The sequence below is a fragment of the Eleutherodactylus coqui genome, chromosome 3 (genome assembly GCF_035609145.1).
Source record: "Eleutherodactylus coqui strain aEleCoq1 chromosome 3, aEleCoq1.hap1, whole genome shotgun sequence".
In the NCBI taxonomy this organism is placed as follows: Eukaryota; Metazoa; Chordata; class Amphibia; order Anura; family Eleutherodactylidae; genus Eleutherodactylus; species Eleutherodactylus coqui.
In genome coordinates, this window is record NC_089839.1 from 288,922,172 (window position 1) to 289,066,350 (window position 144,179).

Sequence of the window (144,179 nt, forward strand, 5' to 3'; positions counted from 1 at the left end):
GATCATTGGGGGTCTGCCACACTGGATCCCTGCTGATTCAACAGGCTGATGTACTGAGCTGATTTTTGAAGGAAACAAACAGTTCCGCTCCCACTGTAGTGGCCAGGCTTAGTATTACAGGCAAAATTCCCATTGAGGTGAATGGTAGAGGGTTGCAATACCAAGCCTGACCACTGAAGAGAGATTGGAGCTGTTTGCTTCCTGCAGACGTCAGCTCAGCGTATGAACGAGTGCATGGGCCTGGCAAACAGCTGTGGTTCACTGTGGCAGAACTCCACTGAAATACTGCTGATGGACTGGACAACCTCTTTAAAGCATTATCAGTGGTTTTACGCTGCATCCAAATGGCTGTACAAATAAATCTTACAAGGATATTTAAAGGTACGGTGTCACCTCTTTATTTTTTCTTTGAGGCTGAGCTCCCATATGTCCATCAGCTTTTTATTTCCCTCCAGCATGGTAGTGAAATGCTGCATGGCAAATGATGCCAGAACGGATCCTATAGTTTTCTAGATTTTTGATGGCAGCCGGGACACATCAGTTTAGTCACCAGATGTCCCCTGTGCCGGACAGAAAAACAAAACATGCAGCATTTTTGTGTCTGCCTATGAATGACAGACCAGTGCGCAAAAATATCATTGGTTGTCGCTACCTCAGGCATAAAAACATGTCCAGACACAAGCGCTATATTTGCATGCGGCCTAACCCATAAATCGCACTCTCATACTCATTGCTGCCTACTATGTCTACCTTTCGCCCCGGCCATGCAGATAAAGGTCAATGGGATAATCCCCTCTACAACAATTATCCCCTATTCACTAGATTGGTTGGGGTCCGAGGACCAGAACAGGGGACCCGGTTTCCCCAACTGAAAGACTGTAGTTAGGAGCATTGAATGGAGCAATGGTTGACCAGGCATCCTACCACACCATTGAAAGTTTGTGTCATTGACAATCATAGTTGAGTACAACATGGCGTTGCAACCAGGGGGAATCAAGGATTAGTTCGGGCGCTTGCCAGGGGTCTCAGTGGTCAAACCACCACTGATAGGCAATAATTGCTGCACACTGGAATACACCTTTAACCCCTTGAGTGGCGGGTTTCCTACCACCCTGTCAGACCCACCAGGGCAGGTTTTTTAAAATGGTCTAATCATTGAATTTCAACTAATTTTGCAGTTGCGTCTCAAGAGCCATAACTTTTTCATTTTTCCATTGACATGGCCATATAAGGGCTTGTTTTTTTGCGGGACAAGTTGTGATTTTTTAAACAGGAGGGAGGAAAAAAAGAAATGGGGGAAAAAAGAAAAAAAGGGGCCATGTCATTAAGGGATTAAATAATGTATTAACTTCCTTCTCTGGGTCATTACGACGCATGGATACCACATGTGTGATTTTATTTTTGATTTTTTTTACCAAGTAAAGGGAGAGAAGTGTTTTTATAATTTTTTTTTATAATTTTTTTACTTTTGTTTTTTTTAAAAATTTTTTTTTTTGTCCCTTTAGGGACTTCCACGGGGACCCATAAGGACCCCCTCATCACATTCCAGGGGTCCGATGGTGACAGCCCTTTACATGCTGCAGTGACAGCCCTTTACATGCTGCAGTCGCATAGACTGCAGCATGTAAAGGGTTAACACAGCAGAGATCGGAGGTTTTCTCTGATCTCTGCTGTAAGACCTGGTACCTAGCTGTCCTCTGACAGCCAAGCACCAAGCTCTCCCTGCTCCAGAGACCATCGGCTTGCTTCTGACAAGCCGATGGTCTCTATGGCAACCTATAAACAAAGCAGGAGACTTAGAAGCAGGAGATTGCCGGCAGATCGGCAATATCTTCTGCTGGTTTTTCAAAGCCCTTGCTTTGTTCTCTCTGGGTCTGTGCAGGCAGAGCACACTGTCACAGCTTGCGGCATTGTGCTCTGCAGCTCCCATAGTGATACACAGCCCGGAAATCTTCCGGGCTATATCGCTATGGGCAGTGGAGCTCGTCCCGGAAAATTTCTGGGCGTGCCACTCAAGGGGTTAAAGAAGATCTTCTAGAATTGAATGTACAAGTCACACAGTCGGATTGTTCAGTCGGTGCCTGCATTCACACTAAACAATAATAGCTCAGATTCTCACTGCGTTGCGAGAATCGAAACGTTTATCAGCCCATGTTAAAGGTCCCTAAGGGTCCTTTTCAGGGGCGTAACTAAAGGCTCAGGGGCCCTGATGCAAAAGGTGAGCTGGGCCCCTCCTCTATCTGTATCTGTACCCGTACCCATACCTAAACCATGCTGCACAGAGACATAATTTGAAGCTTCTGGGCCCCAATGCAAAACCTGTAACAGGGCCCCCAACTATAATGCTTTATTCATAGTACTGGGCTGCCTATATGAAGAAGAGAGGCCTTATGGGCCCCTAAGGCTCCTGGGCCCGGGTGCAACCGCATCCCCAGCTTTTACATCACTGCTAGCAGGTTCCATTCCTTTTGGGGGGCAGGAAACGGCAACCCCTGGCTGAACTGAACCGTCATATGACTGAACGGTAACCCCTGGCCAAATGGTGTTGAACTGCAATCCCTGGCCAAATGGTGTAGACCTCATTGACTATATTGGGGTCTATTTGGTTTCTGGCCGGCTGTCCAGCATTTTACTGGATTTGACAGAATGAAATAGCATTTTTATCTAAATACCCAGCTTATGGCATCCAATGCCCATGGCACATATTCTAGTAGCCTTGCCAATTTTCATGGATTTTTCCAGCACTACACTATTGATGAGCTATCCTCAGAAAAATATTGATCAGTGGGGATCCGCTGATCATCTGATTGAAGAAGCCACAGCACTTGGGTGATTGCTGTCGCCTCTTCTCAGGCATATGACTTCACATTTATCGGTCACATGAGCTAAGAGCATCTGAGTCCCATTTAAGTGAATGGGACATAGCTGCAATACCAGGCGCAGCCACTACACATTGTACAGCGCTGTGCCTCATATGGACGGCAGTCCTCACCTAATCAGTAGAGATTCTGAGTGGCGGATCCCTGCTGCTTAACTTATGATGTGCCAACCTGAGGATAAGTCATCGATAGTGCCGAACCAGAAAACCCCTTTAATGCCCTAGAAGAAGAATATGTTCACACTAACAGTATCATTAGTACCATTCTCTGCTCGGTAAGTAAAACCATTTAGAAAAATAAATAAATGAACCCCCAAGCATCAACACAAGACAATGACCAAGACTAAGCCGTCTTCACGTCAGATCTTAACAGACTTGGACATGCGTGGGATCGATGCCTCCTATCTATAGGGGAAATCTAGTTTTGGATGCCCCGGCTATGAACAGGTCATTCTTAACGCGCTGAACATCCCAGGCAGAAAGAAAAAAAAAAAGAGAGGGAGAGAAAGGAGCCTGAGGGTAAATGTTCTGGGCCTAATCCTTTCTGCCATTCTGAATATTCATGGAACATTGTCATAACACATCAGGCTGTTTGGTAGGACAAAAGATCTGTCGGCACCCCTCCTCATTCCTCTGATGGGGCAGGAGACAAATGCTGAGTAAACACTTGGAAAGAATTCACTGGGCCCATTCTCCCAGCGATGAGAAAGACCCGAGTCTTTCTTACAGGCCCAGAACTGCTCAGCCCATTAAAGTACGCCCCATGTCCCGTGAAAGAGGGGCCTACCCATGATGAAAACATGGATTATCTCATTTCATTTTCCTTGTATCAAACAAGCGCGGACATTCTGAGTGCACTTGGTCTGACACGCAATTACAAAAACAGGGACGTTCAGGGAACATGGCAATTGTTCCTGAAATTTTACAGATGACCTTGTTCTACTGGGAAAAAAACATTTCATTTTGGCATTTGGCCTCTTTATCTCTCTCTTTCAAAGGGCTCTATTAGCGAGGTTATTGTAGAGTGTTCGGATGACTCTCATGCCCCCTGATCTCCGTCTGACACTTTTAATAAGGGATAGAAACTGGTAGGACGCTATTAGGCCATAGGCAGCTAGTGGAAATTTTAAAAAAAATTACCAAAATGCAAATTTTCCAAAAAATTTAGAAATTTAAAGTTAATTCTTCAAGTTTTTAAATAGTGAATTAATAAAGATATTTCTGTAGTGGTTTCTTTACACGTTGCTCTTAAAGGGGCTTTGACAAGTTATAAAGTTATCCCTTATCCACAGGATCAGGAATAATAATGGTGGTGGAGGTCCGACCATTGGGAGTCTCACCAATCCCGAGAACGAGAGTCCGGTCAGTCCCCAAGTGAATGGAGTGAAGGTCATGACGGTCACTTTAATGACAGTGCCGGAGATTAGAGTTCAAGCAATCTCCGGTGCTGTCATTGAATGAAATGGAGCAATGGCGCATCTGCTTGGCCTTCACTCCATTTACTTGGGGACCCCCACTGATCATAAAGTTATCCTCTATTCTGTGGATAGGGAGTAATGTTATAACTTGGCACAACACTTTAAAACTTCCCTCTGGTCCCGGAAAACCAAGATGACTGAATGTCTTCTCCATAATGTCATACATGTCATGTCTTATGGTGGTGCGCTGTGAAAAATTGTCATTCTGTTCTGTGTATTGCACAGCTGCAGCAAGTGAGGAGTTATGTGTTTGCATGGGCCTGGTGGATGCTTGCAATGTATCAATTTGTGTTGTTAGGTGGTATGAGTGAGAATATAAATTGGAGTGTCTGAGAGCAGGAAAAGAGATTCTTCTGGGTTCCTGAGAGAGTGCTGGCTACATGAGGGTACCTTCAACCCTCATGTGGTGAGGAATGGAGGAAGAGGAGCGGTTCCTGACTACTTGTGTGACAGCAACTGTGGCTGAGTAAGTTCCCAACAGAAAGAGAGAGAGCGTGAGCAGGGGAGAGGGTGCCTACTGGGCCTAGTGCAGAGGTACGCTGTGATTGTCTTTACTACGCGGCTGTTCCTGAAGTCTGGGATCACCGTGTAGAGGTACATCCATTTGTTTTTTACATCTGTCCGTCCTGAAGTCTGGAATCACCAGGTGGAGGTACTCTCAAGTCTGTTTCTTTTTCCTGCACTGCCCATGTTATGTAAATTCTGCCTGTATCCAGAACTTTTGCCTTAGTAAAGTTTTTGCCACGCCCTGACCGTTCCCAGGGACCTGAGGTACGTTACTTCTATCTGCTATTCAATTTATTTACCGCCGACGGTCATACAGTTAGGTAATGGAATGGTGGCGTCACCCGTGACATCTGCTATCCCTGTTCTCCAGTTTATTGGGCATCCTAGGGGTGTCCGGAAGAGGCCCAGCATTGCCCTGGCCGAGGCTACGTGCGTCCCTCCGGTAGGGAGTATGGTAAGTGCCGCTGTGACAAGCTAGCATCTTGCCCTCACAGCTCCTTAGCGTATGCCCTGTGTCCAGGGTCACGCTATGGTGCACATGCAGACCATCATTTTCATTGGGCTTCCACTGATAGGATGCATTGATGCCACACATGTCCAAGTCTGTTAAGATCTGATGTGAAGATGTCTTAGTCTTAAGCTTCATTTAGACTGGACGAATGTCGGGCAAACGATCCCCAACACTCGTCCCCGCACATACTCATTCTTGTGCTGCTGCACGGGAGCTAGTATCGTTGGCTCACAGCAGGGCAGCTGGAGATTTCTCTCCTCGCTCTCCCTCGCCCCTCTCCACTGACTTAACATAGTGGCAGCTCAGTACTGAACGGCTGCTATTTACACTGAACGATCATCGTTCAGCTTATCGTCCATCGTTTATGCAGCATAAACGATGGATGATGAGCTGATTGCTCAGTGTAAATAGCAACCGTTCAGTACTGAACGCCCAGTATGTTAAGTCAGTGGAGAGGGGCGAGGGAGAGCGAGGAGAGAAATCTCCTGCAGCCTCCCCACCCCCCTGCTGGCCGCTCTGCGAGCGAGCCAGCAATACTAGCTCCCTGCATCAGCACCGGAGCGAGGACACACAGGGATGAGTGTTGGGCATCGTTTGCCTGACATTCGTCCCGTCCAAATGGAGCTTTAGTTATTGTCTTGTGTTGTTGCTTGTGGGTTCATTTATTTTTGTTAAAAGTGGGGAGGCAGAAAAAGTTTTACTTACCAAGTAGAGAAAGTATGGGGCTGGAACAAGGGGTCCGTAGGGGCCTGTAGGCACCATTTATTAGGCACCCAAAGGTGGCTTGTGGTGCCCCCGAGAGTGTCAGTACGGTGGGGGTCAAGGTTCATTTTTATAAGTATGTTAACCCCTTAACGACCGGGCCATAGTATTTTTACGTCCTGCAGCTGCAGGAGGTGTATGGAGGGAGATAGCGGCGCTATCTCCCTCCATACAGCGCGGGCGTCAGCTGTTTATTACAGCTGACACCCGCGGGCAATAGCCGCGCTCGGCCGTTCGGCCGAACGCGGCTTTTAACCCTTTAAATGCCCTGAACGCTGTTCGGGGGTCCCGCACGGCCCCCCCGCGGTGAGATCGGGGGAGCCGTGCAGGTGTCATGGCAGCCGGGGGCCTAATGAATGGCCCCAGGGCTGCCTTAGCAGACTGCCTATCAAGCCATCCACACAGGATGGCTTGAAAGACTGCCTGTAAAAAAGCAGTATGACGTACTGCTATAGCATTACGTCATACTGCAGGAGCGATCAAAGCATCGCATGTTAAAGTCCCCTAGGGGGACTTCAAAGTAAAGTTAAAAAAAAAGATCAATAAAGTTTTTTAAATTGTAAAAAAAAAAAAAGTTATAAAAGTTTAAATCACCCCCTTCCTTTTGCCATATCTATTATTAAAAAAATCTAAATCATAAAATAAAAATATGTATTTGATATCGCCGCGTCCGTAAAAGTCTGATCTATCAAAGTAGTGCATTATTTTTTCTGCACGGTGAACGTCGTCCGAAAAAAAAAAAATAAAGAACGCCAGAAATGCATTTTTTTAGTTACCCTGTCTCCCAGAAAAAACGCAATAAAAAGCGATCAAAAAGTCGTATGTATTCCAAATTGATACTATCGGAAACTACAGGACATCCCACAAAAAATGAGCCCTTGCTCAACTACGTCAACGGAAAAATAAAAAAGTTATCGCGCGCACAAAATGACCGCAGAAAATAATTGAAAAAAATGTAATATCTTAAAAAAAAAATACAAGTACTACAGCAAAAACAATACTATATAAGTTTGGTATCGTAGTAATCGTACTGACCCATAGAATAAAAATATCAGGTCGTTTTTGTTGCAGTTTGTGCGCCGTAGAAACAGGACGCACCGAAAGATGGTGGAATGTCGTTTTTTTTTCCATTTCTCTCCGCTAAGAATTTTTAAAAAGTTTTTCAGTACATTATATGGTACAATAAATAGTGCCATTGAAAAATACAACTCGTCCCGCAAAAAACAAGTCCTCATACAGTGACATCGATGGATAAATAAAGGAGCTACGATTTTTTAAAAGGGAGTAGGAAAAAACAAAAATGGAAAAAAGCAAAAAAGCCTGGTCACTAAGGGGTTAAGCACCAGAAGGTCTCCCCTTCATTCTTTCATGTTGTTACTGGACAGCACTGACATTGCAGGGGTCTACATCACTGCTCATCCTGAGCCTGCTGATTCATTAGCGCTGCCAGGACACTGTGATCGCAGGGAGGCTGTTAGGGAAATAGAACTATACAAAGTATAAGAAGGTAGATCTACAACCTAGTTGCGCACATTTGCGTTTTTTTTTTACTGTACTTTTTCCGTGAGCAAAAAAAACCACACAACCATCCTCCCATTCTTTGCAATGGGCAATTAGTGCAATTAGTTCAATATGTGCTCTTTCTATGCAGGAAAATAGAGCATGGTGTGTGTTTTTTTGCACAAATTAAAAGCGCACACAAAACACGCTTATGTGAACAAACGCATTGTGAGTAATACGCTGCGCAGATACGTTCGTGGGAATCCGACCTTTGGCGGCGTTCACGTGTGCCATTTTCATAAAGCGATTTTATACAGTTTTTGTAGCCAAAACGAAGGGTGGATTCGCATGGATGTATCTGCGGAGCATTTTGCGCACGCAAAATTTTGCCGCGGCGGAGGGTCACAAAGTTTCTCCCATTGCTTTCACAGGGAAACGTTGCATCCCTTGCACCTAGCATGTGGCGCGATGCTGCCACCGGCCCTATTGAAAACAATGGGATGAGCGTTGCGATGCGAGCGCATGCACAAGATAGAACATGCCGCAAATTGTTTCCTTTATGGCATCGCGGTGCCATGTGGCAGCGCACGAATCTCTCATGATTTTCTCACCCATGTGAAGCCGGCCTGAAGAAATCGCGGCTTGTTCTATCTTGTTGCGTGCTCTTGCATCGCATCTCCCATTGTTTTCAAAGGGGTCACGGCCGTATAAGGCGACACAACAATACCAATGATTGCGATGAATCAATATCGGGATTCTTGTCCGTTAATAGTACGAATGAGAAAAGATAGGACCTGTCTTCCCACATTGTTTTTCGAACTCCTGTGCTATGGCGCGAAGTTTGAACGGGTGCCGAGGGAAAAAAAAATCCCGCTCATGTGCAGCTAAGTTCCGTAGCGGCGAGCGTAATTGCGCATACTGAAACCTCACTTAACTGCATTTTTTTGATGCGTATTTTTTTGCAGAGATACGGAGGATTGTTTCTGTATACTATGTCTATATAGGGTTCACTGCTTGTTATGATTGTCGAAAAATGGTCCGAGAGGGTTAAACCACCCCCCCTCCCCCCCCCCCCCCCCCCGTCTATCTCATCCTTAAAAATGCAGTGAGTATCTGTACCCAGCGCCCAGAAAAAGCCTCTCAGCCGTCTCTGGCAGGTGTATCGCCGAGCAAACAAAGATCTGGTAATCCTCTAATGCGCTATTAACAAGCTGCCAGTCAGCGCACAAGCTCGGCTCTAAGGGGTCACATTTGGAGATGGCAGTCATGTTTGTCATGTCTCTTTAAGTGCTGTCAGCCGTCTATGGCTGTTCCAGCGAATGTCAGGTCTCCAGCACTAAGGACTCACAGCCTGGGACTATATACAAGTTATATGGAACTGTAATAGGGCACCCATAGACGTCTATGTGGCCTCCTGGTATCTCCCTGTGCCTTTGATTTCACATGGAGACATAGAAAAGATAGTTTGTGCCGACAGGTCATCAATAGATGATCAGCGGGGATCCGCCACTGAGATCTCCACCGATCAGCTGATTCCCGGGCCGCTGTTACTGCGGTGACCTCAGGAAGCAGAACATGCTGACCATAGCTCAGCAGCCTGGGTTGGCATGCCTCCCAACCGTTCCGGATATTGCGAGAAAGTCTTTGATTTGGGCCGATGTCCCAGGTGGCAGGAGACAAGTCCCGCCCCCCTTTTCGTCACCCTAAATACAATACGGGTATGTTCACACGTAGCAGAATTGCAGAAAATCACCACCAAAATCTGTGTCTGTTTCTGCACCAAAATCTGCACCAAATTCGCTACCCTTATATTTATCCCCTAGTACCCACCACAAGAAATAATTCCCCTTCTGAGTCCCTGTCATGGTGAGGGTGGTGCCCCCTCTGTGTTCTCTTCATTGTTATGGTGTTCACCCCGAGACAAAGGCTGCGGCGACAGCCGAAACGTTGGCATCAAGCCCTGGTGTGGCTTCAATAAAGATGGAATTCTTTTAACTCTATACATCAAGGTATTTGGGTACCCTGTTTTGCGGCTCCAACATATCATTTCTTGCTGTTCCCCCCGCTTCTGCGACTCCTCATGTTCAGTGTGAACTTCCTACTGTGTCCCCCCGCCATGCTCAGGGTGACCTCTCTTCTCTGCCCCCACCAAAAACCTTGAAACAGTTTGTCTGTACTTGGTGATCTTTTCCTTCTGGAGAAGACTCTGGCTTTGGCTTACATTCACAGTCATTGTTACAAGGCTTGTTCAAGGTTAGACATTGACTCCTAGAAAAGCTGCCTTCTAATTAGTGGTGTTGCTAAGGCATTGTTCCATCTTTCAATTTCCATATTTCGCAGAGGAGCATGGATGATCTTATAAGTCTCCTCACACCTACTAGGTGCTCTCCCTAAGGAGAAACCAGACCCTTCCTGACCCACATCATAGGCTTCTCACGCAGCCAGCAACCTACTGTACACTGATGAGGGGCAAAGCCCCCCAAACATCCTGTCTGTACATGGTGATCTTTCCTTCTGGCTTTGGCTTATATTCCCAGTCATGTTCTAACACAAAGTAGAGAAGAAAAGGCGGACAGGGCGCTGCTGGTAGGAGCGGGCACATCGGGTAGACTTCAAGCCGTAGGTTTATTCCAAGAATGTGTTTCTACATCGAATGGATGTCTTGAAGACAATTGTTGGAATAAACTTACTGCTTGGAATCTCCCTGACGTGTCTGTTCCTACCAGCAGTGCCCTGTCCGCCTTTTCCTCTCTATGCTGTGGTGCCAGACGGAGAGGTCTTCCACTGCTCTGGATGGAGATGGCAGCAGCTGAACTACTAGTTGGCTTGTTGTGCCGTGTAGCATCACTGATCCATACTTAATACTCTACTTGAAGCCCCGGCACATGAGGACCTGTTTTCTTTTGCCCTCAGTCAATTTGTAAGGCCTATTAAAAGGTCGGACATTGACTTGTAGGAAATCGACCTTCTAATTGTCCGCTGACATATATTTTAAAGGGACCCACCAGTTTCAGGACAACATTCTATCCCAGGACAGGAGGGAGATGAGAGTATATTACCTGCAGTTGTTCTTCTCTTCCAGTCCGCCAGTTCTCGGCCCCGTTTTTGGCCATCCCAAACGGTTGCAGCAATTTTCCAACTACCTAATACACGCTATGCACGGTTTCCTGATTAGCCAGATCTGATCACATGAGCAGTTCTGGCCAATCATAGAGTAGGTACAGTGCATTAGTAGTCTTAGGCTACTTTTACACGGAGCAAGAAATTGTACGCACGAGCTGACGATGACAAAGTTCACTTCTTCACTTATACGGCCAGTTTATTTATGCAGATAAATTGTTAGAATTTTTTGTTCACTCGATCGTTCAAGCCTTGTACCAGCGAACATCAACAGCTAGAGGATCGCTGTTTACACGTAACGAGGTGCAAACGCGCAACCGATTATTTTTTATGATTACATAAAATTAATGACAAATGATAAGCAAACAAATTAACGATCACTGTTCAATCGTTGGCCGTGTTACACTGAACAATTATCGTTCACATTCGCACGATCGAACAATTTTTTTTAATGATAATCACTCCGTGTAAAAGAACCCTAACACTATCCATCCACTATGGGGATTAGGTAGTCTGAAGATTGCATCAGCCATCTTGGGGGCTAAAAAAGGGATCTAGAGCTAGCGGATTGGAGGAAGGGCAGAGAAGACAACTGCAGGTGATATATCCTGCTACCTGTCTGGTCCTGAATTTCATCCTGAAACCAGAGGGTCACTTTAAGGCCTCATGTCCAGGGGGTCAAAATCCGCAGCGTTTCTCCCGCACGCGGATCCGCGCCCCATAGGGATGCATTGGACACCCGCAGGTAGTTAAATACCAGCGGATGTCATTTTTCCCTTCAGGCGCGGATCCGCGTGCGGGAAATAATCCGGACATGCTCCATTTTAGTGCGGGTCTCCCGCGGGGACGGCTCCCGCAGGCTTCTATTGAAGCCTATGGAAGCCGTCCGGATCCACGGTAGACCCGTACCAGAATTAAAACTCACCTGCTCCAGACGATGCAGTTCTTTCCTTCTTCGCGGCCGGATCTTCTTTCTTCAGCCCGGCGGATGTGCCCAGCGCACGCTCGCGGCACGCTGCCGCCGTGCCGAGCACATCCGCCGGGCGGAAGAAAGGAGATCCGGCCGCGAAGAAGAGAAGAACCGCATCGTCTGGAGCAGGTGAGTTTATTCTGATTTTTAGGCCTCATGTCCGCGGGGCAGGAGGGACCCGCTACGGATTCCACATGGAGAATCCGCGGCAGGCCTGATTTTCCCCGTGGACATGAGGCCTAAGTCCCCCCCAAAAAAGTGAAACGTGTCAAGCTGAGAAATGCTAAAAGTCAGTTGCAGCAGCTGGAGCCTCCAGCAATCTCAAAAATGACCAGATCCTGATCCAGACCTGATCTTTATATGCATTGGTGAGGTCACCACGATAAATGGGAGTTATGGAAACCTACAAGCGCTTCACCTTCCCAAACTCATAAAGGAAGATTTGACTGATCTTGTATTCATTATCCCTGCAAAGCAGTGCCATATTTGCCATTCAGTCACCTGGGAAAGAGTGGTGACAACCCCTGTAGGAGCTGAAACGGTGCTCCTATCAGTTGTAACCAAGTTTACCCAAGTACTTCTCTTAACAACTGTAGAAGTTCTATTAATTAGAGATTGTTCTATAATACAATGCAGTGCCGTATGTATCATCCATAACCTCCTCATTCGAACTACACTGATGGATATAGGTTGGCGGTATAGAAGAGACCGGACTCTAGTGTGTGACAGTCCGCTACTGTAACTCTTTTCATGTCTGGCTGCAGGCAAGTCTGGATTCCCAAGATCCATATTAACTCCATCTGACTGACTGTGTGGAATGCCTGACCGCTCCGAATCATCACCTACTGATCCTTCCCAGACTGAGGTGACCCGTTGAAGGACTACTGGTGCTTAGTCAGTGCGGTTCCCATGCTGACCATGCAGGACACAACTCAACTTCCCAACTATGTTGTTTTAGCGCTACTTTATGAATAATGTAAGACTGGAAAAAGATACCGGTGACTCAGGGTAACTCGACCGCAGTCTCCATCACTCCCCCTGGAAACCCCCTTCCATTCTTTCCATTTCCTTAGAGCTAGTACAATCTAAAGGGTTTTTTATCATGAAAAAAGGGTGATCTCCCCCCCCCCCATCCCCCCAAACAGCGCCACTCTTCTGCATGGGTTATGTCTGGTGTTGCGGCTCAGACTCAATTAATGTGGTCCATGCACAAGTGTAGCGCTGCTCCAGGGAAAGACAGCAGACTGATTTCTTAAAGGGGTTATACCAAATTTGACTTTTAGCACCTATCCATGGAGTTGTCATTTTGCTGGGAATGATGAGAGTTGTGGCATGATTAGATGAAAGGCTCTAAAAGTGCTTCCCCCCTTGGGCTATAAGAGGCTCTTGGAGGCTCCTTGTGTGTAGTGACCTCTTCTTCCACTTGTGTAGAGCTTGTTGACCACTAGACGCCTCTACGACGCAGAGAAGAGATTTCACCCCGTTTTCAGAGTCTGAGAGCGGCGCATTATTGGGATGTGAGAAACTGGATGGTCGTATCGATGAATTGTCCCCCACCGGGCCATTCTGACCAGACTTTTAGGGGGTGTAGGGACCAGTGAATGTGTGAGTGCACACAAGGTGACCGGGCTCAGGACGCCCCCTACAGACCACCAGTAGAGAGGAGTGTCTGACCAGACTGTTAGAAGGTGTTGGGACCAGTGGATGTGTGAGGGCACACAAGGTGACCAGGCTCAGGACGCCCCCTACAGACCACCAGTAGAGAGGAGTGTCTGACCAGACTGTTAGGAGGTGTTGGGACCAGTGGATGTGTGAGGACACACAAGGTGACCAGACTCAGGACGCCCAGACAGACCACCAAAAAGAGGAGCGTCTGACCAGACTGTTAGGAGGTGTTGGGACCAGTGGATGCATGATGGTACGCACACAAGGCAACCGAGCTCAGGACCCCCCGACAGACCACCAGTAGAGAGAATCGTCTGACAAACACAAGCAGCTTCAACTATTTAATTGTCCCATGGATAGGTGATAAAAGTCTGATTAGTGCGTGTCTCACGGCAGAGAACCCCACCATTCCCTGGGGTCCCATGCCCCCCTCTTATTGTCACAACTGGCTTGCTGCACTCAACTGCAGTGGAAATTAAATTTGCCCCTCATCTCGATTAAGCCAGAATCCTACTGCACACTGATGAGGGGCAAAAACCACGAAACAGCTGCCTGTGTATGGATTCTGGCTTGGTTTTCAATTCCGAATAATTGCTCTACAGACTTGTATAAAGGGTCTGGCATTGATTTGAAGGAATGCTGCCATCCAATAGGTGGCGTTGTAGAGGGATTGTTCCATCTTCCTTATTTGCATATTACCCAGAGGAGCATGCATGGCCTTATAAGTCTCCTCACTCACCTTTTTTGTGCTCTCCCTAAGGAGAGATGTTACCCCTCCCAACCAAAGTGCATGTTGGTACATACCAGCACATATTAGAGTATATCACCAAATTTCATATGATCCAGTTGAATCCTCTTTTTCTATATAGAACTCCCCGCTCGACGCATTTCAAGGCTGCCTATAGCTTTTCCACAGTAGCCATCTTTCAGATCTTTGTTGCATTTTCATTGGCGTTTTCAACAATTTTTTTTAGGTCAAAAACATTGTGGCCAGTTAGAATACACCTCATCCAAACATTTAGACTTGTAGTATTTTGGAGGTCAGTGACTTTCTTTCACAATGCAGCATGCTCTGGAAATTGCTTTTTTCTATTGTTTTAACAATAGACTTTTCTGAAGGGCTTTTGGTCACACAGACACAGCCGACAGTGAGTGTGTCCGAGATTCTCAGATGCAAGTCGTATCGCACAGAATACAGACACTTCATCCATGTGCTGTCCAATGTGTGGGACATGGCACTTTATATGTGCTCTTCTCATGCAGGACTCAGCCAGAAATTGGACATGCGGCAATATTTCAAACTTGGTCCATCACTCTGAGTGAAAAATTGTTTATGTGCATGAACAAATTCAAATGAATGGATTCTTTTCCCATGCGAGTTCCATCCACATCGCAATTGAAAGGAATCCACATGGGAATATCACCTGCAAGAATAAGCATTTAAAACATAAAAATCTATCTATCTATCTATCTATCTATCTCATATCTACCTATCTATCTATCTATCTATCTCATATCTATCTATCTATCTATCTCCTATCTATCTATCCATCTATCTCATCTCATATCTGTCTATCTCATATCTATCTATCTATCTCATATCATATCTATCTATCTCATATCTGTCTATCTATCTCATATTATCTCATATCATATCTATCTATCCATCTATCTCATCTCATATCTATCTATCTATCTATCTAATATCTGTCTATCTATCTCATCTCATATCTATCTATCTATCCATCTATCTCATCTCATATCTATCTATCTATCTCATATCATATCTATCTATCTCATATCTGTCTATCTATCTCATATCTGTCTATCTATCTCATATCATATCTATCTATCTATCTCATATCTATCTATCTCATATCTATCTATCTAATATCTATCTATCTCATATCTGGATATCTACAGTATGTATCTCCTCATATCTATCTATCTATCTATCTATCTATCTATCTATCTATCTCTCTCTCTCTCTCTCTCTCTCTCTCTCTCATATCATATCTATCTATCTCATATCTGTCTATCTATCTCATATCTGTCTATCTATCTCATATCATATCTATCTATCTATCTATCTATCTATCTCATATCTATCTATCTCATATCTATCTATCTAATATCTATCTATCTATCTATCTATCTCATATCTGGATATCTACAGTATGTATCTCCTCATATCTATCTATCTATCTATCTATCTATCTATCTATCTATCTATCTATCTATCTATCTCTCTCTCATATCTATCTATCTATCTATCTATCTATCTATCTATCTATCTATCTATCTATCTATCTATCTCTCATATCTATGTATCTCATATCCATCTATCTTTCTGATATCTACCTATCTGATATCTATCTGATCTCTATCTATCTCATATCTACCTATCTGATATCTATCTATCTATCTCATATCTATCTTTCTGATATCTACCTATCTGATATCTATCTATCTATCTCATATCTACCTGTCTGATATCTATCTATCTATCTCATATCTATCTATCTCATATCTATCTTTCTGATATCTATCAATCTATCTCATATCTCTACCTATTTACCTATCTGATATCTATCTATCTATCTATCTATCCATCCATCCATCCATCCATCCATCATATTGAATTACATTTTGGTGCTGTAGACACTAAGACGCAGCATTCCTTTCTTATCCCCCAGCTCTGATATAATCTGGAGTGTTTACCTGGCAGATTAGCCACACAAAGTATTTCTCTATTTTAAGCAATTGTAAATGAAAGTCTCTTACTCCGATGACTGCAACTTTTTGTCTGACTTAAAATAACACGACCCTCTCTCTCTCTCTCTCTCTCTCCGGCTTCTTGAGGTCTGACAGCTGCTGCTCCATCTTTACATTGTTTGAAAGCTTTCTCCTACCAGTCAAACCACTCTGCAGAGATCCACCTGCACTTCACCGATACCTGTCATCTGCTCTGACCTCTTCATCCTCCTTTACTTTGTATGCGGTAAAATATTTTTAGGGGAAGCTCCATCTTATGTGATGAAATGGCATGAATAGCAATTCTTTAATTTAATGTTATTTTCACAATGGCTCAATTCAGAGGTGGAACTGGTCTAGTGATTATCTGCGGGCATTACCATACTTGGAATCCTTGGCCAATGTCTCACCCTCCATCGGCACATGTCCATGTCCACTTTTAAATACTCTGCAGTCTTTGCTGCTGTGAAACCATTGGAAAGCATTTCCCCAAATGGAGTTGTCTTCTGCTGGACATGTAGAACAAGACAATAACCCAACTCAAATTTACCTGAGACCACCGGGACGTTCTACAAAGCTTCAGGGAAAGTGTTCTAATAACTGGTGAGACAAAAGAGGAACCTTTTAACAGAAATCCATGAAGTTATGTGTAAAGGAATATGAACATTACGCACCAACACCAAAGCCTCATCCCAATGGTGGAGGGGCATCATGGTTTGGGGCTGCTATGCTGCCTAAGGGTCTGGACGGCTTGTGATTATTGAGGGAACAATAATTGAAATATAAGGTGTATCGGAACATTGTACAGGAGGCTGTAATGTGGCAACCCATGTTCTCAAGCTGAATAGACGTTGGGTGATACAAAAAGACAACGACTCAAAGAACACAAGTCAATCAACTACAAGAAAAGAAGATTTATGTTTTAGAATGGCCAAGGGAGAATCCTGACCTTAACCCTATCGAGATGCTGTGACATGACCCGAAGAGGGCTATGTACACAAGGCATCCCAGAAATATTGATGAACTGAAACACATTTGCAAGGAAAGCTCCGAAATTCCTCATTAATGCTATACTAATCGTGCTCAAGAAATGGCTGTGTTTGTCTGACATTAGATTGTGTTTTCTATATCTGTGACTTACGGTAGATAACAATAAGACCACATTTTATTAGTAATCAGTGCAGAAGTCCAGGCAATTCCAAAGGGTTCACTTACTTTTTCTTGCAATTGTATGTCAGATCCTGATCCCATCAGAAGATCTTCTAATAGTTTGGTGCCTGCAGGGCTCCTGTGGATTTCCAATACACATCAGAGGCAGGTTGGCCAAACCTAATGAGTTTGGAATGGGTCGAGTATGTTATTTGTATGGGATGGCCAGACTCTCCCTCAATGTTGAGGGAAAGAGGGTTGATGATGTTGGATTTCAACATGCCTGCTCCTTTGCTCCTACAAGAGATATGTTTCCCCTTCCCCTCTGCTAAGAATGCATGTGTATGGGGAAGTTGGAAGCTGTCTGCTAAACAAGCAATCATATATCAGCTATTAGCCCCTTTGTGGCGTGCACCGTACACATATAGTGCACATTGCATGTCATTGTATGGAATGGGGTAGAGAGCCCAGCATGCTACATACAGATGTCGGCTGTCCTTGACAGTTGACATCCAGTTACAGTAGCCGTCGTCCGAGATAACTCGTGTAATGGCTGTTAACCATTTAAATGCTGCTGTCAATTCTGACAGTGGCAATTAAATGTCCTGAACAGCATTTAAATATCCTGAATATCCTGCAATGACATCACAAGTTGCCATTTGGGCATCATGTGAAGGCCTTCATGGTTATTATGAATATTTGTCTATTAGGTTCTGCCTGTGGCAGGGCCTAATAGAAAACCTGTTAAAATACAGTATAATGTATTACTGAAGTACTGCAGTATACTGTATAAGCAATTGTACAACCGCAAGTTGAAGTCCCCTATGGAAATAAAAAAAAGAAGTTCAAATAAGTAGAATAATGATTTTTTTTATTTATTACAAAAACGAAATAATATTAAAAATTTAGAAGAAAGTCTTTTCCGAGTCGCAGCAATTTCCCTGGAAATCAATTAAAAGTGATTTAAAAAACAAAAAAAATAGATACTCACCCCTTTCCCTGAAAAGCCATTGACAGGATGCCGGCAGCAGGATTCTCTACCGTAGCTGTCGTTTGTGACAGCTGCGGTTGAGAATTGAAGAATTCCCTCTGCTGCATCGGCCACAGATGTGGCAGATGTAGCAGCAGGGAATTCTTTTAACTAGCGGGGGTGAAGGATACATCATGCGGCAGATGTGTTCTTCATGCCCGCGGGGGTCACAGCAGCGGTGGAGAGGTAAGTTTTTTTTAATTCTTTTTTTGTTTTGCACTAAAATGTTTCTTTTTCAGGGAAGGGCTTATATGTAAAGCCCTTCCCTGGAAAGAATGCAGGGGACCGGCAGAGCATTGATTTCAATGGAGCCGTCGGCAGCAGCTGCGGCTCCATTGACAACAAGCATGCAGCTGTGTTCACGCGTGCTTTTGCTCGTACCTAGGTGCGGACATATGTACGCACCTAAGTACGCACCAAAACACGCTCGTCTGAACGAGCCCTGATATCGTGCTCGGCTCTGTGAAACTAGCCTTTGTTACCATACAGTGCGGCATGGGGTCCCGCGGTCGGCGCGCGTCGCTCCGGCGTCGGCTCCAGCAGCCAGGAGCCCTGTGTCGAGGTCATCCCAGCAGCTTGGGTTGGCCAGTGGGCGGCGGCGTGGGCGTGCCCGCCCGTAGGGTGCCGCCCGCACTCCTCTGTGCTTCTTATACAGCAGTGGGTGGAATTGCCTCCTCCCACTCTCCGCCCCTGGGCGGAACCTTGTGGTTAAAAGACTGGCAGTGAACTGAGCTCATTGCCAGTTATTGGTTCTGCATGCACCTAGCCAGTCTGTCTGCGGTTCTCCTCAGCCAGTCCCTAGTTGTCGGTCAGCTCCCTCTGGTCCCCTATTACTCTGTCTGTTTGTGTTGGTTCTGTTTGCCTCTAATCTAGTCTGGCCCAGTCAGCACTAGTTGCTATCCAGCACCCTGCCAGGTTGCCTGTGAGTCCCATCTCCAGCCTTGTCAGTTTTGTTTGGTCTGTTACACCTGCCTCCTCTGTCGGCACTCTGTTCCCCCCATTAGGTAGTTTCCTGCTTGTCAGCCGCCAGGTCCCTAGCCAGTGCAGGGACCGCCGTCCAGTTGTCCGCCTGGGGTTAGCCAGGGCCGAGGCAAGTAGGCAGGGACAGTGGGGTGCGGGAAGATCAGGGCATCCCACTTGGCGCTCGGGGGGCAGAGTGCCGTAACATAATAACTGGCCCTTAAAATATTGTTTTTCTTTTTATGGCGGCGATCAGCGCCTTTGCAAACCAGCTGCAAGACCTGGTGCCGGTGATCCGGGATTTGTCAGCCCGCATGGTGGCCCAGGAGCAGTGGGCGTTGTCGCAGGAGCAGAACGCCTCTACCTGTCCCGAACCCAAGTGCCCTCTTCCCGAGGTGTTCTCTGGGGAGAGGAACAAGTTTTTCGTTTTCCAACAGGCGTGTCGCCTGTTTTTTCGGATGCGTCCCCGTTCTTCCGGCTCGGAGGTCCAGAGGGTTGGGCTTATAATGTCCCTGTTGCGGGGCTCTGCCCAGACTTGGGCCTTTTCCATTCCCGAGGGTTCCCCCTCCCTGCAGTCGGTGGACTCCTTTTTTCAGGAACTCGGGGGTATCTTCGATGAACCGGACCGAGTGGGGTTGGCGGTTGCTGGCGCTGCATCAGGGGTCGCTTTGTGTGGAGGATTATTGCTCCAATTTCAGACGCTATGCGGGTGATACTGCATGGAACGATAGTGCCCTGAAAGACGTTTTTATGCAAGGTCTCTCAGACGCGGTCAAAGAACTGTTGATCTCCCATCCCGTTCCCGGGTCCTTAAAGGAGGCTATGGAGTTAGCAGTGAAGGCAGATAGGAGGCTCAGGGCTGGGAAGCAAGATAGACCGACCCATAGAGTCAGGGAGGTCATTTGTCCTGTTCCCTCCCCGTCCGTACCAGTCTCTGTTCCCGAACCTATGGAACTGGACCCGCTGGACCCCAAGGAGCGACGCCGGATTCGGTTATTACATAATCTCTGTCTCTACTGCGGGAAAGCTGGACATCGGGTGATAACTTGCCCCTGGAGGCCTCAGCGTCCACAGTCTGAAACGGCAGAAAGACTTCCAGTCCTAGGCGACTGCAGGGAGAGTCGCCTAGGACCTCAGGTACGTCCTAGACTTCTGATACCCTGCCAGGTTAGATTCCGGAACTTCTCCCGCCTAGGGCAGGCGTTTATTGATTCCGGAGCAGCTGCTAACCTGATAAGCATGCGTCTCGTTGAGCCCCTGAGGGCTGAATTTGTGGCGCTGAAGACGCCAATTCGTTTTGCTAGCATTGATGCTACTCCTCTTGCTTCGGGCTTGGTACGATGGAGGACCCCAGTGTTACAACTCATGGTGGGGGGTCGCCATTTGGAAGGTCTATCATTCCTGGTGATGGAGAAAATGTCGGTAGACATGGTACTAGGGAGGCCGTGGCTGGCGTTGCACAACCCCCAATTCGATTGGGCCACTGGGGAGCTAACCCAGTGGGGGCCGTCCTGCCATAGCCATCGTGCTCCCCCTCCCCCCTGCTCAGTCGAACAGAAGGGGTACCGGCCCTCTGGAAATCGCAAAAGGAGGGGTCGCACGGGGTGCCATAAGTCTTTGTCGAAACCTGTTGTCTCTTCGGTGATGCCCACCTCCGGTCCCCCGCCGCCCACCCTGGTCTGTGATGAAGTTGAACACAAGGCCCAGGAGGTCCTGGATTCTTGCCGGGGTCCAGGAACCGTACAATATTTGGGGGCCCGGAAGAGTTTTTTGGAGTATGATAGCTCAAATGACAGTGATTGTAAAGTTAGAGATGCCTCAGATTTTGAAGGCAGCGTCATTGGTAGCGAGGATGGGTCAAAAGACAGTGGCGAATGGTTGGACATTGACTCGGAAGACGACCTGAAACATGACGATATGTCAATGGTTGGCCCTGAAGGAAAGGGGGCAGCCACAGACTACCGAAGTCATGGACCTGAGGATCAGTCCATGGTGTCCGCTCAGGAGGGTCACATTCTCGGGTTGGTACAGCGTTTTCACAGCCTTTGCCTGGATAAGCCTGGTCGAGTTTCCGGGGGCCCGGAGGTCCCCCGTCAGAGGGGGGGTAATGTTACCATACAGTGCGGCATGGGGTCCCGCGGTCGGCGCGCGTCGCTCCGGCGTCGGCTCCAGCAGCCTGGAGCCCTGTGTCGAGGTCATCCCAGCAGCTTGGGTTGGCCAGTGGGCGGCGGCGTGGGCGTGCCCGCCCGTAGGGTGCCGCCCGCACTCCTCTGTGCTTCTTATACAGCAGTGGGTGGAATTGCCTCCTCCCACTCTCCGCCCCTGGGCGGAACCTTGTGGTTAAAAGACTGGCAGTGAACTGAGCTCATTGCCAGTTATTGGTTCTGCATGCACCTAGCCAGTCTGTCTGCGGTTCGCCTCAGCCAGTCCCTAGTTGTCGGTCAGCTCCCTCTGGTCCCCTATTACTCTGTCTGTTTGTGTTGGTTCTGTTTGCCTCTAATCTAGTCTGGCCCAGTCAGCACTAGTTGCTATCCAGCACCCTGCCAGGTTGCCTGTGAGTCCCATCTCCAGCCTTGTCAGTTTTGTTTGGTCTGTTACACCTGCCTCCTCTGTCGGCACTCTGTTCCCCCCATTAGGTAGTTTCCTGCTTGTCAGCCGCCAGGTCCCTAGCCAGTGCAGGGACCGCCGTCCAGTTGTCCGCCTGGGGTTAGCCAGGGCCGAGGCAAGTAGGCAGGGACAGTGGGGTGCGGGAAGATCAGGGCATCCCACTTGGCGCTCGGGGGGCAGAGTGCCGTAACAGCCTTAGCGTATATTCACACATAGCAGAAATGGTGTGGATGTTCTGCTGCAGAAAGTCCATGTCATTTCACCATATAAAGCTGCACTATTAGTGCGGCGCCGCTGCTGATTTCACAACTTTTAATAGAAGGGATGACGGCGGCTGTGAATCCGCACCAAAATCTAATTGGGATGGATTTTGACACAATTTTTGACTCTATGGTGTGGAGCTACGTCTGAATGCACCTACGGGCTCATTCACATGGGAGTGAAACTTGTTCAGAGGATAGCCGCGTGCTAACGCGAGTAAAGATTCCACGGATGATTTCTCGCTATCAAGTCCCAAGATTAATTAACGGTGAAATTGTCTATTCACATGATTGGGAGCTGCATGTTGCAGAAAAAAGCGCTGCTGCTCTGGGAGAGAGAAAGATGAAGGAAAGCCAAGTAGGGCTTCCTTTCATCACTGGGGACTCCCTTCCTTTCAGCGGGGATGCAGGGATTCCCCTGCAAATTAGAAAGAAAAATTCCCCCATTGCGAAGAGAGAGGAGTTCCCTGCAAGGGAACTGGAGGGATATCGTCATATCGGGGATGGACGGATTGCCCTGCAAGGGAGATGCAGGGAATTCCCCACAGGGCTCAATCATTTCTGTTACGAGATAATTCCTCCTTCTTCCTTGCAGGGGAACCCCTCTCTCCCTGCTACAGGGTAACTCCTCCTTCTCCCCTGCTACAGGGTAACTCCTCCTTCTCCCCTGCAAGGGAATCCCTCCATCCCCGTTACGGGGATATTCCCCCCAGCTTCCCTGCAGGGGAACCCCTATCTCCCCACTATGGGGAAATCCCTCTCTCCCTGCTACCGGGAATCCCTCTAGCTCCCTTTGCCAGCCGGCTCGCATAGTCTCCCATAGACGTCTATGGAGACTTCTGCACTTTGCACACCAAAGATAGGTCAGGACCTATATTTTTGCGTGGCAGGAAATTTCAGTCGCTGCTATCCTATCCTTTTTAGGTGCAATTTTTTCGTGCGACTTTAATTCCCTCATCTGAGCGTTTCCGTTTCCATGGGAATGGTTCTAATAGTCATGTTTTATGGCGCATGTAAAGAGCCTTTAAGCGTAAGTTTACATGTACCTAATTCACTGCGGATTTTTCAGCGATTTTGGTTCAGATCTGCAGCGGATTTCACACCTTCAATTTGAATTCAATCAAAAGGTTGAAATCCGCTGCAAATTCGAACCAAAATCGCTGGAAAATCCGCAGCGACGTCTGAACTCAACCTCATCACGCAGATGGATAATGTCCAGTTTTTGCCCCGAGAAATCAAACAGGGATAGCACTGATTAATCTGAATGGCTGCTTACACACCGGCTCTTCTTCACTCGGGCTATCAGCATGTCCGATCCTGGTCCGATTTTCGGACGAGAATACCAAAGGTCAATGTGCTGCGTCCAAAGCATTGGGCAGCACACGGACAGGAAGACCGAGTGTCGTCCAATGCAAGTTGTGCTTGAGAATCTCCGATGCAACTTTTTAAGCGCCCATGTGCAAGAACCCTTAGGCTGGGTTCTCACAGGGCGGATTCTCGGCGGAAATCTCGCGGTTTGGCCGCAGCGAAAAACTGCGAGATTTCCGCCGGGAGAACCGCCGCTGCAAAACCCGCGGCGGCTTTAAAGCGGCCCGGCCGCTCGCTCTTCCGCTGCGGACGGCGCTCCCATAGAGGAGAGCGCGGCCGCAGCGGGAAAAAAAATTAACATGCCGCGGCCGGCAAACCCGCGCCGCAGCAGCGGCTTCTGCCGGCTTAGTCGCAGCGGATTTGCCGTCCCGTGTGGACGAGATTGCTGAGAAATCTCATCCACATGGCTGGTTAATCCCGGGATTAGCGGCCGCATGCGGATTTGCTGCGGTGAAATTCCGCGGAAAGTCTGCCCCGTGTGAACCCAGCCTACGGGTTTCCTTTTTGATCTTTTTTCGGATTGCGTCTATATACAGGTTAACATCAGAAAACAAGTGCCAGCTAGTGGAGCTCATCAGCAACCGATAAATCTAAGTGAAGACCAAACCCTACAAGTTCTTCAAGGTCGGGACGTAAACTACCTGATAAACCCAGGTGGCGGGGAGGGTGGTAAGGGCGTACAATGTACAAAGAACATCAAATATAGAAAGACTCAGATGCTCCAGCCTGTTAATCCTAAATACCATCGCAGGTCTCTAGAAACCAGACGGGGCTCAATCACTCCTCTGTTTCCCGCCCTTGGCTGACGCGGCCTCCGAGGCAGCTCCGCAGTAATTGCCCGCTAACAAGAGCCTCATTGATTCAGTAACATTTCGCAGAGACTGTGAAGCGGCCCGAGGAAAGCTCTTATACGACGTGCAAATGACCTCACACTGGATCTCTTTTAACATCGCCTTAGACGGCGCATGCAGGACGCGTTTTCAGACCGATACAATATTGAGGGACGTGATGACAGATTACATTTTGGAGACGTAGCATATTTTGGTTCCAAAGAAATCTATCCCGTCTCTAAGGAAACCGGCTCACAATGTGTTCTTAAAGGTCACAGAACAGCTTGAAGAACGAAAAGATGGAATTGTAACAGAAGGGCATATAAACATAGAGATTCACTGTGCATAGCAATCTGGCTGTATGCTCTACAGCGCCCCCTTAAGGGCGCCTACCCACTTGCGATTTTTTTTCCTTTGCGTTTTGCGTTTTTTCTGAAGAGCAATTAGTATAGAATGTGTTCTTGTCCACTTGCGTTTTTTTTTCCGGTCCGTTGCAATTTTTAACATAGGAACTGTCAGTTGCATATGTGTCCTTATTTTTCTCTTAATGCACCCATGAATGTCAATGGAAATTAACGGAAAAGCCGCGAAAATGCCGTGAAAAAGCCACGAAAAACGCTGCGTTTTTCACGCACGAAAATCGCAAACGCCAGTGGGTAGGCGCCCTAACAGTAGTCCAGCTGTATGCACTACAGCGCCCCCATAACAGCAATTGAGCTGTAGGCTCTACAGCACCCCTATAACAACAGTCTGGAAGGATTCTCTACAGCACCACCATAACAGCAGTCTGGCTGTATGCTCTACAGCGCCCCCATTACAGTAGTCTGGCAGGATGCCCTACAATGCCCCCATAACAGCATGTCCGACTGTATGCTCTACAGTGCCCTAATAACAGCATGTCCAACTGTATGCTTTACAGCACCCTCATAACAGCAGTCTGGCTGTATGCTCTACAGCGCCCCCATGATACAAGTCCAACTATATGCTCTACAACACCCCCATAACAGCAGTCTGACTGTAAGATCTACCCTGCCCCCATAAAAGCAGTCCGGCTGCATGCTCAACAGCGTCATCATAGCCACAATCCGTCTGTATGCTCTACAGTGCCCACATAACAGCAATCCAGCTGTATGCTCCACAAAGCCCTCATAATAGCAGTCCGGCTGTATGCTCTACAGCGCCCGCATAACAGCAGTCCTACTGTATGCTCTACAGCACCCCCATAACAGCAGTCCTACTGTATGCTCTACAGCACCCCCATAACAGCAGTCCTACTGTATGCTCTACAGCACCCCCATAACAGCAGTCCTACTGTATGCTCTACAGCACTCCCATAACAGCAGTCCTACTGTATGCTCTACAGCACCCCCATAACAGCAGTCCTACTGTATGCTCTACAGCACCCCCATAACAGCAGTCCTACTGTATGCTCTACAGAACCCCCATAACAGCAGTCCTACTGTATGCTCTACAGCACCCCCATAACAGCAGTCCTACTGTATGCTCTACAACACCCCCATAACAGGAGTCCAACTGCATGATCTACAGCGCCCCTATAACAGCAGTCCTACTGTATGCTCTACAGAACCCCCATAACAGCAATCCAGCTGTATGCTCTACAGCGCCCCCATAACAGGAGTCCAACTGCATGATCTACAGTGCCCCCATAACAGCATGTTCGACTGTATGCTGTACAGTGCCCCTATAACAACAATATGGCAGTATAATCTACAGCGCCCCCATAACAGCAATCCAGCTGTATGCTATACAGCACCCCCAAAACAGGAATCCAACTGCATGATCTACAGTGCCCCCATGACAGCAGTCCAGCTGTATGTTCTACAGCGGCCCCATAACAGCAGTCCAGGTGTATGCTGTACAGCGCCCTCATACCAGCAATCCGGTTGTATGCTCTACAGCACCCCCATAACAGTAGTCCGGCTGTATGCTCTACAGCACCCCCATAACAGTAGTCTGGCTGTATGCTCTACAGCACCCCCATAACAGTAGTCCGGTTGTATGCTTTACAGCACCCCCACATAACAGCAGTCGGACTGTATGATCTACGGCGCCCCCATAACAGTATTCCGGCTGTATGCTTTACAGTGCCCCCATAACAGCAATCCAACTGTTTGATCTACAGTGCCCCAATAACCGCATGTCTGACTGTATGCTCTACAGCGCCCCCATAACAGCATTATGGCTGTATCCTCTACAGCTCCCCCATAACAGCAATCCAGCTGTATGATCTACAGGGCCCCAATAACACCATGTCCAACTGTTTGATCCACAGTGCCCCCATAACCGCATGTCTGACTGCATGCTTTACAGCGCCCCTATAACAGCAGTCTGGCTGTATGCTCTACAGCACCCCTATAACAGCAATTCGGCTGTATGCTCTACAGCGCCCCCAAAACAACATGTCGGACTGTATGCTCTACAGCGCTCCCATAACAGCAGTCCGACTGTTACTCTACAGCAGGGGTCCCCAACTCCAGTCCTCAGGGACCACCAACAGGTCATGTTTTCAGGATCTCCTATAGTAGGAACACCTGTGGCAATGTCTGAGGACCGACAATAATTACATCACCTGTGCAATACTGAGGAAATCCTGAAAACATGACCTGTTGGTGGTCCCTGAGGACTGGAGTTGGGGAACACTGCTCTACAGCGCCCCCATAACAGCTGTCTGGCTGTATGCTCTATAATACTCCCATTACAGCGGTCCGGCTGTATGCTTTACAGCACATCATAACAGCATGTCCAACTGTACACTCTACAGCGCCCCCATAAAAGAAGTACAGCTGTTTGCTTTACAGCGCCCCTATAACAATAGTCTTGCTGTTTGCTCTACAGCGCCCCCATAAAAGCGGTCCTGCTGTTTGCCCTACAGTACCCCTATGATAACAATCTGGCTGTATGCTCTACAATGCCCCCAAAACAACAGTCCTGCTGTTCACTCTACAGCGCCCCTATAACAACAATCAAGCTGTATGCTCTACAGCGCCCCCATAACAGGAGTCCGACTGCATGATCAACAGTGCCCCCATAACAGCAGTCCAGGTGTATGCTCTACAGCGCCCTCATAGCAGCAATCCGGCATGGTCTACAGCGCCCCCATAACAGCAGTCTAGCTGTATGCTCTACAGCGCCCCCCATAACAGCAGTCCTACTGTTTGCTCTACAGTGCCCACATAACAACATGTCTGGCTGTATGCTCTACAGCGCCCCCATCACAGCACTCCAGCTGTATGATCTACAGGGCCCAATAACAGCATGTCCAACTCTTTGATCTACAGCGCCCCATAACAGCAGTCTGACTGTGTGCTCTACAGCGCCCCATAACAGTAGTCCTACTGTTTGCTCTACAGCGCCCCTATATCAGCAATTCGGCTGTATGCTCTACAGCGCCCCTATCACAACATGTCCAGCTGTGTCCTCTACAGCACCCACATAACAGCAATCCAGCTGTATGCTCTACAGCGCCCCCATAACAGCATGTCCGACTGTATGCACTACAGCGCCCCCATAACAGCAGTCCGACTGTATGCTCTACAGTGTCCCCATAATAGCAGTCTGGCTGTATGCTCTATAGCGCCCCCATAACAGCAATTTAGTTATATCCTCTACAGCGCCCCTACATCAGCTGTCTGGCTGTATGCTCTATAATACCCCCATAACAGCAATCCGGCTGTATGCTTTACTGCGCCCCATAACAGCATGTCCAACTGTATTCTCTACAGTGCCCCTATAACGACAGTCTGCTGTTTGCTCTGCAGCGCCCCTATAACGACAGTCTGCTGTTTGCTCTGCAGCGCCACTATGATAACAATCTGGCTGTATACTACAAAGGCCCCATAACAGCAGTCTGGCTATTTGCTGTACAGCACCCCCATAACAGCACTCTGGTTGTATGCTCTACAATGTCCCCATAACAGCAATCCAGATGTATGCTCAACAGCTCCCCAATACCAGCAGTCCGGCTGTATGCTCTACAGCTCCCCAAAAATAGCGGTCCGACTGTAGGCTCTATAGTGCCCCCATAACAGCAGTCCAGTTGTATGCTCTACAGCGTCCCCATAACGGCAATCCAGCTGTATGCTGTACAGCGCCTCCATAACAGCAGTCTGGCTATATGCTCTACGGCGCCCCTACAAGAGCAGTCCGACCGTATGCTCTGCAGCGCCCTCATAACAGCAGTCCAACTGTATGCTCTACAGCGCCCCCCATAACAGCAATCCGCCTGCATGCTCTACAGCTCCACCATAACAACATGTCTGACTGTATGCTCTACAGCGCCGCCATAACAGTAGTCTAGCTGTATACTCTATAGTGCCCATATAACAGCATGTCCTACTGTTGCTCTACAGTGCCCCTATAACAGCAGTCCAACTGTATGCTCTACAGTGCAACCATAACATGTCCAACTGTATGCTCTACAGCGCCCCCCATAACAGCAATCCGCCTGCATGCTCTACAGCTCCACCATAACAACATGTCCGGCTGTATGCTCTGTAGCACCCACATAACAGCAGTCTAGCTGTATACTCTATAGCTGCCCCACATCAGCATGTCCTACTGCATGCTGTATACAGCGCCCTCATAACTGCAGTCTGTTTGTACGCTCTACAGCACCCCCATAACAGCAGTCTGGCTGTATGCTCAAAAGCGACCCTATAACAACAGCCCTGCTGTTTGCTCTACAGTGCCCCCATGACAGCAGTCTGTCTGTATGCTCAATAGTACCCTCATAACAGCAGTCTGGCTGTATGCTCTACAGCTCCCCTATAACAGCAGTCCTGCTGTTTGCTCTACAGCGCCCCCATAACAGCAGTCCGATTGTATGCTCTACATTCCCACGATAACAGCAGTCCGGCTGTACGCTCTACAGCGCCCCCATAACAGCAGTCTGGCTATATGCTCTATAGTGCCTCGATAACAGCAATCCGGCTGTATTCTCTACAGCGTACCCATAACAGCAGAGCAGTTGTATGCTCTATAGTGCCCCTATAACTGCAGTCTGGCTGTATGTTCTACAGCATCCTCATAACAGCAGTCCAACTGTATGCTCTACAGTGCCCCCATAACAGCATGTCTGACTGTATGCTCCTCAGCGCCCCCCATAACAGCAATCCGTCTGCATGCACTACAGCTCCCCCATAACAGCATGTCTGACTGTATGCTCTACAGCGCCCTATAACAGCAATCCGGCTGTATGCTCTGCAGTGCAGCCATAACAGCAGTCTGACTGTATGCTCTACAGCGACCCCATAAAAGCAGTCCTGCTGTTTGCTCTACAGCGCCCCCAACACAGCAGTCTGGCTGTATGCTCTACAGCACTCCCATAACATCAGTCTGACTGTATGCTCTACAGCGTCCCTATAACAGCAGTCCTTCTGTTTGCTTTACAGCGCCCCCATAATAGCAGTCTAGCTGTATGCTCTACTGTGCACCATAACAGAAATCTGGCTGTATGCTTTACAGCGCCCCCATAACAGCAGTCCGTTTGTATGCTCTACATTCCCACGATAACAGCAGTCCGACTGTATGCTCTACAGCACCCCATAACAGTAGTCTGTCTGAATGCTCTACAGCGCCCTCATATCAGCAGTCTGGCTGTATGCTCTACAGCGCCCCAATATTAGCATGTCCAACTGTATGCTCTACAGCGCCCTCATAACAGCATTCTGGCTTTATGCTCTACAGCGCCCCCATAACAGAAATCTGGCTGTATCCTCTACTGCGCCCCATAACAGCAGTCCGATTGTATGCTCTACATTCCTCCAATAACAGCAGTCCGACTCTACTCACTACAGTTCCCCCATAACAACAATCCGGCTGTATGCTCTACAGTGCCCCCATAACAGCAGTCCGACTGTACGCACAACAGCGCTTTCATAACAGCAGTCTGTCTGTATGCTCTGCAGCACCCCCATAACAACAATCCGGCTGTATGCTCTACAGTGCCCCCATAACATCAGTCTGGCTGTATGCTCTACAGCACCCCTATAACAGCAGTCCGGCTGTATGCTCTACAGCGCCCCTATAACAGCAGTCCGGCTGTATGCTGTACAGCGCCCCTATAACAGCAGTCCGGCTGTATGCTCCACAATCAAAGTTGTAATAGTTAAAATATCAAGGCTTAAAGTGAACCTGTCACCTACTTTAAACTTTAAGCCCTATGAGCTAAGTTAATGGGCTCAAAGTATGTGACCCACTTACCTTTCCCCGGTGGCAGTTACAACTTTGAAGGATAATGGACCCAACCGCGATCCTGTTGTACTTTACCCAAATCTATCCTGGCCTCCATGATAAATAACATGGCGACATGTCCCATTATCATCGCTCTGAAAGCGTCCGCAGAAAACAGAACTTTCTTGAAAGTATCCAGATTCACCAACCATCACCGATATCTGCGACTAGCCCAACTGTCGCCCAATGCTTCTTCCATCTGGGGTATCAGGAATCGGACTAGTTGGACTTTCCCCCAATGATAAGCCACTCATCATCTTAGCTATAAGTTAAAAAAAAATTGTATATGATTTTTAGGGAATTTGCACAATAATTGTCAAGTGATACAACTTTGGGGTCGAGTGATTGGCCGATAGCTTACGGTGCATGAAGAACATAGCAAACTGCTGATGTAGGCGAAACACAGACAAGCTTCATTGGCAGGTCCCCAGGACAGCTGAGTGACGGGAGGTAAAACGCGTTGAGATTCATGAAGTCACAGTTCTTTTGTAAGCTGCATACTGGAGGACTTTTACTAAAAAGCAGCAAAGTTTACTCAATTCCCCCCCCCCCCCCCCCAGTGTTTAACAAAGAGATTTAAGCTTTATCCGAGACTGGGGGACAATAGGTGAGTCCTATTAGTGGTCCTGGTCACTCTTACAACACACAGGTCTGTTTAAAGGGCCATTCAGCTATCATGCAGCTATTCCCCAGTAGATAGACATGATCTAGTGTTAACTCGGTTAGTTGTGTCTTCTGGTCTGAAACTCAGTTTCTTTCCCCTCAGATGGTCATGTGGTCTCCATTCTACGCGATTCAGATCTACTTGGGGGTTATGGATTCATTTTCTTGTCAAATTCTCAAGTCTGGACGATGCTGATACATGATCCCTATCAACTGTCTAAAGAGGGGCACAGACCCTTCTATCCCAGTTCCTGATGATGATCACACAGTTATAATAGAGGAGATCACAGCTCATCCTGCTGACTGTATACCTATGGTCTGTAGCGTATTGAGAAGATTATATAAGACAATGGTAATCAAACTGTCCCCCCAGCAGGCAAAAATGGTACAACTTCAGACGGTTAATGCTGCGAAGATGCATTATGGGATTGATGTGAAACTATGTAAAAAATCATGATGGTGCGTGATAAGCATCAGACAGGGAGCGGGTACTACATGGAAGTGCCAGGGATACACAGAGGAGACCCCAGAGTGTGACAGGCAATCAGGTGAGGGGGGATGGAAAAATATGGTTTTGCCAGTGTCCCTTTAACCTCTTGCTGCCTGCATGGTGCCCTGCAGGGACAGACCAAGGTCTCTGAACGCAAGAGAGCCGTTTCATAATGCATTCTGGGCTTCTTCAAACGACTGTATTTGTGCACATTTTTTTGCACATGTAGAGTACAGGCGCGCAATATGCAGGGAATAGAACGCATTGATGTCAATGGGTTCGTTCTCATTAACATTTTTCGTGTGTGCAAAAAAATAGGACTTCTCTTTCCGCATGTTGGCACAGCAAAGGTCCCAATAGAATTCTATGGGAGGTGCAGAAATGCGCAATTTCGTGAAAAACAGAACACATCTGGATCTCATTAGACTAAATAGCCATTTAAATCAGAGTGGGAGTGTTTTGTGTCCACGAAAAGTACAGCGCCGATACGTGCACAAATACCTGGCGCTGAGGTGAGTGTATTGGTGTAAGCGGTCGTCTGAATAAGCCCCAAGTTCTTGGATGGTCATAAAGCCAGCTGGGGAAAATGGACGGCATCGGTCAAGCTGTGATTGGTATATAAGTACAGGAAGTCCAAAACGCTGTGTGATGCTTGAGTGCTGCGTGAGACCTTGTGACCCCCGTCACATCTGTCTTAAAGGGGTTCTCCGCTTTGGACGATCCCGACTGGTTAGAAGGTCCCCTTGACAAGAAGCCAATCCAAAAGTGTCCTTCTTCTTAGGGCCTCCAGTGCACATTTTCGCACCTCACATAGATTTCTATGGGGCTATTTAGTGTGCCAATGCGCTCAAAATAAAGCAGGTTGTATTCTTTTGCGCACGTGAGAAATGCGTGCACAAAATATGTGAAATAAGAACAAACCCATTGATATCAGGGGATTCTGTAGTTTGAGTATTGCACATGCAATTCACCGCCATGTAAAGGAGCCCTGAGGCTGGGTTCACACAGGGCGGGATTAGCCAGCCATGTGGACGAGATTTCTCAGAAATCTCATCCACACGGGACGGCGAATCCGTCGCAGCAAAGCCGGCGCTGCGCAGCATGTCCATTCTTTTTTTTTTTTACATTGCGGCCACGCTCTCCTCTATGAGACCACCGGCCGCAACGGAAAAGTGTATGGCCAAGCCGCTCCAAAACCCGCGGCCAAGTGTCGCGATTTTTGAAGCAGCGCTTTCCCGGCGGAAATCTCGTGGTTTTTCGCTGCGGCCAAGCCACAATATTTCCGCCAGAAATACGCCGTGTGGGAACCCAGCCTAAGTGTTCTCTAGCACCCCCACAGGAGAAATAAAGCACTACACAGTGTCCACTCCTACCAATGGGTTGTCCTTGTAAGGGCAGCTTTACACGGGCCAACTACTGTCCAAGCAGAGTAAATGTAAGCGGCGGTTGTAAATATGGCCGCCAACCAGGTGACTCGTGAGAATTCATTCACTAGTCACTTTTTTTCAGCTCACGTAAAAGGTCGGTGGCACCTGAACGGGTCGGATTCCACATGCATGAGCCCGCAGCAGTATCCGACTCCGACCAGCGATCCTGCGTACCTGTTGAATTCTGTATTTCGGATGACCGTGGATGCTCACCGTCGGTCATGCGCAGTACAGGTTTTTTTTTTTATTTTAATCTGTTTTTCCTGCGGCGGCGCTAGGCAATAACGCTGGTACCTGTGACCTATCCGAAATGTCCATTGCAGATGGGTCGTGGGTCACTAGAAGCCATCTGGGCAGATACCGCAGAATAATGTGATTTTTCCTCCGCTCATGGAAATCGTAAATCATTTCCGCGAATGTGCAGGAAAAAGCGATTTTGCAGAGCGGTGCGGAATGCAAATCCATTTGTGTGCCGCCGACCAAGTAGTCACTAGTTGATAAATTGGAAGTAAACAGGTAATCGTTACCTTTCAACAAATGGGCAACAACTTTGCAGGGAGGTGCGCTTGTTCGATGTGCGCCTTCCAATGAACGCTGATTGGCTCCCACTCAACGTCCATTGGTTTGCCTGTATTTATGTGCTCAGTGGACTTGGCAACCAATGATTGTGCGTTTTGGAGGTGATCGAAATTTCTAATTTCCGACCCCCCAAAGAAACTCCTGTCCATAACTGGCTGAAAGACAACCAATATATTTCCAATTGTTGAGGAATTTAAAAAATTGCGCTCGCGTGCACTTACAGGCGTCATGCGAGTGCAATGCAATTTTTTATTTTTCCTATGAAAATACCTGCAATTTTTATGCAGTTGAAAATCGCATGTTCAGCCATGTGAACATCGCAAGTTTACAAGCACGATATTGGTCCGAGTTTCTCCGACCGCTATCGCGCTCACCGTGTGAATGCACCCGCACACCCAGGCTCCCCAGCCACTTATTGGCACCTTTATCACTACTAGTATATGCCTAAACGGGACGTCAGATTCCTCTGACAATTTCTGGCGGGCCAGAATCAAAATGCAACCGGCTACAGCAGACGCCCTACCCTGAAAACACAGGTGCTGTCCACTCTGACGCATTTTTTCTCCACAGCTCCGGCAGACTTGTCTGCAATCTTCATCCGCCGCTTCCTGGTCAGGGGGTTCAAAAATCCCGCCTCCAGGAAGCGCTGGCTCTGATTGGTTCTCAATTGCCGCAGATCAGCCAATCACTGCAGCACTCAATGAACCAATCACAGCCATTCAATATAATGGCTGTGATTGGTTCATCGAGTGCTGCAGTGATTAGTTCTTGAGCACCGTGGCTCAGTTAATCACAGCCAGCGCTTCCTGGAGGAGGGATTTTTGAGCCCCCTGACCAGGAAGCGGTAGCCGAAGACTGCAGACAAGTTTGCCAGAGTTTCAGAAGTGCGGCAGAGTGGACAGCGCCTGTTAGGTAACGTATTGCTTTCTTTTCTTTCTTTTTTTTAAATGTAGCTAGGGGTTATTTTAGGTGAAACAGTAGGGTTTCCTACTGTAAAAGTTGCATCGCACCACACGAAAACCGCGTTTTCATGCGATGCAACACAAAGGAAGGCTCCATAGGGAAACATGGGCTACAAAACACCGCAAAGTGCGGCAATACTCAGTATGTCGTGATTTTTTTCTCGCAATGTAGCAGCCTACAAAACATCACTCATGTGAAGGAACCCATAGGAAAGCATGGACTTCACATACATGCGATCTGTAGCACTGCCGCATTGCGAGAAAAAACGAGCGCTTTTGTCGCCCGTTTGAAAGCGACTTTACTTATAGCACTGTCCATTGTCGGCGAACCAGACAGAGCCCTGAGTTGGCACCCCTTGACGGGTTGTGAACGCTATCTGAATGTAGCCTAGTGGATCGCCTATTATTCTGTGGTTGGAACACGACTCAGTGAGGTCACAACTCCACCTGCTGGACGGTTTGGGAAGTGCATATAAAATCTGATCCTTCTGCAGGTCCGGTTCTCTGCTCGGCCCTCTTCCAATATATTCACAACCAAAAACCCCCAAATTACTGGCGGGTTTGGCACTTTTGCTAAAGACAATTGAAGATCATGAAAACCCAACACATGGGGAAAAACAAACAACTCTTAAGGTTTAGTATAAATTAAATATAAAAAGGAGACAAAAAAAAAATCACAATAAACCCCTAGAATCTGGTCACACGGGAGCGCGCTGCCCACTAACTACAGTGCTGCTTATTTTCAGCTTACTTTGGATGAAATCCTAAGATGAAGTTTATACAAAGAGAACAAGAAAGGAACAAGAAAGTAACAAGAAAGTAACAAAGTCTCCATTATGGATTTTAGAGCTTAACGGAAAATCTCCCGAGACCAGAACCTAAAAGGAGGAGTCTTGAGGTAAAAGGGTGCTGAAACTTTTAACCATTCCTAGTCAAAGTTGTTACCATTTTAAAGGGATTTTCCCACTAATGACATTTATTCCCTTAGTAGCAGCAAAAGTGAGAAAATATCTGATCAGTGGGGGTCCGACTACCAGGACCCCGGGAATCCCAAGAACAGAACACCCTGAATGCCCCATGTGAATGAGGAGCGATGCGCATGCTTGACCACTGATTTATTCACTTCTGTGGCATGGCAGAGGATAGCCAAGTGCATCAAGCCTCCTCCGTCCCACAGAAGTCAATGGCGTGGTGGTGGGGACACAGGCACATTGCTGCTCCATTCATATAGGGCATGCTGGGTGGACATTCTTTGGATCCCCGGTAACCATACATAGATAGGGGATAAATGTTTTTAAGGGCAGCCCCTTTAAAGGGAGATGGGAAAATGCAGATGTTCTCTTCTGACCATGTGTAGGAAAGAGCAGAGTACTTACCACTCATTGAAGTGAACAGTAATATAGTATGTTAGGCTGAAAAAAGACATATGCCTATCCACTTCAGCCTGTGTCGTGTCAACCCCCCCCCCCCCCCCTCCATGTTGATCCAGAGGAAGGCAAAAAACTAATAAGTTAACTATGGAAGCAGCATGGTAAATGGTCTCCATGAGTTACAGAAACAGTGTAGCGCGCTTTGTTACACTGTTTCCATGACTCCCATTCACTTAAATGAGAGCTACGGAAAAAGTGCAGCGCTAAGCCCCCTCCGTAGCCAATAGCCATGGCAGCAGTATCCCATCTCAGCCATGAAAAGCCACGGTGGGAATGCTCCTTCAGGCCTCTTTCACATTTAAGTTACCTGCGCGAAAAAAATTGCAACTATCAGAACCAATGGAAGGATTTCTGATCAGCAGCGCATTTTTTCAGCAAAACGTCGCAACCGACCGTGTGAATGGATGAGGAAAATCAATTAAGCTCGGGACCTGATCGCGGAAAATCATCCATTCACACGATTTTTGGCAGAGATGGTGGGGATTTTTTTGTGTGGCTAACTTCGGTGTGATATGTCACATATGTGTATGCCAGCCCCTGAATAGGTGATGGATGCTGGAGCGGTACCGCTCAGACTGCTGGAGCGGTACCGCTCGGACTGCTGGGGCAGCTACGCCATCATGCTTGATCGCCACTCTTCATACTCCTCCTTTCCATGATCCTGCAGGATCCCTCATTCTGACAAGCAGTGGGAATAGCAGTAGTCAGAACCCAACCCCTCTAGTATCTATCAGGCATGCATTTGGTTACTTTTCTCTTAGGCCGTATCAACACGAGTGTAGGCGTATTAACATGTTTTTGCACCCGCATCACAGTATTTTCTTTGCGTGCAAACTTTTTGGAAGCCACTGCAAATCAGCTACGTATCAGGGCGCACTCATATTGTTGCTTTGTGTATATGGACTTCTTTTCACCCCGCGATTCCTCTGGTAAGCTGCTATAGGCTGCAGAGATACCCATGGTACCTGAAGCACTTTGGGTCCTGTATATTACTTCATTTTGGGTAGTCCTATTACACTTTGCCCTGGATTTGGGCTCCTAGGGTAGTACATACATCACATGTCCCATTACTAACATGGATGTGCCCTTTACACCTAGGTATTGGGTATAGGATAACATTTCCTATACTACAGATATGTGTGGCCTTATTTTCTATTATTTGGTGTATCTTCTATTAAATGGGAGTTGACTTCTGTATTTCTTTACAATTTTGGGGACCATGTCTTGTATGTTACCATATTTTAGGCATAACACACTGGGACCACTTTCATAGAGGGTTCGTGAACTTCATGTATTCATTGTAACGTTAGCTCATGTACATTTGGGATAAAGCATTGAAGTGATTGTGCCAAGAAGATAGCCTTATGTTTATATGCTTTTAGGGCATACGAATGCTGTAGAGAAGGGTGGGTGGGTCGGTCGGTCAGCCGTAGTAATGTATTATTACAGAGTGAATGGCCATTCTGTAACACACGGACACCAAAAAGTTAGCCGAAGCAGCTCTCTGGTCCCACTTGGGGTCCCTACAAACATGAATAGGGATCTGGTCTTGCAGACTTTGTATTAAAAGACTGCCTGGCCGGCTATCCTCTAACACTACATTCCCCCAGTAGTGGCCGCAACTCTTCATTTGGCAGGGTGCTGGGGGTCAGACCTAGGGTCACCGGCCATGTACAGAGAGGTGTTAGTGTCTGATGGCACAACCCTTTAATGTATTATCTGGGTGTTCAGCATGTGATCATAGGAGGTAGAGTTGGAAGGGACCTCCAGGGTCATCGGGTCGAACCCCCTGCTCCATGCAGGATCACTAAATCATCCCAGACAGATAATTTATCCAGCCTTTATTTGAACACTTCCATTGAAGAACTCACACCTCCTGTGGTAACCTGTTCCACTCATTGATCACCCTCAGTCAGAAAGTTTTTACTAATATATCGCTTTACACGATACGCACCCACCGTTTGCACTAGTCACCTCCTAAAAACCAGATTTGTGCATTTAAATAAGAAACAGTAATCCTATTCCATTTATTGATAAAACATATTTCATTCTACTCATATAACAAGAACATCACTGATCAGCTGATAGTTCCCCAAAACGACCATCACACATTCTGACCCCAAAACATTACATAGAAATACTGTACATTCAAAAATCATCAACATTGATCCTGAGATCGGCACAAAAAAAAATACTTTCCAAAAACATTTTTTTTTAATCATCACTAAGCTTATGGAATTCCAAAATGAAGGAGCTCCTCTGCCACACCTGATCAGCTGGTTTATTTTCTCTGCGCTGCCCCTACAGGAGACACGTAGTATTGCACGCTTCAATTATAGAGCACTAGGAATATGTATAAAGATGGGAGTTTTATGGTTTAGTCTATGGATCTGTGTGCGAGTCATACTGTATGGTGAGGGTCAAAACCAAGATCATAAGAAAACAAAAACACCTCCCTTTACTCCCCCCCCTCCCCCTCCTGTAAATAACTTTTATTACATTTTTCCTTTTACCCAAGTGAGCACCACTATTTAAAACTGGGAAGCATAGACTATACAGACAAATAAGGTCTAGCTATAGCCGCTTGCCAACATCTCATTACAGAGACCCCCAGCACCCTAAGGGCATGTCATTACTACTAGAGGTGCTAAGAAAGGTGGCGCACAAACTGAGAATCTTCACGTTCCTAGATTGGAGGTAGCTTGTCCTTATTTAAGGGGCATCTAAACCAAAAGTACAAGTTGGTCGAGTTGAAAAACGACAAATCACTGCAGTTGAGCGTCTGCTGATGTCCGTCCCCTTGCCAGTTCTCTTCCGGCAGCAGAGAGAGCGATGGCATCACCAACACCACGCGGGCGCTGAAGCTGGTCACCGGGTCACCTTGGCCAATATTAACAGCAGCGATCACCTGTTCTGTTCTAGCTGCAGAGCGAAGATGTCCATATAACAGAACAACAGCGGGGACCAGGCGGAGCGGAAGGGGGCGAGTCCGGCAAGACAAACTTGTTTTCTTACAGCATTGTAAATACAATCTCTTGCATTGGCCAATGATGTTGGAGCTGAAGATGATTTTCCGAGAGCCATAGCGCTTTGTCCACAATTTAAAAAAATAGCTAAAAACTTTAAAAAAGGGTATCCAGAGCAAAATAACTTAAAATTTAGAACCACATCAAGCAAAGCAAAAGGGGACTTGCCCTTATCAGACCCCACAATACGCAGCCTCTGTTGGCAGTGGTGGCCAGGACCCGCCAATCAGTAGCCACAGCGTCACTGCTTGTTCTCCTGGCATTCCAGGCGCTAGGAGTTTTGAGTGGTGTCACTATGGCTTCCGACTGGCAGGCAAGTTGCGGGGCTGCAGCAATGGATCACCACGACTGAGGAGGGCAAGTATCCGCTTGCTTTAACCGGACAACTCCTTTAAGCAAACTGCTGCCATAACGTATAGTGACACATCAGAAGTTTTGCTCGGTGGGGTTCAGGTGCCAAGACTCCATTGAACGGTAAAGCAAAGAGGCAGGAGCACGCAGCCAGGTGTTGCGCCCTTCGGCTGTGATGGGCAATGTGTGTACAGACCCAAACCTTCTACTGCGATCATACAACACTACAAGAAGGGCCAATCGGGAACAGTCCACAGCTCTGCCCCTTTGTTTTAGCATTTGGTGTGGGTCTCTGCACTCAGACTGCCATCAATCAAAGTTCTGATATATCACTCGGACACGTCGGAAATTTGATGAGAGTTTAGTTGCACTTTGAGAGCCGCTACAATCTGAACTTCCTTTGAGCAAGACAACATAGACTCTTAAATTAAGATGCACTAACTTTACTGTAAAGACAGTACATTGTACAGACTATAAGGCCTACCGCTAGTCATAACTCCAAGGGCATCTGACAAACTAATACAGAAGCAGGTCTTACATCCCAACGTATGGCTGCGCACATCCACAAAGGGTGTTACCCCTATACTTAAACCTATCCCCTATGGACAGAATAGAGGAGAAGTGTTTGTTCAGTGGCAGTCTGACCACTGGGAAGCCAACCAATCAAGAGAATGGAGGTCCCATATTCCCCTTTTGAATGGAGCACTGCCAAGCATGAATACGGTTTTATTTCCATTGGAGCTACTGAAGAGAAGCCAAGTACAGCGCTCGCCAATCTCTGGCAATAGAGATGAATGCTTATGCTCCACCACCACTTCATTCATACAGGGGGCCACGCGGCACCAGTTCTCATGACTGGTAGGGGTGCAAGCAGTCAGACCCCCACTGATCAGACATTTATCACCTATCACATCACTGCGCTGCATGACGCACAGATTGTCTTTTACATATTCTGATCCCCTGGGTGATGCGGTGCCCCTTCATGCCCTGTGCCAAGCAACATAAGACAGCAGTGTTCCCTAACAGCCAATGTGACCGAGCGGTCCAAGCATACCCATCTGCCTTACAGTGTAGCTCCACTTAACTAATGCAACTTTATTAATTAACAGCAAACCTGCCTATAAGCATTGAATATTTGTCAATTTAAATGTTGCTAGCCCCGCGCTCCACCCCTCGTTGGATTTTTCATATTCTCTTGTTATAGATAAGCGGCGCTAGCCTCTCAAAGTTGGTGCGTCAGGGTTGACCAGTAACTTCCATAGCAGTCTTCCTTGTCCCTCACAGATGAGCACTAACCCCAGAGGAATGTGAACATGCAGGTACTGGGATGGACGGTAAAGAATGCAGCGCTGCCTACAGACTCCTTTTTATAGCCCCCTTTCTTATTTTATGGTTGACCATATAGCAAAGTTAGTGCCTCTCTTGTTTAGGGATTCCTCAAAGTAGAACTAAAAACTTTTAAGAAACTTTTGATATGGCAAAAGTTAGAGGTCCGAGTGCCAAGAATCTCAGCGATCCCTAAAATGAAGGTGCAGAAGTGGTCGGCCGAGTGCACAGGCGCAATAGAAGGTCTATAGGGGACATTCATAAGCCTTTTTACTCCAGTTTCTGGCATAAAATAGGTTTGCACAAGGCTTTATTGCACAAATGTTTGTTGACTTGGCGGTCTGAGCTGCCATCCTGCACTTCCTGCAAAGGGGTCGCTGCAATCCTGGATTGCCTCATGTATACTTTTTTGGCAAGAAATTGGTGTGTATTACACCAGAAATGTACGCCAGCTCTGACCTAGCATACATTTGTGTGCCGAGGGAAATAATACTTAGACCGGCATTTGCAATGCTGGTCTTAATAAATTTTCTCTCATGGGTCTGGCACCCGGACACCTACCACCCAAAACCTCTGCCACGTTAGGCTGGGTTCACACGTCTTATACTTCTTATGGAATTCCCATGGCAAGACGATATTTTGCAGCATTTTAGAATGGCCTGGATGCATCTGCTAGTTCAGCCCAACACTCACCCGAAAAAGGTGCGCACTAACAGCGGCCGCTAGCGATGTGTAATATCACATTTACTAATACAAGTGCAGCTGTAATGAGAGCAGATCATTTTTATGACTACTGTTAATTATTAACAGAAACCGAGAATTCAAATCAGCCCACTAGAAACTGGAGCCCCTGGCACAAGCCCAGTGATGCCACTGCCAAACTGAGAAACTATACCCTTGTCAACAGCGTTTCAGCTCTGCACCCGCATTACGTACAATCTACACCCTCACCCTCTAACACACTGACTGGGTGATAATCGCATCCGGTGGTTTACCAGAATATATATATATTTTGCCCATTTCCTGAATATATATATTTGCTGTAGCCGATTAACCCCTCCACCCCCAAAGCTGTCAGATGGGCAGTACAGTCTGGCTTGTAGTGATGAGACAGACAGAAATAGAAGAGACCTTGCAATACAATTAAAACTGGTATTACAGCTTACATACAAAAAGAATAGAAAAAAAATAGATATCGACTAGGCAATGAATAAAGTTTGTGATGTGGAAGACTCTCAGCCGAGTCATTATCCTTCACGGTCAAAGATTTCTTGGACTTTGCTGAAGACCTGAAACGAAAAAGAACGCAAACACTTAAGAGGGTATCTAAACCGAAAGCTCCTTTCAGCAAAATCTGCGTTAAAAGGGGGAGTTCCAGGCAGAGGCATCCATCTATTGCTACATCGAGGGTCTTGACGCATGGGATGCCCACCAATCTCCGGCAGCTAGGAGGAGTCCGAATGCTGTGGCGGTTGAATGGAGCGGCAAGGACAATGGTCAAAGTCTATGGCTCTGTGCTAGACCGCTTCCATCAGCACCATAGATTTTCAAACATTCGAACTCCACCTAGCTGTGGTCTTCTGATTGAAAAAAAACGGTGGTCCGGGTTCCCTATTCCAACTATCTGTAGGGGTCCAAGTTGATAAGTTATAAATGCTTCTGCTTGGAACAACCCTTTAATAGAGAGGGGTGTCCTGTTTGAGACCGTTTATCAGTGGAACAGCGAGCATCACTGGAGGACGCCACAAGTTCATGCATTACATTGACAGCCCGCTGCTTTTCATACAAGGTAAAGACAATGGCGCAACCTTACTTGTCTGAAATCAAGAGTCAGTGCATAAAAGGGGTTGTATCAAGGTCTGAAATGATGCCTTATCCTTTATAATTGATGGGACCCCCACGATCTCCAGAACGAAGGCCACGACAGTCTCCGCAGGAATGAGTGGAGGACAAGTATGTATGTAACCTCCCAATACATTCCAGGGATAGAGCCAGAGAGGAGTATAAGCGCTCGGAACTGTCCGACATGGTCACTGAAACGAATGGAGCGGCTCCCTTCATGCGGGGATCATCAGGATCCTTGTTCTCCAGATCAGAGGGGGTCCCAGTGTTTGGACACCCACCACAGTTATAACCCATCCTGGGGCTAAGGTATAACTTCAGATTTTGGTGCAACCCATTTAAAACATTTAATCCCCTTTATTCAGTTCAGTGACACATTGTGAGGCTCATAGTCTAATCTTTAGAGGTCTGGAAGTGTTCACAAAGCTCCCCGATGGCAGAGAAAGCTCCAGCTGTCTTAAGAGACTCCAGGCCTTGAACGTTAAAAGGATCCATGGACTCTTGATTTCAATCAAATCAGATTGGGACAACCCATGGTTTTTGCCCGACTCCCTTGTATGACTCTTCCCATTGCTAGCTTATCAACTTGAATGACTGCAAGTCTTGGTTCGGCAGCACCTTAGCCACTATACACAATCCAAGTCTCTATAATGTATGGCGCATATTGGTCCTAAGAGGCGCCCCGCGTGATTGGCCTTTGGCATTACACATTGGCCTTTGCAATGATTTTAATTGCCACTGCGTACTGCTACATTTCTCCTGCGGAGGCACTGTAGGAGAACTGAACATTTGCTGCCATGTTTTCACAAAGAAAACAGCCAATCAAAGGGTGTCCCGCAACTTGGCTGTCATGTGACCAAACTGTTCAAGGACCCTCTAATAATAAGAAACTTGTCAGCACCAGACATCCGCTTTAGCTGCAGGATCAGTATTTACAGTGTAACAGAGCAGCAGCTCGTTAGTCGCCACCACGAAACTCTTCTGCCAAGTACAAGTTGTAACCAACCTGATCTACGGACTTTGAGGCATCAACTTTTCGGGCCTTTCCCTTCTGCTCATAGAGGGCAATGATGGGTCTGGTGGACTGGAGGTACGTCTGAATCCTGCAACGTAAAGGAGAATTCAGGGTAGATAGTTTGCTTTGAACATGATTTTAGGGGTGCAGCAACAATTTGGATAGATCCTTCCTTATTAGTTAGCTTTCTGGGGTTGAGGGGCGTCTTTAACCAACACTATATGAACTGCCTATTTACACGGGCCGATCGACGTTCAGTCGGGGCATGCATTTACATTGAGAGATCATCATTCAGATCCCCGCTGGATAAGGGAATTTTAACGATTTATCGGCCGTGTAAAAGGGCTTTAAAGGAGGTTCATAGATGGGGGTAAGGGGACTACAGGCTGCTGGGAGGGGAGGAAACGACAAAGCTTATTTTACGTGTCTTACAGTCACATGTACTATGGCTTTATGGAGAAAAAACAATTATAGCGACACCTTAAAGTGGTTATACCATGAATTATTGTTATACCAAAAGTCTAAAAAGGCTATTAATAGCAGAAAAATGCATTTCTAGCATTAAAAAAAATACCCTTTTCAAATATAAAAATGAACCAGAATCTAAAGTTACCCCATATCCACAAGATATACATAGTAACATAGTATGTTAGGCTGAAAGAAGACAATGTCCATCTAGTTCAGCCCGTTTCCCCAACCCCTTGTTGATCCAGAGGTAGGCAAAAAAAACAAACAAACAAACGAGGCAGGCGCCAATTGGGGTAACTTGTTAATCTGTAGGGGTCCATCTGCTGGAAAACCCACCAATCCCACAAAAGGAGTACTTGGCGGTCCCCGCATGAATGGAGCAGAAGATGTGCGTGCGCGTCAATGCTCCAATCGTTTCAAAGACAGCTGAACTGCAGTGAAGTGGCGGTGCACATGCACATCCTCCACTCCACTGATGTGGGGACTGGCGGGACTTCCATTTTCAGGATTGACAGAGTCGCAGTAGTCCGACCCTCTCCATGATCACAAAAGTTACCCCCTTATCATGTGGGGAATCTCTTTAGATTTTGGTACAACTACTTTAAAATAATCCAGAACACAGCCAGTAGGTTTACATGGCGAAGAGATCATCATTTCCTACACATTCTGTAGGACGGCGTCCCGCTGAAGCCGTAACGCAGCACCTCAGGAGAAGCAGCCGATGTGCCCGAATGTATTATCAGAGCTCATCCAGGACCGTTCCTACAGATCTACGCAATCATGTAAATGGGAAGGTGTGTGATGACCCTCTTTACGCACCTCTTTTCCAGGCTCTCTCGGTTATCATCACTTCTTCCGCTACTCTTCCCTCTCTCCAGGCAGCGCGAGATGCAAGTCTGACATAAAGGAAACAATTAGTCGTGGGTCCAACCGCATTACAGTAAGAACTGAAAGCATCAACATAAAAGCTGCAAATACAATGCATATACAGCAGACATCACTTCCATAATCCATCATCCACCCCACGTACAGCAGTTTAACCCCATGCTGTCTGGTAGTTCAGCTCCGCATGCAGAAGCTAAACCGCTGTGCAATGAAATACTATCCAATATGCCTTGGGTTATAATTCCTTACCATTTTCAGGATCTCTGCTTACTGCAAGTCAGTTAGGCCGGTTTCACATCTGTGTCGGTACCAACAGCCGGAGGTTCCATCACAGATCCAGCTCAAACTACTGCCTAAAAGCCAGGCATGGCAGTCAATGGGGTCCGTCCGGCTGCAAGGAATCCCCCTTCCCTGCTCCCTAAATACAGCAAGAAAGCAGAATCTCCAGCGCAGATGTGAAACCACCATTAAGCTGGGTTCACACAGGGCGGGATTGCTGTGCAGAAAGTCTGCACAGCCATTCTGTCCATGGCTCCTAATCCCGGGATTAGCCAGCAAAGTGGACAAAATTTTGCAAAAATCTCGTCCACACGCTGCGGCCAAGACGCACGAAAACTGACATGCGGTGCGGAATTCAATTCTGCAGCACGTCAATTCTTTTCTCTTTTCCATAGCGGCCTCTTTCCTCTATAGAAAGAGAAAGCTGCAGTTGAATGCCGACGGCGAAACCGCGGGTTTTGAAGCTGTGATTTTCCAGCAGAATTCTCACAGTTTTTCGGTGCGCCGTCACTGCGAGAATTGCACTGAAATTCCCTCCTGTGTGACCCCAGCCTTAGGCCGCCTGCAGACGAGCGAGTCGGATCCGGCGGCGAGAATTCTCGCCGCGGGACCCGAGCGCCTGCAGAGACGAGCGCGTACTCACCCGCGCTTGGCGGCCCCGAATACGGTTCACGTCTCGCACCTTGTTGGCTCGTCCACTTATCGTTTGGTTTAATCAGTGCTAGCTTTGCGATTTCTCATTTGAGCAAACAATGTATCTGCCCGTCTAAACAGAGTATACGGGAAAACGAATGAACTCTGGCATCATTCGCTCGTTCAGACGACAAATCGTCTTGTCTTAAGCATCGCTTACCTCATTATCACAATCGAAGAACAGTACAAAGGACACGTCCGCCTTGCCGTCCATTGTCCTGTCCCAGCCCTGCAGATTGTCCTCGTTCCTGGGGAAACCGTCAATAAGGAACTTGTTCTTCTCTGCATTTGCTGCCATGATTTGCTCCATTGCCTGAACCATAAAGAAAGAGTATTAGAAGAACTGACATGTTAAATCACGTGCTGAATGTACCCAGGGGGCACCAATTACCCAAGGATTGTCCTATTGGTATTTGCTGAGAGATAAATGGGCACACTCTTCACAGATGAGAAACAGATCATGCCAATGTGCTGCATCCATGTATATCAGAAAGACTGGTGCCTGCCTGCTGCAATTCAGACGTACGGCTAATGTGCACTTAGTATACATGCTGGGAAAAGCAACCTGCAACCTTAACCCCTTGAGTGGCACGCCCGGAAATTTTCCGGGACGAGCTCCACTGCTCATAGCGACATAGCCCGGAATATTTCCGGGCTATGTATCACTATGGGAGCTGCAGAGCACAATGCCACAAGCTGTGACAGTGTGCTCTACCTGCACAGTCCCACAGAGAACAAAGCAAGGGCTTTGAAAAACCAGCAGAAGATATTGCCGACATGTCGGCAATGTCCTGCTTTGTTTACAGGTTGCCATAGAGACCATCGGCTTGTCAGAAGCAAGCCGATGGTCTCTGTGGCAGGGAGAGCTGGTGCATGGCTGTCAGAGGACAGCTAGGTACCAGCTCTTACAGCAGAGATCAGAGAAAACCTCCGATCTCCGCTGTGTTAACCCTTTACATGTGGCAGTCTATGTGACTGCAGCATGTAAAGGACTGTCAGTACAGCATGTAAAGGGCTGTCACCATCGGACCCCCGGAATGTGATCAGGGGTCCTGATGGGTCCCTGTGGAAGTCCCCTAAAGGGACAAAAATGTAAAAAAAAATAATAAAAACACTTGTCTCCCTTTACTTTGTAAAAAATCAAAAATACAATCACACATGTGGTATCCATGCGTCGTAATGACCCAGAGAAGGAAGTTAATACATTATTTAACCCCTTAATCACATGGCCCCTTTTTTTCCTTCCCCCCCCCCCCCCCCATTTATTTTTTTCCTCCCCCGTTTAAAAAAAAAATCACCACTTGTCCCACAAAAAACAAGCCCTCATATGGCCGTGTCAATGGAAAAATGAAAAAGTTATGGCTCTTGAGACGCAACTGCAAAATTAGTTGAAATTCAATGATTAGACCATTTTAAAAAACCTGCCCTGGTGGGCACGATAGGGTGGTAGGAAACCCGCCACTCAAGGGGTTAAAGCTCCACTCACCTGACGCAGGCCAAAAAGAGGGTCCTGACATCAGGCCAGTATATTGAAGATTTATAGGATAATATATATATTAGTAGCGTAGTAAACTTTGTTATTCCACAGAATGGTATACAATAAAAATAGAAGTATACGGTGTTTGTTTTTTTACAATGGGACACCATAGGATATGTATCCACTGGACATACTTTCCTACCACAAGTAATTACTTGGACACCTACACAAGAATTAACAGTAGTATTTACACATTAATACTTAGTGGGACTCCTTTGGCTGTAATGACATCAGATACTCTTGATAGCATACTTTCTATTAATGTCTGATATACTTCAGCTGGCACTTCCCTCCAATCATCCTGCAAACGTCTGACAAGTACTCTCAAAAAAGCTGGCCTTTAATGGTGCAAAGAAAATCATCATTGGAATGGAATGGAGTGACAAATCAAGCTACTCCATCTTCACATCAGATGGGCGTACCGGGGTGTGGAAGAGCCTGGGGAAGGCTTATTTCTGGAGTGTGTTGAGCCAACAGATAAGTACTGAGGAGGTTCCATTATGTTGAGGATATTTTTCATGGCATAGTCCGTTGGTTGTAGCGGCAAGAACCACGAACACGGAGGTGTACCCGGATATTCCAGAGAATAGTGTGCTGCCGACAACATGTTGATGTGTGCTCTGTTAATGGTCAGCAATACCTCCAACAAGACAACGCGCCTCGTCACAAGTCCCAACCTGAAATCTACTAAAATGTCTTTGGGATAAACTGGAACGTCGGGTCAGGATATATGAACAGCATCCATCTTCTTCTTTGAGAGAACTTGCCAGACGTTTGCTGATGAATGGAGGGAAATACCAGTTGAAGTGTATCAGATGTTAGTAGACAGTATGCCATGGAGAGGATCCGATGTCATTAGGGCCAAAGGAGCCCCACTAAGGATTAACATATGGAAATAGATACTACTTGTGATTCTTGCTCAGGTGTGCAGTTACTCTTATCCGGATAGTGTACAGTGGGTTACGCCGCATGCCTCTATAGCTATACGTCAGGAGCTCCTCCCAGCATATATGTCAGGAGGCGGTCGTTACGGTGATGTAAACAGGACTTTCAAGTTACAAATCTGCATTCACTATGGATACATATAATGAATTCCACCTTTAAATTTACCTTTTGACATTGAAATCGGATTTTCAAACCGAAGAAGTAATGGTGGTATATAAAGTACCAAGACCCCTTTGTCTGGAGTACCCATCAGTCAGCACTACAATATGCCTCTAAAGGCTGATAACAGGGAAAAATAGACTACACATTAGATAAACGCATATGCCACTATATCCCATAGCGGAGATGTGCTGGGAGGAGTCGTTTTGCAGTCTGGAAAGTGATTAATTATGCAGCATATGTGATAAACCTCGTCGGCTGCAGTATTCTATATATTCTACTGTATGAAGGGTTCCTCTGTGAGTCGCGTCTGCCGGCTATAAAAAGCCACGTGGAAACAGGACATCAGCATCCTGGAAGCTTGTAGCAATCGGCGTCTGACGTCACGGAGTGGAAAAGCTGCACAACCCATTGTGGTCATTGCAATAGTTCACAGCAGGACGTGTGATGGAGTTATTATATGGCCACCAGCACACACCTCTGTATATTGGGAACTACATCTGGGCCACTGCATTACAACGGACCCTCTAGATGCCAATGAGCGGGTACTAAAATAAAACAATCACATGTGGGCACATGGACCCCAAAGAGGAGACGCCCTGCTTATAACTTATTAGCTCAAGGTATCTGCAGCACTTTCATCATCCAGGCTTATTCATTAACACGGCTATCAGATAACACAGCACAACAGTCATTTGCTTGCAGCGTCATCATTTACTGCAGATCCACCTGATGAGGCACAAAGCCTTTTCCCATAGAAATAACAGCGGAATCTTCCAGTTGGATACGAGGATTACTACTGCAACGAAAAAAGTTCTGCAACTTTCTAATAAAACTTTTTGCCCTGCACTCGCAGCAGATCCGGACAGGCGAGTACGGCTCTCTGGTGGTCACTGGGTCGGATTCCGCTGAGAGATTTCGCAGTCGGATTCCGACCACGGCCGTGGGCAGGAGGCTATAACTATTTCTGAGGGCTGTCAGTAAAAGTTGTTTAATGTGGCTGCGCCAAGATATCAAGTTCTCTTATCCACAGGATAGGGAATACCTTTGGGCAATCAGATGCCGAGACCCCACACCAATCTGTAAAATGGGGAGGTCCCAAAGGTCGCCGTGTGAATGCAGCAGAGGTCGGGCACGCCACCGCTCCATTGATTTCAATGGGAGCAGTAGAGGTACTTGAGCTTTTTCTCTGTAATATCTGGCGCCCCCACTGGAATGCATGGAGCAGCGATCATAGTTTACCCTTATACTGTGGATAGGTGAGAAATGTTTAGCTCTCAGGATTACTATATTGTAGTTTTTTTCCAAATTTTTCATGAAAAACAAACAAAAAAAAAACCACAGCAAGCAGAGATATTGAAATAGTGAGGAATTGAGACAAAGTATTATTACAAAGTTGCAGAACATTTAAAAGGGGTAGTGAAACAGTAGAGATGGTCTGTCCTCAGGAAAAGCCATCAATAGTTAATCAGCAGGGGTCCCTCCACCCGTGGACCCTACTGTTCAGCTGCTCACTGGGTTAGTGGACTGCTGCAAGCAGCTGATTACTGCAGGACGTAGATAGCGCCATTCTTGCTGCAGTGGCTGGGCTTGGTATTAGAGTATGGGTTTTATTTGCTTCAATGAGAACTTTGCCTGTAATACCAAGCCTGGCCACTGCAGTGGAAACGGAGTTGTCTGCTTACTGCAAAAATCAGCTAAGTGCATAGGTGTACTGGCCTGGCGAATAGCTGATTGCTGGGGGTTCCTTGCAGTGGACTCCAGCTGATCTACTATTGATGGCTTATACTGAGGATGGGCCTACAAGTGTTTATAGCTGCACAACCCGCTTTAAAGGGCTTACTTAAAATTGAAATGGCAGGTGCAGTTGTGGTAAAACAACAAATCAGGCAGTACTGACCTGTCCTTACCCATCAGGTGCCCACTGCCTGCCAATCAGTGGTGTCATGTTCCAAACTCCAGGCATCATGGTGCCCAGGATGTGAGTGCCGAGAATGGGCAGTGATGCTGCAGTCTCTTGACTTCTGCTGTCAGACTGGGAGCACAGCGGGCGCTGCAGCGCAGGCGGACAGGTAAGTACTGCTGTATTGTCACAAATCTGTACCCGATATTTAGTTGTCAAGCAGTAACCGGACAACCCCTGTAACTTTCCGAGGGCGCACACTGGTCACATGGTCGGGCACAAGGTGACTGAGCCCAGCAGCCATCTCTTACCCTCTGCAGCAGGCTGATGGTGATCTCTACAGGGACTATCTTCCCATCCGTGATGTAGGACTCGATGAGCTCCCCGTACTGCGATCCCGGCCTCTTCCTCTCGTCACGCAGCAGGTCTCCGGCCGACAGATGGGTGTAGCCGTACTTCTAAAGACGAACAGGACAATATTCTATTAGATTATGCACATGCGGCTGATTGGCTTCCTGGGGGCTCCCCATATTGTGAGCGCAGCATAGACACCAGCACTTAGCTGTCCCCCACCAGCTGCGGGGGCATCCGGCCTTCAGGTCACGCGAAACATACGACTACTGTCATGCAGCAACTTTCAGTTTTGCTGCAGTCTGCAACTACCCCAAGTCATGCCAAGCAGGGCCTTCCAAGTCGTGCCAAGCAGAGCCTTGCCTCCACCCCCCCAAGTCGTGCCAAGCAGAGCCTCCCCCCCCCCAAAGTCATGCCAAGCAGAGCCTTGCCTAACCCCCCCCCCCCCCCCAAGTCGTGCCAAGCAGAGGCTTCAAATTTGTGCCAAGCAGAGCCTCGCCCCCCCAAGTCGTGCCAAGCAGGGCCTCCCCAATCCCCCCCCCCATGTATTCACCTCTCAGGCAGCTTCAGCTGGATGTTGTCACAAATTACATGCTGGCGGGGCGCGAGCAGCAGATATAATCTAATCCAGTCGTTCCTTGTAATTTGTACGACCCGCCGCAGTTTTCCATGCCTTATATATCCATGACATTGGCCAACCTGTCATTACAGCCCGAGAACGAGCCAAAACCCCAAATATACATCCTTCACTCCTCCAGCCCACACCAGGAACAGTTATTTGTGCATCAGATGGAGGACGGCTGGTTGGAGACCACCGCCATAAGTGAAGGGGGCCAGGACGCCATAAAGCTTCATGTCATGTGCAAGGAGGCGGCTCACAGGAACCTAAGGGTCAAGGCTGAAGGAGTGCAGCCGCCTGCTAATGGCACGGACCCCCTGCATCTATGTGACCATACGAGATCCGGAGCGCCACGGGTGCAACCGCACTATACTGCTGGACAGGACTAACTCTAAGGACCTGAGACCCCATCAACAGGGGAGACCACAAACATGAGGAAAGGGAGTAACTGCTGCGGGAGCTCCACAGACCACCCACTACTGGAAACAGTCAGCAAGCTTGTTATCAGACAACCCCCGACAACTCAGCTGAGCTCCTACATCAGGTCACTACAGTGTAAAGACCGGACTCAACGCTAATCAGCTGGGGCAGAAACTGAACAGGCAGGGAATGCTGGCAGGTTATAACTCTGAAGTCAGCAGAATAGTGAGTGCAGCTCTGGAGTGTAATATAGGATGTAACTCAGGATCAGTACAGGGTAAGTAATGTATGTATACAGTGACTCCACCAGCAGAATAGTGAGTGCAGCTCTGGAGTATAATACAGGATATAACTCAGGATCAGTACAGGATAAGTAATGTATGTACACAGTGACTCCACCAGCAGAATAGTGAGTGCAGCTCTGGAGTATAATACAGGATATAACTCAGGATCAGTACAGGATACGTAATGTATGTACACAGTGACTCCACCAGCAGAATAGTGAGTGCAGCTCTGGAGTATAATACAGGATATAACTCAGGATCAGTACAGGATACGTAATGTATGTACACAGTGACTCCACCAGCAGAATAGTGAGTGCAGCTCTGGAGTATAATACAGGATATAACTCAGGATCAGTACAGGATACGTAATGTATGTACACAGTGACTCCACCAGCAGAATAGTGAGCCGATAGCATCATCTCAGCTGTCAGCAGAACAAAGCGAAAGTATTCAGCGAACAATGGGTGGTCTGTTCCCTGACTACAGCTCCCGGCAGCTCACATGCTGCTACTTGGTACTAATAGGCATTAGTACCAATTAGTAGTTTATGCAAACTGATTGCTCAAAAGCCATCTTTGTGTCTAGGCCTTTATCTTCATTCTGTCTGTCTGGGCCTTTATCTTCAGTCTGTCTGGGCCTTTATCTTCAGTCTGTCTGTCTGGGCCTTTATCTTCAGTCTGTCTGTCTGGGCCTTTATCTTCAGTCTGTCTGTCTGGGCCTTTATCTTCAGTCTGTCTGTCTCTTTATCTTCAGTCTGTCTGTCTGGGCCTTTATCTTCTGTCTGTCTGTCTGGGCCTTTATCTTCTGTCTGTCTGGGCCTTTATCTTCTGTCTGTCTGGGCCTTTATCTTCTGTCTGTCTGGGCCTTTATCTTCTGTCTGTCTGGGCCTTTATCTTCTGTCTGTCTGGGCCTTTATCTTCTGTCTGTCTGGGCCTTTATCTTCATTCTGTCTGGGCCTTTATCTTCATTCTGTCTGGGCCTTTATCTTCATTCTGTCTGGGCCTTTATCTTCATTCTGTCTGGGCCTTTATCTTCATTCTGTCTGGGCCTTTATCTTCATTCTGTCTGGGCCTTTATCTTCATTCTGTCTGGGCCTTTATCTTCATTCTGTCTGGGCCTTTATCTTCATTCTGTCTGGGCCTTTATCTTCATTCTGTCTGTGTTTACACTGATCACTTGTCTGCATTTGCTCTTTTGATCATTCGGCTGATAATAGTCCCCGGGTCATGTATTTACACCCGGAGTCCACATTCTATGTAGATCCATTCTCTGAGCCCTAATCACCCATTGTATGAGCAGCTCCATGCAGATGGACAGCACTGCAGGGGGCTTCTGAACACTCCAGGGGTCCGCGGACATTAGGATCCTGCAGTAAACCCTGCATTGGCTCCAATGACTTGTCCAACTTGGCAGGAGAACAGAGAGGAGGACCTGACATTTCCTGACAGTGACCGTCAGGCCGCAGCTTTTTTTTTTTGCAAAGGCCTTGAAACGGCACCAAAACTAAGTTTGTACAAACCCTTACACAACAGGAGAGGAACAGTCCAGAGTCTCCCAGTGCAGGCTGGGTACATAATTACCCACAAGCAGAAGTTGGCATCCCGATGACTGTGCCAGCTCACTCCAGACACACCCTGATCACTAATGCAGGAGTCACAGATGAGGATCCCCAATAGACGTCCTGGAGTCACCCGCTTATGTGTGACCTTCCTACAGACCACACTGCGGAGTCCTGACTGCCACACCCGCAGACGACGGACCTCCACCGGCCTGCCAGATATCATTCAAGACCCCTTTACACTGGCTGCAGTCTAAAGACTCACAACTAGTGATAATGGAGCGACTACTTGCCCAGTGCCCCGTCTGCGACTACGTGTAGACGAGCCAGCAATCACTCATCTGAGTCATTGGTCAGGTGACATTCGCCCGTGTAAAGGCACCTTAAGAAACTGAAGGAGAGAACGTTTAGAAGTCGCTGCAATTTCGGCAAACTGTTTCCAGAAGTTTTGCTCAGTTGGGGGTCCTGGTGTGAGACCCCCGCTGATGGCTAGAACGAGGGGGCTCTCACCTGTGCACTCTGCCCCCTCCAGTATTTATGGGCCCATTGAAGTCGATGGGCGATTTGTTCCGAGGAACGCGAAAAGTTCGGGATGCGGTGCGGGAAACCGTCGCCTGTTCATACGACTGCAAATGAGTGAGGCTCATCCGCGTGAGATCTGTGTTTCTCGCAACGCACAAGTCTTGCGCAATTTTCTCCGAGACGTGAAACCAGCCTCATGCCTGCGTTGACTTTCAGGCTCCCTCTGGTCTCTGGCGCTTCCACTCCTTATGGTCCGCAGCAAAATCCACAGGTAACTCGAGGGGGAACCCCTTTAGGGTACGCTCACATGGCGGATTATTGCCAACCCCGCGCCAACTCCATTCAACTCGCCACAGTCCATTTCAAATACACCGGCGGCTGGCACCCAACACCGTCCCCGAGAGCGGGGGTCCGGCAGCTGGAACCAACGCCAATCCAGAAAGCGGGGGTCCGGCAATAGAGTCCCTTTAAATCTCAGCCACACAGCTCCTCTATTTGCATTAACCCTTAGTCAGCTGATTGCCCCCTGCACATGCTGAGACTTGTAGTCCCACAGGCGTTGCACCACTGGAGGTTCGGCCTCACCCCTGCACCCCATAGCTCCCGCAGTGACAGCCGCACTCACCTGCACAATCAGCTCGCACTGCGTCCCCTTCCCGGCACCGGGTCCTCCAAGGACGAACACAACCAGCGGCTTCATGACGGAGCAGACGAGAGAGCGGGCGACGTGCAAAGGGCAGCGGCTCACTGCGCCCAGTACACGGAAGAACATACAGACCAGCAGGGGGCGGAGCACGGAGCCGGCAGCCCGCCGCTGCTGCTGAGGTGTCACTCACCAGAAGTGACGTCACCGCGCCCGCCCATTCGCTGGCAGTGGCGCATGTTGATTGGCTGAATCGCCTTTCAATTACTTTGGAGTGGCGCTCATTTTAACTGTGGGCGTTTGCCAGTAGTATGGGCATGGTAAAGCCCTGGTGAATGTTGGCATTTGCCTCTATTTTAAACCTCAGTGGGGCATGTGTACCAATGTAATTATGCCAGGCTGTAATTCATTTTATTACATTGAAAAAATGGTGCCTGGTGCCACGTTTATAAGCTTCAGAAAAATAAGCGATCCGCACCAAGTACGTCCGGGATCGCCCAGGTGTATCTCAGTCGCCGGGTCGCATGCGCTATGTTGAGTAATACAGCGCCATGACATTTTGGATACATAGGTCGCACTCGTTTTATACAATGTGTCATGGCGCTGTATCATCCACAACTTGCTGTTACGCAACTGTTTGAAAGTTGCGATTTGGCTGATAAAAAAAAATTGCTAAATTATAGGAAATGCACAACCGCATGCAACATACATAGATATCCATGGTGGAAAGAGTGGCGTGCGATTTGGGGCCTGTGTCCAGAATTTAACCAACTTGGACTTTCTATGAATGTCGCAGTCGCACCTGGTCGCAACACAATACATGTGACTGTGTAGCCCTACTGTAAGGCTGGGGTCACACAGGGCGGATTTGCCGTGGATTGCCGTTGCATATCTGTACTGCAGCAAAACCGCTGCGTTTGCAGTGCACTGCAGCACAAATGAGATTTGCCAAAAAGCTGTTCTCACATTGCCGATTTTTTCCACACAGCCGCAGTGCGGAAATGCAGCTGTGGCGCGGTTTTAAAAGATGCAGCATGCTCATTCTTCGGGCTTTTCCGCAGCGCTTTTTTGTCCATAGACCTCTATGGACGCAGCCAAATCCGCGGCAAAAAGTAAAAAAGCGCTGCAGAAAAAAACGCTTGTGGATTTTTCTGCACGAAAATCCGCAGAAAAATCCGCAAGCCCAAATTAAGCTTTGAAGCGGTTCTTCTGCGGCAAAACCGCAACGGAAAAACCACGGCAAATTCGCCATGTGTGAATCTAGCCTTAGACTCCATATGGGCGGTACACAGAGTTAGTATCAGACATGTCGACTCACACACTTTTACGGGGAGTCACCCTATCGTTAGCCCTTCACACAGGCGAGCGCGATATCGTGCCAAGCAATTCGCGCTCGCCAATGTGCAACTTTCACGGCAATGTGACATGTTTTTTATTGTTTTTTTTAAAATCGCTTTGCTTCTGTGAAATTGCGAACCTCCCGCGTGTGAGGTTCACGTTTCCTATTGACTTCATTGGGAAACATCGCATCTCCCTTGCATGCCCATCGCACGCCATGCGAGTCCCACGCGATGTCTTTCAAGGTCCCATTAAAAACGTTGGGCGAGGCGTTCCGTGGGGGCGCCAATAGATAGAACGGGCTGCGATTGTTTTCCTTACAACGATGCTGTGAGGGAAGACAGAACGCGTGCGAAAAAATCCTTTCAAACGAATGGGCTTCATATCCGTGCGAGCGGTGTGCGAATCACACAAAACGTGCGCGAGATTAACGTTCGTGTGAATGAGCCCTCAGCCGCCCCGTGATGTATAGTTTTCACCCTATTGCTGGGGAGGGAGGCCAAAAATAGGGTGAAGGGTGTAATGGGGAGCACGGCGTGCTGCACGCTTTTTCCATTGCACCAGCCGTGTAGCCCCGCCATCTCCCCGTCTGAGATGTGGTGGGAGAGCAAAAACCGTGCTTGCTGGTGCCAGTGAGAGGCTCCTCCGCCGGCCTGGTGTTACGGTCAGGGAGGGAAAGAGAAGAGGCGCCAGTGAAAGTTCCTTGTGCCCCACCAGAGGTCCGCGGCAGAGAGACACATAGAGGTGCCATTTTGATGTAGCCTTTGAGAGCCTGCAGAAAGAAGACTCCATCCCCAAGTGAGGTAGTGTAACCGGTCACGGGCGTGGTGGTGCAGGATGGCGGGGCGATGACAAATGAAGGCAGAGGCGGCACATTCTTACAGAAAAAAAAAATTACTTAAAGGGGTTTTCCAGGGAAATACTATTGATGACTAGTCTGCTGTACCCCCTCTTGCTTGGATACACGATGTGATACAGGCAGGCATGGGGGCTCTAGTACCCCTGTTGTACCACCTCTAGCTTGGATATAAGATGTGATACGGGCGGGCATGGGGGCTCTAGTACACTGTTGTACCATGTCTTGCTTGGATACAAGATGTGATACGCGTGGGCATGGGGGCTCTAGTACCCTGCTGTACCTCTTCTAGCTTGCGTACAAGATGTGATACAGGCTGCCATGCAGCCTCTAGTACCCTGTTGTACCACCTCTAGCTTGGATACAAGATGTGATACAGGCAGGCATACCCTGTTTTATCTCTTCTAGCTTGGATACAAGATGTGATACGCGTGGGATGGGGGCTCTAGTACCCTGTTGTACCGCCTCTAGCTTGGATACAAGATGTGATACGACCGGGCATGGAGGCTCTAGTACCCTGTTGTACCGCCTCTAGCTTGGATACAAGATGTGATACGACCGGGCATGGAGGCTCTAGTACGCTGTTGGTACTGCTTCTTGCTTGCATACAAGATGTGATACAGGTGGGCATGGAAGCATACAGGTTTCGTATGGCATCCTGTGCAGCAACCCAGTGGTAAACTAAGATGGTAGTCACAGTGACTCTATTGCTCCTTCTGGAAGGTGGAAATGAGGTCAGGACGTGGTGCTACACAGTGGTAAAGTCGCAGTTCTTATTGCGAGCTGCCTGTGGGATCCGGCAGGGTAAGGTGGTGATACCCCAGTGGGGCGCTACCTGTGGAGTCAGGTAGGGGAAGATGTTGATTTGCTGTGACGCCAGTCTGTATACGGGTAGGGACCCTTTTTGGACAAAAATAAGAAATACAAAAAGTGGGGAACTAAACAAAAATGGGGGTAGTAGTCCTTGCCTGGAGCGTGTAGTGTGGTACCTCAGTGCAGATGGTGCAAATGGTGGGAAGGTACCCCAGGAAGCAGGATTTTGCTGGTAAACACTTTAACACTTTATTGGCAGGAAGAGAAAGAGTTCTGTTCTTGGTAGCAGTTACACAACTTGAATTACATTAACTTGACATTAGAAGAACACTTGCAATAGATTGAAAAGCAAATTCAATATTTACCTATTCCTCTCTGTCAGTTTTCTTACCTTATCGTCTCCTCACCGATCTTCTCCTGGCTCCTCCAGTCCCCCGGGTCACCTCACCTCCAGCCGACCGGATCCTCTTCTTTCTGTTATAGAGCGTCCATTCTCGTCCATCTCCTGCTGGCAGTTCAGTCTACACTACGTCACTAGTGACATAACTCTCACTGCCTAGCAGGGAATGCCGGGCTATTGCCGAGACTGCGCATGCACACTGCCTCGCCGCGGGTGTTCATATACTATTGTCGCAAGACAGCGCACATGCACAGTCTCGGCAATAGCGCGGCATAGGAATCGTCATTCTCTGCTAGGCAGTGAACACTACATCACAAGTGACGTAGCGTACACTGACCTGCAGGAAGGAGAATGCTGGCAATGCATGCTTTGTCCGGCTTGCAGTGAGGTGTCCTGGGGGACTGGAGGAGCCAGGAGAAGATCAGTGAGGAAAAGATGCGGTAAGAAGGCTGCCGGGGGAGGAATAGGTGAGTATTATTATTACTTTTTTTTTAATGACAGAACCCCTTTAAAGGGGTTGTCCCGCGCCGAAACGGGTTTTTTTTTTCAACCCCCCCCCCCCCCCCGTTTGGCGCGAGACAACCCCGATGCAGGGGTTAAAAAAGAACACCGGAGAGTGCTTACATGAATCCCCGCGCTCCGGTGACTTCTTACTTACCTGCTGAAGATGGCCGCCGGGATCTTCACCCTCGGTGGACCGCAGGGCTTCTGTGCGGTCCATTGCCGATTCCAGCCTCCTGATTGGCTGCAATCGGCACGTGACGGGGCGGAGCTACACGGAGCTACACGGAGCCCCATTGAGGAAAGAAGAAGACCCGGACTGCGCAAGCGCGGCTAATTTGGCCATTAGACGGCGAAAATTAGTCGGCTCCATGGAGACGAGGACGCTAGCAACGGAGCAGGTAAGTGAAAAACTTTTTATAACTTCTGTATGGCTCATAATTAATGCACAATGTTCATTACAAAGTGCATTAATATGGCCATACAGAAGTGTATAGACCCACTTGCTGCCGCGGGACAACCCCTTTAAGCCCCCCTTCACACAAGCGACAAAGTCATGTGACTTTGTGGCGTTGCTACAATGCTACAAACCTCATGTATGTGAAGCCCATGCTTTCCTATGGGTTACTTCACACATGCGATGTTTTGTAGCATGCGACAACCCGACACAAAAACCTTGCAGGTCCAGAGATATGCACGCGACTCGTGAGGTTTTGCAGCCCATGTTTTCTTATGGAGCCTTCCTCTCTGTTGCATCGCATCACACGAAAACGCAATGCAACTTTGACAGTAGGAAATCCTACTGTGAAAGCTATAATCTAAACCCTAGCTGCAGGGGAAAATAAAGAGAAATACATCACCTTAGAAGCACTCTCCGCCATCGACGCAGCTTCTCCCAGGTCCCAGCACTGTCTCTCTGCATCATCTTCTGGCCGTGGATTGAAAAATCCCCGCCTCCTGGAACCGCTGGCAGTGATTAGCTGACACTTAGCCAATCACAGCCAGTGCTTGATGAATGGCTCTTATTGAACCAATCACAGCCATTCATCAAGCACTGGCTGTGATTGGCTAAGTGTCTGCCAATCACAGCCAGCGCCTCCAGGAGCCGGGGATTTTTCAATCCCCGGCCAGACGATGAAGAAGATGATCAGTGTCGGGAGCCAGGGAGAGACTGCGTTAGCGCTCTAGACAGTGCAGGAGAGATGATGTATACTTTTTTTTTTTCTTTCCAGCTACAGCTTATTTTCGGGCTATGGCTTATATATTAAAGGCACCCCCTTGTCGAAAATCCTTGCATGTGATGCTACAAAGTTGCGCAACTTTGTAGCGTCACATGTGACTTTGTAGCGCTACAAAATCGCGGTATTGCTGCGAGAAGACGCAGCGATATCCCACGGACCAGCGATGCGATATCGCTGCGATATTCTCGCGGGGATGCCGTGTCGCCCGGCTGAAGGAGGCCTTAAGCTTAGCTCTGCGCTTGGGTAACTGACTTAGCTCCGCACTAACCCAGCCTATATAGGGAACTCTACCAATCACAGGCGCTCTTCACCTGAGTATACACTCCGCTAACTATTGCTAGGTGACACCGGGGACAACATTGAGAAATATGAACACAGAACATCCTCTCCCAGACCCCGCGGCAAATATCTCCGCTCGCGGAGGAAAACTCGCAGCATGCTCTATTCTAGTGCATTTTCCGCATCGACGGCTTCCAATGAAGTCAATGCTCCGGTATATTGAGTTTAATTAAGGCCAACGGCACACGAACGGAGTTGCATTGCAGAATCCATGGTCGGCGTCCACACTGAGGATCCGCAGCAAATACCGTTCGTAACACGCTATGCAAAATCGCTTTTTCCTGCGCACTAATGGTAACTAATTGGGATTTCCACAAGCAGAGGAAAAACCGCAGCATGTTCTTTTTTTGTGCGGTGTCTGCACAGACGGCTTCCATTGAAGTCAATGGAAGCTGTCTGACCCATGTCCCATCCGCAATTAACACTGCAGATAGGTTGTGGGAGCCTGCGTTATCGCCTAGCGATGGCGCAGGAAAAATGCAGAAAAAAAAAAATCGGTATCGCACATGTCCGACGGCGAGCCGCCCACGGCCATCCGCAATACAGATGAAGATGAAAGAAGGCAGGTACACAGGGTTGCCGGCCACGGTCCGTCACGGATCTCGCAGTGGGTTCCCGCATGCGGAAACCAACCTGATCGCATGCCGCCGACCAATAGCAGCTGACAGACTTCCTTTAACTCTAGAGGCCCATCCACAGAAATGCAATAGAAATTCTGCAGCAGAGACCTTAGAATCTCATCAACTTTACTGTGTGCAAGTCCACTTAGAGAATAGACTAGAACGTGATGGAATGTTCTGCGATGCGCACGTTACACCTTCCCCACCCGCCATGATTGCTTTATTACTCATAGCCACTAGTCACTGCATTGTTTCAAGCGTCTCCCCGTTGCTAGGAAACACGACCACCCTGTCAACGCGCAACACCATTTTTCCCGCAATACGCATGCGCAGAACCTTCCCATACTCATTGCTGCCGTTATCTGTTTGAATTACATCCCTGTAATTGGCTAGTTGCTCGCTCAGCGCAGCGTTCATTGGCTGAGGGAAATGAATGTCTCGCTTCTGATAGGTTTAGGGGAGGGAGCAGTGTCCCGGGCCCTGGGGACGTGCTGGCGCCATATTCGTAGTTGGGGTTGATGAATGTGTCGTGTGAGGGGCCGGTAACTGTCATTGTTTATCACGGAAACCCCTCCCAGGGGAGCTGCCGCCACCGCTGCCGCCCAGGACTATTACCGAGGTGTGGTGCAGGAGCGGTGTAACGGGCAGACAGGTGACTGCATCAATGCTGAGCTCCAGGTGAGTGACCGCTTGTGTCCAGTCAGTCGTGTACTAATGCGGACAGGAATGGCTCCATGTTTATATATATATATATATATATATATATATATATATATATATATATGTGTGTGTGTGTGTTTTGCTGATGCACCCCTTCATATAAGATTTGAAGCCGTCCTCTCTTCGCTCTAGATAGGGGCTTCTTACTGGGATGTACCATCTGTCACTGATCATGGGGGTGGATCCTGTTAATGTTTACAAAACTCTTTCTGTACTGATAGACCCCTCAACACATTTACATTAGTTTATTATTGGGGTCACCAATCTTGCTGTACAGGTGGGAAATTGGGGATCGGTATATACAGACGACCCCTGCATGAGCAAATGCTGTACACAAACGTATTCTCTTCTGTGCATTTGTAAGAATGTCTGTTTGTGGCGAACTCTGGTGTGTGACTGCGCCGTACGGCGGTATATATTGGCCGCAGGCTCCCATATTAACCACCATCTGCAGTGGTATTTATTTGTCTGTGAAACGCAAAAAAACCCCACAAAATATCGTAAGAAATGCGCGTGCAAAAAAAACCCAAATCGCGCTGCGCATCCATGTTTTGAGATTGTCGGCCCGCAGCAAGTACGCATGTCGTTGCTCGCGGCCAGGTAATTACGCCCATATGGGAGAACTCTTGGTGTTTCACCGATCCGTAGGCTAGAATAGGTTAAATGTAGTTGAACTATACGTACGTTTCGCCCGCCACGTATTTTTGTGCGGTTTTTATGCTTTTTTGTGGCTTGAAAAGTGAAACCTGCTATAGTTTTCTGTCCCACAAAAAAAGTATGGAAATGTAATGTTGCGATCGCTGGAAACGTGCGGCCTGATATAACCTGTACGTTATCTGTGGTCACGGAAAAAGTGTTGGACTACAAAACTTTAATTAGAAAAAAAAAGTTTTTAAAAAATGGATCAAACTATTTTTACTTTTTTTTTTTTTTTTTTTAATTTTAATAAGCGATAGGGGTCTGTCAGTGGGGGTCCTTGCTGATCAGTTGTCACTACAGGCAATGCAGGAAGCATATTAGCACTTTCTGCTTAGCTTAAGCAGCGCTGCTGATTAGAGCCACCTGATTGGCTCTTCGGCACCACGTGACTCCACAGCGTGCACGCGCATTGCCTTCAGCAGCCGTGCACTACACACTACACGCTGTGTAGTCATGTGGTGCCGAAGAGCCAATCAGGTGGCTCTAATCAGCAGCGCTGCTTAAGCGAAGCAGAAACTGCTAATATGCACGCAAGAAATGGATTGCACTGATCCGTAGAGCAGCGGCCCAAATATGGCACAGTGGGCGGCATTGTGTTCAATAGGAAAAACAATCCATATAAAAATTCCAAAACATCCCGCACAACCCATTTACTACCTCTAGTTTTTATTCTGTTTGGTAATGTGTGCAAAAAGTTAAAAAAATATATTCATAGTTTATTTTTAAAATTAAGTACATTTATGCTTAAAAGAAAGTATAGGGGTGGGCTTCCTATCCTGTTTCTGTCATTTTGATATATAACTTGTATAGTTTTGGATTACAAAACATCTATAGTGAAGGGTTGGCAAAGACAGAGTGGTGGGGGTTTTTGGGGGGGGCTTTTTAAAAAAAAAAATTTCTATTATTTAACCTATATGACTGTGTGTGTATGTATATGTGTATATATATATATATTACACACTGAGATTAGTCACTGGCAGAGCTGGGCTGCGGCTCTACCATGCCGGTGATGGCCGGGCCCAGTAGATGTGGTGGCACTTCTCCTCTCCACTACATGGCACTCATTGAGACTGAAAAAAAGAAGCTAGAAGTGGTTAGAAAGCGCGGCCGCCCTGAGCTTCACCGGCCGCCCTGAGCTTCACCGGCCGCCCTGCTCCTCCCCGCTGGCCTGTCGGCCGCCCTGCTCCTTCCCGGTGGCCTGCCGGCTGCCTCTACTAGATTGCAGGACCTTTAAACCCGCCTGGTACATTTTACAATGGCACGGATTTAAAGCCCAGGAGTGAACGCCATCCATGTGTGGTGCTCTGTAGTAATTGGGTCACAGGGGTTATCCTAGTTATTTTTGTAACTTAACCCTCACCTTGCTGCATGGTTTTTGTAAGTGACAAAACCGGTGCCCATTCATCACTGTGGCGGAGATTGCTGACCACCAATTCTGGCCTCAGTGCTATATAGACAAGTGTGCTACCAGTTGATGTTCATGGGACAACATGGATGATCCCATTCATTGAAATGGACGATTGGTGTAATTAGTTGACTATGTGGGCTTTCCCTGCGCAAATGCTGAGGGTATTTTTTGCACAAATAAAAGATGCGCACAAAATACACTTATATGAATGAACCAATTGGAATCCAAACGGCCCATGTGACGCAGGCTTAAGGGGGTGCAAGTATGCAGATGCGTACCACCTGAATGCATTAATAAAAAAAAATGTGTGTGTGTATATATATATATATATATATATATATCTCAAAAACTAATTAGTATGCATGGGGTTAATAAAAGCCTGGAGACGCCTGTGGTGCGCAGGCTGGGAGTGTTCCTCACTGATGCCGAATGTCTGAGTGTGATCATGGCCCAAAAAGTATCAGCGTGTGGGTGCTGTACCCAGCCGGCCCCTGTGTCAGGCGCCCTGCACACGGGCGGCGTCCGCCTCTGGATCTCACAGCAAATGCTGCCCATAGACATGCTATATAAATCCGCTTTTCCCTGTCGACGAGCGGAAATCACCTGCAATTTTTTTTCCTGCTCGCGGCGGGTATAATTGCAGCATGTTCTATTTTGGCGCGGGCCTCCCACGGGTGACCTCCATTTATGTCAATGGAATCAATCTGTCTGTTCCACAGTGAGCAGTACAGACGGGCAACCGAGATCCGCCTCAAGCTCTGTACTGCGCCGGCACATCCGCAGTACAGAAGCCGCCTGCATACAAAGCAATCTAACAGGTACGTAGGGGGGCACGGACGGGGCACAGGGTTGGATTCCGCTGCGAGATCTCGCAGGCGTCCTAACTTGTCCTCATCCCTGGAACGTTTCCTCTCACTGACCACGATCTGAGAACACAAAAATGATGATTGGCGTTTCATAGGCGTAAGCGCCACTTTACTGTGTTCTTGCACGTGTTGATGACCTGCATAGCAAACGCTGCAGCATTCCAAGTGCTATTACTTCATTTTTCCATTGTCTGAGCCGCATGAGGTGTTTGTTCTTCGTGGAAGGAGTTGTAATATAAGCCCTCCTCCGAAAATCAGCCCTAGCTACACTGGATGAAGGAAAAAAAAAAATACTCACCTAGCAGATGCTGTCAGGGTCCCGGCCGCTGATCTCTGTTGCTGCTACAGGGTTCTCCTGCACTGACAGATCATCTGTTGATGGTAGCGAGGTCTGAGAACCCCGCCTCCAGCAAGAGATTACTCTGATTGGTTCTCGGCACTGGCTCCATGCACCAATCACAGCCATTCATTGACTGGCTCAGCCAATTGGAGCTCGCCGTATTGATGGGCCTATCTGCAGTGCAAAGAAACCGTAGGTGGCGATTGAAGCGAGATGTTCTGGAAGCAAAGATTCACAGATCGAAGGTTCGGACTGATTTATTGCAGCAAAGCTGCCCGGTGTGAACATGTCCTAAAGCGTTATGTGGCCACAGGGGGACTTTGGCCGTGCAACGTGAAAATCGCAGTCATTGTCTGTTTGCATAAATGGTCACAGATCATGCGCCAATTTATTTTTATTTCTGAACTAACCTGGACCCTCCCGTAATGAGGAGGGGAGGGGGGCTCTGGAACGATGCCGGAGGATGGAGACTGTAGTAGAGCTTCCAGCGGGAGGGAGGGCTTTTAAAGCAGGAACACCAAAAAACTGAATCATGGGAGATGTAGTTCCTCCCCCTTCATTCTAGCCAAGCGGGACCACCCATATTTCACAAGCTACACATTTAAACAGAGGCGTCATGAAATGTGGGGAAATTGGAAAACTTGCCAAAAAGTAGAAGAAGGGGTGCTTGCACATTCAGTGATTTTTGGGGAGTAGGAAAGAGTGAATCCCCATGAGCGAAGGCTCCCTCTCTGGACGTAACTGAACGGAGTCGGACAGACCCCATTAACTATAATTGGGTCCGTCCCTCTTCTGGTATTTTGAGCCGGATCTGTGACAGCGCCTCCAGTTGGAGGTCCAATGCAGATGTGACAGCGGACTAAAGACTGGATGAATGTGCTTCCAGTTCCGTCTGCTTCTGTTCCTCTAATTAGTTGATTTAGTTGTTTTTCCCCGTGACGTTGGATAGCTCATCTAATAACTGTTCTGTTTCTAGGATATGAGTGCGAAAATGAGTCTGAAGAGTCTGCAGTTCCATAAGGATGGCACCGCCACGGCCAGTGACAATCAGAGTAACATGAGGTGAGACATGTATGATGCTGATATATTGGATTTGGTTGTAATTTTTAAGAATATTTTCATATCTTGAAGGGGTATTCTGGTAACTACTGATGACCGGCCCTCAGGGTTGATAGATGTGGGCCTGCCACTCGGGATTCCCGTCGATCAGCTGATCGTTCATCCACGCTGTCGGTGAAACAGGCTGGATGTTATCATTTGTGGTCGGCATCAACGGTATAATAGCCGGCTTCTTTCCCATTGAAATCAATGTGAGCGCTGCCTATTACACTTCATCTCCTCCTTGTGCTCAGGAACGCACGTCCGACCCTGACCGCAATGAGGAGCCTGAAGTGTAATACAGGCAGTGCTTAAATTGTCGGCGGGTATGAAGTCGGCTTTTAGATTTCCTCGCTTGACCCCCTGTGATGACATCCAGCCTGCTACACTGACGCCAAGGGATCCCGATCGGCAGACCCTCGGTAGTTATATACGCCTTTTAAAGAGATTACCTGACATTACAAAAACAAGTGAGTGCCAGAAATGGCGCCACTGTTTATCCATTGGCTGTAAATGGTATTGCAACTCAACCACATTCAGTAATTCTATTGGGAACAAATTGCACATATTGGGGGCTTTATTATATTAGACACTGACCTGACCATGCGGAAGTGTCTAGAAAAGGGCCGTGGCTGTGGAGTAATCAAATGCATTGGATTTATTAAGGGGGAGTGCCTTTTGTCACGCTACATACTGATGTAAAATAAGCTAGCCGACATGCGGAGAGAACTGTTTAACATGTCCAGCAAGAAATGGCGCAGTGTGCCACTGTGATAAATTTGGGGCAGTTTCTGCGTTTCGCATCTGAAGACTATTTTGATAAATCTGCCCTGGTATATCAAAGCAATGCTTGCTATAACAACTTCTTGGCACACTTGACACGTATCATGGATGCCATACATGTGCAGCAGATATTTGACCTGCTTGCTAAACGTGTACATGACCAAATGTGGTAAATTGTACTTTATCACCATGACTGAGATCGCCAAGCCATCTTACGGCTCTATTACACGGGCCGACAGTCGTTTAAGCGGCTCTATTACACGGGTCATCGGCGCTCGTGCAGAGTGTTTAGACTTAAAGGGGTTGTCTCGCGAAAGCAAGTGGGGTTATACACTTCTGTATGGCCATATTAATGCACTTTGTAATATACATCGTGCATTAAATATGAGCCATACAGAAGTTATTCACTTACCTGCTTCGTTGCTGGCGTCCCCGTCTCCATGGAGCCGTCTAATTTCAGCGTCTATTCTCCCGATTAGACGCGCTTGCGCAGAAGGGTCTTCTCCCATCTGTTCGGTCTGGCACGAGCGGCATTCTGGCTCCGCCCCCTTCGGCGCGTCATCGCGTAGCTCCGCCCCCGTCACATGTGCCGATTCCAGCCAATCAGGAGGCATGGAGACGGGGATGCCAGCGCAGGAAATGTAAGTAAATAACTTCTGTATGGCTCATAATTAATGCACAATGTACATTACAAAGTGCATTAATATGGCCATACAGAAGTGTATAGACCCACTTGCTTTCGCGAGACAACCCCTTTAAAGACATAGCTGGGTTCTCGCTCAGCGCTTCCCCCTTCTATGTGACGCTGGGAGCGTTTACACGCAACAAGAAGCTAGCGATCCTAAGATAGGATTTTTTTTTTCCTGACTGAAAGTTGGCAATAAATAACCGCTAACGAATAGTGAAGGTTTCTTTTCTTCATATTTACACTGAACGTTATCGCTCAAAGCCATTCGGTTGAACGAATTTTGAGCGATAATAGTTACGTGTAAATGGGCCCATTACTTGTCAGCCCTAATCTGCTGTAAATGGCTTCAGTCTGTATACTTCTGTCCTGTACTTCTCATATTCTAAGTAGAGCAGACAGATGGATAGGAACGAGGTTACCTGCTAGCCCCTCCCCTACATCTGTTCCAGGTGTAGAATACCACCAGTTAATATGCATGTCATATATATATATTTTTTTTCTGCCTCTGTTTACTTATTTGTACACTTATTAACCTGGTAAAGTGCAACTGAGAAGTCTTAAAGAGGTTTCTAAATGTCTTAATTATTTTTACTATTTGCTTCTCTATTTAGGAATATGTCTAACCGGATGCTGCCAATTAATTTCCCACCATCGAAAACTGTGCTGTGGGATCACACCCCCATGGGAGACGCCATAGGATTACATGTCACCTATTACAGGTAGTTATGTTATCATATTGCATTGTGATGACCGTCATTCTCCTCAGACGTGTCTGTCAGTATTACTTCCTCTTTGATACTTTTTAGTACATCTCCTTCTGGGAAAGCTGAGTGCCCACCATTATGGCTGCTAGCCCGTCTCCCATTATCCTGTACTTCTAGCATTCTGACCAGCAGTTATTATTTTGCCCCCACTCCCCTATTGTTGCGTTTCTTGGCAGGTTTCCCACTATTCGCAGTCTTGGTAATCCTCACTCTCCTTCTCAGTGGCTGCCTGGATTTCCCAAACTACGGTGTGGGATTAGCGCCTGCATCTGTCAGGCTTTGTTCACACTTGGGGTTTCCGTTGGGTTTGCAGGTATCCTTGCCGGCAAGAATAAGGCAGTGTGCAGAGCTCTACCCGAATAGCATCAGCCTACTTGCTTCATCAGTATTTAATGGCATCTATTAGAGAATAGAACTTCTCAGATGGATATAAATGGAAGCCGTGATGCTAATGTCGACTTGTATGTGAAGAGCAAGAGGCTGTCTGACTTGGAAGGAGCGTTGCGCTCCAGACACTTCAATATATCCTGGGAGAGCTAGGTACTTGAGAAAAAAAGATTTGTCCAGAATTAGAAAAACATGGCTGCTTTCTTCCCAAATAGCACCACACCTGTGTATATAGGTCATGTGTGGTACTGCAAATCACCTTCATTGAAATCAATGGCTCTGAGCTGCAATGCAGCTCGCACCCTATGGTCAGGTGTGGTGCTGTTTTTGGAAGACGGCAGCCATGTTTTTCTCACCCTGGGCAACCCCTTTAACTAACAGGGATTTTCTAGCACTAAACTGTTTGATGACTTATCCTCAGGATAGGTGATCAATAGTTGATTGGCGAGGGTCTCGATCAGCTGATTGAAATGACAGTGGCGTTCAGGTGAGCCGCTCTCACTTCTGTCTTTGCCAGGCGCAGCACTTGACTCTGTATAGTAACTGTGCTTGGTATTGCAGCTCAAACTTGAATGGGACTGAGTTGCTCTCAGGCCATGTGACCAATAAACGTGATCTTACAGGCCTCTTCAGTCAGCTGATTTGCGGGATCCTGAGCAGTGGATCCTCGCTGATCAACTGTCCCAAGGATAGGTGATCAATAGGTTGGTTCGTTAAAAAGTCCTTAAATACAACATAAAGTTAGGAAATGGACTTCCTGTTGTGTTCACATTAAACTTGCGCATACAAAATGTTACTTTGTCTGGTAACCTTTAGAAGTGTGCTACAGTAAATGCGCTATTAAAGAGATTGTCCAATTGTAAACTATTGATGGCTTACCTCTACCGATCAACTGACCTCTACCAATCAACTGTTTCCCGGGCCAGTGTGCTTGTAAATTGAACTGTTTTCTACAGGAAGCAGACAGCAGTGTTCTCAAGGCAGTGGTCAGGCTTGGTATTACTGGCACTGAAATGAATGAAAACCTAATCTGTAATACCAAGCTGGGCCACTGCAGTGAGAACGGAGCTGTCTGCTTTCTGCAGAAATCAGCCCGGTGAAAAGCTGATCTGACCACTGCTGATCTACAGTTGCTAGTCTATTTTAGGGATAGACCAGAAATGGTTTACAACTGAACAACCCCTTTAAACTACTGTTAGGCCCCCCGCACACTTGCGCTTTTTTTTAACGCTGCAATATCGCTGTGTTTTTGTTTGTTTTTTCACGCGATTGTCAGTGGGGCTTCCTAATGTTAAAAAACGCATCGCACAAAAATCACAAAGCACAAACTTGTGATGCGTTTTTAACATTAGAAAGTCCCATTGACAATCAAAGCGTTAAAAAAACGCAAGTGTGTGGGAGCCCTTAAGGGGGTTTATAAACCTTGATGACATTTGGTGTAAAATTCTCCATTTTCATTTTGACTCCTAGAAATCTTCGCCTGCTGCTGTCTGAAAAAGCTTTGCGGTTGTCCTATCGTCATGCCAAGACGGACAGAAGATTTTTCTACTGCTTCTTACTTGGGTCCTTCTCAGTGGATGAAGGTTTGTGCACTTATTCTATAGTTCTTGTTTGTATCACCCTGCAAGCCATCCGAAGGCTGCTCTTTATACAATATGTATGTCTGTAGGCGCCTGTACACTTTCAGTAGCTGTCAGCTAAGATATCAAAGGCCCCTGACTCCCCCTTACACATCCTTGTGCGATTCGGCAGGGTGTCTTATCTGTTCTCAACACCTACCTCACCGGCGAATGCCAGAAGGACACTCTCTTCCAGCACATCCATTATTAAGACCGACACTTAATACGCAGTCTTGAAGGGAACTTTTTACATCCGAACAGTACCATAAACTAACTTATGGTGCTATTCGTGAACGGACAAGTTGCCGGAGGGGTGTATTTCTTAGTCATCCATTCCTGTGAAGTCTGCACGTGGTCTGAAAATCTGACTCTTTTTTTTTTTCAGATTGCAATGTGCACACAGTTCCATAGAAGTCTATGGGAGAGCGCATCTGCAGCAGTCTGAAGAGAGTCAGATTTTCAGACCCTGCGTGGATCTCTCTGGCAAACACAATCAGAGTGGTTGAGTATGAACTAGTATACATCCACTGGCTCCCTGTCGCCACCCCGAACAGCATCATAACCTGGATAACGGTGCAGTTTGGAGGTGGCAGGTTCCCTTTAATATCCCCTTTGGTGCATGTTGCATCTCGGCTGCTTTGTGCGCCTACATAGACATCTACTACAGCTCCTATTTTTTGAGAAAGTGTCCTAGTACGGCATGCCTGTCAAAAAAGTTACAACATTTTTGCCCCAGCTGGTTTTGTGCCAAATTTCATGACTTTTATTTTTACACCAAAAAAGGCTTCATAGACCCCCCCCCCCCCCCACCACCTTGAACATAACCATAAGTGTAACTTTCTCATGCCTTCCAAGACTCTACAACCGTGCAGAATTCCATGAAAGTGCACAAATGACAGCCCTGCACGAGACCCCTTCTCTGTTCAATGGAAAGTCAGGTGATAATTAAAACCTGAAACCAGCCATGACATGACTTTAGTGGCAAAAACGGGATAGGACTGCTTAAGGCCGGCTTCACCCAGGTGATATTTGCGCATTGCGAGACGCACAAATCTCGCATGAATATAAACCCAATTCTTCAAACAAATGGAGTCATGTCCTATCTTTGTGCGTACTCTCGCATTGTATCTTCCATTGTTTTCAATGGGGCCGGCGGCAGCATCGCACTACATGCTAGGTGCACGGGGTGCGATGCGAGGTTTCCCCATTGAAAACAGTGAGAAACTCCACGTCAGCCGCAGTGAAGGATTGCTACTTCACTGAAGTGATGCAAGGCCGTTTTGACATTAAACCGCCTCTCAACCATGGGGAATTCCCATTGTGGTGAGCGTGATGGGGGCTGTGATTCATGGCCCCATATCGCGCTCACCAGTTTGAAATTGGCCTGAGAAACATTTGGAGTCTGTTACTTTTTATGTATGGTATTTGGTATTTGTTCTCCCTTTTTATTAGATGAAGAAGGCATAACCCTAACGATCGATCGCTTTGATCCTGGCCGCGAAAAGTCGGGCTGTGTAGGGAAAGTTCCCTCTGCTCTCTTACCTGGAGATTTTGCTATTCCGTGCACTATTTGTCCCAAGGAAACTACAGGAGGCGCCGTGCTGCACACTCCCGAAGACTTCACATCTTCCTTTAAGGTACAGCCGTTGATTTAGCACATTCTGAACATCGTTATAAGCAAATTGGCATTGTTCGGGGACGGCGGACACAACACTTGTTTTGTAAACACATTCCTTAGAATGGAACCTTCCGTCAGATTCCAAACTACGCTTAGAAATCGTTAGGTCCATCTCTAGAGAGAGGATGACAAAAACATGAGCTAGAAATCCCCATCAGTCATTTTGTACAAAAAACATTAGCGGGAGCCATGTAGGTACCGTAGGGGTATGTGATTTTATTTTTTTAAAGTTGCCCACTACACTGTCCACTTTATTTCGAACAGGCCAGCAGTCGGTCCTCAGCGAGGCGCATGTGAAAAGGTTCCAGAAATAAAGTCCTGATGCTCTTTGCAGCCTTTCATCATTGACCAATATATAGGCACAGTCGGACGCGTTTCGGCCCATCCACAGCCTATTTAACTGCTTTTGTCAGCTGGTAGTAGTTTACAATGGTGGTGGACAAGTCGAATCGCGTTCTGACAGGCTATATATTTGGGTAGAATAAAAGATGGCAAAGAGGAATGACTTCTGGGATTTCGATATACTTTGCTAACATAACTAAATCCATATTCACCCATTCCATTAGTTCGTGGTTCGCCGGGTCACAAACACCGCTGGTCTTCACGTCTGAGTGCACTGACCTCTCCGACGGCAGGGACCCTATGATCACTGCAGTCAATTACTGCCTCACTTCAGTCAGTGATTAGCAGCAGCGATCACATGACTGAAGTGAGGCGGTAATTGGTGTTGGTGATATCCTTGGCGGCTCCCTGTGTTAAGTGCTGAACACCAGCGGGGACTGAAGCTGCGGGGGGAGCGGTGAGTATGGCTTTTGTTACGTTAGCACTGTACATCAGGTGGCTCTTTAAAACATGCATTGAGGGAGATATATTAAGACCGGTGTGTCCTATTGTCCTGCGCTCTATATTTAGTGTGTGTGTGTGTGTGTGTGTGTGTAAAATTATAAATAAAATGTAGCGACCGGCTCTTCGTATATTGGGCACTTCTTGGCTTCCCTGTGCTCCTATACAGAAATCTGGTATATTTAGGGTAATGTATGGCAGTTCATGGTTTAATTGTTCATTAATATATTGATTTGGGGAGTGATGTAGCACAGTGTACCTATCAAAAAGCTGCTAATTTTTTTTCGCTAGCTGGGCTTTCACCAAACCTTGCCACTTTTTTTAGTGTTTTTAATAGAAAAGAAAAAAGCTTCATAAATTCTGTGCATTTTGCCCAGAGATCCCTTTTTAAGATTAAAGGGGTTGTCCTGCGGCAGCAAGTGGGTCTATACACTTCTGTATGGCCATAATAATGCACTTTGTAATATACATTGTGCATTAATTATGAGCCATACAGAAGTTATAAAAAGTTTTATACTTACCTGCTCCGTTGCTGGCGTCCTCGTCTCCATGGTGCCGACTAATTTTCGCCCTCCGATGGCCAAATTAGCCGCGCTTGCGCAGTCCGGGTCTTCTGCAGTCTTCTATGGAGCCGCTCGTGCAGAATGCAGGCTCCGTGTAGCTCCGCCCCATCACGTGCCGATTCCAGCCAATCAGGAGGCTGGAATCGGCAATGGACCGCACAGAAGAGCTGCGGTCCACGGAGACAGAGGATCCCGGCGGCCATCTTCAGCGGTAAGTATTGAAGTCACCGGAGCGCGGGGATTAAGGTAAGCGCTCCGGTAAGCTTTCTTTACCTCCCTGCATCGGGGTTGTCTCGCGCCGACCGGGGGGGGGGGGGGTTTGAAAAAAAAAAAAAACCCGTTTCGGCGCGGGACAACCCCTTTAAGCTTTGAAATCAAAAAGATCCTAGAAGAAATCGTCCGGACTGTTGATTATCTAGAAGCTATGGCAAAATTAAGGGGTTAAGCCCCAATTTTTCTGTGAAATTTAGACAAAAATTGCAAAAATTTTCAACTGGAATCATTTAAAAGAAATGCTGGCCTGTCTTGAAGTGAATGGGACAAACCTGCAGTACTGAGAACGGCCACTATGAAAAAATACAGCATACGGTATGTATGTTTTTAATATATGCGCGTATGCCAGAGTCTGTACTTTTCTACGGACTCCACCAAAATAGGACTCTGACTCGGCAGCCCTGGTTGACTCTATCCCAACCCTTCAAATTAACCGGGCAATTAAAATCTTCCTAACTTGTGCTTCCATCATCAGCGTGCTGCTCTGCTGCAGGCTGGATTAGTGGCGGACCATAAGCTGGCGCTGGAATAAATATTACCTTTAATGCCGTCTGGGGAGATAGCTGCTCTTTTATTATTGCTGTGATCTAGTGTTTGTCTTTTGGAGGGTTATTTGATTTCCCCCCCCCCCCCCCCCCATTCTTGCCTCCTCTCTTACGTACGAGGCTGATGTAGTCCTTTCTGAATGTCAAGTAGGAAGAAGGAGATGGGAATTACCGCCGTCGGGCTTTAATTGTATTGTTTTGCAGATGAAAAAAGGAATTCTTTGTATTTTCTTTTAAGGGTCTGCAGAGTCATCTTCACAGCAAAGAAGCCTTGGATCTCTCCAAATTGCTCACTGTGAGAGCTCATATCACTTACTCGGAGAACATGGACAATCTTCACTTTGATCTTCGCTGGGCGGCCGTCACTGTAGCCAATACATTTGAAAGTACTCCCATAAAGCCTGTCCCAATTATCCCCACGGCCCTCGCTAGGAACCTGAGCAGTCACAATAATATTGCTCAGCTTCAAGGAACACACAAATGCGGGTAAGCTTCTTTTATTCTGAGTGTGCTTCTAATAAAATTCCCAATAATACCGGCGGCGTCCCGACAAATGCTTGTCCTCCTGACCGCCGCGCTAAAGTGTTTTTAAAACACTTGTTTGTTTCTATTTACCCGAGGCGGGATTTAGATTTGGTGCAGATGTATTCAAAGTGTTTCTGCAAACAAAGTTTTGGAAAATGGGGGAGGGGAGATGTAGCTTCACTCTGGGTATAGTAAAACTTATAGGCTATAGGTCTATATACGGAAAAATGTTACCTCTGATTATGGTCGCGGCGGCGATGATAGGCCAGATATAAAGCCCTACACCCTCTCTGCACTGGATTGCTTCCATTTATGCAGTGCAGAGTGTATATAGTGAGGTGGATATGATATGTTAGTCTGTTTGTGCGAAGGACTTCATTATTGCCTAAGAAAGGTGTGGAAATGCCCATATAAAGTGAAAGCCGTTTGGCAGACAATGATGCAATTTTGCATAAAAGCTGTGAGGTCTGGGGTAAACCTGTTAACCCTTTGCAATCCAACTTTGGATTCAGGGTTTCCTAGGGGGCTTTCTTTTTCTGCCATTATACAATGGCGCCGTCTATTGGCTAGAGCCAGTACTGCGGTATGGAACATGCTGGAGAGGCCCCCCCCCCCCCCCCCCCCCCCGACAACAGAGCGGACAGTAATATACAGTAAGAATACCCTGCCGGACGTCTTCCGACATTGGAGCTGTACAGCCTTCAATCAGAATGTCTTCAGACATCAGAGAATGGATTGGAAAGGGTTAAGCCATGTTGCTGATATGGCGGCCATTGTGAATGCTGCCATCTTGGATTCAGCTCTTAATTTTTTAAATGGGAAGGTAGGTGTGTGATACATCAGACCGGCAGAGCATTTCATGGGAAAAACAGTGTGCTTTATTTTAACATAACTTTATTTGTTCTCATGGTAAGGCACATTTCACACGGGCAAGTGCAATATCAGGCTGTGAAACTCGGCCCATATCGGGTTTGGGAACGTGAGATGTCCCCACGGAGGAGGGGCATTTTTGTGTTTAAAAAAAAACAAAAAACGCCTGCTATCACTCCTGCGAAGTTGTGATCCGGCAAGTGTTTCCCATTGTTTCCAACTGGAAACCTCACATTGCACGTTGTCTTTTCTCATCCCATTGAAAACAATGGGTGAGGTGTCCTGAGGGAACGGGCAAAAATGGGGCATGCCGCGATTTTATTTCATGCAGTAAGATGCAAGGATGGAAGAAATTGTAATGCACAAAGCTTGTGCGACTTTTCTCGGCCGTGTGAAAGCGGCCTCAGTGATTTTCCTTCATTACAAGCAATGTGAATGATGGCGTTTATCAAGCAGAACGTGTTGAGATCATCCCTATGTCAGGTGAACGAAGCACCCGTGTCATCGCAGCAGATTTCGACCACCACCACACCATTACCAGATATCCCCCTACCCGAAGTGCAGTTGCCAAACTTCTTGCCAAATGCGCCTCATTGCTGGGTGGCGTTGATTGAAATCTGCAATGCCGTGCTTCGTTCATCTGCTATGAGGACAATCTCGACACGTTCCGCTTTAGGGAGCGCCATCGTTCACATTGCCTGTAATGAAGATTAATCGACCGTGCCCGTGTGAGATGCACAATTCGCACGTGGGAATGGAGATGAGCTCGAAGGACACTCGTTAGACAGAACTAGGTTGATGACTGAACAATCAGTCTCACAGACTTGGGCATATTTACTGTTAAAGTTGTCCAAACTGGCCCCACATGCTCGATGACACCGGGCGACGGGCGGAAGATCTTAGAATGAAAGCGCTTTCGACCGATTATCAGGTGACCCGATTTCCAGACCCCGGCGCTGTGTCGTTGCTCGGCTAAAACGATTGTTCCTTGTTAAAGTTTACTCCACCAAATATTGTTCTAGTTGAGATCCATCAGCTTCAGCCTGAGTATGGGCGCCCCGAGGTGCTGCAGCGTAGAAGCCCTCTGCTGCCCGTCCACCCCTGCAGCGCCTCTTAGGTCACTCTCACACAAGCACTTGTGAAAAGCTGTATTTTTTACGCAGCGGTTTCAGCTGTTGACGTGTGTTTTTGACAGCGTTTTCAGCACGGTTATAAAGGCAGCCAAGCAAGCTGATAATGGCAGAACTGAAAAAAAAAAATCAGTCAAAAACAGGGTAACCAAATTCTACTGCGTTTTCGCCAGCGTTGAAAATGTACCACATTCGTTTCAACGGCAAAGCGTCGTGCTTTAAAATGCAGAAACGCATGAAAATAGAACAGACAGCGTATTGTTAAAAAAAAAAACACTGCGTTTTAGCGCATGTCTGAGAAGCCCCATTGAAATCGATGGTAACGTTTGACAATGTTTAGTGCAGCTCTGAAAACGCAGGGTTTAACGCTGGGAAAAACGCAGGCGTGAGAGCGGCCTTAGCAGCACAGCGCTGACGCTGCAGCGTGTGACCATCATTTACTTGTGTGCTCGGTTCTCACGCGGTTCATACAACACCATAAAGGCACTTTGGATCTGTTACGGGGGGAAACGGTCTCGCCTATAGCGCATACATATAAACGTGGCCCGTCGGAATGTTTTCCTCTTGTTTCCATAACTGTCAGAAATATAATAAAGAGCTTAAACAAGTCTTCCTCCCGTTCATTAGGTATCTGACAATGGACCAAACCCGGAAACTGCTCCTCGTACTGGAATCGGACCCAAAGGCTTACACCTTACCGCTTGTTGGAATGTAAGTTCTCCATGTGTCTGCGCAACGGCTCGTTGTTTATTCAGTAAGGCCGGCTTCACACGGGCAGATTCAATATCTGAATCCGCACGGAGGATCTGCGGCAAAATGCGGGAACTGAAAGGCATGAACTTCTCGATTTTTAAATTTTTTTTTTTTTCCCTTCACAACAATTGCGTATCCGCGAGCTGAGGAAAACTTGCAGCATGCTCTATTTTGCCGCGGATGCTGCATTTACGGCCTCCATGGAAGTCAGTGGAGGTCTTCCGCCTGGCAGCCCATACACAGTTCACATTGCGTATGAGCCGTGGGGACTCATGTCATCGCTTAGCGATGGTGTGGGAATTATAGACAGTAAAAAGAAAACTGTACTGCACAAGACTGATGGCGAGCCGCCACGGCCATCTGCAATACAGATGATCCAGGTACGCGGGATCACCAGCCGGGCTCACAGCCACAATCTGCTGCAGGAGGAATGTCCGCATAGGTGGCAATTTATAGGCAACCCCGCTCTGAAACAGATCGGAAATGTAAAAAAAAAGGAAGACCGTTACCCTGCGCATGTGAGAGATACGTCGGCATGCACAATGCAGTCACAGCCATACTCAATCTCTTTACCAGCGCTGGTAAAACACTGCGGGGTGACCGGCAGAGTTTCACCAATATTGTTGTGTAAATGAGCCCTTATTTTGCGCAAAAATACACGCAGCATCCTCCATTTTCCTGCACATGTGCACACATTGAACTAATTAACTTGCCCATTTCAATGAATGGGAGCCTGGGTTGCTTGTTGTGGCATTTCTTTTTTTTTTTTTCTTTGCATTTGCAAAAAGCACAGTACGGCCTTATGCACATGGCCGTGACGGGCTCCGTAAGCGGAATACCGCAGCGGAGTCAGTCACGGCGCCCCCCTAAAGACCCCATACTTGCCTCCGGATCCGCTGCCTGAAGTCCCGCATAACGCTTCGGCGCGCATGCGCAGTACAGCGCATGACGTGCCGGCAGCATCATATGACGCGGTGGGCGCGGCGCGTATTTACGCTATACTTCCGCTGTGCTACAGCGAAAGAATAGCATGACGGGCGGCTTCCATTGACTACAATGGAAGCTGTCCGCGTGTATACCCGCACAAATAGGACATGCTGCGGGTAACTTCACGCTGCGGAATTCCGCAGCATGTACATTGAGCTATTGGGTTCAATAGAACCTAGTAGCTGCAGTGAAACGCTGCGGATTTCCGCCGTGTGCATTAGGCCTAAACTGCACGTGCATGGGCAAATACCCGATACCCTCTGCACAAATGCGCTTACGCCCGCATGACACCAGCCTTAGGAAACATTAGTTGCCCAAGAGGGATGGTAAAATTGCATTGTGGGTTTAGTTGAGTCACAGACCGCATTCAATGTGCGATCTATTTGTTTAATGCGGTTGTAACCACAGTAGATATATTTACTGTACCGCTCATGAGTACTGCATGTAAATGACACTTGTATGGCGCCACCTGGTGTTCAAAGTGTATAGCAACGTACACGTTCACCTACTGAGCTGCAAATAAGGAAGATGGAAAAAGACCTCTGCAGCGCCACCTATTGGACGTCAGCATGCCGCAGGCCTCTCACAAGCTATGGCTTTATTCACACAAGTGTTTTATCGCGGCAATTTTGCTGCAATAAAACCCTGGCCGAAAATCACGACCATCTGATGCCTTGGATTCCAGTGCGTGAGTTCAGATGGGTGGTCTTCTGGTGCATAAAAATGGCTGGCCAGAGAAGATTGTTCTGGATCTTTCTTCCGGCCGGCGTATAGACTCCTATGAGAGCTGCGAGACAAGAGAGTCTAGCCGCTCTGCTAAACTCCTTCCGTCCCTGTCTCCGTCCCTTGTCGGCAAAGGGAGGGTGCGGGACAGTACGGGAGATTAGCACACTAGCTTCCGCCCCCTCCCATTGCCGTCAACTGGCAAGGGGCGAAGAGGGGAAGGGATTTTAGCAGAGCTAAACTCTCTCCCCACCCTATGGTATTCCGGCCTGCGGCGTATACTCTCCGCACCCGGGCCGTCTGAACGGGCGTTTAAATGGGAGATGCAGCCGGGACGTGGTCATGGCTGCCTCTTGTTCATGCGGTTTTCAGCTGCACTGCGGCACGGCCGGCCGACAATTGCAGCGCCCGTGTGAAGGCGCCCTAAGCCAGAATCCTACTGCACACTGATGAGGGGCAAACGCCCCAAAACAGCTGTCTGTGTATGGTATTCTGGCTTGGTTTCCTATTTCCCATCATTGTTAGCAAGTCACATTGATTTGAAGGAACACTGCCATCCAATAGGTGGCGCTGCAGAGGTATTTTTCAGTGTTCCTTATTTGCATAAATTACCCAGAGTAGCATGTATGGCTTTATAAGTCTCCTCACCTACCTTCTCAGTATCCCCACACCCCTTTTGGGTGCTCTCCTTGGGGAGAGACTGTACCATCTCCTGACCCACTTACCCACTAGGTGTCTCCACACACTTTTTGGGTGCTCTCCTTAAGGAGGCACGACACCCCTCCTGACCAATGAGCTGAACACTTGGTGACCCTCCCACTGCCAGATCCTCTTTTTTTTGCTTCTCAGGGAGAGACCAGAGCGGCTGGAGCACCGCAGTATACAGCGCAGATAGGCTGGGGTCACACGGGATGGAACCCAGCCATATAGTTACATCTAGCTGAGGGGAAGGGGCAGGCAGAAAATGGGTCATGTGATACTGCTAGCAACCTGTCCCCCATAGCACGGGTTAGCAGTGGTGCTGAGGGGGACGCAGAAGGGGAATAAAAACAGTGAAAAGTAGTGTAAAAAAGTGTTTAATAGCTTTTTGGGACTTTTTATAGGAACTTGATTTGTTGGATTTCCCCTTCTTAAAGCAACGTTTGAGCCGGAGTATCAGGTTAATGCCAGAATATGGAAATTCTAGTTAATCTGCTCGTGGAAATACTGATCAGAGCTGCGGAATCGTGTTGTCATCTTGCTTTTCTTGATTGCCAGTGAATGTCTTGTACTTCTCTCTGCACAGTTGGTTGAGTGGCATCACGCACATCCACAGCCCGCAGGTGTGGGCCAGCTGCCTGCGGTATATGTACAGCTCGTCCATCAAGGAAAGGTGGGCAATGTCTCGTGTTTTACTCCATAACCCCCTGTAGTTATACAGCTCAGACCTTGTAACACAGCCGTGTGCCCTTCCTTGTATTTACCCACTCAATAAGACGGCCCCTTCTCTGAACGTGGCCCCAGCGATCGGCTGATTGAATTGGGCCCAGCTACTGAAGTCCGTAGAGACTGATATTGGCAGGGGAGTGTCCGGCCGCACATGGGGCTGTTAGACTTTCTTTCAACTTTTTTAAAAGTCTAACATCAAGTATTAACATTTGGTAATATATGCTTTCAAATGGTGCCACTACCAAATGTTGGGGGCTGTCAGAGCGGCGACAGTCTTGTCCCTGTGCGCCGTTGCATGAGCCCACTGGCTTCCGTTGACTTCTGCTGAAGCATGGTTGACCATGCCAGTTACAACGACAAGCCTGTGCCGACTCTGATATCATCCCAGCTGGTTTTGTAGCCATTCCCAGTGGCAGAATGCAGTCATACTTTGTTTATGCTTGTATTGACCTCTTTTCAAGAAGACTGATGGATCAGAACATAATGATCATCCATTTGTATTTGAAATCCCATCCCTTACCTGTCTTACCTGTTTTCCTCTAGGGTGCTGTCGGAGTCCGGCAGTTTCCTCATAGTCCTGTATTCACTCACCCACAAGGAACCGGAGTTCTACGAATGCCTTCCTTGCATCGGCCACGATCCCCTTGGCTTCCAGTTGTTGACCTGTGAAGATGCATTACATCTCTTTAAGGTAGGCTTCCGCTTGCAATGAATAAGCTGCATTCTATAAACCTCTAGGAGAGACTTATTTGAAATATCTTTCAGAATGTGGAATCTTCCAAGCAATCCCACCTTCAGTTTGAGCTTTCCACCGAGAGCCAGAATTCCGAAGCGTACCTGTTTAATGAAGTTTCCAAGACTATTTCAGCCACTGTGTAAGTTTCCCCACATGCATTTTACTATTGACTATTAAGTCGATTTTGGTGCAACCCCTTTATCATCCGACCATAGAATAGGCAATAAGAGTCTGATCGTGTGGGGGGATGTCTTGCTTCTGAGACCCTCCTTGATCTTGATTGGGGGTCCCTGTATTTCCCTCTCCTCCTCACTGCATTCCATGCAGCTAGGGGGAGATGGAATGGAGCGTCACACATGCGCTCTGCCACTCTAGCCCTGTCTCCTTCAGCAATGGATGTAGTGAGTCGGCAGTGAGTAAGAGAGGGGGGCACCCACTGTCAAGATCAGTGGGGGGTATCAGCTGCGACACCCCCACAAGATCAGACGTCCATCACTCCGGTGGTTATGTGATAAGTCTATTTTGGTACAACCCCTTTTAATAAGTTGGTTTGATGCCGGTTTTCGTCTATGGGATAGATTCACTGATTTTCTCATTCTCTTATTTTAACTTTTCCAGATTCAAACCAAATACGTCTCCCACTAAATTATCTGTGAGCGACCATGATTCTGGCGTAGAAGATGAGGACTTTTCTCCTAGGCCTTCTCCTCGCCCTCACCCATCATGTCAGCAGGTGAAAACAGTAAAGTCTATGCAATGTGTTGGAGACTTCATACATTTAATGCAATATCAACTCTTCATACCTCCATTCATCCTCTTGAGCAAAGCAAGTATGATGGATGTTCAAATCCTAATAGATGAGCACCGTAGAGAGGGAATAGTGCATGACCTAAGGGGAACATCAGGTACATTAAACTGAGAGGACAACCCAAAAGATTTTGGCATTTCACTTGAATATAGCATCTGCATAATGACACCTCCTGTCCCCTCCTATTTAAAATGCCATTTCTATATGGACTGAAATGGGGGGGGGGGGGGGGGCAATTCCCTTTTTTGGGTGGATTGTCTTGTTTTTACGGTGTACACATTTTACGGTGTAGCAGCAGAATTGATGTGATTTTTTTTTTTTATTTTTATTTTTTCTCTTGATCAGTGGAATCACAAGAATACCAAATTTAGGGCTCTCACAGCGTATGTGACCTGCATACTATGCGGGGCTGTAAGCCAATCAATTTCTATTAGGCCACTAACGCCTGTGTTTTGTTTTTTTTTGTCACGGGTGTGAAATAAAACCTAACGTGTTCTATTTGGTGCATATCACGCACTACAGGCTGAGGATTTAACATACACAGCAAACGTGTTGCATAATACACAGTAAATAATTATGTAAGTAAAAAAATGCATGGAAAAAATAAGGCCGGGGGAGGAAGCCCGTTCATATAGTTATTTTCCTTTTTTTAATTAGTACAGCAAAAAGCTTTGAGAATTTTTCTGCCGCCATTTTTTTACTTTTTTTACTTCCCTAAAAAAAACTACCTCAATAGTTCTGCCAGGGTTTTTTTTTCTTGAAATGCCCCTTTTGAGATTTTAAACTTAGAGTGGTAGAGTTGGAAGGGACCTCCAGGGTCATTGGGTCCAACCCCCTGCTCAGTGCAGGATTCACTAAATCATCCCAGACAGATATTTGTCCAGCCTTTGTTTGAACACTTCCATTGAAGGAGAATTTGCCACCTCTATGCTTCTCTTAATACATCCCAGAATTGTGTTTGCCTTTTTGGCTGCTGCATCACATTACTGACTCATGTTCAGTCTGTGATCTATTAGTATACCCAAGTCTTTTTCACATGTGCTGCTGCTTAGCCTCCCATTCTGTATGTGCTTTTTTTCATTTTTCTTGCCCAGATGTACGACTTTGCATTTCTCCTTGTTAAATACCATTCTGTTAGTCGTCGCCCACTGTTCAAGCTCTTCTAGATCCTTTTGAATACTCTTCCTTTCTTCTCTAGTGTTAGCTATCCCTCCTAGCTTTGTGTTGTTGGCAAATTTGATCAGTTTCCCATCAATTTCCTTCTCCAGATCATTTATAAAAATGTTGAACACCACTGGGCCTAGGAGAGAGCCTTGTGGTTCCCCACTTGATATATTCTTCCACTTGGATGTGCAGCCATATATGACCACTCTTTGAGTACGATCACTTAGCCAGTTGTGAATCCACCTAACAGTTGCTTTGTCAATCCCATATTTGGTCATTTTTTCAATAACTATAGTATGAGATACTTTGTCAAATGCTTTACTAAAGTCACGATATACTATATCCACCGCATTTCCCTGATCAACCCGTTAGCGATTCTGTCATAGAAGGAAATTAGATTCGTCTGGCCTGACTTGTTTGTTACAAACCCAGGCTGGTTCTGGTTAATTGCTTCTTTTTCATCCAAATACTTGCATGCATGCTGTTCAATAATTTGTTCAAAGAGCTTTCCCGGTGTAGAAGTCAGGCTCACAGGCCTGTAGTTTCCTGGATCCACCGTCTTCCCTTTTTTTGAAGATGGGGACAACATTCGCCCTTCAATCTTCTGGAACTTCTCCTGTTCTCCAGGAATTTTCAAAGATTGTTTCAGCAGTTTCCTCTGCTGCTTCCTTTAGTATCCTAAGATGTAATTCATTTGGACTTTGAGACTGGAATTCATTTAAGTTAGCTAAGTGTTCCCTCACCATCTCTCTGCTTATAGATGGCCTGCATTCTTTTATTCCCCCGATGGCACTTGAGAGCATTGTATTGCTTATACCATATACTGTAATACTTCAGTATTGCAGGGTATGGTACTTTTGCTAGCATTATATTAGGACTAAGCATAGGTCTGTCTTAATAGGCCTGGGGGCCTTCAGAAGGCCTTGGGCTGCCATCACAACCAAATGGCACATCGCAATCTCATTGTGGGGTAGCCGTTCGAGCCCACCTAATGCGGATTGGATCATTTAAATGCCACTGTCAGAATTGACAGCGGCAATTAACGGGTTGAAAGCTGCAATCAACGGGTACAATGAACATAGCTGTCAAAGACTGCTTACACTGGCAGTGTATAGATGAGGCTCTGTGCAGGGTTTATTGAGCTAGATGGGAAGCACTTAGGACGTGCATATATGTACTGGGGCATGAATGGGTTAATATGTAATAACACCTGATGTCCGGGTCTTTTTTTGTTTAGCCTATACAGCTATAACACTAAAGTACATCTGTGTGAAATGGGACAAAGTTATGCAACATCATAAAGCATTCTACTACTAGTTCTTGCCACCAGAGGGTGCTAGTGTACACATTGTAACCCCTACAGTGTGTGTTTTTGTTTTTTTTTCCTCATATAACAGGAGTTGCTACAGTAAACAGCCCGCCATATATAATTGCTGCCTTGAAGGAAGTCTGTCTTAATTTTTGGCTATTAAACTCCATATACCAACACATGAGTGACTGATGGTTAAACCGGCACCATTACCTCTGTGCACTGTGACTCCCATCTCTAGATAAAGCTGCAGAAAGGCGTCTCGCGCCGTATGTTAATTGTCCTTGCATTGTCTGATGGTTGCCAGCAGTCCGGGGTCTCCTTCTCTCTTCCGCTGAAAACGACTTCTATGTTGATGGACGTCTCCAGCTTCGGCTGCCGGAGACATCATGCGTTCCACTGCACTAGGTATGGCGCATGTGTGTGACGTCTTTCCCGCTGAGGACTCACAGCGCGTGGCGCCTGAAGCCCCAGTGCTGCGGACATGCCGTATGTAGAATGAATTATATATACGGCGTGGGAAGCTTTCCTGTGGCTCTATCTACAGATGGGAGCCTCAATGCACAGAGGTGATGGCACAGTTTTAATCAACATAATCGCTCATGCGTCCATATATTGATTTTAATGGGTAAAAATTAGCTGACTCCTTTAACCCCCTCCATAACCGCCAGTACGCCATTTTATGGCAGTCATTAAGGCCTTATTCCGATGCATTAGCTTTATTATGGCACATTCAATTAACCGCACAGGTGTCCCGTGTGGAGAGGAGCAGGGGCAAAAAAGTCCTCATACAGATTTGTTGATGGGAACAGTAAGAGTTATGGCTTTAAGAATACGGCGACGCCAGAAAAAAAAAATGTACAAAAGGGTTGGCCATTAGGGCCTAAAATGGGCCAATTATTACTGAGTTGAATGGTTTGTATAGGATTAGAATAACATGGCTGCTTTCTTCCTGAGATAGTGACGCACCCATCCATGGATTGTCTGTTATTGCAGCTCTGCTGCATTCAGCTTGAATACCGCACAATCTGGACAGGGTGGTACGGTTTTAGGAAGTAAGCAGCCATGTTTTTCTAACCTTGTACAACCCCTTTTAAGATGACTTTATTAGCACTCACACCCTGCTCACCAAATATACAGTTAGGCTTGTGCGATATCTGGCTGTGAAACTTTTCCTGATTTTTATCGCGCTCAGAATCATGCGGTGTTTCCCGTTTTTTGTGTTTAATGGGTAAGCCTGGCGTGCACTTTGTACACCATGCTATGCTTTGCCGTTTCCATTAAAAACAAGTGGCGAGTTGTTCCGAGGGAACGCCCAAAGATAGGACATGCCGCGATTTTCTTTTTTTCCACTCGCTGCGGGGAACAAAATCGCTCATGTGTATGAATGACCCCATTCAAAAGAATGGGGTTCATATTTGTGCGAGAATTGGCCGTCTCGCAACGCACAAATCTTAAGCAATTTTCTCGGCCGTGTGAAAGCTGCCTTTATAAATCTGTAACATTGAGAATGTTTGTTTGTGAAATTCATGTTCACTTGGTAGAAGTAATTTAGCTGCTTGCAAAAATTTACGGATACGACAGTTTGGTCTGATCGGTGTGAGAATTTAAACATTTTTATTCTGTACTTTTTCCTCTTCTTTTTTTTCTCTTTTTTTTTTTACATCAGTTTAAGAAGCCGGTAGTATGAATTCTCTGAGGGTGCGTTCACACCAGTCGTATTTTGCTGCAGACCTGTACCAAAATCTGCATCAAAATCCTAACCGTTTGGTGCAGATTTCACCCTTTCAATTGACTGGATGAATAATGCTGCACATCTGCATCAGAATACGCGCCGGGGTTGCAGATTTTCATGTAGTTTTGGTACTGTTTTTCCAATGAAGAAAATCCACACCATTTCGGCTGTGTGTGAAAGTAGCTTCTAAAACAGGAGAAGTGGGGGGGAAAAAACTAAACATTAAAAATGTATATATTCTTACTTACAGGTAACTAAAATCCATCCGTGTGTCCCGGAACTCTCCTTGGTATTTGGGAGTCTTGTGGAACCGAGACTTGGAGCTCAACAGAGTAGTAATAAGAAAGTTCCACCATTATCCTCAACACCAACAATTGTCAATCAGGCGCTGAGCGCGTCGTGTCAACATAATGACCCACATGGGAAGGAATTCTTTACAAAACCATCTCCAATGCCCTTTAAAAACGCTAAGAGCCAAGCAATGAAACCAGCAAAAGTCCGATCCACTCCAGCGGACAAGCCCAACCTCCATCCGAACACAAAAGGACAAGGTAGAAGAAATTCCACATCTTCTTCATCCTCGTCTTCTCTGTCCACACCACGTACGGGCTCTTCCCCTGACAGCTCGGTTCATCAAGTCCGGGGTTCAGCTGAACTTGATATGAGCTCTAATACTAATGGATCGTGCCAGGAGCAACCAGCAATGCCAACTACTCACTTTTCCAGGCAATCTCCCCTATTGCAGTCTCCAGCCCACAATGTGACTTTTCCTCTTCCAACAAGAAAACTTGCTGAAATGCCCAAACTCCCTCCCAACTATACCCCTTGCCATCAGACCAATGTCTGCAGCTGTCACCACAATATTGTCCAAACTCCGTGTCATACGGCAAGTTCATGGCCAGCGATGAGCGGTTATGTTAACCATTGTGGTGCTGATAGCCCATCGGACACATATCCAAATATGAGCTGCCCAACTACCTGCTGCAACGCACTGTGCATCAGTAATTGCCAAAAAGGTACCTCCAGGGTAGGGAGCTGCTCGTCACCCGTAGAGAACGTGATGTCGCCTGGGAGGAGGGATTCTTTGCCAATGAATGTCTGCAGTCCTCATTCATGCCAGCATAGTACAACGCCAGCGATGCCTGCAACTAACGGGATGTTGGGATTGTCTACAGAAGCCTACAGGCTCCTAGCCGAACAGGACAGGCAGCTAAAACTCCTTCAAGCTCAGGTTGGTTCACAGGGAGTTTACCTCCCAGCAAATATTCTCCTATACCTAATGCATGCTTTCATTCTTTATCGCACATCCATTTCAATGGGGCTGATGGAAATAGATGAACGCTTTGTAATCAGCTATCTTCAGCAATCCCATTGAAAATAAATGGTACGGCATTGTGCAAGTGCGACCTGCCCGCCAGTGATGTGGGAGACGTAGCTTGGAAGTGAGGACGAGGATTGAACCCCCATTCTCAGGAACGGTGGAGGTCCCAATAGTGGGACCTCCTCCGATCTATCAGTTTTCACTTATCCAATGGATAGGTGAAATTTCGTCACCTAACTGGAATACTCCTTTTAAAAGGGTTCTCTGCATATGGGAAAACATTCCCCCTTTAACACAAACTGTGCTTAACTAACACAAGCAGCTGTACTTGCCTTTCCTCTGCCGCTGCGATCCAGTGCCATAGCCTCACCGTCCTGGTGTTTGTTAAAGATGTCCCTGGATATCATGTGACCACTGCAGCCAATTAAAGGCTGCGTCATCACTGCCTGTTCTGACATCAGCGCTCACATCTTGAGTGCCATGAGTTTAGAACAGCGATGCTGCAGCAGTCACATGATATCTGGTGCCGACCTCTTGAACAACAAACACAGAGGATTTTAGGGGCTGCAGCGCTGGATCACGGCGGCAGAGGACGGGCAAGTAGAGCAGATTGTTATTTTAGTATTGGTGGTATAGGGCAGTGTTTCTCAACTGCAGTCCTCACGCATCCCTCAACAGGTCATGTTTTAAGGATTTCCTCCGTCATGTAATTGTCGGTGCCCCAGACATTGCCACAGGTGTTTTCTCTGTAGGATATTCTAAAAACACTACCTGTTGGGGGCGCTGAGGACTGGAGTGGAGAAATGCTGGTATAGGAGGAATTTTGTCCTGTAACAGGACAACCCTTTAAGCATCAACATCTTGTACGATCTTAGTGGCATTATAGAGGTATTCCCATCTTGCACAGTGATGGCATGTTAGTAGAATATGCCTATTAGCTGTCCGACCTCTGGGGCGCCTATGATCCTGAGAATGGATGGGTCAGCGCTGCGCCCCTTCAGCTTATATTGGACGCCAGGGTTTGCAGGGAATTGCAACCATTCCCATTCACTTATATGGGATCACGCTGCATTTCCCTCATATTAGTCTCATCTATGGAGGATTTTAATCCCATAGAGCTCTGCAAGCTAATCAGAATAATGTGCACTTGTATAACTTGTGATTCTGATGCTTCCTAGTATCATAGATGTCTGTCTAAATTGAATACAGAACTCCAAATAATGTGCTACCGCTTTCTTTTTATTAGTAATGGTCACAATGTCTGATGTAACATTCTATACTTGTCCACTTTGTAGATTCAGCGCTTGTTGGAAGCCCAGAGTAATTCCAGGGACGCCGGCTCCTCGCAGGCCACGTCTTCTACACCGAAAGCAGCAGAATCTGTCGCCACTGAAACACAAGAAGCGGAGCACACCAGAAAAACCAGTGTCAGCATAGCCGTCGGTACAGGTATCGTTTACTAACATCTTCAAATATTTATATTACTTGGAAAGCGCCAACTGTTTAGCGATGCCATACAATACATAAGAAGATAGAGGCTTGAAGGGGTGTTCCTATCTTGTCCAAGCATGGTCGAGGTGGGAATACCACTGAACACAAAGTGGTAAGGTTGATGGAAACAGCCAAGTGGTCTCTGCCATGCTGGCTGTTTCCGTAGCTACTGTAGTAGTCAATGGAGGTTATAGAAACGGCGTAACTCACTGTGCTGTTTGAGGAACTCTCATTGACTTCCTGACAACTAAAGAAACTTTATGGCAGAGACCGCTCAGCTATTCCCAGTCTCCCGACCACTACCAGCAACTGCATTCAGGGCAGTGGGGGCAAGAACAGAGGATAGGTGTGGCTCCCACCTCTGGGACCCACATCTATTTAGACTTTAATTGCATATCCTGTCATATGTGCAGTACCACTGCATGCATTTTCAATTAGGGCTGCTGGAGATGGCTCAGTATAAAGCGCTCAGCTATTTGTGTCAGTCCCTACTGAAATGTATGGAACAGCGGCCTACATGAGTGACGTGTATTTCATTCAGTGTCGTCACTGCGGGTGGGAGAAGCTACCCCGATGAGAGGAATGTGGAAACTGGATCCCTCTTTCTTAGGATTGGTGGGGGTCCCAGCGGTCAGAACCGTACCAACCCCACTAATCTTTTAATTTTCACTCCTCCTGTGGAGGAGTGAAAACTTGGGGAAAAAACATTGCATCTCAGGAACGCCCCTTTAATGCCAGATCGGAAGCTGCTCTTACTGAATAAATCTGTTTCTCCATTCTGGGCTAAAGGGGGGGGATCCCAAGTGGAAACCCTACCCTAATCTTCATATGCCACAACTGGGTGTATAAATTGGCGTTAAGCTTTTGGATAAACTTATTTTAAAAAGGAGCTATCAGTTGTCAAACTCTTGACCTCCTGTTGTGACCTGTCAGTAGTTTTGATTGGCCTGGATGTTGGAACTCTCTAGTTGCTATAATGAAGGTGCTCCGCTAAGCATTTCCATCCCTTTTTGCCGTAGCGGAGAATCCCACTGACCAAAACTTAGTAATGATGGCTACCTTTTTAAACAAGACTTGAGCTACCATACGTGAAATGGGCACGGCAGTGCATCTTATTTCCAATGTGCCTTACAATGGTGTGTAATTATGGAGTTACTTCACCATCTGCATAGGAAATACTCCCTGGACCGCACACGGTTTTTTTTTAATGCAGCCACCATGACTATATTTTGCCCTGGCAGCAGGACCCAAGGCTTCCTGATATCCCCTCCTGGTTGGAGCTGGTAGAGCAGCCTAACTTTGTGTATAGGCATAGGGCTACATAGCAATTTTAGGTGTGTGACATAAAACCTCATAAAAGTCGCTCGACCAAAAAGTTTGTGCAACTTGGCTGCTTTAGAGCTGCGATTTGGCTACCAGATTGCAGACAAGTTGCAGTTATGTATGAAATGTAACAACACGTTTGGAATCTTTGTGAAGGCTGCATTAGGTTCAATGTGACCCCTCTGATGATCATTGGATGCGATGTCCTGGTGCGAAGCGCTGATCTTCCTGTAGTGCAACGAAAGTCACCATGTAGCCTTAGCTGTAACGGCATGCTTACGAATGCCTCAAATTTGTATGGAGGCATATTGAATTGCTTCTCCTCTGGGAGTGAAGCGCTGCCCGACATGATTGGACCACAGTCGCTAGCGGGGTGCCACAGGGTTCAGTATTAGGCCCCACTCTGTTCAACATATTTATTAATGACCTGATAGAGGGGCTGCACAGCAAAATATCAATATTTGCAGATGACACAAAATTATACAATGTAATTAATGCAACGGAGGACAATATGTGGCTACAAACGGACCTGGATAAGCTGGGGGCTTGGGCAGAAAAATGGCAAATGAAGTTCAATGTTGAAAAATGTAAGACTATGCACATGGGCAAGAGGAACGGATGTCACGAATATTCACTTAATGGGGTACCACTAGGGAAAAGTGATATGGAAAAGGATCTAGGGGTATTAGTGGATAATAGACTAAACTGGAGTAACCAATGCCAGTCAGCCGCTGCAAAGGCAAATAAAGTCTTGGGGTGCATCAAAAGAGGAATAGGGGCGAAGGACGAGAACATTATCCTCCCACTATATAAGGCACTTGTCAGACCTCACATGGAATACTGCGTACAATTCTGGACACCGGTGCTCAGGAAAGATGTCACAGTGCTTGAGGGGGTTCAAAGAAGAGCGACTAAACTAATACATGGAATGACGGGACTGGAATACCCAGAGAGGCTATCCAAATTGGGACTATTTACTCTAGAAAAAAGAAGGTTAAGAGGCGACCAAATAACCATGTATAAGTACATGAGGGGACAACACATGGATCTCTCCCGCGATCTGTTTACACCCAGGACCACGACGGTAACAAGAGGACATCCGCTACGATTAGAGGAAAGTAGGTTTCATCACCAACACAGAAAGGGGTTCTTTACTGTAAGAGCAGTTAGACTGTGGAACTCTCTACCGGAGGAAGTGGTGGTGGCAAAATCCATAGAGGAGTTTAAAAGGGGACTTGATGTCTTTCTGGAGAAGAAGGATATTACAGGATATAAATATTAGGTTAAGTGTCAATCCTGGTATATAGGCAGGTAGGAACTATTAGGGGTTGATCCAGGGAACAGTCTGATTGCCATTAGGGAGTCGGGAAGGAATTTTTTTCCCCAAAAGGGCTAATTGACTTCTGGCCTTGGGGTTTTTTGCCTTCCTCTGGATCAACACAGTAGGATAGACAGGCTGGACTAGATGGACAATGTCTTCATTCGGCCTTACATACTATGTTACTATGTTACTATGTATGTTACTATGTCCAATTGGGGCTTTACATAAACTAGACTGAATATAGCACGCTTGTTTATGGGGAAGTCGTAGAGATATGACGGCTATCTCATACACATTGTGATGGCGCTGTAGACAAGAAGATACTGGAACTGTAGTCTATACACTTGCAACTACCGCCATCAGATTTGTGCTGACGGCTTTCTAGTACTTGGCACTCAGTAAAGACTTCTCTAGTGCAGGCGAAGCTGAGAAAACAAATTCTCCTGCCGCCCCCAGTAGCAGAGACTGATGCGCCCTGATACACCAGTCAGATACGGGAGGATTTTTCTTTTTGTCTTTTTTGCTGTAGTTTGATATATGGAGTGTGAAGTGGCCAGCAGGGGGCAGGATCGGGCTTGCTGAATGTTTATACACCTCTCAATAAAACCGGTGAAGTTGCTGTGAGACCAATTCTATTCTCACCCAGCGCTTCAACTAACTTTTGCTTGTGGGGTTGCTGGGAAATTTCTTGTCTCTGCTATTTATTTTTTAAAAATCTTTTTAAAACTTCCAAAAAGAGTTTAAAAAAATAGTTGTAATTTTATATATGGCTTCAGTTGTGAATGATCTGTATGAGAATTTTTCAACATAAGGTTACAAAAGCCTGAACTAATTAGTGGAAACTTTAGGCTGGGGTCACACAGGGCAGATTTGTCTTTGCATATCTGCACTGCGGCAAAACCGCTGCGTTTGCAGTGCAATGCAGCACAAATGAGATTTGCCAAAAAGCTGTTCTCACAGTGCAGATTTTTTCCGCACAGCCGCAGTGCGGAAATTCAACTGCGTTGCGGTTTTAAAAGATGCTGCATGTTCATTCAACGGTCTTTTCTGCAGCGCTTTTTTGTCCATAGACCTCTATGGACGCAGTCAAATACGCTGCGGAAAAAAACGCTTGCGGATTTTTCCGCACGAAAAACCGCAGAAAAATCTGCAAGCCCAAATTAACATTTGAAGCGGTTTTGCCGCAGAAGCCGTTCTTCTGCGGCAAAACAGCAACGGAAAAACCACGGCAAATACGCCCCTGTGTGAACCCAGCCTTAACATTTCTGGCATTGAAAAGATGTCAATTATGGTGTTTGCCACTTCAGCACCATAAATCACAATTCTTTTTACACTTCTTTTACCAGTTTTGAAAAGTGGGTGTGGTTTAGCAGGCGCAGCGATGAATTTACTGTACTTTATGCCAGAAAGTGACGTAAATTATAGCGCAAATCTGTGCTTGCTCATAGCAGGTGTAGACTCCCATTTTTGCCCAATATGTGGCAAACTGATTAAGAAGTAATGATGAGGAGGAAAGCCTCTTAATAAATTTGGCGCATCTTAGGCCAATGCATTCTGGTTATGTTTTGATGTTCTTTTGATAACCCAATAAATACAGTGTTATCCGTGAATTTCAGTGAACCCCTTAGGATGCGCACACACTAGTCTAGGGCCAAAAAGCTATACAGGTTTGAAATTGGGCATTTACGAATATTAAAGAGGTTTTCTGGAACATTAAAAAAAAAAAAAAAAAAAAAAGTTAAACGGGCTTAAAATGAAATAAAATTGAATACTCTCCTATCCTGGTGGTTCCTCACCCAGCGATGCTTAATTGGTGTCCGCCGCATGTAATCCAGAAGAAGCAGCAAGTGGTCACCTATTCTGTTGGTGGTGCACGTGACCGCTCTACCACAGCGCTGATTCTCCCATGGCTGCTGAAGACTGTGCAACGTGGGCACCTGCCGCTCCCAGGTTCCATGTGGCTGGCATCAGGGCTGCAGCGCTGGACAGGGAGCAGCCGGGATAGGTGCATATTCATATTTTTTCATTTTAAGCTTTTTTTTTTTTTTTTAAAGTGTGTGTGTGAGTTGTATTTTTTTTTTTTTTAAGTCCCAGTAAACCCCTTCATGGTCGAGTCGGGACGCAGCAGGTTCGTTTCCATTTTTGTTATGATTTTATTGAAAAGAACAAAAAAAAAGCCGCAACAAAACTGTAACACGTGGATTCCCTCCTATTGTGGCTGCGACACATTTTAACTAGCCCGGAGTCCTGGTGCGTTCCTCCTTCTTTACATCCGGCAGCATCTTATGTTCTGCATGCTTTGTATATAGCCGCCTCCTTATAGATGACACTGTGTTCCATGTAACCCTCTAGGTGCCAGCTTGTTCTGGAACACTCCTCCGTGTCCTGAGGAAGGGGAGACTATGGACAAACAGGATGAGTCTGACCTCTGTAACGAACTGAGCGCCGCTGTGAACAATGAGCAAGATGCAAGCCGCAGCTCCATCGCTTCCTCCCTACAGGCTGTAGACATCTGCAGCTTTGCAGAAAGCAGTCAGCTGACGGACGGCAGCCACCACTCTGCTGCTGCACCAGCACCGTGAGTAACCTCCTCCGAGACCATCACTTCAACTTGGCTCCAACTTACCATCTCGCCTCCACTTCTTGTTCCCCCGACACCCATTCAATCCTCCGTGAAGACGCTGCACTGCTTAAAGCATCCTTCAGCATCTTCACCTTTCTCTTTGTCTGCAAAAATATTTAATATCTACTTCTAGTTTTAAAAAAAATGTTTAACAACCTAAAATCTGTTTGATTCCCCGGATTCTCCTCACAGCGGCAACTTTTACCAATTTTACAATTATGCCTTCTTGTCGTGTCATCTGAATTCATGGCGCTCTGATTTTTCCCTTTCAGCGTCTGCAGCATCAGGAATGACTCCCGTTCTCCTCAGTCGGGGAACCCAAACTCTGTGGACCTGCCGGCGCTGCCACCTGAGAAGTTTTACAAGGACTTACTGGTGAGTGCCACTATTAAGTTTCCTTATAAAGGTTGTTGATAGAATCTCTGTACGTCGCTGGATGAATGTTATGGGGTCACACGTCCCATAACCCAATGAAATGTTCTGAGGCTCCCTCACCAAGGGAGTAGATGTACAGGCAGCAGACTCGGAGCTAATCTCTGTATTTATGTACATGACTAACATAAATATATATGTAGGTTTTTTGATTGTTTGTGCCAGGGCTCCTTTACATCAGCATTTCACTTTCCATTTTTAATGGATTCTATTTTTTTTTTTTTTTTGCATTTAAATGGAAACCATAAAGTGTTGCGTGTTTTTGTTTTAAATGATGTAGGCAGATCTGTCAAAAAAGGACCATTTTCTATCCGTTTATTTCCAGGTCATTGTGTTTACATCTGTTCTTCACGGTCAGTTTTGTATTCTTTTGTCAGTCTTCCATTCTGCACATGTTAATTTTAAAGACAGATCCATTAAACGCACAACAAAAATGGAATCGAACGGAATCTGTTCCCATTAACTATAATTCTGCCAGCAGCGTTTACATACCTGTTAGTGTTCGGGGGTCCTGAGGGGTCCATCCGTAATGTGATCAAGGGGAAGGGACGGGGGGGGCATTTAGCTGTCATGGCAGCCTGGAGCTTCTATCAAGACATGCATGTGGTCTGCCAGAATGCAGTGTAATGCAAAACTATGGTATTGCAGTATACTGGATGAGTGAACAAACCGTTGTAAGTTCAAGTTCCTTATGGGGAAAATGAAGAAAATATTTTATTTATAAGAAAAAATAAAAGGTAGTAAAACCTTTTTCCTAGTCTCATAAAAAAAAACAAAGTGGAATAGCTGCATCTGCAAAAGTCCAGATTACTAAAATATTGCATTATTAAACCCGCACGATGAATGTTGCCAAAAAAAAGAAAATATATGCAATGCCAGAATCTTTTGGGGCCGCCCTGCATCAAAGAAAAAAAATTGAATAAAAGGCAGTCCAGAAATTGCACGTATCCCAAAATAGTAGTAATAGAAAAAAGAAACAAACTGCAGGTCACTGTGCAAAAAAATAAAGAAACCTTCACACAACCTGATTTGATGAAAAAAATTATGGGAGTCAAAAGATTTTGCTTTCTGTTTTTGTTTTGTTTTTTTCCCTCAGAGTTGTACAATTCTAAATTACTATTTGCTATCTCCATAATTGTACTGACTCACAAAATACAGATAAGTAACTTCTACTGCACCACGAGCGCCATAAAAACAACCCCAAACTAAAACGGACTTACAATTGTGTTTATGGGACTGAAAAAAACTAAAATGCATCGGCCACTGGGGTCTCGTAACTTCACGTCCCGACAACCCTGGATGTGATCTACCTGAAAGCTCATTGGTTACATAGGGCTGCCCAGTTTTTAGGAAATCTTCTGCCATTACATCATGTTTGTCAACGATGGCAGGAAAATGTAGGCCGGCTTTCTCATCTGTATCATTGGGGGACACAGCAAGACCTTGGGTATAGCTTCTGCCACTAGGAGGCGACACTAAGCATAAAAAGTGTTAACTCCTCCTACTAGCTATACCCCTCCTGCATTTTATGGCAACAAGTTCTGTGATACCTCCGCATTCAGTTGGCGTGTTTATATAGATGTAGGTAGAGCTAGATGCCCTGTATATCCATCGGGTTGGGGGTTGTATATACAGCTGTTTGCAATAATGGAATTCACTCCAAGTGTAGGAAGATTTATTTAGTTATTTATTTAGTTTTTTTTAATCTCCTTGTAAAGAAAATCAGTTTGTTATTCGGGGTTAACACTCTGTATTTCAGAAGTGTAAGACAATGTATATCTCTTTGTCTTTGCAGAGCAAGGTTAACCATTTATTGAAGAGCTCTACAAGTGAGGAGCCAGGGGAGATTGCCTCTGGAGGCTGTGACTCTCCCACTGAGAAGCCCAGTGACTACTTGCCACCCGGTACCAGCCGAAATACCCAGGACGATGTACTGAAGGCCACGCTGAGGCAGCTCAAGTCACTAGGCGTCAACATGGATCAAGAAACTTCAGACATGAAGATAAGCAAGTCAGATAGTTCTGATAACGCCTGGTAATGCCATAGCTTGATTAGAGTGTGGTTGGTTTATTCCTTGGGTAATAGTCGCAGTCTGCAGACATTTTTATGTAGCGGAGCTAATCCTGACAACCATAACTATTCACAACTATGTATAGTAGACGAAGACTGAGCCGCGCAGGATTAACTGCGGCTCGCTGTGCATCCTGTGGGCTGATTCCGATCGCACGAAAGCTCCCTAAAGGCCGATTTACTCGCACCGATTATTGTTTAAAGCGATAGCGCGAAAGTGAGCAATAATCGTTACGTGTAAACATGAAGCCATCGTGCACTATTCGTCCACTTGTCGTTAGTCGCTGAGTTTCAGACTGCATTAATTAAAATAGTCGTTAGTTCTTTCGCTTGTCCTTGGGTTTAAACGGCAGTCATTCAGTCTTTCAAACAACTTAAGGGGAGCAGTGATTGTTTTCTCCTGCTTAACACAATGACTGCTGCGGCAGAAGACAGTGCGAAGAAAAAGCCATTAATTAAAAATTTCCCACCAGAGATTCTTCGCATAAACACCCACCCACCTGAGCAAACATATCCAGTGTTCACATAGCTAAGGAGGAAAATGGTGAGGATTTCAAACGACTATCTTTACGTGTAAACGCTCAGCATTTGAAAGCAAAAAAGTTGTTTGTTCATTCAAACGGCAATCTTTGCGTGTACATGGGGCTTAAGGCTAACATCACATGGGCGAGCGTGATATGGGGCTGTGAATCACGACCCCATATCGCACTCCCCACCGTGTGAACTCCTCCTGCAGATGCGATACGTTTTTATGTCAAAACAGCCTCGTATTCCTTCGGGAATGTAGCAAACCACCACCACGGCAGCGGATCGCAGAGGTCTCCAATTGTTTCAAAGGGAGACCTCGCAATGCGGGCACCTAGCACATGGTGCGATGCTGCCGCCGACCCCATTAAAGACAATATGCAATGCGAGATCACACTGAAAAATAAAACATGCCGCGATTTGTTTCCACCCTCCTATTTCAGAGCTATGCAGGAAAACATCACTCATGTGTATGACCCCATTCAAAAGAATGGGGTTCATATTTGTGCGTGTGAAGGCGGCCTAAGAATTTAGTGTGGCATTTTGATGCAGTTTATGAAGCCAATGTCAAGTGTGGATCGTGAAGGCAAGGAATGTTATATCGGAAAGATTTTTCTTCTCTTTTGAATCCCCTCGTAGATTTTGAAGCCAAAACGACAGGTGTGAAAGCACCTCAAGGGGGGGTGGTCCAGTTGTACACCATTGATGGCCGATCGGCAGGGGCCCATTATCAGGGTCACCTGCTGATGTGTTTGTGCACTGATTTGTGCAGGAAACTGACAGCTCTGTTCTCGCTGTTGTGGCCAAGCTTAGTATTACAGACAAAGTGCCTACTCCCTTGAATGGGATCTGCCTGTTACCAGGCCTAGCCACTGCAGTAGGAACGGAGCTCTTCAGCTTCCTGCGAAAATCAGTGCAGTGCCCAAGCGCACTTGCCCTGCAAATAGTTGATCAGCAGGAGTACTGGGCAGTGAACCCCCTGCTAATCTACTACTGTGACCTATCCTAAGGATAGCCCATCAATAGTTTTCAAATTGACAAACCCTTTAAAATGTTTCTGGAGTAATTGGGATGGGGATCCTGGATATCTGTGCCTAGGCTATATGTCCAACATCATCAGCTGTCAGACTTTTTCTTCTTTCACTGCTCTTGTACACGAATAGGCTGTAGAACAACTTCACAATTCTTTACGTGGATGACAGAAGGGTCATGTAACACAGTAATAATCCACACGTCCAGATTTCCATTACATCTTAAAGGGATTGCCTAGGGTTAGAAAAACATGGCTGTTTTCACACTGAAACAATGGCACAGCTGTCCATGGGTTTTGTGTGATATTGCAGCTAGGTTCTATTCAATAGAGCTTAGCTGCAATACCATCCATACACAACCCATGGACAGGTGCGCTATTTTTGTATAATCCTGGACAAACCCTTTTGACCCCTATCTGCTATAGGATGTGCAGTTACGTCCTGCGGGGTCGGGTATGTATGAAGAGAGCTCGCGGGGCGACCTCACTTCATACAGCGTGGGCGACAGCTGTTTATTGTAGCTGACACCCTCGGGCAATAGCTGCAATCAGCCATGCGGCTGATCAGCGCTATTAACCCTTTAAAGCCTTTAAATGCCACTGTCAATTCTGACAGCGGCATGTATATCCCCCGACCGCCTTCTAAAAAGATCCTGTCAGATCGCATTATGATGTAATGCTATATAGCATTACATCATAATGAAGGAGCGATCGAAGTATCGCATGTTGTGGTTCCCTAAGGGGACTAAAAAAGAAAGTAAAAATAAGCTCAATAAAGTTTTACTAATTGTAAAAAAAAAAAAGAAAAGTAATTTAAATCACCCCCTTTTGCAATATCTATAATAAATGAATCTAAATCCTAAAGCAAGAATAGAAATTTGGTATCACAGCGTCTGTAAAAGTCCAACGTATCAAAGTAACGCATTATTTACCCCGAACGATGAATGTCGTCCGGAAAGGGTAAAAAAAAATTAAAAAAAAACACCAGAAATGCACTTCTTTTTAGTTACCCTGTCTCCCAGAAAAAAATGCAATAAAAAGTGATCAAAAAGCTGTATGTATTCCAAAATGGTACAAGCGTAACATACGGGACGTCTCGCAGAAAATGAGCCCTCGCACAACTATGTAGATGAAAAAATGAAAACATGTTTGCGCGCAGAAGATGGCGGCAGAAAATAATAATAAAAAAAAATGTCTTTGTTTTGGTATCGTAGTAATCCTAATGACCCATGGAACAATATTATGTCATTTTTCTTGCAGTTTGTGCGCCGTAGAAACAAAACGCACCGAAATATGTCGGAATGTTGTCTTTTTTTTTTTTTTTTTTATTGGTTATTTTCTTCATTTTACTCCACTTAGAATTTTTTTTAAAGTTTTCAGTGCATTATATGGTACATTAAATAGCACCATTAAAAATACAAATCGTCCTGCAAAAAACAAGCCCTCATACAGCAACGCTGATGGATAAATAAAGGGTCGTGGGGGGGGGGGGGATAATGAAGGGGGTTGACTGCGTCATTAAAGGGTTAAGGACCTACAATGTCAGCTACAGCTCCTTACAACAATGTCTATCTCCCCTTCTTTCTGCAGCGTTCTCGCCTCCATCAACCCGGCAGCGGTCATCCCCAGACTAAACTACATGTCGTTTACAAATATCGGCTTAAGCGGTTTCATCCCCAACGGAGTAGACTTGAGCATGGAAGCCAACGCCATCGCCTTGAAGTATCTGAGCGAGTCTCAGCTGACGCAGCTCTCTATGAATCATGCCAGCAGAAACAAAGCTGCGGGTTCCTCGTCTCTCCACAATCTCTTTCCTGGGAGCACGGAGAAGAGCCTGGTCGGTCTGAGCGTAATCTCTCTCAACAACATGTCTTTTGCCACTAAGAAGTACTTGAAGCGTTATAACCTGATAGAGAGTAACGACAGCAGCGACAACGAGGCCGACTCGTCATCCGGAAGCCGCGGTGCGAGTGACGAGCTCATGGAAAGGCACCAGAGACTGTCGCCGGATCAGTCTTTACTTAAAGACAGTCTGGATTTTATGTCTGAACCAAACTTGAGAATTCCTGACGAAGCTCCTCAAGGATTCGCTCGTCATGCCGAGATGAATACCTTAAGAAACATAACAAACGAGATATCTGGGAAGGTTCTACCTGGAGTGCAAGCGTCGGAGGAGACGTCTCCACGGATCTTTAAAGATCTCAACCCCAAGGCAAACCTGAACCCGGGAAAAGGTCAGTTCACCGCACACCTCGAGAAGGAGAATGGAAGAAATCCCCTGCTATTCAATGCTAAAAAAGTCCCCGGCGGCTCAACGGGAGACATCCTGGATGTTAATAGACTGCGCCAACTCCCCAAACTATTCTGAGCAATTACCGAGTGTACTGCTTACTGCGAATATTCCTTCCTATGGAAGTACCGGACCCGCAGAACTGGGAGGACATCTTCAGGGCAGATGACATTCAGGAGGATTTAGTGGTTTAACCCTTCTGTGTTCCCTGTGTAATGTGTATTATGGCAGATTCCTTCAGTCATAAGACTGGTATGAAGTAAACTGAGGCGCTGTAGTTGTCACTGATGTTTTACATCCTGAGCCAGTTATCTCCATGTTTCCCTATGCTGGAGAAGTGGGAATTCTTTTACAGCGGCTTCATTCAGGGGTGTTTATGATGGGATCCCACTTCTAGCAGACAGCTCCGTACATTGCGCAGTGCCCAGTGTTGGTACTGCAGGCTGAGTCCTGTTCACATCGGTAGGATTCGGCCTGCAGTACCCACCTGGTGCCACTGCGCAATGTAAGGCGCTTCCTCCAGTAAAGCAGCTAAAAGTGGGACAACTTTTTAATGGTGTTTTCGCACTAAAAGTGTGATCACTTCGGGCCTAACATCTGTGACACCTAGAGATCAAGAAAACTGTGACTGTCCCTCTGTCTCCTACTGTCCTATACAAGTGAATGGCACGTTGGTCATGCATGCACACAACCGCTTCATTCACTAGGTGGACTTAGGTTGTGGTGTTCCCAGTGGATGGATCCCTAGCAATCAGCTAATACTTACATGCATCACCTAGATACAAGATATCTGGTGGGATAACCCTTTTAAACAGGGATTCCTCTGGCTGAAAATTTTTGGGATGCCATATGAGAGCGAGGAGCAGTTCTATTAGCGGTAGGAGAGCTTCTCGCACTTGGCTGCTGCATTAATAAGATGCAAATTGCATTTTTTTTTTTTATATATATATATATATAGATATTTTTTTTTAAATCCATGCAGATTAAATCTATTTCAAGGCTCCAGGCTGTGATTAAAGCCAAAGGCACAATATGTAATGTGACCTGCACCTGAGAGACCTGTGCAACTCGTGTTGGGCAGCACATGGATACCAGTCCACATGCTGTCCGGTATACATGGACCCTGCATGTCCTCGTCTCATCGGTTTTTATGGACCAGAATAGGAAATGCTGTATTTATTTTCCCCCTGCACACTGACTACTAGTCTAAGTGAAAAATGGTGCAGGTGGATAACCTCATAGGCTATAATAGGACGTGTCCTACCTACGGAATACGTGGACCGCACTCCAAAAACATAGCAATGTGCCTTTGGACTTTCATATGGGGTGTTATGAGAGTTGTGGAACAGACGAGTGTAATCTGCGATCTGTGTCTATCAAGTCTCCTCATCCAGTTCTTCCACTGTCCAGGAAGTTGGTGCGAGCCGCGCTCCTGTCCTCAGATTACGTGCGGCGCTCGAACACGGGATATTTCCAGTTATCTCTTATTGATGTGATGCTGTTTCTGCTCTCACATTTTGCACTTGTATTTGCTGTGTCTTTGTGTTTGTGTGTAACTGAGAATCTATATGTACCCGCCTCCATTCTTATTTAAATTCTGGTTTTTATATTTGTTAAATTCTGTATTTTCACGTAAATATTTTATATTTTTTTAATAAAGGTGGACACATTTCTTTTTCTACTATAACCGGAATCTCCTGCAACGTATGTAATGGAGGGAACAGAAGTAACTGGTTTGGAATGGAAAATGTCTGTAGTGACTAAGCGGCACTTGTGTGTATGACGGGTAGAACACTTACATGACGTTTTCTGATTTATGGCGCACGAGTGGCATAATTCACTGAAGTGTGAGATGGAGCACAACTCCTGCCTTAGAAGCCAAGAATGAAACGGATGATGATGTATTATTTGGTTTTTAGGACAGATTGTAGTTGTGACCCTACACCATCCATTCGTCCGGCGGCCGTTCCTTGAGCATTCGGCTGAGATGATTGTGCATATATGTTCTCAATGGGAATAGTGAAGTCAGTCTGAGGCTGGATTCAGATGAATGTATATCGCTCGGTTTTCACGCCGAGCCGATATACGGTGTCCTCATCTGCAGGGGGGAGGGGGGGGGGATGGAAGAGCCAGTAGCACGAACTGAGCTCCCACCCCCTCTCTGCCTCCTCTCCGCCCCTCTGCACTATTTGCAATGAAAGGAGGCGGGGCTAAATTACAATAATTAGCCCCTGCCCAGCCTCTCCTCATTGCAAATAGTGCAGAGGGGCGGAGAGGGGGCTGTAGCTCAGCTCCTGGCTCTTCCATCCCCCCCCCCCCCCCCCCTGCAGAGAGAGACGACGTATATCGGCTGGGCATGAAAACCCAGCCGATATACGTTCGTCTGAATCCAGCCTCTGGCAGCACTTGGCTTGTGTAATCACATGGCAGGCTTTCTTTCCCCCTACATCTGCTCTTTGGAGAGAGTTGGGTTACTTCCGTATACATTACATGCTTTACCAAATGCTTTCTTTGTACTCATAGAGGTGAATTCGCACGTGGCATAAAAAGATCTGCGAAGTGTGCACCGGAATGTGCCGCCGGCGCATGTGTGCAATGGAGAGGACCCTGGGCCGTTCCGTTACTATGCCGATGTTCGCAGGAGCCGTGTCATTATTCAATGCTGATTGCAGAATGGCTGCAGGTGACGGACTGCTTCTATTGACAGCAGCCGGCTGTACGTAGCCCGCACAAAATCGTGGCATGCTGCGATTTCTACCTCGCGAGTCGAAAATCACAATCTATTTCTGCTCATGGGCAGGAAATTGCGTTTTGCCATAGCATGCTCTGGACTGGATTTGCTGCAGAATCTTGAGGCGGAATCCCGCTCCGGATTTCGCCGTGCAAATCCGCCCATGTGCAGGGGGCCTGAGGCCTCCATATTTAAACACAACTATCGTCAGTGACCAAAGTAAAACTAAAAATTGTCTCTAAACACGTTCCGGTTCCAGGCCAGTTTTTCTTTCATGACCTGATTGCATATAAAGGCAACTTTGGTACATTAATGACAAGACCGGTAATGGGTGCTGTTTCACCAAATTTCCTGGAAATGAAGCTACCACCTGTGTCTGGATGGTGGACAACAAAATTGTTGGATCTGCTTGTGCTCCTCGGTGGATCAAAAGGTCCTCTCCACTGGTGGCCTGTTTGAGGTAGCCAGAACCTGTTAGCCATGTGGGTGCATGCCCTTGAGTAACCTCTGCTGCTAACAGCTTGGTCAGAACAGCCTATGTGGCAGGCAATTTGCCGAAATGACCATCCTGCTTTTCTCTTTCCAACGATACACCCCTCTCAAAGTCTATTAACTGGGCAAAATGTCTTTGAGCTCATCGTAGAGGCATCTAGTGGTCAACGATCTCTCAACAAGAGGTCCACTACACAAAAGTAGCCTCTGGTGGCAAGACCCAATGTCCAATCATGCCTCAACTGTCATCCTCTACATATCAGCCTGAGACATAACTGCATGCCGAGTATTGCAGTAATCCAATACTTCTCTCTGGGCGCACTATTTATGTTTGTCGATGAGTATACGATAACCATTCATGGGGACTTCCACCCTCGGACGTCGGTTTCTGTATCAGGTGCCGTAGAGAAGATCTCTCTTCGTTATCTGCCTGTCCAAAGCATTGACATAAACATCTTTATAATATCTCTTTCCAGCCCCGCCGGTTACTAATTGCCACATAAATGCTTGATCAGTAGCCAAGAAACAGATCTCTAATCAGCCATCACTTTCATGCAAATAAGATTTAATACCAACTAAATAGCTTGTTCCAAAACGAATTTGTGTAAAGCCTAAATTTACTGTTCTAAAAATACCTAATTCCATGCAGATAACGCACTTCCCCGATCATTAAGCACAAGGTCATGTATTCTTCTTCGGCGTGAAGCTGGGGAGGTTTAATACAAATGGATGGACAATGGAAAAAAGGTCCTAAATAAAACGCCTAATTTGTGAAAGTCGCCTCATAAAGACTTTTAATCTAAAAATAACATTCACTTCGGTGTCTCTGTTCCATCTCTAGCATTTCCTGTTGGCCAGAGGAAGTGGGCTGGAACCGATATAGCTTCCTGGACGTAACCTAAACATCAGAGAGTCTTGCTGGTGACCGCGCTTTATTCTTTCCTGCCCTACACAAGAGATCATCTGCTTAGTAAGCAGGCAGACAATGGTACATCAGAGAGATTACAAGCAGGAGTGGATGGGGCGAGGGAGGGTGATTGGGTAGGCGGCTCTCATCACTAGTATTGGGATAACTCGCTTATCACATCATCTTGGACCCTGAATAGCAAATTCCAATATGGCTACGCTGAGTTTAGTGTCATTTGTGTGAAACCAGCTTTATTTTTATAGTAATACGCTTGTGTTACATGCTGTTGGACCTTGAATCGCATACTAGTGGCGTCCAGTTGTGATTGTGCCAAACTTGCATTTGCCCCCTGTCACACATGATGCCCCTTATAGGTCTCTCTCTGCGCCCGTCACACATGATGCCCCTTATAGGTCTCTCTCCGTGCCCGTCACACATGATGCCTCTTTACAGGTCTCTTTACTCCCTGTCACACACAATACCCCTCATAGGTCTCTCTCTGTCTCTACTTCCCTGTCATACACGATGCCTCTTACAGTGCTTTCTATATTCCCCTGTCACACACAATGCCCCTTATTGGTCTCTCTATGCTCCTGTTACACAATGCCCCTTATAGCTCTTTCTGCACCCCCCCCCCCGTCCCGTCCCGTCCCGTCCCAAATGATGCCCCTAACAGTGCTCTCTATACTCCCTGTCACACTCTATGCTCCTTATAGTTCTCTCTATTCTACTTGTCACACATGATGCCCCTCATGGGTCTCTCTCTCTGGCCCCCTTTCACACACGCTGCCCCTTATAGCTCTCTTTGCCCTCGTCACACATGTTCCCCCTTACAGTGCTCTCTCTGCCCCATGACACATATGATGCCCCTTATAGGGCTCTCTCTGCCCCATGACACATCATGCCCCTTATAGGGCTCTCTCTGTCGCCATCACACATTATGCGCCTTGTAGGGCTCTCTCTGTCCACATCACACATGATGCCCCTTATAGGTCTCTATCTTTACCCCCTGTCAGACACAATGCCTCTCATAGTTCTATTTCTGCCCCCTGTCACACACAATGCCCCTTATAGGTCTCCCTCTGCCCCCGTCACACGATGCCGCTTATACGTCTCTCTCTGCCCCTGTCACACACCATGCCCCTTTATAGGTATCTCTTTTACCCCCTGTCATCCATGATTCCCCTTATAGGTCTCTCTTTGCCCCCTGTCACACATAATGCCCCTTCAGTGCTCTATCTGCTACCTGACATACATGATTCTCCTTATAGTTCTCTCTCTGCTTCCCTGTCCAACATGAAATCCCTTATAGGTCTCTCTCTGCCCCCTGTCACACATGATACCTCTTACAGTGCTTTCTCTGCCCCCTGTCATACATGATGCCCCTTATAGGGCTCTCCCTGCCCCCATCACACATCATGCCCCTTATAGGGCTCTATCTTTACCCCCTGTCACACACTATGCCCCTTTTATAGTTCTATTTTTGATCCCTGCTATACATGATGCTCCTTATAGGGCTCTCACTGCCCCCATCACACATGATGCTCCTTATAGGGCTCTCTCTGCCCCCATCACACATGATGCTCCTTATAGGGCTCTCGCTGCCCCCATCACACATGATGCTCCTTATAGGGCTCTCTCTGCCCCCATCACATATGATGCCCCTTATAGAGCTCTCGCTGCCCCCATCACACATGATGCTCCTTATAGGGCTTTATCTTTGCCCCCTGTCACATACAATGCCCCTTATAGGTCTCTCTCTCCTTCCTGTCACACTATGCCCCTTACGGTGCTCTCTCTGCCACCTGTGATATATGATGCCCCTTATAGGTCTCTCTCTCTCCTTCCTGTCACACTATGCCCCTTACGGTGCTCCCTCTGCCACTTGTGATATATGTTGCCCCTTATAGGTCTCTCTCTGCCCTTTGTCACACATGATACCCCTTTATAGGGCTTTTTCTGCTCCCCGTCATGCACAATACCCCTTATTGTTCTCCCTCTGACCCCGTCATACACAATGCCCTGTATAGGTGTCACTCTGTCACACACGATGCCCCTTATAGGTCTCTCTTTGCCCCCTGTCACACAAGATGCCCCTTTATTTCTCCCTCTGCCCCACCAAACCTGCCGCATGTGAATATGCCCGTATGGTGAAAATTCTGGCAAACTAGAAAGTCTCTTACTCTAATAATCCCAAATACCTAACAATTAGAGGAATTTTACTTTGTGTTTTCAACTTTTAAACAATATCCCCAAAACTTCTTCCACCTTTCTCTCAAAACCCCTGACACCAGCTTTCCCGACGCTCCAGATCCACGAGAACGACCCTGTAAGGTTTTTGAGTATTTAAGGTAAAAAAACCCTCCTAATAATTGAGTGTCACACTTCATTACTATTCATTACTTTCTGCCGGCAGATCTGCTGGGTCAGGCTGCAAGAAGAGGCTTTTTCATGTTTCATTTTACCTCTGCTGCCCAAGCAAGGAATAGTAGAAAATTGAGATTTTAGCGTCCTAGCATTAAATAGTTATATTTAATCTCTTGACGCTGGCGAAATGACCTGAAAATAGCAGATAACTTCTCAAAATGTAGCCAAGGGCTCCTGGGGTTACAGTCAATGCGCAGTATGAACAGTCGAAGTACAATCTTAGCTGAGGGAATATATCAGATTGGTCATCACAAGAGACAGAAGAAGATGAGTGAGGAGCACGGAGCCCCCAAACCCATCCCAAGTGTAAATGTACCGCATCCTGTTAAAACAATAAGGTATGGATTTCTTCCCGTAAGATGGCGCACGATATGGAAGAGGGTTGTGCACAGTATTGCAGCACACAGTACTGTGTGAGGTTCCATATAACAGACCATGCTTTCCTCTAGAACATGTGTGACAGTCAAAACTCGCAGGCAGAATCCGGCCCACCATGCCATTTTATGTGGTCTGCAAGGTCCGGATGCAGAATAGCCTCTTTTAGATTCGAGGGTCCTGAACTGTGCTGGGAAGACCTTATGGCGCACCGTGGACTCATTTGCGACCTTCCACTGGATACCAGGATCGCAGCCACCATCTTGGTCCTACATTGCGACATCCGGTGCATGAGGACTGTTACTGCAGCCCCCGGAGCCTTTAGTTTGCACTTCCCTGTCTACTTCTCCCGCTGAGCCTCTCCTGCTTGCCTGGGATCAGACGATGAGGCGGTTTGCACATCCCAGCAGGTCCTCGCTGCCATCCTACAGAGGGCAGTCTGTTCCAGCCTGCCTGTCCATACCCTCTGAGCCTGCTGCACTGATCAAACAGGACGTTGTGTTATACCGCTGCTTACCCCAGTGTGTAATGACTTTGCCTTAAGGAATTTTTTGGAAACCTTTCACCAGATTTTGCTAACTCCCATCCTTTTTCCTTTTCTCTGACCACCTGGCAGTTTGGAGTCAGGTGTCTGTGTTGGGGAACTTGTGCCCCAATTTTTCTGGACTAGAAACTTGCTCTGGTCCGTCAGTTCTCCCCTCCTCCCTTTTTAATATATCCTTTAAAATACTGTCTTATAACTAAAGGCGGCCCTTAGAAGGCGACCGTAATGCTGGTGTGGCCCTTGGTGACAATGAGTTTGACACCCCTGACTTCTAGAAGGACTGAAATCAGTGCTTCTTGGGGAAACTTGATTTGATACATGGCATATGATGGAGCATATCAGCCAGGGGCAGTCTGGCCATAGACTCTACTGGGAGAAATCCTGGTAGGCTGGTTGGGTCGGGTAGGGCTGGTGTCAACACTTGGGCAGATGTTGGGACCCACTGCAGTACATTGGGCTCACTGAAGCAGTATGGGCGCCAGTAATATCTGTCTAGTGTATATTCACACAGACAATTTTTTCATGCGATTTTTGGATGCAAAGACTAGGTCTGAACTCACACAGAAGGACACATTGATCTGTATGGGGACATTCACATGAGATGAACAGTTTGAGTGCAGATAAAATTGCCCATTGAAGTCAATGGATTGCACTTGCATGATGCCCGCAACCACGAGAACCATAAAAAGACAGAACCAGGAAGTGCGGGCCCAAACAATGATGTATTTATTTATTTACACGCATGTAAAACAAATGCAGAACAAATAGAAATCATGAATACAAATCATAAGAATGATGGAAATCGCAAGAAAAGACCAAAAAACCCCTCCTGTGTGCAAACCGCCTCTGTCCATATTCTTTACAGACTGAATACAGACTTAGGGCTTATTTACACGTCCGTATATTGGTCGGGTTTTCCGCCCCCTCTCCGACCTCTTTCCGCCCCTCGCCACTATTTGCAATGGGAGGGGGTGGAACTTAGTTCTGCCCCGTCCCACCCCCTTTCATTGAAAATAGTGCTAAGGGGGCGGGAGCTTAGTGCACTGCTTCCCGCCCATCCCACCTCCTCCCCCTGCAGAAAGGGACACCATATATCAGCCGGGCATGAAAACCCGGCCAATATACGGACGTCTGAATAAGCCCTAAGGCCGGCTTCACATGAGCACAGGCATATTTCCACATACACGAGTGCAGCGGTTTTGCACAACGAACAATGGTTTTTTTGGAAGGAATCAATCATTTCATGCACGGCCAACGATTGAACAACAAACAATAATTCATTCACTTCTTGTTCATCATTCATTTTATCATCCTTCAATCCTTCGCAAAGTCATTCCGTGACTTTGATCATTCACTGGCACAGCCCCCTGAAAGACCGACGATCGAGTGAAAAGCGAATGATGAAAAAAATCTGAACTATTATCTGTGTGTAAAATAATGGTATTTTAACCCCTTAAGAATGCGCCCCTATTTTTGACGTGTTCATTTTCCTCCCCGATTTCAGAAAATCATAGGCTATGATTTATAGCTCTTTCATTTATCCATCGACGTCGCTGTATGAAGGCTTGTTTTTGCAGGACGCGTTGTATTGTTCAATGGTGCTATTTAATGTACTGGATAACGTGCAAAAAATTCTGGGTGGGGCGAAATGGAAAAAAAACTAAATTCTGCCTTTTTTTTGTGGAGGGGGGGGGGGGGTTCCACAGTGTAGACACTGAAGCAAAAATGACATGATAACTATTCTGTGGGTAAGTAGAATTACTACGAACCAAATTTATACTTTTTTTTTGCTGTATTACTTTAAAAAATATATATATTGTTGGAAAAAAATTAAATTACTTTCATTTTTATTTTTTCGTTGACCTAGTTGTGTGAAGCGTCATCTTTTGCGGGATATCTTGTAGTTTCTATTGGTTGGTACAATTTTTGCACTATTTGCAATGAAAGGAGGCGGGATGGGGCGGGCTAAATTATGAGAATTAGCTCCTCCCCCGTCCCGCCCCTCCTCATTGCAAATAGTGCAGAGGGGCGGAGAGGAGGCAGAGAGGGGGCGGAGCTCAGTTCCTGCTCCTGGCTCTTCCAGCCTCCCCCCCCCCCCCTGCAGAGAGAGACAACGTATATCGGCTCGGCGTGAATACCCAGCCGATATACGGTCGTCTGAATCCAGCCATAATTTGCGTGTCTTTTCTTAAAAATTGCTAAATTTAATTCTGCTGCAGAATTAAAGACGTCTTGGAGAATTGTTGTTGTGGATTTCTGACAAACAGTAAATGGAATTCCGCCATCGCCACAATTAAAGTCAGCGGAAAAGAAAAGCAAAAAATTCCAGGGAACGTTCCGCAGTTAAAAACACAACAAAATCTGCACTATTTGACAAAATCCGCATCTGTGCTGCGTCCTGCAACTAAATTCCGTCTCGTGTCAAATCACCCTTAGGTCCCCTGTCCATGGGTAATATATCATTGCGTTATCCGCAGCGATAATCCACATGGGGGTAATGCAATGAACGCTTACCATAGGATAACTATGGAAAGCGGAATCCGATGTAGACGTATAAAAATCGCAATGAACCTATCATTAATGATAGCGGTGACTTTAGCGTTCTCCCATGGCGGAAATCCATTGTGGGAAAACGCTACGCCCTGGACAAGTGGCCTAACAGGACCCTAAGATAAGATACTCCAGGATTTTTATTTGCCCGGGAAGATAATTACTTAACAAACAGACAAGTCATAAGAGACGGCCGCTCCTCTTTAAGGTACGTTCACATATAGCGTAAATGCTGGGATGTTCTGCATGGAATTTCTGTACAGAGAGTCTGCAGCATTTACACTACAAGCCATGTGGATAAGGTTTTAATATATCTCAGCTATAGGGCTTATTTACATGAGCGTATATCGTATATCTAAGCAGTATGGAAGCATATATCGGCTGGCCGTGAAAACCCGACTGATATACGCTCGTGTAAATAAGCCCATATGGTGTGGAAAGTATGTGCAGGGGAATGACAAGCTGGTGTGCTGCTTGTTTTAAAAGCAATGTCATAAACCTTGACATAAAACACTCAAGCACGGGCCTTTCCCAAGGAAAAGCAGTACAGTTACCAAAACTTTTACTATGCAAGGCTGCAGGTGTGCTGCTTGTTTTAAAAGCAATGTCATAAGGTTTGCAAAGACCAAATTCTACCGGGTGAACAGAACAGCCGAGCACGGACCTCCTCCAAGAAACCGCTGGAGAGCTACAGTTGTGTATTATGTTTTAGAAAATTTTCATTTTGAGAGAAGGAAGACACATGGGGGAAGCAGAAGGAGAGCAGCAAAAGTTCCATTGCAGATGCATCCCCACAGCCATATGGGAAATACTGTGCTCAAGCTGCTTAATGGTCTGTCCTGATTGTGCCACATTTTGAGGTCCTTCCCCACTGACGGAAGGAGATTTGACATTTTGACCTTGTACTAGGAATCAAGGAGGGTGGCCACCCAGTAATGATTTGATGTTTTGATATGTACTATGCGACGGTCCTTCTGCAAGCCCTGCAGCATAAAAGCACTCATACGCCTAAAAGTGCCTAAGGCTAACTTCACACGGGTGAGCGCGATATGGGGCTGTGAATCAAGGCCCATATCCCGCTTGCCAACATGTGAATTCCCCCTGGATACAAGGTGTTTTTATGTCAAAACCGCCCTGCATCACTTCGGGGATGTAGCGATCCTCCTCCGCGGATAACAGTTGTGGCGGAATATCGCGGAGTTTCTCCCCTTGTTTTGAATGGGATACCTTGCCTTGCATTGCATGCACCTTGCACGTGGTGCGATGCCGGTGCCGGCATGGACAGCTTTTGGGCAAAGAAATGGTGGCTGGGCCTCTGGTACTGTGTTAGCACAGAGCATCATGTTGCACAATGCATCTGTGTCCACCAGCCTGATGGGCAGCAGTTCCATTACAAGCAGCTGTACAATGCTTGTATTCAGGCTTTGTGCTTGTGGACGGTTGGGGTGCCATTTTTTCTTACGTTTCCATAGCTGGGGTATGGTGGGCTGGCTGCTGACCTGGAGCATGCTAGAAAATAGGGTATATGTCAATTTCGCGGAAGGTGGCGGCTCAACTACGGCTCCCCATTATCCACCTCTAGCTCTGAAGTCTGCAGCCTGATTGTCAATTGCGGAGGAGAGGTCTGAAGTCGGCGTGCTACTGACCCTACACAATACTGCCTCTCTGTGCTCAGAGACTGCGGCATGACCCAGGAGGAAGATGCAACAGAATAGGAAGCAGGAGGAGGCTGACTCTTTGCCCCCTGGCCCAGCTGGGCTCTCCAAGGCAGCGGGTGGTGAGAGTACATGTGGCTGTTCATACATGTTGGGTTGCGGTTGCTTAAATTCTTGCTGCGTTTTTAGCACTTACTGTAGATCTTACAGATGGCCGCTCTTCTGTCATGTGCCCAGGCTCCACAAGTCCTGTGAGCAGACCAAGCTGTGGGCCTGATGTTGGTGCTGATGCGACTAGTCGTAGCTGAGGGTGGTGGCAGCCTACTCACTGCCTTGGCAAGCTGCTGCCCCGCAATGTGCACTTCTTCCTTCTCCCCCTTCAAGCTGCTATGATGACTGTCCCTGTCTCTCCATGATAGATCGAGTACTTCATCCTCTTCCACCTCCTCCTCTTCTTCATCGTCCTCCTCCTCCTGAGTCGACTCTTTTATTTATTTTATCTAGTTTTTTTGTTTACTTTTTACTATACACCCAGTTTTATGTATTTGTACATATATACATAAAACTGTTGATCACCAGTAGAGATGAGCGAGTATACTCGCTAAAGGCAATTGCTCGAGCGAGCATTGCCTTTAGCGAGTATCTCCCCCGCTCGAGACAGAAGGTTCGGGTGCCGGCGCGGGGGAGCGGTGAGTTGCGGCAGTCAGCAGGAGGGAGCGGGGGGAGAGAGAGATCTCCCCTCCGTTCCGCCCCGCTCTTCCCCGCAGCTCTGTGCCCGCTGCCGGCACCCGAACCTGCAGTCTCAAGCGGGGGAGATACTCGCTAAAGGCAATGCTCGCTCGAGCAATTGCCTTTAGCGAGTATACTCGCTCATCACCAGCTTAAGGCCCCCTGCACACGGGCCGAAATTCTGCAGTGGGATTTCCCGCAGAATTTCCGCCCCTGGACGCCTGCATAGGATTGCATTGCAAAACATGAAATCACACGCGGAAAACAAATCGCGGTATGTTCTATTCCTGTGCGGGTCTCGCAGAGTCCTACACAGAAATGTCTCTCCCGGCGCCCTGGTTCCGCTCTGTGCATGCGCTGTCTGGCCGGCAGCCGGCACATCAAAGAGCCGGAGTCGGGGGAGAGGTGAGCGCCGCACTGGTCCCTACAGGGGCTCGGGTCGGGTCCCGCTGCGAGAACTCTCGCAGCGGGATCTGACCCGGTCGTCTGCAGGTGGCCTAAGGCTGCCTGTCCACGGGTGTTGCGATAACCGGCAGACGGCTCTCCGCAGTGAGCCTATCTGACAGATAGGCTCACCACGGAGAATCGCGACAATTCGCAGCATGCTGCGCATTGCTGCCCGCAAGTGGAGAAACACTATAATTCTCCGCTTGTGGACAGGGGGGCTGTGCTTTCTATAGCAACGCTATGGAAACATTCACTGTGTTCCTGGCAGCTGCATTATCACCGCAGGGAACACAATGCAAAAACGCCCGTGTACAGGCAACTTTAATTGTATTAACAGGTAAGAGGTGCCGTGGGGTGTCGGGGATGTAGTGGGAAGAATGGGGGCTGTAGAAGCAGAGCGGATGGAGAAGAGTTTAGATTAAGGAATATGGTAGACCTCCCTGAAGAGATGAAGATATCCGGTTTAGGCCTCTTTCACACGACTGTATGCATTTTTACACTCGCAGCAACACGGGCAAAAATCGTGTAAATGAAGAATAGCTGCAATCAAGTCTCAAGCTTTAGCTGCGTTTTCTCGTCCATTCACACGGGCGGCGTATCGGTGAAAAGATACGCTGCTGAGTGGAAATCACTCGGTTGGGAGAAATCCTCGGAATGACTACTAATGCTTACATAGCGGCACCTGTCTTCTTTTCCTAGCGTTGTACGCCGAGTAACTTCCTCCCTCTCCCTTTTTTCTCAGCTCCCATAGAGGCCTATGGGAGCCTCCAGCGTATCTCGCCAAAGGATAGGGCAAGACGTATCTTTTCACGTACTCTATAAAATTGGTCACCGTTTTTGGTCGCCGATGTCCTATTATTTCCGGCGTGATGTTTCTGCAAGGCTAAAAACCGCCCATCTGAATGAATCCATTGGAAAGCGCACGACTCTGCTGGGGAATTGCGCTACACCATTGCCATGTAGCCCTCGCCTGACACATGCAATATCAATACTATATTTATCGCTGCGCTCCTTATATGATACTCTCCTGTTCATTGACTATTAGTGGCTTTTTCTGACTGTCAGTAAATGTACCAGTAATTAGTAATCACTCGCTGACACTGGAATATGACGCTCGTTTGCAGCAGATTAACTAATCTACGTCCTCCGAGGGGCAGGAAGCAGGATAACATTCCTGGGCATTAAGTGCTTCCAAACTTGCAAATTGCCATCACCTTTCCTATAGCTTCCTGTTGTGGCAGGTGCCGCGTGTAACACGCAGGAAGTCCCGTGTGCGGAGATGAAGCAACATCATGGTAATATCCCGTATGGGCCAGAGAAGCCAGAAGTGATGCAACCGAGAACCCCGAAAAGGTCGGAAGGCGGAAATAGGAGTTCGCTATAAGAGCGCTTGTTATAGGACAGCCAGTCAAAATACAGTAAAATACCCCAATATGCGCGCCAAACAGCTTTGTTCAGTGTTTCACGTATCTCATAGCCTATTGCGCACGCATTTGTGCATTCCCATTGGATTCTTTGGGGGCTTTTGGTACGAAAATACGTAGGAAAAAAAGCGAAAACTGCTCTTTTTTGTGCAACTGAAATACGCAGGAAAAATAGAAGTATGTGAAGGAAGCCATTGAGATCAATATGTTCTATATGTATATTCTACTATTCTTACGATGACCATCATGCGGGATGAACAGGATGATATTTAAATAGTTCAACGAATGAGATGCTAAGACTTTTTTTTTGCTTACGTTTTTTGGGGGAAAAATTGAAAAAGGGGGAACAGGCAGGGCTTAATAGGCATTAGAAATGAGCGAGTATACTCGCTAAGGCACATTACTCGAGCGAGTAGTGCCTTAGCCGAGTATCTCCCCGCTCATCTCTAAAGATTCGAGTTGCGGGGAGCGGCGGGGGAGAGCGGGGAGGAACGGAGGGGAGATCTCTCTCTCCCCCCCCTCCCCCCCGCAACTCACCTGTCACCCGCGCCGGCCCCCGCATCTTTAGAGACGAGCGGGGAGATACTCGGCTAAGGCACTACTCGCTCATCTCTAATAGGCATCCATGCATGGCAGCAATGCCGACACTTTAGCGCCCAGCCATTACCGCAGTGGTCAGCATTGACTGTGGCATCTAAGTAGTTAACTGCCATGATCGGAGTTAACTCCAACCGCAGCCATTGCCGGGAGCTGCCCGCTGACGCCCGCTCGGCTACTAAGCTTACAGTTTACACAAAGAAAGCAAGAATAAGGGCTCCTTCTCAAGGATGTATCCGCATGCAATACGCAATATCTGCGCATATGCTCGTATGAAGACGCCTCTAGGGTGCTAATTACACAACACCGCTAAAGCGGGACATTTGAGAGCTAATAGCGGGGCTGCACCTCCATCGTTATGGGATTTAGGCCGCCTGCACACGGACAGGTCAGATTCCGAATGCAGGATCCCACAGCAGATTCTGACCCTGTGCCCGGCTGGTGACCCCCACGTACCTGTCCGCAGTCTTTTTATCTGTGCTGCGGATGTGCCGGCTGTCACGTCGCACAGACGCAGTACAGATTATGCCTCGCCATCGCTGGGCGATTATGTGGATCCTGCAAACCTTCCACAATGATGGTTGTGGAAGAGCCCCGCGTCGGACAGCTACCATTGACTTCAATGGAGGCCGTTCGCACGGAATCCGCCTGATAATAGAGCATGCTGCGATTTTTCCTCCGCGAGCTGAAAATTGCAATTGATTTGGGCCGGCTTCACACGAGTAGAAGCTTATTTGCACATGCCTGAGCGCTATATTTTTGCGGAATGAATAATGCTGTTTTTCGTGCGCATTGCCGTATTTTGTTGTACTTTTTTTGCCCGCAAGGCATGTTCATTTGCGCACGCCAAACGAGCGCACTGGTTGAAATGGCTAATTAGTTCCAAATGTCTTTTTATTCCAGTGTTTAAATGCAGTGTTTCACACATCTCCTTGCGTATTGCATGTGCAATTGCGCACCCATGGGGGGTCCTTTGGCGCACAAATACTCAGGAAAATAGAACATGTTCTATTTTTTTTTTTTTTGCATAACCGAAATGCTTGCACAAAATACGGAAATGTGAACGAACCCATTAAAATCAATGGCTTCTATTCACTGCGTATTGCACGTGTGCTGATACGCCCGTGTGAAGCCGGCCTTACTTTGGGTCATTGTCTTCTATCACCCTTCATCTTCTCAGCTTGCTGACCTTTCTTTCTCCTGTAAAATATTTTGATCCAACTTAGAATTCACTTTTAAAACCCATGTAATTCCCAAAGATTCACTGACTTTTTCTTGAAACTGAAAATATATATTCCTTCTACAGCGGCCACTGCTGGAAATTTGAGGTATTACACGGCGCCAATTAAAATGAATCGGTGACCATGAAATATGTGTCCATGAGAGCCAGAGCCGTTCTTTTTGGGTCTTCTCTCTGGCCAGTTGAAGAGGGTCCTCAGCAGAGAGCTTCCTCCTCTACTGTATATTAGGGCATCATGTCTAGAGATGAGCGAGCACGCTCGTTTAAGGCCTCATGCTCGATCGAGTATCAGTCTTGGCGAGTAACTGGTTACTAGACCGAGCACCATGCGGTGGGGAAGTGGGGGGGAGAGGGAGATCTCAAGGAAATCCCTTAATTCCCCTATCACCCTGTTCTGATGCAACATTTGCCAAGAAGCAATGAAATCCTTAATAACCCATTTAGTAAACTCTGCACTGGGAAGGTTTCGGGGTTCCGTCATAAGAAGGAAATAAGTCTGATTCTGGAGTTTGCAGGAGGTCACTGAACCTTCATAGCAGACTCAACCAAACTTCAAGCTCTCAACTCTTTCCTGTTTCCTGGAATGCTTCCTGCTTTGCAGCTGAAGATACAAGACATGTTAGCACCTCATGGCATCCCTTACTTCCTCCACACATACCACAAGTGGCACCTTTCTATTACTTCATGGAACATCCTTGTCTTTATTGATACAATCACTGTCTGTCTTAAGGTGGCCATTAATTAAGGGTGAATTTTCCACTTTTTTAACCAGTTGCTCATTATTCCTTCCCTGTTTATTTTCCTGCTAAGCTTTTACATGATCCGGTCAATTACCCATATGGGTCATTTATGTAATAATCCAATAATAATCCAAAATGTCATAATTATTAAAAAAAACTAAAGTCTCACATTCTGCAATGATCATATATTCCAGCCATATTATGCGCGTGTCTTTGGTCAGCTTTTTGGATTATGATATAATAACCTACATTGCGCGACCACTTTATTAGAACCCCCAACCCTTTCACAATTGGAACTTCCCTGTATGGAGATTATCGCCGAGACCCCTGAGTGCGGCATAAAATAGAGTGATTAGATGGGAAAATTGGAGTGACTTCCAATGAGTCCTGGTCATCAGGGCTAGACTAGCCGGGGCCGGAATTTCACTGCCAGCTTTGAAGGTTTCCTCATGTAACAATGAGGAGAGTATACTGAAATCGGCGTGATCGAGGAAAAAGGGGGTCCTGTGGATGGTAAGAGCTCATCAACGTAAGGGGTCAGAGGAGGATGTCAGGGATCATTCTGATGAACAGACGCTGCACAGTCAAGCAAACTGCTGCTGAATACAACGTTAGGGCTCCAACTAACGTGTCTGAACATATAACTTATCATTCCTTAGCATGGATGGACTAAAACAGCAGACAACCAGTTCCAGCGCCATTGTTGTCTAAGAGAAACAGAAAGGAAGGAGTCTAGTGGTAGAGGAATGAAGAGGAATCACACCACAGACTCTCTTTAAATAAAAGTTGGAAACATTGTATTTGGTTTCACAGGGGTAAAAGAAATCTCACACTGTAATAACGTTTCACACCGGTGTCCTTCTTCAGGCTTCATAGTAATAGGAAAACACAAAGGGTCAGGCTGAGAGAAAATCATCAATGGACAAGCAATAGGAGACATGTTCCTTAAAGGGGTTGTGCAGTTTATAAAACCCACTTTTAGCATCTTGCTAGGAGATTCTGAGTTAACAGATGGGAGTCTTCCATTCAGGACCCCCATCCATTGGCCTGAGATAGGCCACCTGTAAGGGAAGTCTCACTGAAGGACTCCGCACAACCCATTTCAATAACCAACATGTGGTGCAGAATTTATTTTGTAGCCGCACTGCAGGAGAATGAAACACTTGCTCTTAGGATTCCCCAAAGATTACAGCTGATGGTTGGGAGTCCGAAGAGCAGGACACCTCATTCATGAGCAGCTCATCGATGGGGAACCCTTCTAACAACAGTGGGTTGGCTAGAGCGGAGAATCCCTTCAAGATGCTTAAAGTCGCGTTAGGGTGCATTCACACAGCCGATTTTCACGTGCGATATCTGAGGGATGGTCGTATATTGTATGTGCACATGACTAAGAGATCTAAGTGATTTAATTCACGAGTGTTTGTTTTCTCGGAGTGAGATAAAAAAAAAATCACTGCATGTCCTATTTCTGGGCGATTTTGCTATAAAAATAATCGCCATTATTTTCTATGGGAGTTGTAAAAAAATTGCATCGCACTTGCATTTTTTATGTGAGTGGGATGAGATTTTTTTTGATTATTGAAATAATATGCGATTTTAAAGTGCATGAAACTCGCATGTCACAGAGATGGGATGTGTGTTTTCTTGCAAAATGCATTGCACTCGCAGCAGAAATCTCAGGATTGTAAGTGCGATATTAGTCACAGTTTTTGAACCAATATAGGACTCACCTGCGGGAATGCATCCTTTTTTCTAAATAAAGAGGAGTTATGTTACTTCTTTAGCCTAATTGTAATTCATTGATTTACTGAGCTTGGTTCTGGTGCTGTGTGTATGTTATGAGCTTGGTTCTGGTGCTGTATGTATGTTATGAGCTTGGTTCTGGTGCTGTATGTATGTTATGAGCTTGGTTCTGGTGCTGTATGTATGTTATGAGCTAGCTTCATCTATCTTTAGGCTGGCCCTAGACCTGGCAGACATTTAGATAGACTTTCCCTTTAAATAATCAGTTTGCTTGCTATGTCAGATGGAGCTAAAGTAACAATATAAGGCTGCCTGCAGACGGCCGTGTCGCATCCGGCAGTGAGAATTCTCGCCGCGGGACCTGACCCGAGCACCTGCAGAGAGCAGCGCGTACTTACCTGAGCCCCGCGGCCCAGGCTCATGCGCATGTGCAGACCGGAGCCGACGTTTCTGTGTGGGGCTCCGCACAAAATAAAGCATGCTGCGGTTTGTTTGCCACGCGAGATTTCGTGCGGCCAGACCACGGTCGTCTGCATAGGATTGCGTTTGTTAACGCAATCCTATGCAGGCTTCCAGCGGCGGAAATCCCGCCGCGGGATTTCCACCCGTCTGCAGGTGGCCTAAGAGTCAACCAGATCAGCTAAAACTCCTTCCATGTACAACCCTGAACAAGAATAATAAAATCCCCTGTTTATTTAATTGTATGTGTATGTACATGATGAGCGCTCACCACATGTAAAATGTTCTTTATCGGCTTTCCAAGAATCCACCTCCTTGTATCCAGCAACTTCATAGTTAAATCCCTTTTCTCCACTGTCAAGTTCCTGTCCAAATAATGACCATTACCCTACATTGTGAGTTTCTTGGATGATAAACTGATGTAAATATACTTTTTATTAATATGAAGTGTCACATTGAAAAGACAGTCCGTCTGCAAGCATCATGTCATGGAGCCAGAGGAGCCGAGCAGATTCATATACATGTTTGTGGCAAACGATTCAGTTTAACTTCTCACTTACTGATCTAAATCTCTGCTTGTGCTGAGTTTAGGAGTCCAGTAGGCGGTCCTATTACTAATTGACAGTTATTGACAAACACAGATAGGACCGCCCACTGGACTCCTAAGCCCAGAATGAGACAAGATTTGAATAAAGGAAAAAATACAAGTTATACTGAATCTGTTACATTCATGTGGGCATATAAGCACCAGGCCCACACGAACGTGGCCCAGAAAGGCCGGGATATCACAGACACAGGGACCTCAGACGGGATTCAGACTGGACATGGTGACAGAAACACCAACTGGACAGAGAACTGCACACTGCGGACTGGACTGATGGACAGACATAACATAGGGACTGACAAATGACCAAAACACTCACCTTGCATACCTGTACATATAAGGAGATGCTATAGCCATAAAAGTACAAGGTATTGGTCCATACATTGGCCAATGAACCTGAGCTGCAAGGCCACGACAAGGCTCCTCATGTCTTGCGGTCCCCACACTAACAAGACACATCTACTAGAGGACCCCAAGGGCGACCCTAGCGCAGAAATAGCAAACAATCCCAGCAGAACAAACCAACAGAAAGCTGACAGAACACAAACGGACATGAACCAACAAACTCACAGCAAGCTGCAACAGACAAGGACACATGACTGCTCACTCTGGACACCAGACAGACACTGACAGGAGCTGGTTATACGTGAGCAAAGACTCAGGGGATTGGCTAACAGGAGATCACCACACCAGCTCAAATCATTCCACTCCTGTGGGACTGCGCTGCCAGAAACCACAGCACAACAGATCCCAGCTAGCACAACCCAACAGAATCTTTCCACACACACATTATGTATATATATATATATATATATATATATATATATATATATATATATATATATATATCAGTCAGCTCCTCCTGCTCTATAACATGCTGTCCACAGATTGCACTGTACTTTCAATATTCATTAGTGTTAAGACTTCCAAACCTGCTGATAGCAACAGAGCCAGATGATTCTCTAATGTACATGGAGGTCATTCAATTTTCCCCAGCAGATGAGTTTGGGAGAAAGAAGGATCAGAGAAGTTGTATTTCAATGCCCAATCATTTTGTTTGCCGAGAGATAAGCCCCACCACATCTGTCTGGTTGCAGCGTTCCTCCCCGAACACAAATGCGTAACTTAGCCGAACGTTCATCTGTATGGGAAACCCGGGAGAACCGGCTGTCAGCCGAATGATCACTAGGTTGACAGTTGTTGATGGCATTATTATTATAGTCTGTCTCATGAAGAGAATGCCACCGATAGCGGCGGCATCGAATGCATCACTCCAACTTTTGTGGTTGGGGATTGGCCACCTGTCCTCTTCTCCGGTCAACAGAGATGGTCACATGACCGGCACTAGTGATGTTTGTCACAGGTGCCCAATCCCCCAACCACAAATAGTTAAGTTATACACTTAATGCTGCCATTATCGGTAGTATCGCAGTAATAACTATAAAGATACTGCAGAATAGTATCACTCTATTGTGTATTACTACTAACAGTCTTGCTATCCTATATCATGGGCTATGGGGAGGAACACGGTAAAATGCCCAATAACCTCCACTACATCCCTCCACAAATCACATCACAGTAGAACAGTGGACTCTGTATAGTTTGGCATTGTTTGAGTACTGCATAGTGCTATTACTTGGGCACTGTATGGTTGCATTGTTTGGATATTTATTTGGGGACTATATGGTGGTATTGCTTGAATATTGCGTATTGCTATTCCTTGGGCACCAAGTGATGGTATCTTTTGGGTACTGCTTGGTAGTGTTAAATGGACACTGTTCTCATGGCTTGGCAGCCATGTTGGATCAGGACCGAAGTGAAATCATGGTGTCAGCCCTGGTCCACACTGATCTACATATCTGCGCATGCTCAGTGTCATTCTGGCATTGGACGCCAACATGAGCACTTCTCTGCGGGTGTGTGGATGGATTAGTCAGCTAAGAGGCGTGTGTCCTAGCCGGCTAATCAATACCTGTCTGTTGACATTTCCTTTAGCTCCTCCTCATGGAGGATGCTGGTTATACAATTTTGGTCAAGTTGGGGACTCCTGTCCTGTTCCACTGTCAGATAATCTGTTTGATGCTAAGGATATTGGGGGGTGTTGTAACATGGATCTCCTACTAGATGCTATTTCTGCATTAGTATCTCATCTGGTTCATTGTGTGTTTGTCTCTATACCGCATTTATTGTAACAAACATCATCCTTGTTTCCAACTAAGAATAGTCAAGGTCGTACCATGTTTCTGATGTGGGGTCACCCTCATCAGGGCGAGTTCTCTGCGGTTAAGTAAGGTTTCATTGCATTAGTAGGTTAACCCTTTTATAACTAAGGGCTCCTGTCCACGGGCGTTTTTGCATTGCATTCCCCACGACGATAATCCGGCCACGAGAAAAGCAATACACACTTTCCATAGCATTGCTATGGAAAACGCAGCCCCCCCCTGTCCACGAGCGGAGAATCATAGCGATTCTCCGCTTGTGGCTGGCAAATCGCAGCATGCGAGATAGGCTCAGCGCAGAGATCCGTCAGATGGCTCCTGCTCCCCAGCGGAGATCCGCCGTGGGATATCACAACGCCCGTGATAGGCAGCCTTAGGGTCATGGATGTACCTGTGACCAGGTCACCTTCTGCAATTCCGGTATTCCCACGTTCAAAAAACAAATGCTGACATATCTACATGAGGACTTGTTTTCAGCTCTACGAGTTTTATTTTTCAGTGGTACCATTTAGTGTACTTTATAATGTATTGGAAGAGCTTTAAACATTTCTAAGCAGGGCGAAGTGGGAAAAAATCCACAGTTGCGCAATTTTGGCTAGGTATTTTTACGGCATTAATGGTGCAGTAAATATGACACATTGTCTTTATTCTGTGAGTCAGAAAGGGCAGCGAAACCAAATATATATATATATATATTATATATATTTATTTTTCCTATCAATGGAAAAACAAACACATTATGTGGGTTAAGTAATGGCGACAGAAAGCAATTCTTTTTTGTTTTAGTTTGTTTTTAAAGTATATATATATATATATATATATATATATATATATATATATATATTTATACCATATATATATATATATATATATATATATATATATATATATATATATATGTGCTTTAAAAGCAAACTAAAACAAAAAAGAATTGCTTTCTGTCGCCATTATTTAGCCCAGCATTGTTTGGTACCGCATGGTACTGTTTTTCAAGCACAGTATGGGGGGTTTCTTTAGCCCCTACATAAGCCATTGTTTCTGAAGGACTATAGTTCTTATTGTGTCACTATAGAGAATCCACCATCTTCTACCTGCAGCATTTTTTTCTGATCTATTCTTCTGTCCTTTTCCTTCCCTCCATCAAGAAATGGAGAAGCTACCACAGTAGGCATTCCCCTCCACCGACTATATGCATCTATATGGTGGCTATACTGTGCACCATCCATCCAGCAGTTCCAATCACCTGTGGCAGATTGTATTTAGTGGGGCAGGCTGGGTGTTCCCATATTTAATAACCCCCCCAGGATAATAGTAATATGCAGGTAAGTATTAGCAGAGTGTCATGCAGCAGAGTGCTCCCCCTCCCTCCTCCATGCACATATATACAATATCCACACATTTATTATATACATATATATATATCTCCTCCTTCCCATATTTCCCTCCTTCCCTGGATAAAATGGCCACATAATAATAATGAGTGATGTGATAAATAATGGGCTGAGGGGCTTATCAGGGCAGGCTGGCCGCTGCTGCCAGGGCTTATCTCTCCTGGACACATTGCTCTAGTGTTCCTCTCTCCATACTAAATAGGAAACGACTGCACAACCAGCACCACCCGGCTACTCCCCTCACTACACCCCAGCACTGCAGCCAGGCCACAACATGGCGCCCACACTCACTGCTACTCAGGGGAAGCAGGCGGTGAGTGCAAGCGGGTGGATGGGGTCACCCCATGGAATTGGGGGTGCTATTGTTCTTTATTTGATCAGGGGGGGCGATTGTACTTTATACTACTGTTAATGTCGGCACATAATGGAATAATGACATAATGAGGATCAGGGAATAACCAGGGGGGATACAGGTATGGGGGGTTATGATGATCTTTGGGGTCTGGTCTGGATGGATACATTGCCTGCTGCACATATATGTTAGTATCTACATATGTGTACATGGTTGTAGACAGAAATTCCTCCATCCTTCTGTGCGGTATTTTATGCGTTAATTCTTGTTTTCTTTGTAAATTGCCTCCCCCTCCCCCATCGGCAGTATTGGAGGTGTGAAATTATTTAATTGCATTGATTGTATCGTCAGAGAACTTCTTCTACAATAGACCCGACTCGATGTATAGATATGATCGAGCAACGTAATGCCGGGTGTTTACTGTACTATTGATACATTGTATCGCTGTATCTATCGTGCCGTTACCTTCTGCTACTCTGTATTCTATTATACAGTATATGTCATATATACAGAATGATATATAAAAAATCGCTTTCCACTGTAATATCTTTCATGTTTATCAATTGCATTTATATTAATGAACAAATAATCCATGTAAAAAAGGAAAATACCGCACTGATTCCTAAATAAACCGAATAATGTATATTTATAAATAATATATAATATATAATAAATAAATGTCCAACCGGTGAAATATGTATGTATATATATGTGTGTATATATATATATATATATATATATATATATATATATATATATAGTTTTATTTTTATAAATATCTTTATAATTAAAAAAAAACAAAACTATATATATATATATATTTAGCTGTAGATTAAAATAAAGCTATAACTATTTATATAGTTACAGAAATATAACTTTACTCGTATAGTTATATTTATATCTATAATTATACATTAATATATGTGTGTGTATATACATATATATATATATAGTAGCAAAATATTGAATAAGTGGCTGTAGATGAAAATATAACTATATTTTTATATGCAGATTTATACTATTATAAATATCTAAATATGATGTTATGTTTTTGTAGTATTATGTTATGATTCTCTTGCTATGTTCTTGTGTTTTTGGTGTATTATACATTATTATAGTGCTATTGTTGGTAGGTGGTGATGATGCTGATTATTGCAGGTAGTTCTAGGCACAGCGCTGCATACTGATGTATTATTGTTACTATTGTTGTTGTTGTTGTTTTACATTATTACTAAGTGGTGATTATTAGATCTGTACATGCCGGTGTTTCAGCTGTCCTGATGTTTTAGTGTTAGGGCTGATGATGAGATGGGACTAGGGGGCATTTTTGGAGGAGATAAGCGCACATGGCTTCTGGCTGGCTCCTGGATATTATTATACAAGACTATAAAACACTCGGGGATACAGTGATCACCCCGATAACACAGACACATCCATCTGTCCTGCTGCTGATGGGGGAAATAAATATAATACTGAATAGAAAGAATGGAATCTGCTTGTAATATTAAGAGCAAGTAGAAAACACACAGACACATGTACAGTATATAATATACACTGTGTATACATAACACAGACACGTGTGTGCGTATGTATATAGATAGTACAGATATATACACACAAGGACACACATAGAGTGTTGTATATTATCTATATGGTTAGTCTGTTGATGCAATACATATGGGGAGGGATATGGTACAGACAATAAAGGATGTGTCTTTGTCATGATGGGTTAACCCCCTCTGTTCCACGTCACAGATCTAATTAATTATTTGCTCGGAGGAAATGAAATCGGATTTTAAAATAATCTTGGACGAAAGTAGACAGATAAAAGCCTGATTAATAGAGAAAAACTGCGTCTTCTTTTTAGGAGAGGCAATAATGGAGAGATGCAAATACCAACGCACAAGTAATAATAATAATAATTTCCCGTGCCTATACATCCAGTACATGATCAGTGCACGGATAAATAGTCTAGATTTTCTAATTTATTAGAAATCTAATAAAATAGACAATAATTAGGATTGTACAATAAAGGATATTATGTATCCATTATTTGAGAGACTACTATGTAATGTGAATTACACATCACACCTGCTTTAGGCACTGGATGTATATCAGAACTATTGTACAAATAGTCTATATTTTATATGATAAAATATATGGCATATATATGCTAAAAGGTTACATGGTCATTATTATTTAGCGCACATAAAGAATACAGGGAAGTGCAGGAAAACAACACATACAATAACCATCAACAGAGAAGGAGGGAAGGCCTGCTGAATCAGGATCTTCCATTGCTATTTGTGTGGATTAACATCACAGCATAATTTATGTATATATAACAAATAATAAAAATGATATGTCTAATACTAAAACGAAATAGTAATAATAATGCGAAATATTACTATTTAGAAATAATAATTAATGATATAAATAAGAGCAATAAATAAAACAACAATTAATTACTGTATTTGCATAGTAAAAGGTTTATTTGTCCAGAATTTCTCTCCGATTCACGAGTTTTCTCTTAAATTTCGCTTAGCAGATTATGAACATTATTTTTTCCGTCAGTGTTATTATTGTTGTTGTTATTAATAGTAGTAGAAATATAACAACAATATTAATAATAATAATCTCTTGATACATTTATTGTTTCAAAACCTCAATCAAATGTAGCATTTTCCGTTAGCTTTTCAACCCTGATGATAACCCTATGGTCTGACTTGCATTAGCAGTGAGCGATGTGCTGTGATGTCCTCTACTGCCCCCTACAGGTTTAACATTGATCCCCTTTATTATCCTGCAATACTATCCTCCTGACCCTCTATACAGAATGGGGGAGGGGGTCTCCTTTATGATAAGTAAATAGTAATATATCATTTATTTTCTAAACAGAATGTAACCAACACAAACAAACATACATTAACACTAATTGAGGTTATTGTTCCCAGAATGCATGACAACCTTTAAAGACACAGATATGTCCTAAAAAATATATAGCAAATGAGGATATTGCATTTTTATGTATTCACAGTGTTACTATTCGTTGTATACATTTTGGGCATGATGATGATGATGATTAATGAAGATGATAATTTTTGCAGTAATGAGTAGTGCAGTATTTAATTATCTCTTGTGAAACAACAATTCCTAACATGCCAGGACAAGAGCAGGCCACCCGGGTATGCTGGGAGATGTAGTGTTACATCAGGTGGAGAAGGAAGGGCATAGTCTCTCCTTATGAGGAGCACCTAGATGGTGTGAGGAGACTTAAAAGACCATGCATGCTCCTCTGGGAACTTTATGCAAATAGAAGATAAGAGACTCAGCTTAGAGACACAGGTTAGAGCCCAGGTCAGGGCAGATATATATGGCTTTGTTTTTTTTGTTGTTGTTTTTTTTGCATTTTGGTTATTTTTACAAAAGTGTCAGCATGGAGATGAAAACATTTGCTGCATTGACTTTGGACGATGTAAGTACAGATGTTTAGAGCTGCATTATGTATCTACTATTCTTGCTCTCATGTATGCTTATGTCTATACGATTATTACTCTCATGTATGTATATGTCTCTGTATGTCTGCAGGTAGCATTTCAGTGGGAGGTGACAGTAGTGGCATGAAGCCTGTCCTCCTCCTGCACTGTCCCTGAAGATGATGGAGAGGTTGGGCACCGATATGGGAGACTCTCAGGATGTGGCATCTCCTGCTAGAGATACAGCAGAGGCGGAGAGCTCTGGTGCAGGGGAGCTGAGTGGGGTGAATGAGGGGGCGGCCTCCAACTCCCCCCCTAGAGCTGTGCCGGTGATTGAGCTGCTCAGGAGGGGGGAGGGATCGACCAATATAAAGGCCAGAGAGCAAGAACTGAGACTACAAAGCCTGAGGACCACCGAACTGTGCAGAGCACCTCTAACCCCAACCACAGAGCTTTGCAGAGCACCTCTGTCTGCAACTACAGAACTCTGCAGAGCCCCCACTACAGAGCTCTGCAGAGCCCCCCTGACTCCAACCACAGAGCTCTGCAGAGCCCCTCTGACTGCAACTACAGAGCTTTGCAGAGCCCCACTGACTCCAGCTACAGAGCTCTGCAGGACCCCTCTTTCAGTTACTGGACCACCTCTTACTGCTACCACAGAGCTCTGCAGACCCCCTATTCCACTGACTGGACCACAAGCTGAGCACGCTATTGAAGCCCGAATGGTGCAGCTGAGTCCTCCAGCTACTCTCCCCTTGCAAGCAGCTGGCAGAGCCATGTTGTATGGATTGAGTCAACCTCTGACCTCTGCAAACAGGTTGGTACTTATATCCTATTTAATGTATCAGGGTATGGGAGGGGGCAGCACGCAATTCAGGCACATGTAGTATCACCTGTAGCATCTTTGACAGGACATTGGGCACCACCTACTGTTCCTGCCCATCCCACTAATGTCTTTTGCATTCCCTTTTCCTAGTCACTTAGTTACTTGGCATATACTGAATGTACATCCATGTAATGTGAGTAGCTGATTTTCATCATCAGGAAGAACATATTGTTGCAAAAATCATCTCTCTTTGCAAATTCCTTCATCTGAATTGAGCATTTCAATTATAGTTCTGTGCAAATAATCCCAGATTACAGAACATTTTACCTGCAGAGCATCCCATCAATTAAATCTCTTGCAGAGCATCTCATTTTAACACTTTGCAATCAATAATAAGCAGACAATAGTCACTGATTCCATATGCGTCAAAACAGATCCAAACGGAGCCTGAAAACGGAGAACTCATCTGTAGACCCAACAACACCGGTAATACCTGATGTAGTCAAAAAGCCTGTTCCAGCACTATATCTCAATACTGGAGTCCTATATCAATAGCCTATTTGAATATAAAGTTATAGATGTGCTACACGATGCTATGGCACACAACTGGGGGCCCCAGAATATATATTTCAATTTTGTGTTGTGGACCCTGTGAAAGATAGTGAGTACCCAACTGCAAAGTTGAAGTAGCATGTGAGAAGCAGAAATACGCTTTCTGCATCTCTCCAAGTCGAGTGGGACCCCAGTTATGACTGAAGTAAGCAAAGTGTTCTCGAATTGGCCTCCTTCTGCTATAATACGGTCATGGAGCCGTCGTTGGATGTGTGTTCATTGCAGGGACTCTCAACATGGATCAGTACCTGACTGTAGCAGACGACAGTGGATCACTTCCGGGATGATCTGCCCTTATCATAGCAGAAGAGAGCACTTTCCTTGCTTCAGTCATAGCAGCAGCCCCACCAAACTTAAGAGAAACGTAGAAAGTGTATTTCTGCTTCTCACATGCTACTCTTCAATTTGCAATTGGGTTTTACTCTCTATCTCTTACAGGAACCCAAAACAAAACTGTTATCTATGTTTTATGGCCCGTGTGCTATACCATGGTGTTGCGCATCCATGCCCTCCTATTCAAGTACGCTATTGTTATTTCAATGTAGGACACCAGTTCAGAGGTATATTGCTAGATTAGTCTTTTTGACTACACCCTGTATAGGGAGCAATAGCAGAAAACCACCATGCAGATCACCCTGCTGTGTCCTATATGATTATCTGATTATTCCAGTACCACAGTCATGACACTGATCTCTGCCCCTTGGGGTATACTATGCAAGTAAATAACTCATCCTATAGAAATCTCCCATTCTGCTTATATCCTATTACATTCCGCTTCCTTCTATGCAGTTATATCATTCTGCTGCTAAAATATTCTGCTAATGTTCCCTGTGAATGGGCATAAAGCTGGAACTTGTAGCACATGAGAAAAATTAAAAGGCTCCTCCCTTGCTGTCATTTATTTGCTTATTATATAGGAGAGAAGCACAAAGTTCTGTCACCTGGAAGAATGTGACTCCTGTTAGGGGATCGCCACGCTGGCATTTGTTCATCCATGGAACACACACATTTTTCATCTAAACAGATGAAAACGTAGCACTTCACAGATCCAGAGGCTATGGAGGGTTAAATGCAGTGATACTAGGCATACGTTTGACTACGTTTAGCCTAGCATACGTTTCTGTGTGTGTCTGGGGGGGATGGGGGGGGGGGGGGGGGATTGAAAAGCGAAGCCTACTACGTTTTTCTGCCCCACAAAAAAAGTATGGAAATGTAGACTTTTTTCAATACATTGCGGTCAAAGAATGACTTTACAATTCCAAATGCCTGATGTATACGTTTTTTTGTGATCAGGGGAAAAAAATGTAGAATTTCAAAACTTTATTAAGAAAGAAACTAGTTTAAAGTGAAAAATGTATACGTTTTTCATATTAAAAAAAGTATCAAAACAGACTTAAAAATATACTGCGCATGCAATTTTTAAAACGTAAACGTATGCTGAAAATGCATGCATTTTCACACGTTTCCCTGCATATATGAAAGTTACATGAAAGTGCTAAAAATGGCCCCTTATACTGATTTGTATGCAGGAAAAAGTACCAAAATTGTAAAGTACAATAGAAAAATGGAGCAGTTGCCAATAGCAACAGAACGGTTTCAGGTTTCTAGCTGATGTCTGTTTTCTATAGGCAGTGGCTCCACTTTTCTTTTGCACCAGTTTTGATAAATCCTCTTGATTGTGTTAGGAAATTAGAATATATGGTAACCTGGTGCTCCATTATTTTACCACTGATTCCTATTATCTAGTCATACAGAAACCTCTGCCTATTGAGAGCAAGGATTTAGCAAAACTGGTGCAAAGGAAAACCTGAAAGGAATTGCTCATAGCAACTATTTAGAATATTTATTTCATTTTCAAAGAGGATTAGGAAAAATAAGAAGTGGAATCTGGTTGCCACGGGCGATGGCCCAACGTTTCCTGCGCATCAGTTTTGATGAATCTCTCTTAGCAGCCTACACATCAGTAAAGTGTTCTTCATTAGCCTTGTTTCTAGATCATCCTGGTAAGGTGCTTACAACACGAAAGCTAAAACCACCAAACCCACATCAAATCTCAACACATCCTGCCGAAACCAACACATTGAGTGCATCTTAGTGTTCCTTACATCAGTTACTGTACATTCATGTCATCAAAGCACCTAATATATATATACTGTACAGCTTGGATCACAAGTGTCTGGGTGTATCTGGGGTAACATGTGCCCTGGTGCTGAATGTCACCAGCAGCTCTGCCTTGGCCACCGTATTTAGATGCAGGACTAAAGCTGCAATCTTTTTTATTCATTCTTCTTCTTTCTTCTTTTTTTTAATCTTTCTTCCCTTTCCTTTTTTGCCTTCCTCTTTCTTTTCCTTTCTATTCTTCTTTTTTTCCCTTTCTTCTTCTTTCTACTCCTCCTTTTCTTCTCACCCTCCTTCTTCATTCTTATCCCTTTTCTTCTCCTTCCTTCTTCTTCTCCTTTCTTCTCCTTTTATCACTGCTGTTATTATTTCCTTTACTTACATAGTTCCCAGATATCGTTCATTGATGATTAACTCTTATCCTAGTTAATAGACTTCACCCTCGTTCACTTTATCTAGGTAGATCACAATGACGCAATGTATCTTTCCCAGGGATACAGCTTTAGAGATGACATTTGATGCTCCTGGGTCTTGATGTAAAATCCATAACGGAGCCCTCCACCTAATATGTGCCATTTATATTACTAGCATCTTCTTATGTGATAGAGGGGATATTGAGTCTCCTCCAGCACCAGAGCCTGGATGCCTGCTGCCTCTGCTCCCGCTATAGCTATATATATGTGTGTGTGTGTGTATATGGAGCTATGTTAATCTAACAGGCGCTGCAAAGAATTCATCTTATAGGATAGGTTAACATGGAATGTCAGCTAATGAGGGGGGCTAATAATGGAGTGTCAGCTATGAGTCGAAAACTACTGCTGTGCTATATAATTGGTTATAGACATAAAAAAATATTATTTAGATCCTCCATCCTTATTGTACTTAGAAATCTGGTCCTCTCTGGATGAAGATTCTCCTTCTAAATTTCCCTTGATTGCTAGTCTGAACTAGATCACCATTAAGCCTTATAGTGACCCGTGTGGTTCAGTAGGACCATAGGAAACCTGCATGATATATCTATAATGTTGTCTCTAACTATGGCCGTGTGAAGCTGGCCGCAGTCATACATATTAATTCCATAACCAAGCAGCAATCAATGTCCTGCAGGAATAGTATCACCTTTTGTATCCTTGCAATGCTATATATCATCTATGTATGTTCTATATTCTATACATACTAATATACTGCATTTCTTTATAAGACCCTGTAGGGTATATACGGTATATATATATAATCTCCATCCCATATAGATCCAGCCTGCTATCTTGTCTCCTGTTCCAACAGTTCCCATTTCCTGCCTTATTTCCCATTCTGTGTCATTTCTTTAATTAATCTTTTCTATTACTTCCTCTAATCTTCCCTTTAATTTTTCCTCCAAAACTTTCCTTGACCCTAAATGTATGACAAATACCCCAGAATGTTGTTATCCCTAATATGACTTATAGTGAAAATGGGATTTATACAGTGCAGTGCAAAAGTTTTAGGCAGGTGCGCAAAAATGCTGCAAAGTAAGAAGGCTTCCATAAATAGAAGTGATAATAGATTTTTTTTGTCAAATAACAAAATACAAAGTGAATGAATAAAAGAGAAATGTTCATTAAATCAGCATTAGGTGCCACCATTCTTTGACTTCAAAACAGCATCAATTCTTCAAGGTACACTTGCACACAGTTTTAGAAAAAATTCGGAAGGGAGGTTGTTCCAAACATCTTGGAGAACCAAGCACAGACCTTCTGTGGATTTCAGCTCACTCAAATCCTTCTGTCTCTTCATGTTATCCCAGATAGACTGGATGATGATGAGATCAGAGCTCTGTGGGGCCGTATCATCACTTCCAGGACTCCTTGTTCTTCTTTACGCTGAATGACGTCGGCTTTATGCTTGGGGTTGTTGTCCTCCTGCAGAATAAATATGGAGCCAATCAGACGTCTTCTATTTTTGAAAAAAATCTTCCTTTCCAGCATTTTTTTCCTCACCTGCCTAAAACTTTTGCACAGTACTATATATTTAATAAATGTAAGGGTGAAATATAGTTGTACATTGAAGAAAAAGATTTGAGGGGTAATTTTTTTTTTTTTCATTTTTTTTTTTTTTTTTTAGCATTAGGGCAAAGCAAACAAGCAAATCAAATCTAATACAAAAAGGATAATCTCAATACCAGCGTGACTCACCTATCAGTACACGACCCAATGATACTATGTATGATCCTACCACTGAACATGATAACTCATGGCTGCTCTTTAGTATTTGTAAATGTTAAAATAATTAAAAAATACATTTTTAATATATTCAAATGCAATTTAGTGTCTTATTGAGTCCCCATATATTTGCCACATTAACGCCAATTCTCACAAAAATTAAATAGCATTATATTTTTCATTTTTTCTCCGTGTCATTTTACGTCAATGTATTTTTTTAGTATTTTTTTTTAATAAGTAACATAAAAGTAAACTTTGTGATTCTCATGGCATTATGCCGCTATCCAAAATGAAATCTAGTTCCTGATGCCATAAAGCCATGCCACTAAGAAAACATAATGTTATGCTATGACAACGGCTAAATTCCTTAGAAATCTATTAAAAAGACTGCAGAAAAATAGAACGCATTGTAAATTGTTGCCAAAATTTAAATGACATTCATTATCTTTAACTTTTGGTGTTTGCCAAAATCAGGAAACTTGAAAATAATATTTTATTAAATAATAATTTTCATGTTTTTAATTTAATTTAAATTATTTTTTGTTGAGCTTTTTTCCATAAAATACTAGGAATATGTATGTTGCATAGTTACAGATATACTTATTTATAGGTTTTCATTTTTTTTACTATTTTCTCTGCAGTGGCTACTTTGGCGAGCCGGACAGCTACCCGATGTATAATAATAGCACAAGGGTTAAGAGGCGGTCCGGTCCGTATGAAGTGGAAATCACTGAAGGTAAGTCCGAAGTCTTTACTAGTATTTCACTGCAGAATAACAACTTGATAGTAAAGTACCCTGTTTCCCTGAAAATAAGACATACCCTGAAAATAAGACATAGCATGATTTTCCAGAATTTTTGAGGATGCAAAATGATTTTTCAGACTCTTTGAGGATGCTTGAAATATAAGCCCTACTCCAAAAGTAAGCCCTGCTAACAGTTAATTAATTAAAAAAGTCAATTTAAATAGTGTCCAGGCAGCTATACATGTAAAAAAGTTAAACCTTTTCGAACAAAAATTAATATAAGGCACTGTCTTATTTTCGGGGAAACACGGTATATCTTTTTAGCATTTTTGTGCACATTATTTATATTGTTTACATTATTTTCACGCCCAGCAGACCTCTGTATTACAGTAAATATGCAAAATAGAATTATTAATGTTGTGCTGAGTGCGCAAATGCAACCTTACTCTATTTTCACAAAATCATTATCGGAGGGTTTACCGTCTTTGGACAATCGCATTTTTCATAAAGGGTTTCTCGACAACTTGATCACAAAGTGTCCAGCTACTGGTGACACCAATGATCAGCTGTAATCTGCAGGAAAACACAGTGTTTAATTTCCCTGCAGCACCACCACAGGAGATATGAAGTATTGCACACTTCTTATTGAACTCAATGCGCTGTCTATATTATCCCTGGACATGTTGGATCCTCCTGATAAAGAGATGCTTTTTGATTTAATTGAGACTGCCCTCTATTACTTCATAATGCCCTGTTAACATATTTAAAGTGACACTCTGGTTTCAGGACAAAATTCTGTCCTGGGACAGGATGGGAAAGAGAGTATATTACCGGCAGTGGTTATTCTCTGCTGACCACCTGATCTGCTGGTTTTAGCCCCTTTTTAAATATAACTACCTAATGCAAACTGTACGCTGCTCTCTGATTGGTCAGTGCTGATCACGTGAACAGCTGTGGCCAATGATAGAGCAGGTTTAGTGCACCAGCAGTCTAACACTATCAATGCACTGTTCGCATTAGGTAGTATGAAGATGGCACTGGCCATCTTGGATTGCCGAAAAGAGTACCAAAGAACCAGCGGATTCGGAAAGGTGGCAGAGAGGAACAGCTGTATGTAATATATCCCCTCCCCATCCGATTTCTGTAAAGAACTTTGACCTGAAACGGAAGGGTTGCTTTAAAATTGAATTTCGTAAATGAGATAACCTCTTCATTAACAGGTTAAATTCATTGTCTATTTTCGAATTAAACAGATAGACAACTCTAATGCCAACCTTGATAGCTAATTCGTTTTTTTCTTTTCTTGTTGTCATGTTATATCTCGCTACATATGTTATTTTGGGAAGAACTAGAAGCTACTTTTTCTATTTTTGAGGTATATTGTCTTACTTACTAATAAATACTATTGCATCCTTTTGGCAGGAGGTCCTCATACCAAGGTGGTCCGTCGCATTTTCACAAACAGCCGGGAAAGATGGAGACAGCAAAATGTGAATGGAGCTTTTGCTGAGCTCCGGAAACTGATCCCAACTCATCCTCCAGACAAGAAATTAAGCAAGAATGAAATCTTACGCCTAGCCATGAAATACATCAACTTCCTTGCCAAACTTCTTGATGACCAAGAAGAAGACGGCAATCAAAGGAGCAAAATCAATAAAGATAATAGTATGGTCCAGCAAGATCTCCTGCAAGACATGCTGTCTCCAAACTCCAGCTGTGGAAGTTCCTTAGATGGAGCACCAAGTCCTGACAGCTTCACAGATGATCATGACACTATGGACTCCAAACACAACAGAAGTCTGCACCAGGCCATGCTCCCCATAGAAAGCAACGGGCAACGGTGACAGCGCTATAGAAGAAGGGACTCTACTGACTGTCTCTTGACCATTATATGTGGTTTGGGGCCTTTTTCTGTATTTCATGTGTTTATACACTTGTAAGACAATGCATATCCTTAAGGTACTCTAACAACACCCCCTTAAATTCTGGGCACCCAAGCCGCATCTACATTGGAAGACTGTGGCACAAGGAAGAGGATGTCTTGATGAAGTCTTGATGCTCTGCTTCTTTCCTTCTTCAAATGGCTTGGTCATGCTATACCCATACATTTGGACTCCCACTTCTACTACAGACAGATCCCCCCAATTGAATGACTCAGCCATGAAATGAGCAACATAAATGTTTAATTTAACAGATGAACCTATTTTTAGAGCAAATGAAAAGAACTTTGGCTTTTCAAATGCTAAATGGCATAAAAAAGTAATATTCAAGAGAAGGGTTCGAATAGTAATTCAACACTGGTGACTAAGGCTCAAGTGTTGGGACCCGGAATTTTTTTTTTTTTAATTGGTACCTACTAGAAATAAGGTACAGTATATAGATATGAATATATACATTTATTTCAGAAGTGTTCCGTTTGCAACAGTATTTTTACTATTTATAATAGGGCAACAGATGTTATATGACGTGACTGAAATATTGGGTTATAGCTTATATTCATTTAGGCCTTTTATGGTAGGTTTGATTGGTTGGTTTGCTTTTGATATAGACACAAATGGTTCCCTCTGGGGCAGAACGCCCTACTTTTTTGGAGTATGCAACCTCAGTGTAATAATAATCAGAAACAGATACAGGATATGTATATATATATACAGTATATATATATATATATATGTCTCCCATCTGAATGGTTCAACAGTAAAACAAAAATTCATAAGGATTACAGATCCCAACTTTGCTTTTCGATCTGATTGGTCCCTATTAGTAACCCAATTCAGTTTCTAATACCCCCCAAAAAAGGTATTTTTATTAAGATATTTACACAATGTCAACTTATGGAGGGCAGGGTCCAATCTACCTGAGGCTGAATTTGCAATTTCTAGGCCCAATGCAAAATCTGTAACAGGACTCCCCTCCACATAGCATGTGCGATTTATAATATAGGTGACTTCTCATGTAGCAAAAGAGAAAATTAAGGCAAATCTCCATTTTTGGGACAAAATTCTTTCCTGGGACTGGATAGGGAGGCTTATAAACTGAAATTGAACTTCTGTGATGACCCTTTGATTCACCAGTGCTGTACGGTATTCGGTGGTCTAAGACGGTGACCAGAGATTTCTAATTACCTGATGCACACTGTGCACTGCTGATTGATTGGTCAGCACTGATCACGTGAGCATGCCTGGCCAATCAGAAAGCAGGTATAGTGAATTTATAGTCTAACACTACCAATGCATTCTGGGGATGAGGTAGTCTGAAGATTTCATCAGTCATCTTGGATGACCAAAAACGGGACCTAGAACTGGCAGATCAGAGGGATGGCAGAGGCCAACACAGCAGGTAACATAACCCCTCCAGTCTCAGGACAAAATTTAGTCTTGGAACTGAAGGGTTGTTTTAAGTTCATTTAAGATCTTGGACTTGGGTATGAATGCTACCTTGGTACACCCTGTAGTTACACCCCTGAAAGCAATGTCTCTAATTCAATGGTTATAGATAAGTCTTCATAGGGTTATAACTATAATGTGTGGAGAAGCTGCGTTTGCTCCAGGGTCCTAGAGCCTTAGGGGCCCATAAGGCCTCTCTTCCCCAAATAAGCAGCCCAGTACTATCAATGAAGCATTGCAGTTGGGGGCCCTGCTACAGCTCTTGCATTGGGGCCTAGCAGCTTCAAGTTATGCCTCCTCTGGGTCTTTGTGTATGAATGAATTTGCTTAGGACTAGTGGAACAATACTTCATAGCAAATAATTAGATTTTGCTATATTACACTCTGGAATTCTGATTGGTGCAGTGGGCAATAACCCCACCCATGAGGTTCTGTTTGTTAACTATGCATCACCACCCATAGTAACCCCTTTACTTTACCAAGCCTATTATATGACCCCCTCCTATGCTGTAAATTACATCATGCTATTGACCTTAGCACCACGTTACGTCAGCTTATATTCCTTACCATGGCATCTCTTTTCCTATAGAAATATACTATAATAGGCGTCCAAATTTTGAGATTTCCTATCATATGGATCCTGTTCCTTTTATAAACTAGCTCCTTTTTTCACAACATTTCACTATTTAATTCTACATAATGAGTTGAGTAATTTTAGAAATACAGGGTTAGCTCAATTAAATTTCCCCAACTCCGAGACCTCTACTGCTCCAAATGAGACCAAATCTAGACAACAGCTACTTTACACTTTGCCATTGCTATTTATAAAAAAAAAAAAAATTAGTTAAAAAGTTGCCAATAGGTGGCGCTGCAGCTATGCAAATCACTCTACAAATGTTCAATAAGTTCCCTTTAGTTTTCAACAATGCTCTCCATTCGGAAAACCATGCTAAACGCAGAGAGTCAGCTTTAATCACTACAACATGCCAACAAATGCTGTCCTTCAGATGCAGGTCTGTCACAGTAAACCTGTTCCGCTACAGCGCCACCTATCTGCGAATTTTCTATTAAAAGTTGTTTTTCATAAATGGCATGTGCATCGTTTGAAGTGGCCATTGTCCAAATCATAGCTCCATTGGAGCAGCGAATTGCCATCCAGAGGCCTTTGATTTGGGGAAGTTTAATTTTGTTAACTCTGTACATTGCTTTTGTGTCTTTCCACTGATTTTCACTTATTTCAAGTTGCTTTCTCCATTTCTTTGTACATCACTGTTTGCTGATCAACCTGCTATCATTGATCATACAACATTGATATCCACTACTGGAGATTATTTCACCATACATTTGTGCAACTGACAGACATCTTGTAGCCCATACATATGAGAAAGTAGGTCTTCTATGTATTGATTGCATCCGCTTTGCGCAGCCACTATACTATAGAATGGGAAGTGGAGCAAGCACAAGGTGTAGTGTAAGTGGCGTGGTGTGAGCCGGGACGGGGGAGGTTGGAAGGTATATTACTTGTGTGCGACCCCATTGGGCTAAGCCATCAGTATAAGGCAAAGGAAGCAAACAGCCAATCTAGAGATCCCATATAGACCGAATAGTTTTTTACGCCCTAAGTTGAACCTACTGCCGGTATAACAGATCCATAGATCCCACAGGATTGATCTGACATGATCTAGTGTCCTGGGTATGAAAGGTACATGGACCTTTATACATCACAAAGGAACATGCTGAGGTTCACACAAGTTCTCGCTTGTTATCAGAAAGGTACATAGATATATATAGATATATAAATATATTTTTATCCTTCTTTTCCTTCGCTTGCACCGGATCTCTATGTAAATTGAGAGCACTTTCCATTTATGTCGTACTGTTTGAGTAACGTCTTGAGTTTGTTTTCTGCAAATTTTAAATTTTTTTTTTTTGGTGTGCAGAAAGTAAGTAACCAGGCCTGGTACCCATTAAACCATTCCTCTACACGTCCAGCAGGGGAAGGGTTAACTTTGTAAAGCCGTTTCGGCAATTCTGTCTATGTGCGATTTTAGAAAAAAAACCCACATTTTGTTTTTCTTTTTTGTTATATAATGTAATATTAAAGATGTTCCTAAATAAAAGATCTACAAATATAGATTGTGTCTCTTTGGTCGTATTTGGAGAGCAATTACATGATAATTAAAGGGCAGCCCCATTGGAGGAACACACATGCTTTCACTGTAGCCCATGTAGAAAATAAAAATATATAACATATGTGTGTATTGGACATAAATGGGATTTAATAGTCTCTGCCAACATTAGAATATGGAAATTGTCTGCAGCAAAGTTCCCCTTTGCAGTAATCTCCATATCAGTTACTTCTTACACCAGGTGCCCTTATTCTGTTAGATTTACACTGTCTTTTATCACTAATGAAAACTACATTATAAGTCCAGCCTTCTTTTCAGTGACTGTTCCAATTTCTGGCTTCTCCTCCTTCCATAAGTGGCCGCCTTTTTTTTTTTTTTTTGCAATGCGACTTGGTTACTACTTCTGGAAACCACAGGGGATGGTTGGTGGTCAATTACATCACCGCACATATCAGCTCTCCTAGCTAGTGAACTACTCAAATGAGAACATGCCGTCACAACACAACACTTCCTTTTCTCTTCCAGGCCAAAACTTTTTTACCTGTCTGTCTTGACCAGCGACTTACTGTGAGATACAAGTATGTTTGATTTAGATGCTACAACAGCGTCTCTATGTGTTACAGTCTCCAACTACAGAGGGAGAAGCTGCATACAGAGGTACATCTGTCCTACAGAGACACATAGTGTTACTATCCTGACTTATCTAAGCTTCTATCATGAACTCTACCACTCTTTAGTGGTAATGAGATGACTCTGTTCCAGTCTACACAGCAAAGCTGATAAGTGAGCTGCAGAGAACACTATTGTGTTTGCTTCAGTGATCAGTGTGAAAACTGCGATAGTTCAGACTTTATTTGACCAGATATGGACATAAAAAACAAGAAAAAACCCTTCAATTGGAAAAAATCTGTATACAATAAATCCAAATGTAAATAATACGTAACTTAGTGGCAGTACATTCCTTCTAAGCTCTTGCAGTTCTCCAGGGTTCTGCAGACATTATAGCTGACAAGCACCACATTTTTAGTATTTCTACTTGTGTCCCTCTGCTTTCTCCACTCTCAAACCTTTCAACCGTGGCTGGCGGACATGCGGCTTCCAGCATATCACCATTTCATGTTGTTAAAATTACCTTTGAGACCAGAATGGCTGCAGGATCTGTGGGAACGTCTGGGATGTCTCCGGGCCTCAGGTTTCCATGCAGAGATCACACTCCGTAATATTCCTTGCCGAAGCCGCATCCCTGCAGGTTCCGCATACTCTGCCCAATAGAGGTCCTTATCTCTCGTTGGCGCTTTCCTTCCTGCCCAATAATAATCCTTTTGATTTCCGGAGAGGCTCATTATTGGGGAGAGGGGGTGGAGCGCTTTCATTCCCAACTCTTTGTGGATGTCAGGGATATGTCTGCGTCTCAGCATGGGTGGTAATGTACATGTTGGCCACCCGAAACTGCTTTTACTACCCAGGAGATTTTTTTTCTCAGGCGTGTGACCATTTTAAGCAACACGTAGAACAGTTCTGATGCATTTCATAGATTTAAAGGGACTATATCCCCCAAAATGTTTCTTATTAATTAAAACCAGATAGAGAATTGTTTTTCATTTTTCTAATCTGTTTTTATTTTCTGATTGCAGAATTTTTTATCTTGCTGCCTATACATGACTATGGGGGCGGCCATGTTGCCTGTACTGCATTTAACAGCATTTAGAAGATATGCTTTACAGCAACTTCATGGGCCATTCACACAAGGGTCAGGAGGAGACCCACTGATTTGTACGGGAGACTGTCCTAGGCATGTTCTGTGACCTGTGCGGGGGTCATTGTGCAGGGAGGAGGAGTAGATGGTCTCAGCTTATCCTTATAGTGAATGATGGATCTTGTGTTACCTGTCAGTGTAATCCTGCCTGTGATGTCAGTGAGATGACGGCTGCAAATGTTTCTTTACAGATCAGGAAGTGACAGACTAGCATTAGACTCTCTGATCAGTGTGAAAAATGCAGATTTTTAGGATTTCTTTAAAAAAAATTACAGATTGTAACTGAAAATGTAAACAAAATCACCAATTAGTCTTAAAAAATATATTTAGCCCAAAAATGTGATTTATACAATAGGACATTTTTGATAACATATTCCCTATCATTGTGATTCATCTCTCTGCTCTTCCAATCATCTCTTTTGTGTACTGGAGATCTGGAGGGGATAGGTACCGATGGAAGCTCTGCACTGCATTTTGGGCAATTTCACTGCCCTCCTGTACAGAAATGTAAACTTTCTGTCGTGTTGGTGTCCTTTTTTACATACAATATACAGCATATTGCTAAATACTGTAGCGATCAATCTGTGAGTGGATTACAAGTGGTGCCTTCCCTGCTAGGAGACATTCATTTTGGTAATGGGTTGTTCACAGCTTGATAATTGCTTTAACACACTTATGCTTTAGACGTTACCAAGCCGGAATTCACAAGAACCAATATGACTGCTAGTATAGTTTCCATAAGGGTTGAACCCTATTAGAGGCGTAACTTGAAGATTCAGGGGCCCCAATGCACAATCTGTAACAGGGCCCTCCTACTATAATGCTTTATCCTATATAGAGAATATGGTCCTTATGGGCCCCCTAAGGGTCCTGGGCCCGGATGCAAATGCATCCCCTACAGTTACGCCCTTGACCCCCATCATTCCCAAAGTCAACGTTGGCAGAACTTCATTGGTGCCCAATGCTGCCTTCAGTTGGTACCAGTAATTCACCTAAACTGTCCCTAGATGGAAAAGGGATTGTCAGTTGTTAATAATCACGATAATAACAGTAAGGACGCAGATGTTACACCACAATAATAAGTATGGATACCAGGGACTTAACTGACTGCTTGACGGCACCAGACGAATGTGGACCAGACCAGAACTCACCCATACAGAGGCATAACCGGCGTCCTCTGGAGGGAGGGGCCAGAATTTATATACCACAACAAAGATTGGGGAAAGAATCCCCCTGCTGACCAATCAACACATCGCCGGTGAGCACTGATGCCAGCCGCTTCCATATCATGGCCGTTATGCATGGCAAACAGCAGACAAATTTGCAACAGTACATTTCATTGCAAATTTATTACACAGATTTTGTCCTCCCCATTGACCTCAATGAGTAAAACCCGTGGCAAATGCGCAACAAAAATTGATATGCTGTAAATTAAGAATGTGCATTGCAGGCAATTTCTGCAGCGTGTAGATGAGATATAAAATGAAAGTCAGTATTTCATGTAGGACTTTTCATGCACAAATCCACATAGAAGATCCATAGCAAATCCGTCAAGTGTCCCTTTCCCCTTATCGTAGCTCATGTATAAGCGGTGAGAACATCTTATACCCATATCTGTTGGGCTCATTGCTGCCTGAAGAGGGAATGCCCAAAGTCTGCAAATAATGGTTGAATAGCTTTGCCAAAATGAACCTCTGTGTCATGGAAATCAGCGGCGCCCGCCCGCCCCTGCAGCAGATGTGGACAGTCCAATAAATGTTCTGCTGAGAAATCCTTTGTGAGCCACTCGTCTGTATTCTTGTACTGGAACACAAGCGAGCTCATTAATCCCGTGGACTAGAAGAGTTTCTGTTTATCCATGGAATAATGTAATTTAGGGCTCACGTACAAACGGTAGCAGAGTTATGCGGACAGAACTGGTATAGCGGCGTACGGATGGTACAGCAGCACGCAGAGTCCCTATTTGGAGACATTTGGTGGTACAGAGGGCCTATTGACTTACATGAACTTTTTAGTCTTCTAGGCAACATTGTATCATGCTTTGTGTTTCACATTCTCACTATTTTCAAGATCTCTACTTGCTACCAGTGAATGGAAACAGTCATTGTTTACATCCCATGACGGAAAACCTGTCCAGACCAAGTGATGCTTAGGCTATGTTCACACTAGCGTTTTTTTTTGACTGATTCAGTTTTTTAAAAAATGGAAGTGAAATGTAAAGCATCTCTAAGCTTTCTGCTTACATCCATTCCTCAGCATGACGGAGGTGGTTCTTCGATGAATGTGGCTCAGTGGTTAGCACCTTGCAAGGTCCTAGGTTCAAATGTCATCAAGGACAACATCAGCTTTGAAA

General features: G+C 45.6%; 3 protein-coding genes across 5 annotated transcripts; 2 read left to right on the plus strand and 1 right to left on the minus strand.

Moving 5' to 3' along the window:
* Nucleotides 1-38,149: 38,149 nt before the first annotated feature.
* On the minus strand, nt 38,150-55,131 carry CMPK1 (cytidine/uridine monophosphate kinase 1). The gene is made up of 6 exons (XM_066597628.1): nt 54,961-55,131; nt 50,893-51,039; nt 46,198-46,350; nt 45,000-45,076; nt 43,704-43,800; nt 38,150-42,144 (listed from the first exon to the last, which is right to left on the minus strand). Exons 1-6 carry the CDS (start codon nt 55,105-55,107, stop codon nt 42,103-42,105), a joined length of 663 nt encoding a protein of 220 aa, XP_066453725.1. The 5' UTR covers nt 55,108-55,131; the 3' UTR covers nt 38,150-42,102.
* Nucleotides 55,132-61,582: 6,451 nt separating this feature from the next.
* STIL (STIL centriolar assembly protein) lies at nt 61,583-102,641 on the plus strand. Of its 3 annotated transcripts, none has more exons than XM_066597629.1 (17): nt 61,583-61,764; nt 66,096-66,181; nt 68,300-68,407; nt 70,310-70,422; nt 71,911-72,095; nt 74,599-74,846; nt 77,513-77,596; nt 80,634-80,720; nt 81,320-81,467; nt 81,542-81,651; nt 82,131-82,245; nt 86,779-87,759; nt 89,145-89,298; nt 94,337-94,562; nt 94,880-94,982; nt 96,835-97,073; nt 100,255-102,641. In XM_066597629.1, the coding sequence occupies exons 2-17, from the start codon at nt 66,099-66,101 to the stop codon at nt 101,030-101,032; spliced, it is 3,762 nt and encodes a 1,253-aa protein (XP_066453726.1). In that variant the 5' UTR covers nt 61,583-61,764; nt 66,096-66,098; the 3' UTR covers nt 101,033-102,641. The 3 variants fall into 3 exon arrangements, with proteins under 3 accessions (XP_066453726.1, XP_066453727.1, XP_066453728.1); XM_066597630.1 differs by having other exon boundaries at nt 89,145-89,292; XM_066597631.1 differs by lacking the exons at nt 61,583-61,764; nt 66,096-66,181; nt 68,300-68,407 and adding an exon at nt 70,844-70,959 and having other exon boundaries at nt 70,359-70,422.
* A 21,808-nt stretch (nt 102,642-124,449) lies between these two features.
* Nucleotides 124,450-140,075, plus strand: TAL1 (TAL bHLH transcription factor 1, erythroid differentiation factor). The gene is made up of 4 exons (XM_066597632.1): nt 124,450-124,541; nt 128,169-128,873; nt 134,452-134,546; nt 135,978-140,075. Exons 2-4 carry the CDS (start codon nt 128,236-128,238, stop codon nt 136,397-136,399), a joined length of 1,155 nt encoding a protein of 384 aa, XP_066453729.1. The 5' UTR covers nt 124,450-124,541; nt 128,169-128,235; the 3' UTR covers nt 136,400-140,075.
* Nucleotides 140,076-144,179: the final 4,104 nt, after the last annotated feature.

What these genes read in the sequence shown, in the direction of transcription:
- STIL (XM_066597629.1), top strand. Translation starts at nt 66,099, where the DNA reads ATGAGTGCGAAAATGAGTCTGAAGAGTCTGCAGTTCCATAAGGATGGC. An exon ending in CAAGGAACACACAAATGCGG is followed by an intron (nt 74,847 to 77,512) that starts GTAAGCTTCTTT and finishes CCCGTTCATTAG; the next exon opens with GTATCTGACAATGGACCAAA. An exon ending in AAGACTATTTCAGCCACTGT is followed by an intron (nt 81,652 to 82,130) that starts GTAAGTTTCCCC and finishes TAACTTTTCCAG; the next exon opens with ATTCAAACCAAATACGTCTC.
- TAL1 (XM_066597632.1), top strand. Translation starts at nt 128,236, where the DNA reads ATGATGGAGAGGTTGGGCACCGATATGGGAGACTCTCAGGATGTGGCA. An exon ending in CCTCTGACCTCTGCAAACAG is followed by an intron (nt 128,874 to 134,451) that starts GTTGGTACTTAT and finishes TTTTCTCTGCAG; the next exon opens with TGGCTACTTTGGCGAGCCGG. An exon ending in TGAAGTGGAAATCACTGAAG is followed by an intron (nt 134,547 to 135,977) that starts GTAAGTCCGAAG and finishes TCCTTTTGGCAG; the next exon opens with GAGGTCCTCATACCAAGGTG.
- CMPK1 (XM_066597628.1), bottom strand. Translation starts at nt 55,107, where the DNA reads ATGTTCTTCCGTGTACTGGGCGCAGTGAGCCGCTGCCCTTTGCACGTC. An exon ending in TCTTCGATTGTGATAATGAG is followed by an intron (nt 45,077 to 46,197) that starts GTAAGCGATGCT and finishes CCTTTATGTCAG; the next exon opens with ACTTGCATCTCGCGCTGCCT. An exon ending in CCTCAAAGTCCGTAGATCAG is followed by an intron (nt 42,145 to 43,703) that starts GTTGGTTACAAC and finishes TTTTCGTTTCAG; the next exon opens with GTCTTCAGCAAAGTCCAAGA.